Genomic DNA, 137575 nt, shown 5'->3' with positions numbered 1-137575 from the left:
CTAAAACATTTAAATGTGAAGCTATAAATAAATGAAAGTGAAATGTTTGGTAAGTAGAATAATGTGCTGGGTCAGAGGATGGTCTTGAAAACACAGACCACAATAATCAATCTCATGGCCATGTTTCCAGGCTTAGAAGCCCTGGGCATCCTTAAAGATACCTAGCAGATAAAGACTACAAAGCAACTTTTATAAATGTCGATTTAAATAAAGAAGTAAACTGACGCAAGTTCAACAAGATGAGTTTATTTGGGAACAGCAAAGATTGCAATTCTGGACACCCAAACTGTAGCAAGCTACAGATAAGACCCGAATTATAATTTTTTTCCTATTCCCAAATAAATTCATCTTTCTGAGCTTGCCTCGGTTTACCTCTGTATTTAGGTTGACATTCCTTGGAGTCAGAAGTGGGATCCAAAGGAGATGACCCCAGAAGAATGATGATCCAGGGAATCATGTGAGGTACCTGTCCCAAGCACCTTTTGCTCATGGCTTCTGTCAGTCCAGACCTACTTCTCTTGGGTGAGTCTCCTCTAGGATTCTGAGCTCCCTGCCTTTGGTTAACATTTCTGACTTTATTCAAGATCTGTTTAAAAACTATCATTTTTTGGTGAGTACTTGTTTCTCTTAGTGAATACTAGTTATTTTGGTGAGTACTTCTTTGTTTTATTATTGGAAGCACATCAAAATGTTGGTATAGTTCCTTTGGAATTCTTGGGACTGTTAAAAATAAAGCCACACAGGAGCCGAAGGTGGAGTCACTTGCCTTCCAAGTTGCAATTAATTGCAACTTCAACCTCTCCAAGAGTGGAATTTTAAACCAATCAATCTGGAATGTTCTGGTCTGTACCAAAGAGGTAATCTCTCACTTGGGGCTCTCTCATTCCCAAAGGAAGATCAGGTAATCTGCATGATAAGAACCGCCCACCCCTCACCCCACATTTTCTTCAGAGGGGAAGTTAATTTACCTAAAACAATACTTTATTTTCTTTTGCTTTTTTTCTCTTTTCTTGCCCAATCCTCCTTCCTATAAAAACTTGCCATTTTGTATAACTCCTAGCAAACCTCCACTCTACAGTTTATGAATTGTTTAATAAAACCCACTAAATCTTCAAATTTACTCAGTTAAATGTTTGCTCTTTAGTAGGTATTAGAACTATTAAACAAGCTTGGCAAGTTTACAGAATAGAAGATCAATATACAAAAATCAATTGTTTCCATAGACAAAATAAAGATGCAATTAAAATATTCCATTTACAAATCGAATTCAACAGCATATAAAAAGAATTATTCACCGTGATCAAGTGGGATTCATTCCTGGGATGCAGGGCTGGTTCAACATTCGCAAATCAATCAACGTGATACATCACATTAATAAAAAAAAAGAGAAGAACCATATGATCCTGTCAATCGATGCAGAAAAGGCCTTTGACAAAATCCAGCACCTTTCTTAATAAAAACCCTTGAGAAAGTCGGGATAGAAGGAACATACTTAAAGATCATAAAAGCCATTTATGAAAAGCCCACAGCTAACATCATCCTCAATGGGGAAAAACTGAGAGCTTTTTCCCTGAGATCAGGAACACGACAGGGATGCCCACTCTCACCGCTGTTGTTTAATATAGTGCTGGAAGTTCTAGTATCAGCAATCAGACAACAAAAGGAAATCAAAGGCATCAAAATTGGCAAAGATGAAGTCAAGCTTTTGCTTTTTGCAGATGACATGATATTATACATGGAAAATCCGATAGACTCCACCAAAAGTCTGCTAGAACTGATACATGAATTCAGCAAAGTTGCAGGATACAAAATCAATGTACAGAAATCAGTTGCATTCTTATACACTAACAATGAAGCAACAGAAAGACAAATAAAGACACTGATCCCATTCACAATTGCACCAAGAAGCATAAAATACCTAGGAATAAATCTAACCAAAGATGTAAAAGATCTGTATGCTGAAAACTATAGAAAGCTTATGAAGGTAATTGAAGAAGATATAAAGAAATGGAAAGACATTCCCTGCTCATGGATTGGAAGAATAAATATTGTCAAAATGTCAATACTACCCAAAGCTATCTACACATTCAATGCAATCCCAATCAAAATTGCACCAGCATTCTTCTCGAAACTAGAACAAGCAATCCTAAAATTCATATGGAACCACAAACGGCCCCGAATAGCCAAAGTAATTTTGAAGAAGAAGACCAAAGCAGGAGGCATCACAATCCCAGACTTTAGCCTCTACTACAAAGCTGTCATCATCAAGACAGCATGGTATTGGCACAAAACCAGACACATAGACCAATGGAATAGAATAGAAACCCCAGAACTAGACCCACAAACGTATGGCCAACTCATCTTTGACAAAGCAGGAAAGAACATCCAATGGAAAAAAGACAGTCTCTTTAACAAATGGTGCTGGGAGAACTGGACAGCAACATGCAGAAGGTTGAAACTAGACCACTTTCGACAGAGTGACCTGGGAAGATGGCGCCGTAGGAGGACGCTGGGCTCACCGCGCGTCCTGCTGATCACTTAGATTCCACCTACACCTGCCTAAAGAACCCAGAAAACCGCCAGAGGATTAGCAGAACGGAGTCTCCGGAGCCAAGTGCAGACGAGAGGCCCACAGAAGAGGGTAGGAAGGGCGGCGAGGCGGTGCGCGCTCCACGGACTGGCAGGAGGGAGCCGGGACGGAGGGGCGGCTCATAGGCCAAGCAGAGCCCCCGAGTCTGGCTGGCAAAAGCGGAGGGGCCAGACGGACTGTGTTCCGACAGCAAGCGCGACTTAGCATCTGGGAGGTCATAAGTTAACAGCTCTGCTCAGAAAGCGGGAAGGCTGGAGGACAAAGGGAGGGAGAGCTGCTGAGCCCCCAGATGGCAGAGCTCAGCTTGGCGGGGAACAAAGGTGCTCGCCAGCGCCATCTCCCCCGCCCATCCCCCAGCCAAAATCCCAAAGAGAACCGGTTCCTGCCAGGGAACTTGCTCACTCCTCGCAAACACCCAACTCTGTGCTTCTGCGGAGCCAAACCTCCGGCAGCGGATCTGACTCCCTCCCGCTGCCACAGGGCCCCTCCTGAAGTGGATCACCTAAGGAAAAGCGAGCTAAGCCTGCCCCTCCTGCCCCCGTGCACCTTGCCTACCCAACCCAGCTAATACGCCAGATCCCCAGCACCACAAGCCTGGCAGTGTGCAAGTAGCCCAGACGGGCCACGCCACTCCACAGTGAATCCCACCCCTAGGAGAGGGGAAGAGAAGGCACACACCAGTCTGACTGTGGCCCCAGCGGTGGGCTGGGGGCAGACATCAGGGCGGACTGCGGCCCCGCCCACCAACTCCAGTTATACACCACAGCACAGGGGAAGTGCCCTGCAGGTCCTCACCACTCCAGGGACTATCCAAAATGACCAAAAGGAAGAATTCCCCTCAGAAGAATCTCCAGGAAATAACAACAGCTAATGAACTGATCAAAAAGGATTTAAATAACATAACAGAAAGTGAATTTAGAATAATACTCATAAAATTAATCGCTGGGCTTGAAAACAGTATAGAGGACAGCAGAGAATCTCTTGCTACAGAGATCAAGGGACTAAGGAACAGTCACGAGGAGCTGAAAAGCGCTTTAAACGAAATGCAAAACAAAATGGAAACGACGACAGCTCGGATTGAAGAAGCAGAGGAGAGAATAGGTGAACTAGAAGATAAAGTTATGGAAAAAGAGGAAGCTGAGAGAAAGAGAGATAAAAAAATCCAGGAGTATGAGGGGAAAATTAGAGAACTAAGTGATACACTAAAAAGAAATAATATATGCATAATTGGTATCCCAGAGGAGGAAGAGAGAGGGAAAGGTGCTGAAGGGGTACTTGAAGAAATTATAGCTGAGAACTTCCCTGACTTGGGGAAGGAAAAAGGCATTGAAATCCAAGAGGCACAGAGAACTCCCTTCAGACGTAACTTGAATCGATCTTCTGCACGACATATCATAGTGAAACTGGCAAAATACAAGGATAAAGAGAAAATTCTGAAAGCAGCAAGGGATAAACGTGCCCTCACATATAAAGGGAGACCTATAAGACTCGTGACTGATCTCTCCTTTGAAACTTGGCAGGCCAGAAAGGCTTGGCACGATACCTTCAGTGTGCTAAACAGAAAAAATATGCAGCCGAGAATCCTTTATCCAGCAAGTCTGTCATTTAGAATAGAAGGAGAGATAAAGGTCTTCCCAAACAAACAAAAACTGAAGGAATTCATCACCACTAAACCAGCCCTACAAGAGATCCTAAGGGGGATCCTGTGAGACAAAGTACCAGAGACATCGCTACAAGCATAAAACATACAGACATCACAATGACTCTAAACCCGTATCTTTCTATAATAACACTGAATGTAAATGGATTAAATGCGCCAACTAAAAGACATAGGGTATCAGAATGGATAAAAAAACAAGACCCATCTATTTGCTGTCTACAAGAGACTCATTTTAGATCTGAGGACACCTTTAGATTGAGAGTGAGGGGATGGAGAACTATTTATCATGCTCCTGGAAGCCAAAAGAAAGCTGGAGTAGCCATACTCATATCAGACAAACTAGACTTTAAATTAAAGGCTGTAATAAGAGATAAAGAAGGGCATTATATAATAATTACAGGGTCTATCCATCAGGAAGAGCTAACAATTATAAATGTCTATGCGCCGAATACCGGAGCCTCCAGATATATAAAACAATTACTCATAAACATAAGCAACCTTATTGATAAGAATGTGGTCATTGCAGGGGACTTTAACACCCCACTTACAGAAATGGATAGATCATCTAGACACACGGTCAATAAAGAAACAAGGGCCCTGAATGATACATTGGATCAGATGGACTTGACAGATATATTTAGAACTCTGCATCCCAAAGCAACAAAATATACTTTCTTCTCGAGTGCACATGGAACATTCTCCAAGATAGATCATATACTGGGTCACGAAACTAGACCACTTTATCACACCATTCACAAAAATAAACTCAAAATGGATAAAGGACCTGAATGTGAGACAGGAAACCATCAAAACCTTAGAGGAGAAAGCAGGAAAAGACCTCTCTGACCTCAGCCGTAGCAATCTCTTACTCGACACATCCCCAAAGGCAAGGGAATTAAAAGCAAAAATGAATTACTGGGACCTTATGAAGATTAAAAGCTTCTGCACAGCAAAGGAAACAACCAACAAAACTAAAAGGCAACCAACGGAATGGGAAAAGATATTTGCAAATGACATATCGGACAAAGGGCTAGTATCCAAAATCTATAAAGGGCTCACCAAACTCCACACCCGAAAAACAAATAACCCAGTGAAGAAATGGGCAGAAAACATGAATAGACACTTCTCTAAAGAAGACATCCGGATGGCCAACAGGCACATGAAAAGATGTTCAACCTCACTCCTTATCAGGGAAATACAAATCAAAACCACACTCAGATATCACCTCATGCCAGTCAGAGTGGCCAAAATGAACAAATCAGGAGACTATAGATGCTGGAGAGGATGTGGAGAAACGGGAACCCTCTTGCACTGTTGGTGGGAATGCAAATTGGTGCAGCAGCTCTGGAAAGCAGTGTGGAGGTTCCTCAGAAAATTAAAAATAGACCTACCCTATGACCCAGCAATAGCACTGCTAGGAATTTACCCAAGGGATACAGGAGTACTGATGCATAGGGGCACTTGTACCCCAATGTTTACAGCAGCACTCTCAACAATAGCCAAATTATGGAACGAGCCTAAATGTCCATCAACTGATGAATGGATAAAGAAATTGTGGTTTATATACACAATGGAATACTACGTGGCAATGAGAAAGAATGAAATATGGCCTTTTGTAGCAACGTGGATGGAACTGGAGAGTGTGATGCTAAGTGAAATAAGCCATACAGAGAAAGACAGATACCATATGGTTTCACTCTTATGTGGATCCTGAGAAACTTAACAGAAACCCATGGGGGAGGGGAAGGAAAAAAAAAAAAGAGGTTAGAATGGGAGAGAGCCAAAGCATAGGAGACTGTTAAAAACTGAGAACAAACTGAGGGTTGATGGGGGGTGGGAGGGAGGGGAGGGTGGATGATGGGTATTGAGGAGGGCACCTTTTGGGATGAGCACTGGGTGTTGTATGGAAACCAATTTGACAATAAATTTCATATATTGAAAAAAATAATAAAATAAAATATAAAAAAATAAAAAAAATAAATAGAATGCAGGGGTAAAAAAATAAATAAATAAAATATTCCATTTACAAGAACCTCAAAATAATAAAATACCTAAGAATAGATGTATCAAAAAAAAAGTGTAAAAACTGTACTGTGAAAGCTACAAAACATTGTTGAAAAAAACTTAAAAAGACTTAACTTATGAAAATACATGCAATACTGAGTCAGGGCCTGTGCTGGATTCTCAGCCTTGACCTGTTGAGTACTCTCCTGCAGCTCCCATCCTCCTCTGCCATCCTCTCCCTTAATCTGTGCCCCCAAATTCATTAAGGAAGTTTCCAGCGCCATGGACTGTTGAAGCTCCCCCAAAGTATCCACAGGTTTTTCACACTTTTCTGTATTTGCCACCCTAGGAACTCTGTATGAGAAGCAAGAGGGTCTTGGGACAAATGACTATCGAAGACATTACTGTCCTTACAATACAGCATACTAAAGGCTGGGATAAGGAAGAGGCTAAGAAAGCTGTGACTCTCCATAGAAAATACATAGGCCCAACCCGCTAAATTTACATTCTAGCCTTATCTCTTCCAACTTATACTCAGGATCCACCACAATTTAATTACCTAGGCAGTGCCCAATCAAAGCAATTCTCCAGGTGCCACCCACAAGAATACGTACCCTTATAAGCCCCTTCTTAACTAATCCTGGGCCCAGCTAATAGAATAAGCCTCCAGACTTTCCTACGGCCCTCTAATACACACGAAGATCTCGCTCCTCATATTAACACCCTCAGGCCCTCCCTGGAGGGTGCAATTCCAAGATTGGGCTCCGGAACTTTCCAGGCTCCGCCCTCTAACTGGCCTATAAACTTCAACCCATTCCTGACATTTCGAGTCCCGCCCCTTCGCGTTTGTAGGCTCCACCCCCTAGAGTGGCTTTCCAGGACCGCCCCTTAGCCAAGTGCCCGCCCCCAACGCTCTCCAGGACCCACCTTCTCAGAAATGCCATTCAAAGCCCCACCGACAGGGATAACCAATCCGGCCCGCACTCACAACTAGCCATGCAACATTCACCTACTGCAGTAACCTTCCCAGTGTCACCTCCTGGAGGAATATTCTAGGATCACGTCAGGGCTCCCCCGTCTCGCAGCTCCCTCCGAGCCCCGCCCCACCAGTCCCCCCCCCAGGGGAGCATTGGCCCCACCCAGGGGAGCAACCAACCATCCCGGGTCCGCTACGTCAGAATCCGGCTCCAGTCAGACCCCGCCCCCCGGGAGGCCCCGCCCCGACCCCGACACGCACCGGCCTTGGGGCGCAGGCGCAATGTGGCGCCCGTCCTGCGTACCAGCGCCGCCACGTCGGCCGCAGCTCGGGCCGCCAGGGGGCGCGCGTCCAGCCGCGCCAGGAGCTGCCGGGCTCTGGGGCCCGCGGGCAGGGAAAGGCCCCGGCCTGCGCGGGTGAAAGGAACAGGTCAGCGCCCGCCGGAGCCTCGGCCAACCCCCACGCTCCCCGACGTCCGAAGACCTAGAATGCCCCTCAAGATCTTCAGAGCCCCCCGACCACTCGCTCGATAGTTCCGAAGGTCGCCCACTGCCCCTCTCAACTCCCGCGACCCCCAGACCATCGCGAGTATGCCGGTGGACCCCCGCCTGCCCCCACCATAATCCTGGAGATAGCTATTTGGCCGAAATATTCCCGGACCCTTCCGAACATCTTGGGACTATCTCTGGAGGTCTCCGACTGCCCCTTCATAACCCCAGATTCCAAACTCTTTCCGCACGATATCGAGAGGGACCCCGATTTCTCCAGATGCCCCGACAGAACAGGGTCGGCCGCCGCTGCGGCCCCGGCACCCCCGATTCCCCTTCCAGATATCCAGGTATCCAGATACCCTGATGGCCCACGTAGTCCCAGATTGCCCCTCCATTTATCCCAGAGGCTCCCCGCCTAACGCCCCCACCCCCGCAATTCACTACAGACCCTGAGTGCCCAGGTGTCCCCAGTGACCCGGGCAGACCCCTGTGGCACAACTCCCCGGAGACTCCTGAGAGCCCCCGGGTCTGGTACACGGCCCCGCGGTGCGGATGCGGGTGCGGGTACGGGTGCAGGTCGGAGACCTGGAGCCCAGCCCGGGTCGCCGGGCCCCCCTTCTCGCCGCCGCCGCCACCGCCACCGCCACCGCCACCGCCACTAGGGCGCCGGGGCTGCTTTGTTTACTACCTGTCGGAAGGAAAAGGTGAGGAGCAGACAGGCGGGGCGAGGGGTGACAGGGACGCGCCCAGTCCCTCTCCACCCTCCCGTACCTCCTCTGCTCCCCCTAGGGTCCGTGACGCCCCCCGCGCGCGGCTCCATGACCCGAAGTCGGTCGGGTGGACGCACGGCCGCCAGCGACGCGTTTGGAGCTCCTGGGCGCGCTCACCTGGCGGCCCGCCCGAGCCTGGGCGCCGCTGTAGCCGGCTGGTCCCGTGCCCGGCGACCTGACCCGCGCAGTCACCTACCTGGCGGCAGGCAAGGAGGCCTGGCTGTGGGAGCCAGCGTGAGCGCTTGGCCTCCCTCTACCTCAAGCGCCCCCTCTGCTCTCCCAGGACCCTGGGCTGTGCTCCTTTTCCCACCCAGGAGAGGCTTTATTCCGTGAGCGAGAAGGGGAAGTCGAGGCCCAGAAAAGTTAAGGTCCCCGCCCCAGCTCTGACAACTAAGCACGGGGGTGCAGAAGTGGAACCCACGTTTACCAGGGAACTCTGCAGCCTCCAACAGAGCTTTGCTCCTGGTAGTTACTCGGTACATTTGCAGTGAACGTTGGCCTGAGCCAGGACCTACGTGGGAACTGGAAGAGTCTGTTGAGCTGGGCAGGGGGTAGCCCTTGAGGAGACTTGGGTACCACGGGAGGGTTTGGAGCCCTGAGCATGATAGGGCTGGGAGACTCAAGAAGCTGGGAAGGGCAGGTGCCCTGGAGAGTGGAGGGGTGGTAGGGGCCTGAACTTGAGGAGGCTTTGAAGGCCCCCCTGTTGGGAGGGGACACCAGCCAATGAGAGGTGAGAAATGAGGCCTCTCTTAGGTATTAAAAGTGGGGGCAGCCTGGGGACAGAGGTCCGGGGGGGGGCGCTTGGGCACAGTGCTACTGTAGTGGAAGGAGGAATGGGGTGCAATGAGAGACAGTCTGTGACCACCGTGACCACCACTTTGTGGAGGAAGAAACTGAGGGGCACAGGGGCTCAGACACCTGTCCAGGGCCCTACAGCCGGCCAGTCTCAAGAACCTTACCCCCAACATGCACTGTTTCTGTGACTTTCACTATAAGCTGTGGACACACTGTGTCCTGATGCTCATTCTGGGTGGCCGGGCAGCCTCTCTGGGCCACCTTTCAGGGTCTCTGTGGTGTCATAGGTGAGAGGGGCGGAATGGTCCCTGCTTTCCTTCCTCCTGGAATGTTGTGGCCCTCCCACCTCTGATCTGACCTTGTCTGAAGGGAAATACACTGGACTTTATTCACTGCCCTGCCTTGTTCTTGTGCGTACCACATGGGGCTGTCACTGTTCCCCAAATATGCGCATGGTTTTCCCCACCCTCCTGCCTTTGCTGTTTCCTGTGTATTGGAGCCCTTCCAAATCTTGTCCACCTGGAAAAGAACTTCATGTTATCAAGGCCCAGTTTTAAGGCTTCAACAATCCATTCATCCTTTTCTGAAAAGAAAGAGCATATGTTCATTGCAGAAAATGGATGATTGGTTGAATATGTAGAATTGTAAACTAATGTGCTTTTGTCTGTGAGGAAGAGTCTAGGCTGATATCTTTTCCTGCATCTTCTCAGGAGCACTGGATTAGGGAGAAAAAAACCAAGGCTGATCCCTAGGCTCCCATGTCCTCTCCTTCCCTGGGAAGCCTTCCCACTCTACTCTCTCTTCCAGGTCCCTGTCCCCTTGAACTCCCCTTGGGGAATTCCCCAATCCTGCAGGGCAGTGCTGGTCACCGGACTCACTGGACTATATGGGCTTCTGTCTCCCTATACTGGGTTCTTTGCCCACATCTGACTCAACCTGGGTCTGGTGTTCTGTAGGGGAAGGTTGAGACCCTCTATAGTACAGTTCTCTGTAGAATTTTCATTAGTTTATGTATTCTGTGGACATTTTCTAACACCTGGTCAGAGCTTGCCCCCCACCCCCCGCCACTGTGGTGCAGGAACAGTTGGGTACATGGAACTGAAACTGCCCTGGCGCTGCCATTAGCAGAAGCCATCTCTGGAGGAAGAGGCCCTACTGGATGCCTACGCAGACAGACATTTACAACACAGTGTGGTCAGGTCTGGGACCTGCCTCTCTTCTAGGTTTGTATGGAAACGTATTTCTCAAAGTAGGAGGGTACATCAAATTTTATTTAATAGTTACCTCAATTTTTTACTTTTAGATTTTTGGCCTTATAGTATGTGGGCCTCCGTTTTTATTCTTCCCCTAGGACTCACAAATGTTGTGGGTTGGCCTGGTCAACCTCAGAAACAAAAGGGGAGCACATAGATTTCAAAATTTGACATGCTACAAAGACATAGCAGTAAAAAGTGATGAACTGGGAGTGAATTAGGCAAACTCCTCAATGAGAAATTGGGGTTTTATTTTTTATGTATTTACTTATATTTGAGAGAGAGAGAGAGAGCATATGTGTGACTCGAGACAAGGTGCAGAGGGAGAGAGAGAGAGAGGGAGAATTCCAAGCAGGCTCAACCCTGAGCTGATGCAGAACTCCATCCCACCACCCTGGGATCATGACCTGAGCCGACATCAAGAGACACTCAACCAACTGAGCCACCCAGGTACCCCAGAAATTGGGGTTTTAGAAATAAGTATATACAGGAACTTGATACATAATGTATAGGTGGCACTTCAAATTAAATGGGAAAGAATGGAATCTGGTATATGGTGGGGGGGGGGGGGAAATCAGCTCACTCTAACCTCAATGGGATGCCACCTCACACCCACTAGAGTAGCTACTATCAGGATAATGGAAAAGAACAAGTGCTGGCCAAGATGTGGACAAGTTAGTACCTTTGTGCATCATGGTGGGAATGTAAAATGGTGCAGCCACCGTGGAAGACAGTTTGGTGGTTCCTCAAAAAGTTAAATGTAGTCCTACTATATTTAACTTGTGATTCAGCAGTTATGATTCAGCAGTTCCACTCCTAGATACATACCCAAGAGGAATGATAGCAGAGAATCAAATAGATATGTGTATGCAAATGTTCATAGTAGCACTATTCCCAATAGCCAAAAGGTGGAAAGAATCCAAATGTCCATTGAGGGATAAATGGATAAGCAAAATGTAGTATAAACATACAATAGAATATTACTCAGCCTTAAATAAGAATGAAATTCTGATACATTCTACAGCATGAATGAACCTTGAGGACATTATGTTGAGTAAAATAAGCCAGGCACAAAAGGGCAAATAGTGTTTGATTCCACTTAGATGAGGCACTTATAATATGCTAACTTATACAGACTGAAGGTAGTACCTGGGGGGAAGGGAGAATAGGGTGTTACTGTTAATTAGGTACAGAGTTTCTGTATCCATGGATGGGGCAGGACTGAAATATTTAAAGGTGGGGAGGTTTTTAAGCTTAGATCCAGGAAGTTGGCAATGAAGGGATGAGGCTCAAATCAGTGAATGGGTAGGATTTATGAGGTAGATTAGCCTAAATCCAAGAAAAGTGTGGGGCCAAAATGGAGATAATAAAAAAAAACATTAATGTGGCCTGGACTTGAAGAGAGGATTTCTTAAGTCCTTGAACAAAGGGAGCTTTAACAGGGGAAATGGTCTTAACTCTTAGACTGTGACAGCGTCAAGAAGGACATTGATTTAAATAATTTTATGCAGTGTGGCTATGAGGGAGTTCTACTCAAATCCAGGAATGCAGTGCTAAAATGGGGATTGGCTTGGGGTGGCTGGGTGGCTCAGTTGGTTAGGCGGCCAGCCTCGTCTCCAGTCATGATCTCGCAGTTCGTGAGTTCGAGCCCTACATCGGGTTCTGTGCTGACAGCTCAAAGCCTGGAGTCGGCTTCCAATTCTTGTCTCCCTCTCTCTCTGCCCCTCCCCTGCTCGTGCTGTCTCTGTCTCAAAAATAAATAAACATGAAAAAAATTAAAAATAAAATAAAATAGAGATTGGTTTAAATCCACTAAAAGAGTGAACCTAAGAGAGGTAAATGGCTTAAATCCATCAATGAGATGGGGCCTATAAGGATTTTGGCATAAATTCATTATGGGGATGTCTAAAATGGGATTGGTCCCCCACATCTTGTAGTAATCAACATTAATTATGCTGGAGTGGGATTAAGAGGGGATTGCTTTAGATTTATGAATTGGGTGTGGCTATGAGAGGAATGATTATGGTAAAAGATTGATTGCTTTCCTGTAAGATGAAGAACAAGAAATGGATCTTTTGTTCAACATTGTACTGGAGGTCATAGCCAGTGCAATAAGACAAGAAGAAATAAACAACATAAAGATCAAAAGAAGTAAAACTATCTTTATTCAGGCATGATTATTTATGTAGAAAATCAGGTGGAATCTCCAAAAATCTACCAGTACTAATAAATTAGTTTAGCAAGGTTAGAGAACACAAGATCAATAAAGAAAAATCATTTGTATTTCTATATAGGCAATAATCTGTTGGAAGTTGAAACAATAAAATACCATTTACAATACCAACTAATATATATAGTATTTAGAGATAAAGTTGACAGAAACGTGTAAGACATGGACACTGAAAATTATGAACTATTTAAAATATTTAATAAAGAAGACCTTAATAAATAGGAAATATATCATGTTCAGGGGTCCTAAAACTCAATACTGTTAAGATGTCAATTCTCCCAAAATTAATCTATAGATTCATCAGTCCAAATTCCAATAAAAATCCTTGAAGGTTTTTTTTTGAAATTAGCAAACTGACTAAAATTCATATGGAAATGCAAAGAACATAACAATTTTGAATAAACAGAAAATCAGAGTACTTACAATATTTCACTTCAGATTTATTACAGACATACAAAAATAAAGACAGTATAATATTGGTAACAAAATAGACAAATAGATCAATGGGAAAGCATAGAAAGTCTGCAACGAGATCCAGACATATAAGGACAACTGATTTTCAACAAAAGAATAAAAGATTTGTCTCTGGGTAAAGGAGTATATTTTAAACATATGGTGCTATAGCAGTTGGGTATAAATTGGATACACATACAAAAATTTTTTTTTGAGGAGTGCCTGGGTGGCTCTGTTGGTTGAGCATCCAGCTAGGTTTTGGCTCAGGTCATGATCCTAGGTTGGTGGGATGGAACCCCCCCTTCAGGCTCTGCACTGAGCATGGAGCCTGCCTAAAGATTCTCTCGCTCACTCTCTCTCCTTCTGCCCCTCTCCCCTGATCGCTCACTCTCTCTCAAATAAAATTATAAAAAAATAATTTTGAAACACACTTGTTTACATAAAGTGATGTAATTCAAAATAGATCATAGACCTAAATGTAAAACCTAAAACTATACAATTTCTAGAAGCAAGCATAGGAGAAAACCTTTGTGACCTTGTGTTAGGCAAAGGTTACTTAGATAGGATGTCAAAAACACAATCGATAAAGGAACCAATGGATAAATTAGACTGCACCAAAATTCAAAACTTTTGCCTTTCAAAAGACAGTGCAAATCACCATCTGATGAAGGATTGTATCTACAATATACACATAATGCCCCAAATTTAATAATAAAACAATCAATGCCATAAAAAATAGCCAAAATATTTGAACATAAACTTCATCAAGGAATATATATAGATGGCATATAATCATGTAAACAGTGTTCAATATTATTAGTCATTAGGGTGATGCAGGTTAAAATCATGATGAAATACCACTGTGTACAGTTAAAAAGTCTGATCATACCAACTGTTGGAGAATATACGGAGGAAATGGAGCTCTCATATGTTGCTGATAGAAATGTAAAATGATATAGCATTTCTAGAAAACAGTTTGGCAGTATTTTAAGTTAAACATATACATGATCCAGCCATTCTCTTTGCAGGTATTTACCTAAAAGAAATGGAAGAATGTACCTATACAAAGACTTGTATATGAATGTTCATAGCAGCTTTATTTGTTGTCTTAAGTCATCTCAGGCTGGCATAACAAAATACTATACACTAGGTGGCTTAAACTACAGATACTAATTTCTTGAAGTTCTGGAGACTCTGAAGTCCAAAATCAAAGTGCTAGCCAATAAAAGCTCTCTTCCTGGCTTGCAAATGACCACCTTCTACCTATATCTTCACATGGAGAGTGAGGGGGGGAGGGAGAGACAGGGAAAGAGAGAGAGAGAGGCTCTCTCCCTCTTCTTTTTAAAAAATTGTTAATGTTTATTTTTGAGAGAGACAGAGAGCAAGCAAGAAAAGGTCAGAGATAGAGGGAGACACAGAATCCGAAGCAGGTTCCAGGCTCTGAGCTGTCAGCACAGAGCCTGACAAGGGGCTCAAACTCATGAACCACGAGATCATGACCTGAGCTGAAGTTGGATGCTCAACCAACTGAGCCACCCAGGCTCCCCTCTCTCCCTCTTCTTATAAGGCCTCAATCCTATCATATTAGAACCTCGCTGTTATGATATCATTTAACCTTAATCACCTCCTAAAGACTATCTCCAGATACAATCACATTGGGGGGTTAAGGCTTCAACATATGAATTTTGGGGCAATACGATTCAGCCCATAATGTTCATTAATAGCCAAAAACTGAAAACAACCCAAATATCCATCAACAGATGAGTGGATCAACAAACTGTGGAATATTTACGTAGTGGAATATTACTCTGCAATAAAAAAGAATGAAAAATTTTGATGGATCTGTTAGAATAAAAACCAAACAGGGAACAGCTTAGAAAATTTGCTGAGGAAACAAAACCAGTTTGGTCATACAAACAAAGTTTAACTTTTCTTGCAAGGCTAATTTGACTTGGGTCATTTCTTGCTTATGCATCTGGAAATCATAAACAAAAAAAATTGTTTCCCAAGGTTGATATGCAGTAACCACTGACCAATTCTCTATCACTGAAGAAAATTCTAATATTATAGCAAATCGTTGTGAAGAATAAACAGTCACCACTTTCTTACTGTATAAACTGCTTTATAACTATATACCCCTGAGCTTCATTCCATGTTTTGGTCTGAGTGCTCCTTGTTTACCAATTATTTTCTTGGTGTGTGCACAATAAGATTTTACTAGGGGCACCTGGGTGGCTCAGTTGGTTAAGCTGCCAACTGCGGCTCAGTTCATGATCTTTTGGTTCTTGAATTCAAGCCCCATATCAGGCTCTGTACTGACAGCTCAGAGTCTGGAGCCTGCTTCAGATTCTGTGCCTCCCTCTCTTTCTGCCCCTCCCCCACTCTCTCTCTCTCTCTCAAAAATAAATAAACATTACATTTTTTAAAAATAAAGTTTTACTAATTACTACTTTCGTGATTGGTTTTACTTGTTATTTCTGAACTTAAAAAAATTAATGTTTATTTATTTTTGAGAGAGAGACAGTGAAAGAGAGAGAGTGCAAGTGGGGGAAGGGCAGAGAGAGGGGGACAGAGGATCCCAAGCGGGCTCTGCACTGACATCAGTGAGCCCGATGCAGGGCTCCAACTCACCAACCAGGAGATCATGACCTGAACTGAAGTCGGATGCTCAACTAACTGAGCCGCCCAGGTGCCTCTATCTCTGCACTTTTGAAATATCTCAAAATAACCCAGCTAAGTGAAAGAAGCCAGATATACTCCCAAAAAAGAGCACATACTATATTATTCCATTATATACAAATCTAGATTCCAGTTATATGTGGAATCTAAAAAACAAAACAAAACAAATGAACAAACACAAAAAGCAGAAACAGACCCATAAAAACAGAGAACAAACTGGTGGTTGCTTGAGGGGATGGGGTGGGGGGATGGGCAAAATAGGTGAAGGGCAGTGTAAGATACAGGCTTCCAGTTATGGAACAAAGTCATGGGGTGAAAGGTACAGCATAGGGAATACAGTCAATGGTGTTGTAATAGTGTTCTATGGTGACAGATGGTTGCTACTCTTGTGGTAAGCAATCACTATGTTGTATACCTGAAACTAATGGAATATTGTATGTCAGCTATTCTTTAATTTAAAAAAATCTAGGGCTGCCTGGGGGGCTCCATCAGTCAAGCATTTGACTTTTGATCTCAGCTCAGGTCTTGATCTCAGGGTAATGAGTTCAAGTCCCACGTTGGGCTCCATGCTGTACACAAAACCTACTTAAAAAAGAAAAAAAAATAAAGAAAAATCTAGAAAAAATGCAAACTGATGTACAGCGATAGAATACATCAGTGGCAGGGGCGCCGGGGTGGCTCAGTCGGCTAAGCGTCCGACTTCGGCTCAGGTCACGATCTCACTGTCCGTGGGTTCGAGCCCCGTGTCGGGCTCTGTGCTGACGGCTCAGAGCCTGGAGCCTGTTTCGGATTCTGTGTCTCCTTCTCTCTGACCTACCCCGTTCATGCTCTGTCTCTCTCTGTCTCAAAAATAAATAAACGTTAAAAAAATTTTTAATAAAAAAAAAAGAATAAATCAGTGGCTGGCAAGAGCAGGACACAGGAAAGAGAATTACTAGGCAGCAAGAGATAACTTTTGGCAGTGAGGATTATGTTTACTATCTTGATTGTAATAGTATCAGAGATGTAAACACAGTTAAAAACTAATCACATGTTGTCAGTTAAACCTCAATCCACTAAAAAAAGAAAAAAAAAAGGCTTGATTAAATTGTTGAGAATTGGGTGGGGCTATGAGAAGAATTGACTTAAATCCATGAATGAGATGAGGTGAAAAGGGGTAATAGGTTTATATTCATGAGTGAACAAGGCTAGGAAAAGCATTGGTTTAAACCACATTGAAGCAGGACTGAGAAGGGATTTGGCTCTGTCCACTCTGATTGATTAGGGGTGTCTGGGTGGCTCAGTCGGTTAAGCATCTGACTTCTGCTCAGGTCATGACCTCATGGTTCCTGGGTTCGAGTCCCACATCGGGTGAGCTGATGAGCCCTCCCTCTCTCCCTCTCTCTCTCTCAAAAAAATCAATTTTGATTAAAGATAAGCACCAGGACTGCTACCACATAGCTTAGCTGGACACAATGCAGGTGATTTGGAAGCTTTATTCCTAATCCCTTGAAAATGTTACAATGCACATCTCATTACCCTCACTTCCCAGAAGGGTAAACTGAGGCTCTGGATGAAGCAGTCACTAGGGTTCCACCTTGTGTAACTAGGGTCAGCCTTCTGTCTGGATGCCCCCACCCCACAACCCTGCCAACATCCTCAATGACCTAAGAACTGTTGCTTCAACTCAATCTTTGACTGTGTCCCCATTTGTGGCCCTGCTGGCTTCAGCTCTCAGTGAACCCCCACTCAACACCCAGGGCCCCTGCCATTACAGTTAATCCCGGAGGCCTCCATGGACACCCCATTCTTTTTTTAATGTTTACTTATTTATTTTGATTAGGGCAGGGGCAGAGAGAAGGACAGACAGAATCTCAAGCGGACTGTGTACCATCAGCCCAGAGCTGGACGCCAGGCTCAAACTCCCGAACCATGAGATCATGACCTGGATGACCCTAGACATCCCATTCTTTCCCAAAGTCACCCAAAACTGAGCATCTCCTACTCTGGAAGCTTTTCTCATTTCTAGACCCTGGAACCCCCATCCACTTGGCAAGTTCCATGACCCATTTCCAAAGCACTGAGGCTGTCAATGCCTGAAAGCCTCCCCTCATCATCCCCCCCCCAGCCTCGCCTTACAAGAGTGCACAAACCCTGCAAAACCTCCTGTCCACCAATCCACACAGCCTGAAGCTCTCTTTTTGCAGAATGTAATCACCCCTCTACACCAATCACCAGTTCCCAGAGCCATGAGCCCCATATTGAAAGCTGTGCTTTCCATCTTTACTGCTTGAAGTTTCAACTAGAGCAGGGAAAGTCAGTCAACAAGGTCCAGTGTATTTCCCTTCAGACAAGGTCAGATCAGAGGTGGGAGGGCCACAACATTCCAGGAGGAAGGAAAGCAGGGACCATTCTGCCCCTCTCACCTATGACACCACAGAGACCCTGAAAGGTGGCCCAGAGAGGCTGCCCGGCCACCCAGAATGAGCATCAGGACACAGTGTGTCCACAGCTTATAGTGAAAGTCACAGAAACAGTGCATGTTGGGGGTAAGGTTCTTGAGACTGGCCGGCTGTAGGGCCCTGGACAGGTGTCTGAGCCCCTGTGCCCCTCAGTTTCTTCCTCCACAAAGTGGTGGTCACGGTGGTCACAGACTGTCTCTCATTGCACCCCATTCCTCCTTCCACTACAGTAGCACTGTGCCCAAGCGCCCCCCCCCCGGACCTCTGTCCCCAGGCTGCCCCCACTTTTAATACCTAAGAGAGGCCTCATTTCTCACCTCTCATTGGCTGGTGTCCCCTCCCAACAGGGGGGCCTTCAAAGCCTCCTCAAGTTCAGGCCCCTACCACCCCTCCACTCTCCAGGGCACCTGCCCTTCCCAGCTTCTTGAGTCTCCCAGCCCTATCATGCTCAGGGCTCCAAACCCTCCCGTGGTACCCAAGTCTCCTCAAGGGCTACCCCCTGCCCAGCTCAACAGACTCTTCCAGTTCCCACGTAGGTCCTGGCTCAGGCCAACGTTCACTGCAAATGTACCGAGTAACTACCAGGAGCAAAGCTCTGTTGGAGGCTGCAGAGTTCCCTGGTAAACGTGGGTTCCACTTCTGCACCCCCGTGCTTAGTTGTCAGAGCTGGGGCGGGGACCTTAACTTTTCTGGGCCTCGACTTCCCCTTCTCGCTCACGGAATAAAGCCTCTCCTGGGTGGGAAAAGGAGCACAGCCCAGGGTCCTGGGAGAGCAGAGGGGGCGCTTGAGGTAGAGGGAGGCCAAGCGCTCACGCTGGCTCCCACAGCCAGGCCTCCTTGCCTGCCGCCAGGTAGGTGACTGCGCGGGTCAGGTCGCCGGGCACGGGACCAGCCGGCTACAGCGGCGCCCAGGCTCGGGCGGGCCGCCAGGTGAGCGCGCCCAGGAGCTCCAAACGCGTCGCTGGCGGCCGTGCGTCCACCCGACCGACTTCGGGTCATGGAGCCGCGCGCGGGGGGCGTCACGGACCCTAGGGGGAGCAGAGGAGGTACGGGAGGGTGGAGAGGGACTGGGCGCGTCCCTGTCACCCCCTCGCCCCGCCTGTCTGCTCCTCACCTTTTCCTTCCGACAGGTAGTAAACAAAGCAGCCCCGGCGCCCTAGTGGCGGTGGCGGTGGCGGTGGCGGTGGCGGTGGCGGCGGCGGCGAGAAGGGGGGCCCGGCGACCCGGGCTGGGCTCCAGGTCTCCGACCTGCACCCGTACCCGCACCCGCATCCGCACCGCGGGGCCGTGTACCAGACCCGGGGGCTCTCAGGAGTCTCCGGGGAGTTGTGCCACAGGGGTCTGCCCGGGTCACTGGGGACACCTGGGCACTCAGGGTCTGTAGTGAATTGCGGGGGTGGGGGCGTTAGGCGGGGAGCCTCTGGGATAAATGGAGGGGCAATCTGGGACTACGTGGGCCATCAGGGTATCTGGATACCTGGATATCTGGAAGGGGAATCGGGGGTGCCGGGGCCGCAGCGGCGGCCGACCCTGTTCTGTCGGGGCATCTGGAGAAATCGGGGTCCCTCTCGATATCGTGCGGAAAGAGTTTGGAATCTGGGGTTATGAAGGGGCAGTCGGAGACCTCCAGAGATAGTCCCAAGATGTTCGGAAGGGTCCGGGAATATTTCGGCCAAATAGCTATCTCCAGGATTATGGTGGGGGCAGGCGGGGGTCCACCGGCATACTCGCGATGGTCTGGGGGTCGCGGGAGTTGAGAGGGGCAGTGGGCGACCTTCGGAACTATCGAGCGAGTGGTCGGGGGGCTCTGAAGATCTTGAGGGGCATTCTAGGTCTTCGGACGTCGGGGAGCGTGGGGGTTGGCCGAGGCTCCGGCGGGCGCTGACCTGTTCCTTTCACCCGCGCAGGCCGGGGCCTTTCCCTGCCCGCGGGCCCCAGAGCCCGGCAGCTCCTGGCGCGGCTGGACGCGCGCCCCCTGGCGGCCCGAGCTGCGGCCGACGTGGCGGCGCTGGTACGCAGGACGGGCGCCACATTGCGCCTGCGCCCCAAGGCCGGTGCGTGTCGGGGTCGGGGCGGGGCCTCCCGGGGGGCGGGGTCTGACTGGAGCCGGATTCTGACGTAGCGGACCCGGGATGGTTGGTTGCTCCCCTGGGTGGGGCCAATGCTCCCCTGGGGGGGGGACTGGTGGGGCGGGGCTCGGAGGGAGCTGCGAGACGGGGGAGCCCTGACGTGATCCTAGAATATTCCTCCAGGAGGTGACACTGGGAAGGTTACTGCAGTAGGTGAATGTTGCATGGCTAGTTGTGAGTGCGGGCCGGATTGGTTATCCCTGTCGGTGGGGCTTTGAATGGCATTTCTGAGAAGGTGGGTCCTGGAGAGCGTTGGGGGCGGGCACTTGGCTAAGGGGCGGTCCTGGAAAGCCACTCTAGGGGGTGGAGCCTACAAACGCGAAGGGGCGGGACTCGAAATGTCAGGAATGGGTTGAAGTTTATAGGCCAGTTAGAGGGCGGAGCCTGGAAAGTTCCGGAGCCCAATCTTGGAATTGCACCCTCCAGGGAGGGCCTGAGGGTGTTAATATGAGGAGCGAGATCTTCGTGTGTATTAGAGGGCCGTAGGAAAGTCTGGAGGCTTATTCTATTAGCCGGGCCCAGATTTATTACTTAAAAAGGTAGGGGGGGGGGGGTCAAGTCAGTTATTCAGGTGTGCTGAGTTCAGTTAAATGAGTGCGTGTGTCTCTCTGCGTTCCACAGGCAAGGAAATGAGGTGAGGCTAGAATGTTAAATCAGGGGGTAGATCCTTGGTGGTTTCCATGGAGCATCCCTCTGATTGCCTTTTCCATCTTCCAGCCATTAGTGTGCTAGATTCTGCCGACATAGAGGTTACAGACAGTCGCCTGCCTAATGCCACTTTTGTGGATCACCGGCCCCAGGTACCATTTTGTCTTCTTAAAGAATGCCACCTGTTTTTAGACTGGAAATGTATGTACACTTGTGTCTTTACTCCAGCATCACCGGTCAGAGACCTTGGGTACAGGTACTGCACCGCCCCAAGTGACCCAGAATAAGGCACGTTCTGCTTCGAAGCCGCTCCAGGCCTCTGGACGGTTCTATGTGGAACTGGTTCGCGGTTCCGCGGGCTTTGGCCTCACATTAAGCGGAGGCCAAGATTCAGCCGGGGATACTCCTCTGGCAGTGCGTGGGCTGCTGAAGGATGGGCCGGCACAGCGCTGTGGTCGCTTGCAGGTAAGGTATAAGACACCCTTCATTAAACAGGACTAGCCCAGTCCTTACCCTTTGTTGGGGTGTCCTCCATCTGTTCTTTTTACAACACCCCTCGCCTTGTATTCTTGCAGGCCGGGGACCTCGTGCTCCACCTCAACGGAGAGCCAACGCAGGGCCTCACCCACGCGCAGGTGGTGGAGCGGATTCGCGCAGGCGGACCCCGTCTCCGCCTTGTATTAAGCAGGCCCCTTGAAACCCACCCCGGCAAGCCTGAGGGGATGGGAGGGCCTCAGAAAGGAGATGGTGGGTTTCCCAAAGGAGAGGGGTCAGAGATCTGTGAGAGGAAGGAGAGGGTGGCAGAGTGGAGAGGCTGGGGTCCAGGGCACGAAGAGGTGGTGGTCTCAGTGGGCAGGGTCAGAGTTCACTGTCTGTGACGGGTCATGGTATTACCAAAAGCAGGGTTGGGAAGGGCAGGGTCCCAGGATAGGAATAAAAGTAGATTTTAGAGTGGAGGCTTTTGAGGTACTGGGAGAGGAGTGGGGAGAACGGGTCTGGGGTAAAAGTGGATGTTCAGAAGGAAGAGTTGTGGTCCTCACATCAGAAGGCAGAGTGGGTCTCAGCAGGGAGAGCATGGGATGGTGAAGCGAGGGGGATACAGAGGGTAGGGGGGTCTAGTTCCAAAGCTGAGGGGTCCATTAGGGAAAAGGTTGGGAGTAGAGGGAGGTGGGTTAAGGAAAGGGAGAGTCTACGGTACTAGATAGGAGGGGTTTGGCATCTTGAGGTCACCGTCAGGGTTTGATTTCCTTTGGGGATTGTAGGAAATTATTTTGGGGGGGGGCATGTTCTGGATTCAGGTGGGGCACGGTCTTGGGAAAAGTGGTGTTGGGGGGGGGTCTTGAGGGGTGGCATCGGTTCCTGAATGTTGTGTCCAGTCCTCAAAGGGATATTTCTCTAAGGATTGGGGTCTCTGTCTCCTGCAAGCCCCTGGAGCCTCCCTGCCACGCTCCACTATGGGGCTTGGCTCTCAGTTCCCCATCCTATCGCCCAATCTAACCCGCAGTTCTGCCATCCCCAGATCGCAGGCCAGATCCTGGGGGACCAGAGGTGATGAAGTCTCGCAGCGCCAGCGCTTCCCCACATCAGCACCCGCTATCCCGTACTATGGCCCAAACCCAGGGCAGCCCAGAGCCTAGCCCAGAGGGGGCAGCCGACTGCCCCGCGGTTCCTCCACCTGAGCGCCGCACAGAGGACCCTGATGACCGAACCCCAGGTTCCCCGGGACCCTGGCTGGTGCCGAGTGAGGAACGGCTCTCGCGGGCCCTAGGGGTCCCAGGGGCTGCGCAGCTTGCTCTGGAGATGGCAGCTGGGAGGCGGAGGCACTGAGCATGTAACAGAGGGTTCAGTGCTCCCTTGGTACAGCCCAACCTGTATCTGGTGTGCCCCGCCGGCCTCACACTAGCATCGCTATCATGGGCGGGGAGAGCTTCCTCTCTGTGTTGTCTCACCCTGCTTCCTGCTGAGCAGCGGACCAGCTCATGCTCCCCTCGCGGTGTCAGTGGTACAGCCCTCCGGACGGGCCAGACCAGCGCTTCTGGTTTCGAGCGGGGGTGGTAATAAAATGGTTCGACCCAATCTTGACTTGCCAGGTGCTGTAGGCCGGGTGGGGCTCCTGAGTTCACCCCGTAAATGAGGGGGTGGGTCGATCTGGTTTCAAGGAGGGCCTCTTCTTGCAGCCATTGACAAACTTCGTGTTGTTTCACTTGTGCCTCTAGCGGGGTCTGCTTTTGCTGATCCTCAGCCGGGCGTGCTTTCTCCCCACTCGGTTTCTCTTCCCCAACTCCTGCTTCTCTCCGCATTCGTTTCACTTTTGGGGAGGTGTGCAGGGCTCACAGATAATCTTTGCTCCTGGCACGGGGAATGCAGAGGTGGGCCCGTTGTAGCGGGAGTGCACCTATATACCCACAGCTCCAGGCAGGAATCCTCCAGACCCTCAGCTGATGAGCAGATAGCAAGGCTAGAACCTGGGTGGCTTCTTTCGCCAGGAGCCTGTGGTCTCTCACTTCCGGCCTGGTTGACCAGCTTTTGCTGGCACGTTGACTGCCACCCTTAGGGCATTGGTTGGGGCCCTGGAACCCCCTTTGGGGTGGAGTCGGGAAGGCGTGAGTCAGCGGGCTGGGCTAAAAAAAGGCTGTTAGAACCTTTGAGCCGTGGCCCCCTCTTCCATAGATGGTGAGGAACTGCAGCCAGGCTTGTATGCACACGCCACATGCTGGGCGTTCCGGTCCTGGGAGAGGCCAGAGTTTCCTCCATCCTGGGAGCAGTGCCCCAAAGCCAGGGCTTATATGGCCAGCAGGACTCCAACCGGGATAGCCCCAAAGCCAGCACTGGCTGAAGCCAGAAATGTCCAGTCACCTCCGCTTGTCACCACATCCTGAACACTTGGCCCCATACCCCCAATGAAGGAAGCTGTGGTCAGGCAGGAGTGGGCAACTCCCACCTCTACAGGGAGGGGTCGGAGAGGGGCGACAAATTGAAAGACCAGAGGTGAGTTTCCAGAGTGACACTGAGAGGAGAGAAGGACTGCAAATCCAGGCTGGGAGCCAGGGTATAAAGAGGTGACCCCTTGAATGGTCAGCACTGTGGACATTGTGGGAGAGTGCGCTGGGGCTTCCAGCTACCCTTGACTCAGGAAGCCTGGTGGAGGTGTGGCTCTATGGAAGTCAGGAGCCCCAGTCCTATAAACACAGTCACACCCAGGAGACTAATAATAGTAACCCCAGCCACCATTTACTTAGCCTTGCCTCCCCTGTTGGCTTTACTTGCACTATCTATTTTCATCTACTTACTCCTCTACTCAACAATCCTGTTGTGTCCATTTCATGGGGGAGGGAAGTGAGCCCAGACAGTATAAATGACTTGAGGGAGGGTGTTGAAGCAAGATTTAAAGCCAGAATGGGGTACCTGGATGGCTCAGTAGGTGAAGTATGCAACTCTTGATCTGGGGGTTTTATTCAGCCCAGCCCGCTGACTCACACCTGTGAGTTTGAGCCCTATGTTGGGTGTAGAGATTACTTTTAAAAAATCTTTTTGGGGGCACCTGGGTGGCTCAGTTGGTTAAGCATCCAACTTTGGCTCAGGTCATGTTCTCATAGTTCGTGAGTTCAAGCCCCGGATAAGGCTCTCTGCTGTCATCAGGGAGCCCGCTTTGGATCTTTTGTACCCCCCCCCTTCCCTCCCCTTCCCCTGCTTGCTCTCTCTCTTGCTCTCAAAAACAAACATTAAAAAATCTTTTTTTTGAGAGAGAGAGAGAGAGAGAGAGAGAAAAGAGTGCAAGTGGGGGAGAGGGAGAGAGAGAATCTTAAGCAGGCTCCATGAGATCATGGAGATCCATGAGATCAACCGTGGGATCAGGACCTGAGCCAAAAATTAAGAGACACTTGACTGACTGAGCCACCCAGGTGCCCCCTAAAAAATCTTAATCAAGGCCAGATTCCCAAGACTGTCCTCTTAATCTCACCTGCATCTGACAAAATAATTGCACTAGGGAGACGGTGGAATGAAAAACATAAAGATTTCTAACCTTGTGTAGATTTATGTCAGAAAAGACAAGAAAATGAATAAATAAAGGATAGCTTCAGAGGCCAGAATTATAAAAATAACAAAAGGAGGTTATGTTGGTGGAGGTGATGATGGTGGGCTGCTGGTCTCTTTGGAGACATAACATTTGAGCTGGGACCTGAATGACCAGAAGCCAAATGTATGAAGAGCTTGAGGAAGGGCATTGACAGCCATGGGAACAGCAAGTGCAAAGGCCCTGAGGTGGAGCAGAGTTTGTTTTGTTCTAGAATCTCAGACATGTCCTCACAAAGTTGAAAGCACACATTCAGAGGTGGGAGAAATGTGCTTCATTCCTTCCACCACCCAACCACTCTCAGCAATTTGGGTTGACAGAGGGGTGCCCCTTCCTTGGTTTTGAGGGGCCCCAGGTTGGGGGTACAGGCAGGTCCTTGTGTTGAACTGTCCTGGCCTTCCAGCTACAACTCTTCCCTCCTAAAATGGGGTGAGAATAAAACCAAGTCCAGTCTGGATAGTGTGATCCTCAGCACATCTCCATGAATATCCAGATTCCCGTGACCAGGTGTATGTCTCAGATGCAGAAATCAAGGCTGAGTCAGGAGAAATTGCTCACTTAGGATGACACACTTCAAATGTCATCAGCATTGTCACCCAGACTGGCACCCCAGGAGCCTTCCTCTCATCTTGTCAAACTTCCAGCAATAAAGAAATCCATGATCCTTCCCCATTCCTCATCAAGGGCTGTGCTGGTGGCTGCTCTCCTTAGAACCAGGAAATGGAGGCCCAGCACTTAGGGCCAGGGCTTCCCTAGGATTGCAGAACAGAGAATCAGACCCTGGGCTGTGACACTGTTACTAATATCTGTCCCGATTTACTGAGCAGCTTGATGCTCACCAAGCCCTGTTCTCTTTTAGCCGGTGCGCTAGCACAGTCTCATTTCCATCACTGCTAGGAGGTTTATTCCACCAACCATGGTCTTTTATCCGAAATTCCGAAGTCCAAAAAGCACATGTTGGGAACCATTTGGTTACGAAACCTGACCTGACTTAACGAGGCACAATTTTCAGTTTTGACTTATCCCACTTACTGTAAACGACATCCACACCTTTTCTTGAAGAAATATTAAGGTGTGTGTGTTTTTTTTTAACGGAGCAGCCTCAAACCTCGCTGAGAGTGTCAAGAAACACACAACTAAGATCCGAAATATTCAGAATTCTGGAAACACACATGGGTTTAACCATGCCCTCAGTCATTTTTACAGCTAAGGAAACGGAGTCATACCTCCCCCCCTCCTCCCACTAAAACCAGATCCCCGCGGTTCCGAATTGAGTCACCACCGAAAGCATTCCTATTCTGAAAGCGCGAAAGGTCTCGCCATTACCGCCATTACCGCACTTGGTACCCCGCACTGCCAAGCCTCAAAGGCTGGCGCCTCTGGAGGTGGGGCGCCCTGGGGGCTATGAGACAGGCGGGGAGTATCCTTGGCAGGCGGGGCAAAGGGGCTTCCGGGGCGGCAGCCACCTGGCCCGGCCCCCTCCGGCCCCGCCCGCTTCTGCTCTGCGAGGTGATTCACTCCCTCCTTCGCCTCGGGGGCCCCCTTCCCGTCCAGACGGCGGGCAAGACGGCAGGGTGTGCAGCGTCCCCCAATCCACGAGCAAGCAAGTAGATACTCTGCGCCCCTAGGGACTCCAGCGCACCCGATGGCGGATTCCGAGCGCCTCTCGGCTCCCGGCTGCTGGGCTGCCTGCACCAACTTTTCGCGCACCCGAAAGGGAATTCTCCTGTTGGCTGAGATTGTGAGCGTCCCGGGATAGGCGGGTGGGCAAAGGCGGGGTGGGGTGGCTGGACCACGCGTAGCCCAGCGACCCCAGGTGAGGCAGACGTGGGCCCGGAGGCGCTCCCCAGTGAGGGAGGGTGGGTGGGTGACTTAGCGGCAGAAGCCCGAAACTGGGGGCTCGGGGCGAGTCCGTGGGGTTTGGAGAAGGTGGTCAGGAGCTGCTGGGCCACGGGGTGACGCAAGGGGTCCATAGAGCATATGGGGGGCCCTGTGGAGGGAGACCGCGTGGACACATCGGTGGGCTCAACCGAGGGATCCTAGGGGGCTGGGAGGTGGGGGGCCTCCCGTGGCAGGGCGTAGCGCGGCCTGGGCACAGGCGGGCGGGCTGGCCGGGAGCCCAGGGGCGGGGCCTGTTGGGGTGGGGCCCTGAGAGCTGGTCCTTCGGGGTAGGGCGGTCCGCCTTTTACCAGTTCTTCCTCACCCTTCTGTGGTCGGGCCGGAGGTCCTTAGCTATTCCGGCCGCTCGGGAGCCTGGGTTTCCTACCTCCCTCAAAGTGGGCGCCGTCTTTGATTCACTTGTAAAAGGGGTGCGACGCCTTTAACACAGCCCTGCCCCTCCGGTGTCATTCTCACCGCTTCCCAAAAGGGTTGCCGAGGGAACCGCAGGTCCCGCCCCTGTCAAGGCCCTGAAGCTGGCGCCAGCAGTACTCACAAAACACCTGGCTGCACCACTCCCAGCAGCCCGCCCCTATGCTGGAAGGGAAAAGGGGCGAAATTGAGGCACCCAACGCTACCCCTTACTAGCTAGGTGACCCTGGGCAAGTCACTTAACCTCTCTGGAGCTCACTTTTCTCACCTGTAAAATAAAGATACTAATAGTACCCAGCTCATTAGGTTGTCGTGATAATTAAGTAAATTAATATTTGTACAGCTCTTAGAAGAAGAACCTTTGAGACACAATGAGCGCACAATAAATGTTTAGCGATTATTATTTGTCATCTTTCCAGTCCTGGTAGGCATCTGAGTTTAAGACCTTCAGTTTAAATCAATCCCCTCAGCCCTGATGGGCACTGATCATAGGCCCCCTTTCCCCTGTCATCCTTCCAGATATTTTGCCTGGTGATTCTGATCTGCTTCAGTGCCTCCACACCAGGATACTCCTCCCTGTCGGTGGTTGAAATGATCCTTGCTACTATCTTCTTTGTCATCTACATGTGTGACGTGCACACTAAGATACAGATCATCAACTGGCCTTGGAGTGTGAGAAGGGGGCTGAAAATGGCGTGGTTAGGGAGGGACCTGGGCAGGTGGGATGGTCCCAGTAACTCTGGATGCTGACTTCCCTCTTCTCTCTACACATCACAGGATTTCTTCCGAACCCTCATAGCGGCCATCCTCTACCTGATCACCTCCATTGTTGTCCTGGTTGAGAGAGGAAATGCCTCCAAAATCATCGCAGGGGTAAAAGCTGCAGGGGCAGCTCTAAAGTAAAGAGAGAGGGGTTTGAGAATCCAGGGGCCATCTCTGCCCCTGTTTTTGCCAGAAAGTGTGTGACCCCTAGCAGGCCACACTTGTCCTCAGAGCCTACAGGAAAGTCTGGCCCAGGCCCTGGTTTTCCTCCCAAGATCACCATTTGCTGTGAAAGGCCATACTTTGTCCAACACAGGGACCTTTGTGGGAAGAGCAAAGAGGCAGCCCCCTTGTCAATACATTAGACTATCATCTGCTAGAACTTTGTCTCAAATGTACAGTGTGAATGGTGCCACCAACATGTGGGGCCACCATGTGGTTTCCCTGTGTTGGGAGGGTCTAGGAAGAGGGAGGGTAGGGTAGATTCCAGTCTCCTGGTCTTTCCCTGGGGCTCTCTGGCTTCCTGATCTGGGTTTTAGTCACCATCCCTGTGTAGGGCAGTCATTGGAGGTGGTGGACAAAGAAGCAAAAGCCTGAGTAAGCTGACCAACCTAATCCAACCTCACTTACTCCCATCGCCACCCTCAGGTACTGGGCCTAATTGTTTCATGCCTCTTTGGCTATGATGCCTACATCACCTTCCCCTTGCGGCAGCAAAGACATACAGCAGCCCCTACTGGTAAGTGTGTGTGTGTGTGGGGGGGGGGGGGAGTGTTGCTTAGGGGGCTGAGGAGAGAAGGAAAGGGGTCTCCCAAGGGCATGAATGCCCCTTATTGGTACTGATGGCTTTAGTGCCAGTAAGTACCATAAGCTTCAGTATTCTTGTCTGTAAATAGGCGTATGAATCCAGCCAATGCTTTCCTCTCTTTTCCTCACTTGCAGACCCTGCAGATGGCCCGGTGTAGGTGAACTCCCTTCATTTCTCTCTGCAACCTGCAAATAACACTTCCATGGAAATAACTCCCTCCTGCTCCTACAGCACTCCCAGCCAACTCCCAGTCCCTTATTTGAAGTAAAAGTGCCTTTATCGGGAGAATCTATTTTCCTACCTGCCAATTCCTCCTGGGTGTGGCCATTTTTATGGGTGTGCCTATGTCCCCCTTCCTTCTGCAGTATCCAAAAGGAGACACCTGTTCTGCCTGGACTATGCACCCACTTAAGCCACAAAATGAGGGAGGAGGGAGCCTCAGATTTGAGATTTTAGGTCCCAGGTTGTGACCCACACCAAAAAAACTCCTCAGTGTGGGTGGTGGTTCTGTGGAGGGATAAATAAAGAGATTGTTAGAACATATGGTAATGAATAAATTAATCCTTTGATCAAATGTGGATAAATCTCAAGCATCAGGAGGGGCAAAATTGGGGAGGAGGACAGCTGGAGCAAGGAGGTAAAGAAGCCAGGCCTGTTTTACAACAAATATTAAATTACTCCATTAACAAAAAACAGATGAAGGAGGAAGAGGATTTATGATTTAGGTTGGGGGATGGGGTCATCTACTCGGACTTGAGAATGGAGCCCTCCAGGACTACACTGCCTTCAAGCCACGATGCAGTTCTTGTCTCTGGCCTGGCGAGGCATCCCTGGGCGTGAGTTCCCGGAGAGCTGTGGAGATGGGGATTTAGGGGTTCCAGTTGCATTGTCCTGAGCAGGCCGGGGCCTGCACAGATGCGGGGGCAGCGGGATGCGTTCCCCTAGGAAGAAGCCATCCTCCTCTGAGGACTCAGAACTGGGGCTAGAAGGTGAGCTGGAACAAGATCCTGAGTCCGATCTTGATCCCAAGTCACATTGGTGGTGGCGATATCTGCCAGATTGGCGGCGGTGATAGTGGTGGTTGTGGTGGTGGTGGCGTCGGCGACGGGTGGGGGCCCTGGGTGGGGGACTGCGTGGCCTGCGACGCTGGGCTGGGGGCGCACTCAGGGTCCGCCGCGGGCCTCCCTCGGACACCAGAGGGTCACGGAAGCTGACACGAGGGGTGCTCTGGCGACCAAAGGCACCATCTTCCGGGCTCGGGTCTGTCTGTCTGGGGGGTCCTGGGGGTGGCTCGGGAGGACTGCGGAGCCCCAGCTCTGGCATGGAGTGGCGGTGGGGGGCCCCTCTCAGAAAGCGGGCTGGCTCCTCGGGGCCTGTAACTGAAAAGAGAGATGGAGCAACTCCCTGTTATCTCCCCCCGCCCCCAATCACCCAGGGGAGGCCTGTGGAAAGGCTTTCTCTGCTTTCCCCCATCGGGACTGGGAAAGTGGGGACAGGGGTCGGAGGGGGGCAGCGAGGTGGGGAATTTGGGCAATATGAGGCCTAGGGCAGGCTCTGGGTGGAGGGAATGGGAGCTAGGCTTCTGATAGAAGGGGCGTGGCATGGGCTAAAGCAGACCAAATTTGCCTTAGGATAGGGGCGGGGCCTGGGCGTGGAGGGTGGAGGGTCGAGGGTTTGGAGGGAAGGAGGAACAACTCGGGCTCAAGCAGGAACAAGTTGAGGCTAGGGGACTGGCCTTGTAACTGAGCGGGGAGGAACCAGGGTTCACGGGGGGGTGTAGTTTGGGCTGGAGACGAGACCTAGTTTGGGGATGGAACAAGGGTTGAGATGGGGGCGGGGCCGGGGATGCCCCAGGTGAAAGGCCTGGGTGAATCGAGCTCAGGGGGCCAGGGTTGAGGCGGAGGGACGAGTAGAGGCTGGGCGTGGCTCTAGAGGCTGGGCGTGGCTCGAGGGTTAGCTCACCAGGCTCCAGCTCCGTGCTGGTGCCTTTGGTGGAGGTCTCGGACGCCTCCTCCGCAGCAGAGAAAGAGGCCGTGGATGCTGCAAGAGGCGCGGGGACTGTGCCCGCGCTCCAGCTACGGCGGCCGGACCCAGAAGCCGTGGGCTCCGACCCCAGGCTGCAGGCTCTCGAGCAGAAGATTAGGCCGCGGCGTGGCAGGAAGGGGCGGCCCAGCAGGGCTCGCCCGCAGCGACTACAGCAGAAGCAGCGGTCTGAGGCGTGCCAGTGCTGGCCCTCATAAGCCATCTGCCCCTGGTCCAGGCCTGCAGAGACCGAAGAATGGGGAAGCTGAGGCAGGGTCGTCAGGCATATCCCCACCCGTTCTGAATGGGCCCTTCTTGGGAAGAGGCAGGGAATCTGAGGCAGGGTGTCCCAAGACTCCCTCCTTCCCCCAACTCTTCAGAATGGGGCTCTTCTCTGGAGAAAGCAGGAAACCCGAGCTTTGGGCTTTGCCCTGAGTTTCCTCATCCCTTCTTTTCTGGAAACTGTTTCCTCCTTCCCTTTCTTTCCTAGGGTGCTCCCTCCCAGAGTTGGGGCTTGGCATTGGACTCTAAGATGTGGGTCAGGCTTCAACTTTAAGAAGTGGCTTCTGGTGCATGCAGTGCAGAAGGCAGACCTGATGAAAAGACCAGGGTGGTGGGAACAGGGCTTAGAAGAAGGTAGGGCGGGGCCTTGGTGGGAAAGGAGTGGGTCTTAGACGGTAGGGTGTGGTTTAGAAGGTAGGAGGAATCTTGACAGAATAGGGCACAGTTTGGGGGAGTTGGGCTTTGGCTGAGGGACTAAGGGGGGGGAGGGGCTGGGAATTAGAGGGAACTCTGGAAGTGGGCCTAGATGTGTCGTGGTGCCTAGTGTTGTGCAGGTGGGGTTTAGAAAGTACGGCATAACGGGGGATACCGGTGAGAGATTTGCATTGAAGGGTATAGGGCTTTGGTCCTGGCACTAGACTGAAAGCATGGAATATTAACGGAGGATCCTGCTGGGGTGGTGCTATGGCCCAGCTGTCCATCTGTCCCCTTGTTCAATGTCACGTTCACCCACCGATGTGCTCCCCACAGCCATCACAGTACTCCGCGTGGCGGGCCTCATAGCAGGCACAGCAGTGGGGGCGGCTCTGACGCATGACATAGCGCTGCCCTCCTAGCGATGCTTCACATTCAAAGCAGCAGAAGTGACCCATGTGCCAGTGCCGGCCCTCAGCCTCGGTGCATTCAGGGGAGAAGATGATCTGGGGGGGGGGGACACAGGCCACCTTGGCCATCAGAGGGGCCTGCCCGTGGCCCTGCCCACCCTCCACTCCCACCCCTGGGTAGAGAGGCACGAACCTCATCACAGGCTTGGCAGCGCGGGCGCAGGCGTTCAGCATGGTGGCGACCACAGTAGACTTTGCCAGCATGATAGAAGTAGATGAGGTCCACCAGCAGCTCCCGGCACGTGGAGCACACAAAACACTGTGGGTGCCAGCAGGCACCCAGGCCTGCCCTGCTGGCAAACACTGCGATGTCCCCACCTCCAATCTGCTTCCCACACTGCCAAATGACAGATAGACACTGCCACCAAGATGGTCAGATGGATGGGGTCAGCCAAGTCATGCAGGTCGCACTTGGGCCATCCCCATGGCAGACCTCTGTGACTGGTTCCACCAGTGGGGTAACTTTGAGACAGGTCCTGCCTACAGGGGAGGGTACCTTAGAGACTGACCCTACTCCTGGGGGAAACCATAGAGACAGGCCCTTCTAATCATGGGTGGCCTTAAAGGCAAATCTTGGCTTTAGGGAGCTGGGGAAATCAAAGAGGCCTGGCCCAGTGGGGGAAACTTAGTGACAAACCTCACCTTAGATCCTAACAGTAGGATTTAGGGTCAGGTTCTACCTACCAGGAGGGGCCTTGAAGATAAATTTGACCCACCACTAGGCCCTACAGACAGGTCCTGCTACTGGGGGTCAGTTCTTAAGGACATGTTGCAACCACAAGAGGACCAGAGAGTCAGCCCACACCTCACATCCACTGAGTGGAGGGAACTAATAGAGAAGGTCCACTAGAGCCTCCCGAGAGACAGACCACACTCAACAGTGAGATGGGAGGAATAGGCTCTGTCCACCAGGGGGTCCTACAGACAGACCTTGCTGGCCAGGGAGGTGGTAAGGGATGGTCCATGCCTAACAGTGGGATAGGAGGAAAAGACCCCATCCACCAGAGAGGACATTAGAGACAGACCACTAGGGCTTAAGTGGCAGGCCTCATCTTACCAGGGCCTGGAACAAAGGCACTACTCACTCACCCAGGCCCTCCCTTGCTCACCTCCTCACAGATGGCTCCAGTGATGGTCACGGGGAAGATGCGCACAGTGCCGCGCCCCAGATTCTCTCGTTTCCGCTGCTGGCTGAAGGCTCTGAGTTCTTTCTTCTCTTCCTCTTCCAGTGCTGTGCAGTACTGTGCCTGGGGTAGGAAGGTCTTCCAGGCACCTTCCATGATGCCTGCCCCTCCCCACCTTCCAGAATTCATCTCAGCTCAGAGTTCACTTCAAGGTCTTTCTATGGATGTTACTTCCTGCCTGAAATTCCCACCCCTTACCTCTTCTCCCGAGGCTCAGCTGTGGTTTTGCCAAGGAATGTCCTGATTGTCCCTGTCTGTCCAGACCTTTCACCTCAGATCAGCTTACCTTTCCTCCTCTGACCCTGTCCATTTCTTTTTTTAAAAATGTTTTATTTATTTATTTTGAGAGAGACAGAGACAGTGTGAGCAGGGAAGGGATAGAGAGACAGGGAGAGAGGGAGAGAGAGAGAGAGAGAATCCCAGGCAGGCTCCGCAGTGTCAGCGCAGAGCCCAACACGGGGATGGAACTCACAAAATTGTGAGATCATGACCTGAGTCAAAGTTCGATGCTTAACCGGCTGAGCCACCCAGGTGCCCCTGGCCCTGTCCATTTCTTTCTAGCTGCTTAGCATTTGCTCAGGCTGTGCCCCCCCCCACCCCGACCTGGCATGCCCTTCCTGTCTTTTCTCTCCTCACCTCACTGTCGTGTGGGGGCAGCTGGTGCAGCAGCTGCTTGATCCTGTATTTCTCCCCGGGACTGTTGACATAGGGGACCTTGTCCTCTGGGAGGCAGCTGAAAAACTGGTATACCTGGGAGGACATGGGGAATGGGAGACAATGATTGAGACTAGGGGTGAGTTGTGATACAGTGAGATGGTGGGACCCTACTTCTCTGAGAAAATTAAAGTCATCACAAGGGAATGTCTAGTGACACTCTCCATCTCCCCTTCCTACAGTCTGGATCATTTCTATCACCCCCCAAATACACTGTAAGTTCTTTCAGGTCTTGACCCCACTTTCCTTTCCACCATTCTCTTTCCTTTTATAGCAGTTGGGTGCATTCACTGTGTCCACTTCCTCTCCTCCCATTGTCTCCAGACCCGACCTCAGTCAGGCTTCCCCACCCCTTCCATCCCTGCCCCTCTTCCAAAGCTGTTCCTGTCATGGTCATTGACAAGGTGCACACCATTAAAATCATTGTTCACGTCTCAGGCCCTATAACAACTGGACTCATCAGTAGCACTGGACACAGTTGATCACTTCCTTATCCCGGAAACACTTTGTTCCCTTGGCTTCTAGAATACCACACTGTCTTGGGTTTCCTCTACCTTATTGGCTGATCCTTCTCTGTCTCCCTTTTGGTTCCTCCTCAAATAGCTGAGCCCCAAATGTGGGAGGGTTCTCAGGCTCATCCTTGGGTTTCTTGACTCTCTCTACATTCAGTCCCTTGGGAATCATGTCCAACCTCATGGCTATGAATACCACATCATGGCTAATGCCTCACAAATGCATACCTCCAGCCCTGTGACTTCTCCCCTGAGATCCCAGCAACATGGCCACTCAAACCTTTAACAGGCATCTCAAACTCCAGATGGCCAAACCCAAATTTATGTTCTTACTCCTCAACTTGCTCCGGCCTTGGCCGGTCCCACATCAGTTAATCCATCCATCCTTGAGGTCATTTTTGACTCCTCTCTCTCACATATTCACAAGCAAATCCTCTTAGCTCTGCTTGTGAAACATCTGCAATCTGATCACCACTTGCTACTTATACTGCCAATATTGTCATCAGTCACAGGACTACTCCAGTAGCCTCTCCCTCACTGCCTCCGCCCCCCCCCCAACCGCTTCCAGCCTTACTCTTTGTTCTACACACAGCAGTCAGAGGGATCCTGCTAATCCTAAAACAAACCACATCCCTTTCTGCTCACAACACTTTCGTGGCTTCCCCCTCATTCAGAGTAGAGGTCAAAGTCTCCATGACCCCCCTCCACCTCTTGGACTTCACCTCCCCCCACTTTCCTAGTCACTCACTGTTCTAGCTACACTGGTCTCCTCACTGTTCCTCACACGTGCCAAGAATGCTGCTGCCTCAGGGCCTTTGCATCAACTCTTCCTTTTGCCTGGATAGCTCTACCCTTGGGTATCTGCATGGCTTACTTCTTTACCTCCTTCAGGAAGCCCAAACATCATATTCTCACAGAGGTTGACTTGGGCACCCTATTTACAGTTCTAACTTTCTCTCTACTCCTTCCCTGCTTTTTTATTCCATAGTCCTTACACCATCTGACATATTTTTACAGGTTTGTTTATATTGGCTGTTGTTCACTTTAGGAATCTAACTTCCATGTGGGCGGATGTATTTTTTTGTGTTTTGTTCACTGCTGTGTCCTCAGTGCCTAGAACAGTGTCTGGGATGCAGTAGGTGTTCAATAACTATTTGTTGAATGAATTAACTAATGGTGATGTGGTGAATGAAGTGCTGGGATAAGACCTGAGTTAAGAGATGGAATAGGAGTGGGGTGAACATGCTCTAATTAACCCACTCAATGACCACTCAGGGTTCCCTGAGAATTGTGGGGGGCTGACCACTGTAAGATTACATAAGGGTCAGAAGGATACATGCAATTTGACCACACACCCTAGTGTGGTCCCACAAATAGGTTTCTACCTGAGTGTGTATATGTGTGTGCCTGCATGTGTGTGCATCCACTGGAGAACAGGAGCAGGTGGCAGCCTCTGGTCACCTGCTCTGGCTTGAGACCAGGGGGCACCCAGGCATACTCCTCCGAGGCACAGCCAGAGTCATCATCGGAGATGGAGTGGTGCTGGAAGTCTGAGATTAGCCGACACATGATGCGTTCCAGGTCCACAGGCACCATGTGCACAGCATGCTCTTCCCTCGGGCATTTGCAGTGCTGACAGATCTTTCTGAGGGAGAGGGAAGGGGGTCAATTACTAAGGCATAGTAGCTCACTTGGACCCTTTGGCAGCCCCAAGGAAGTACAAATAAGGGGCAGGGACATACAGATTATCGTCATGCAAGGACTCTAAGCCAGGACAGGGCTCTGGGCCCAGGGGTGGGACTGCTGTGGGTGAGAGAGGAGCAGAGGGAGTGGCTGTGAACTGCAGGTGGGGCTGTGGCCCCTGACTATCATCTCTGGGACTCGGTCAGACTGTCCTGGCAGTGGGCCTGAATAAAGGTGGGGCTCTGAGTCTGAGATTGGAGTTACATATTCAGAGGTTTCTTTCCAGGACTGGCTTTGGATATTGTGGGGGAACTTTTCCTAGAGGCAGGCTCTAGCTTGTGCTGGGTCTGAACTTGTGGGCGGGTGGGGGCTCTGAGCCTGTGGGTAGGGCCTGAGTGTGCCGGCTGTGGGTTCTGTGGGATTTCACGAGACGTTTGGGGTACAGGGCTCCAGGGGGAGGATAGGACACTGGGTCTGGGAGAAGAGTTCTGAGTCTGAGAGGGGCTGGATGTCAGTGGATGGTGCTCAGCCCCTGGGACTGAGGACTTCCCTAGGGATGGACTGGCAACCAGGCGAGAACACTTCTGGGGGGCGGGGCTATGTAGTGGGTGGAGTTTTCCTGGGAACTGGACAATTGGGAATGAGTCAGGGGGCGGGGCCCTGAGTCTGAGCGTTAGGCTATTGCCCCAACTGAGAGGCTTCCATGGACTAAGCTCAAGCCTACGGGTGTGGCCTGAGCTTCTGGGGGTTCCCCTGAGGACGGGGCCCTGACAAAGACAAGGCCCTCAGATGGTCACCTACCTCCAGCCGTGCAGCAGGAAGCCGGGGCACTGTTCCCTGCAGGAGTTGCAGGGCTGGCCACGGTCTGGGTCCTCCGCCTCTGGAGGCTGAAGTGGGTGAGGGCAGACGCAGTACCAGACGAGGTGCGGGGGCGGGGAGAGAGAAGTCAACGCCCACCTCTCCACTCCCAGGCCCGCGACCGCACGCCAGGGCCTGTCCCACCAGGGCAGCGCTGGGCAGGCTGGGACAGCGCCGGGAGTGCAGGAGCGGAGGACACAACTGAGGTAGAGGCGGGGAAGTTGAGGCCACCTTCCTATATACCCCTTTTCAGGGAATTCCCTTCCCCCTCACCCAGCCTTGGACACCTCCCACCAGCCTCTGACTCCTCCAGGCCTCAAACACCTCCCCCAGAACTCAGAACACTCTCCACACCAGAGCACCGAGACTCTAATCCGGGTGTCCCTCCCAGGCCTCATCTTGGCCCCTTCTCCATCCAGGAGGCCAGCAGCACTCCAATTCCACAGGGTAGGAGTCCGAGGCCCCATCCTCACTTGGGATCCCCACATGAACCCTGTCCCTCTTTTCCAAAGCCCTTCCCCCAAACCCTGGCTTCCCCCCTTTCATTCCTAAGGAACTGGATCAGGATCTCAGGAAGCCCATGATCCATTCAATAATCCCCACCCCAAGAAGCCTTGGCCTTTGGTCCTTTGGACCACCAAACCCAGACCCCACTTAAAGACCCCCTCCAAAGGAAGAGCAGCCCCACTGTCTAGGAAGTCAAAAAGCTCCTGGCTCAGGTAGAAGCCTGGAAGCCCTCTAACTCCAAATCCCAATCCCTGGACCCTTAGTATTTAGGCACCTCAGGAGTGTAGGGCCTCACCCCTAAGATCACTTTCTGCCAAGGTACAAGATTCCCTCAGATGCTCAGGAGGTCCTTACTCAATTCAGGACTCCATGACCCAGTCTTTTGGCCCTCAGAATCCCCTCCCAGAATTCACACGAGAGGACCACCAGGTCCTGGGGTGCTGATGGAAGTGTGCAGAGAGGCGATTAGGGAGCAGCTGCCACCAGATCTCCACATTCCTTCATCCACACGTTTCCAGCAGCCCCAGCCCCTCTGTTCTGGGAATCTGGAGATGGGGATTCCCAAACCCTCAGTGGCGCGCCTCCTCGCTATCCCTATCCTCTGCCCCCCTCCTGGGCCTCAGTTTACCCCTGACTCCCACCGCTGCCCGGAGTATCGCTCACCGCGCGCCCGGAGCGGCGCCTCCGGGACCCACGCGCGAACATGGCGCGCCCGGGCAGGGTCAAGCCGGGCAGGGTCAGGCCGATGGAATCCTCACGGGCCGTCAGGCCACCGCGCGTCCGGCCTGGGAGATCTGTTCCGTATATCTGACACCGGCATGGGAGGAGCGCGCCAAGCACCGCCCGCTCCTGGGCCTGCACTCATTCCCGGGCCAAGGCGCCCCCTGCCTAGAGGTGAGGGGCACGCAGCCCAGGAGCGCCGTACAGGAGAGCTCCCCAGCTTTCCTGCCCCGAGCCAGAACCAGGCCTCAGAAGGCACGCCTCCCAGAACCTCAGGGTAACACATGGCCTCTCAAGGAATATCTTAGGGCCTAAAGAGGCGGGGGGGGGGGGGGGGGGGGGGGGGGAGATGCGGGGCAGGGGAACTTAGAAGTGGCCACCTGGCTGCAAGGAGTGGTGCGCTAGGGTACTTGTACTGGCGTTTCATGTCCATTTATCTTGGATGTTATTGGGAGGAGGGGTTAAAGCCACCTCTTGGCCCCCTCCCCACTGGTGATCTTCCGAGGGTCTCTTTCTCCCCAGTGAATGCTGCAAGTGTGATCACCAAGCCCATCGCAGTCCCAGCTGGTGCTCCCTCACCACCATCAGAGAACTAACTTTTATTCACCCCCATAGCCCCCACACCAAAACTCTATCAGAGCCAGGACCATTTGATATTTATGGGGAGAAGGTTAAAGACACAGGCCAGGTTGGGAGGCCCTACTCCCTGCTCCCTCCCCTTCCTTACAGGCCCAGCTGTCTTGTCCCCTAAATCCTGAGAAATAGATACTACAGCCTTCCCTCCCTGGCTCCCATTTTTCTCTCTCCAGCTAGATATCCCTTTCCCTGAGTTCAGTCCATAGCTGGGAGTCTCTCCTTCACATGTCAGGCTTCACGGCCCCTCAGGGCTGGGAGGAGGGGGTCCCTGACCCAGCAGTCAGGACTCGGGTGCCAGGCAGGGGTTTCTAATTAGGCATGGTGGCAGTGGCAGCTGGGCCTTTTATTATGGGCACAGGGGACCTCATCCATACCCAGCTCCAATATGCACATCCCAGTCACTTCCCGCCCCTCCCTGCCCCATGGAGTAGCCAGGGAATGAGTGAATGAATGAACTAATGAGTCACCCCAGTGCCCTGCCTCCTGGCCTTGCAGCCCATTGGGTCTCCCAGTTCTCCAGCTGGGGCAGAGGAAGAAAATGTCAAGAAAGCAGAGTCTGAAGAATATGAGGTGGGCTAGGTAGAGAGAAGTCTCCCTATTAAGTGTAGGGGTTCTATTCAGACCATTTGGGGTTTGAAGACAGGGTTCCACGGAGTCTTGGAAGGAGAGTGGCTAGTGGACCAGAATTAGAACTGAACCATAGAGCATTCAGCCGGTTGCCAGTAGTGGGATACTGGGCAGGACTACTCAGAGTGTGACTTAAAGTGATCAACAGGAGAGGCTTCACAGAGGATATGGCTTGGCATAACACTGCTAGAGGGACCTAAAATGATGGGGTGACTTGAATGGCAGGTCCAGCAGGTCAGGGGTGGAGCTTCCTCTTTCTACCTCTCCCCCATCTGTCCTTCTTCTCATCCCCCACCACTGCCCCCCCACCAAAAAGACACACTGAGAAATCAGAGCCGGGTGGACTAGGTGGTTGAGGAGTTTATTTAGGGGAGGAGAATTAATCCTATTTGTTCTTCCTTAGGGAGGTCTTCAAACAATACTGAAGGGCAAGGAAAAGGGTGGGTGTCTGGAGGAGAGGGGGAGGGACCACAGCCAGACAAAGTGGCAACACACAATCACAGGCACTACCGACGTCACAGACACAGCAGTGGGTGCAGGATAGGGACTCCAGACCGGGTCTCCAACCACCCCAGGATGGGTGGGGGTATGGAAGGAGGGAGGAGGCAAGGAAAGGGGAAGAAGGGTGGGCTGGCCCCACAGACCTATTGGCTCTGTCCTCTGATTACCTAGCTGTCTCATCATGGGGGTGGGCAAGGGTGTGGAGGATGCTTCTCTCTGGGTCCCACCCCTTACCCTCCCAGCTATACCTCTTAGCTCCTCCCAGGCCAGTTCAGTCCCCAGCTTTGGCCAGGGATATTCCTGACCCCCCCCCCCCCCACTGCCAAACTTGCCCACTCTAAAACATATTTTTTTCACTGCTCCATTAGGGTGGGCTGCCCCTTCTGAAACCACCATGAACACCCACTCTAAGCCCTGCCCTGCCTAGAACCCAGACCATGACCTCACCTCAAGCTTAGCCCATTCCTGAATCCCACTTCTTCCCTTGCACAAGATCTATCCTCTTTAGAATCAAACTCATTCTCCTGAATGTTCCTAGTTACACCCCTTCCATAGACGAGTCCCAACACAAGACCTGCCCACTTTGGAGCCTTCCCCCACCCCTCTAGAACCATGCCCTCAATGATCTTCCAAACACAGTCTCCAGGTTCCAAGTCACACCCCTTACACAAAATCCTGTCCTACTCCAAATCCTGCCCACTCTTGGGGCCCAACCCCTGCCTCACTCAAGGCTCCACCCATTCTAGAACCATGCCCTCAGCCTCCTTTCAAGACCCACTCCAGAATGCCCTAGGGCATCCCTTTTCTGACTCCAGATCCAGTATGGCTGACTAGTCCTCTCCACCCCAGAGCTCCTCTCCAAGTCCACCTTGCATCTCAAGTCCACCAGTCTACCTTTATCCCATCTCAGGGTTTAATTTCCCCTAATGGCCCCTGTCCAGGCATTGCTGGAGGAATCCAGACCAAGTTGGGAGAAGGGAAGGGAGAGAGGGGAGAGAATCTGAAGTCACACCCACCCTCCCCACATAGCTGAGATCTGTTTTTTCCCTGTCCCCCTTTCAGAGTCCCCCAACCTCAGGGAACAGGGCCAGAGAACAGAGAGGGGCCAAGGGATGCAAGAGAAGCAGTGGGGGTAGGAGAGGGGCCCACTCAAGGTCAGGCCCCTAATGCATGAGGGGTGTGGAGTGGGGGCAAGGCTCAGACAGATAAATAGATATTTATATATAATATATATATATATAAACAGCAAAGAGAGTTAGAGTCTCCTGGCTTGAGGGGCGGAGACCTGGGGTGTAGGGGTGGGAAGGGGGGCAGGGCTTCTGAGCTCTTGCCCACCCATGGGGTCCTCCCGGGCTGCACTGACCTGTGGAGACAAAAGACAGAATGGAGAGGGGGTCCAGACTTAGGTTGTACCCTTAGGGAGGGGGACTGGGCTTCTATGCCTCCACCTTGGCTTTACTCTCTGTCTGCCATGCCTTTTCTTCCTTCTTCCTTCACTCATAGTCCCCTAGCTGCTCCTATTGGGAAGATATACCTTGCGCCCACTAGGTTAAGTATCAAAGACATTATGGTCACCCCTCCCCCAACCCCCAAAAGTCCATTTACAGGTAATGTTCTAGCCATTGGTGATCAACTGTATTGGGCAAAACAAAAATCCTTATCTTTGTGGTGCTTGCATTGTGGCAGAGGAGACAGACTTCAAACAATAACGAAAATATATAAGTGAGTTGTAGGATGACATAAGGAGATAATAAAGGAAATGGAAAAACAAAAAGTAGACCAGGGTGAGGGGGATTAGGAGTACCAACAGGGGAAGAAATGTTGCTGTAATAAGTAGGGTAGTCAGAGAAGACTTCATTTAAGAAGTGATATTGGAATAAAGAATTAAGGAGGTGAAGGAATTTGCCATGCAGATAACTGGAATGAAGAGCGTTTCAGGCAGGAGGAACACCCAGTGCAAAGGCCCTGGAGTGGAACCATGTCTAGTGTGTTTGAGGAATAGCAAGGAGGTCCGTGGGGCTTGAGTGGTATGAGCATGGGAGGAGGTGATGTCAGAGAGGTAGGTAATGGGGTCATATAGGGCCTTGTGGACTAGGTTGGGAGGACATTAGTTTTGACTCTGGATGAGGTGTAAGTCATGGGAAGATTTTGAGCAGAGAAGCATAAAATGAGAGTAAAATATCTCATGTCGTTTCTATTATTTCCTCAATAAATGTTTCTTAACATTAGTAGGGCTCTGATATATGTACAGCATAAATAAGTCATGGTGACATCCCTTAGTTTAGTGGAAGAGATAGTCAATAAACATATTAACTAATAATCATGGACTGTGATAAAGAAAAGCACGGGATACTAAAACAGAGATAAGAAAGGGGACTTGGGGCGCCTGGGTGGCTCAGTTGGTTAAGTGTCCGGCTTCGGCTCAAGTCATGATCTCCCGGTTTGTGAGTTTGAGCCCCTCATTGGGCTCTGTGCTGACAGCTCAGAGCCTGGAGCCTGCTTTGGATTCTGTGTCTCATTCTCTCTCTGCCCCTCCCCTACTTGTGCTCTGTCTCTCTCTGTCTCTCAAAAATAAATGTAAAAAAACTTAGAAAGGGGACTAGTAAGCTGCTGGCCAGGTAAGGTTATCAGGGTATGTGGGTGCAAAACTCCAGGGGGAGAGCAAGTACCAAGGTCCTGAAGTTGGATTGTGCCTGGAACAGAGTTGGGGGTGGGGAGTGGTAGGAAGCAGGAGGTCAGAGAAGTGATGGGTAAGGCTTTGTGTAGACCCTGGTGAGGGCATTGGCTTTTAATGAGATGGGAGCCCAGGCAGAGCTCTGAGCACAGGAGGGCAGTGTCCTGATTTAGGATTTAACAGGATCCCTCCCTAATGCTGTGAGTAGAACAGAATGGGAATGCAGGTGGAAAGCTATGAAGATGTCCAGGCTCGGAGAGGACAGTGAGAAGTGGAAGATTATGGATATATTTTGAAGGTAGAGGCAACAGGGTTTTTTGATGAATTAGATGTGAGGTACCTAATAAACTCTTCCCTATACTTTCCATACTGGCCAAGTGCAAGAAGCTACCTCCACCCACGTGTTGCCATCCCCCTGCCTCTTCTCCCCATTTCCTTCCCTCCTACGTGAGGAAATCACACTTCCCTTTTTAGGCCCAGCAAAAAGGCCCGCAAGCTTTCGCATTGCCTCCGCCGTCCCCTTTTCCTTCTGTGAAATTCCACAGCACCTCCCTCACCACTAGGGTTGGGGAGAAGTGGCAGATCTATCACTTCCTCTGGGATTGGTGGGCTTGTCTGACCTTCATGACCCAAGCCTGTTTACCGTCACCATCTACCTGCCTTATCCTAACATATTGGCTTATCAATCAGTTCTAAGGCCCACCTCCTCTTCCCACCGTAGCTCCTACACTATGCAAATCTCCCTGCCATTCCCTTCAGAGAGGCACTTCTACTTCTCTCCCATTGGTTCTTCATTCTGCCCATCTTCAAGCACCACTCTCTTGCTCTTCATTTATTGGCTAGTTTTTCGTCCTTAGCATGTAGCTCCGCCTCTCTGTTGGCTCCTCCAACTCCCCTGAATCTACGAATCACTTATTCTTGGCTCTTACTGGTTTACTGACCCGCCCGTCTCCTTTCCTATACCCTCCTTGGCCGCACCGCCCGCCAGTCACTCACCAGACTACATCTGATTGGAGAAGGAGGTGGGCGCACCCTGAGGGCCATAGCCTTGCTGCCCGTAGTCTCCCTGTGGGTAGCCGCCGCCACCGCCGCCGGCGGGCTGCCCGTAGTCGGGCTGGTAGCCACCCTGGGGTCCGTAGGAGTCCTGGGGCCCGTACCCGCCGGGGCCCTGCCCGTAGCCCGCCTCGCCATAGGCGTCCCCGGGCGCTGGCTGCTTCTCGGGGGCGCCAGGGGGTGCGCGCATGAATGGGGCGGCCCAGCCTGTCTCCTTGAACACGAACCACAGGTTGCCGACCCAGAGCACCAGATTCAGGAAGCCGAATACCTGCGGGGAGACAAAGCCCTGCTGTCGTACCGCGCGTCCCTTGACTTGGCCCTGGGGAACATCGAGACTGCGCGTGTTGGGCCTCCCGAAGGGTGGTGGTTTCTAAAACTCGGACCCTGTAGAGTCCTGGGGCATGAACGTAATTGTGGAGAAAAGTCATCTGGGGTGCGGGGGCATGAGACGTGTTAGAATTCAGATTCTCGGGGATGTTGATGTCACTGTTACATATATATATTTATACATGTATAAAATATGGTAAACAATATAAATTTGTAATATAGTAAAATGCTAAGTATAAATTTTTATTAAATATGTAGGTATACCACTAATAGATGCATATACACACATAGGTATGTATATGCAAATATATGTACATACACATACAACATATATAAATATGTACTTTTATATTAAAACACATATATAGAACTTAAATATATGTAATATAATTCAATTTGGGGGCAGGAAGTAATATCTCCTCCTTATAGTTGAAACTGGGGCCCAGCTCTAGAGGCTAAGATGCTCAAGGTCTCACACCCAGCAAGCAACAGAAAAAAGTTGGAATCTTAGCATCTGTAACACTTGTACACAACTTACCACGTGCCAGGCCCTTTTCTAAACACTTTGTTATTAGTTCACTAAATACTCAACTTTGGAGCAGGACCTCGTACTAGTTTTCAATTACATGCTCAGACTGAGGCTGAGGTGCTGAGTAACTAGTTTTGAGCTCACAGGTGGCAGAGCTGGGATTGAAACTCAGACAGTTTGACTCCGGCCAGTAGGGGGCGTCCAAGTGGGAAACATTTCAAGTTACTCTCATTCTGCATACTGTATAAGGACACTGAGGTCCCAAGGCCGTCTTGAGTCGTCAGAGATTCTACATGACTAGGCTGGGCCTGGGATCCAGATCTCCCTAACCTAATCGGTCAGAAGGTCTTATATTCCCCTCTTGGGGATTATTTGGGGTATTGCAGTGGTTAAAATTTCTATCTCATCCTTTAAGGCACTGTTGTTGGCATGCTTCCTCCAGGGAGCCCTCTTGGATCTCCTCTGAACTCTCCTCTCATACTCTCTCTCCACCACTCCCCATGCCAGACAGTGGGTTTCCCAGCCTCCTTCCCCAGCTGGCCCACCATCCCAGTAACCTTCCCAGGGCTTACCACTGAAGTGTTGAGGCCAGAGGTCACAGGGTCCCTCAGCTCCTTGCATGTATTCCCTGTCTGATGGCAGACAGACATCCCCTTGATAATGTTCTCTGGGTCAGTGGCCATCTTCACATCTGACAGCCCCTTGGCCCATGCTGATGAGCTAACCAGCCACATGAAGGCGAACACTGCCGTGGCCAGAAAGTCCTAGGACAGAGGAGAGGCAGACAACGCTGTGAGTGGGCCGCTTCATGTCATGCTGTGGGGCCTCCTCAGATCACAGGCTTTCTTGGGGAGGGGGAGGTCCTGCAGAAAAGCCCTGTCTCTCCTCTACCTTTTGAGCTCTGAAGCCACCAATACTCACTTGAAGGTGAGCGTTCCTAGCTTGGGCTTGTGTGTGTGTGTGTGTGTGTGTGTGTGTGTGTGTGTGTGTGTGACACAGAGGATGTGGGAGTGTAATTGTGATGTGTGGGTGTGGGCATAGGGGGATTTTGTGGGATGGTTTCCGAATCTGTGGAAAGTAGTGTGTCTTCATGCTTTTGTCTGAATGTGGGAATCTGTGTCACTTTGTGTCTGGGATGAGGGTGTATGAGTACAGCTGTGTAGGAATCAGTGTGTCTGGTGGCACAGTGACAGGCATGACTGTCACAGTGAACCTCTGTGCACCTTTCTTTGATCTAGACTGTGTGGTTGTGTGTGAGGTGGCGGGTTTCCAGGTGTAGGCCTGTCTGGGATTCTGTGTGGGCTATGAGTGTGTCCCTGTCATTCTATGATTTGGTTTCTTTTATGCTCACAGCCTCAGCAGCAGTAACATCTGTGGCTGTTATGGTGACTGCTTGCATGTGGGACTGTCTGGGTTCGGTGTGGCCTGTGAACATGGTGGTGTCCCTGAGCCTTCATGTCCCCCTGGCCCCTGCATTTGAGTGGCGGTGGGGGCTCACCATCATGGGTCCTTTGTTATTCTCTCGGTACTTGTTCTGCAGGAAGATGTAGGTGGCCAGAGCCCCCATGGAGTAGAGGAAGGCAAACACGGCCACTGTGACAAAGAATTCGGCTGATGAGGAGTAGTCTCCCACCAGGAAGACTTTGTCAGTGTCCCCTCGGCAGGTGGGTGCATCAAAGTACACTTGGTGCAGCCTGTGGAGAGAGATGGCAGGTGTGGCCCAGACCCTAAGAACACTCTCATTCCCCCTACCCAGCCATGGGTTCCCCAGATTCTGACAAGGTCCCAGGAAGAAAGAGGAAGTAACCAGTCACAGAGCACTTACTGTATTCCAGTCACAGTTTACTGATTACTCACAGCATCCTGGTGAAATGGGTCTTACTCATCCCCTCCTCCAACCCAGGCACTTTGACCTCTTAATTACTTGTAAAACATACCAGGCACCCTTCCACCCCAGGATCTTTGCACTAGAATGTCCTTCTCCTAGATATCTTCATGTATTACTCCCTTCATGTCCTTCAGGTTTTGCTCAACTGTCACCTCAGTGAGGCCTTCCCTGCTCTCACTATTAAAATGAAATGGAGCCATTCCCTCCCAGCACTCCTTAGCCCCCTTCCTAGCTCCATTTTTCTCCATAGTAGGTGCTCAGTAAATGTGTATCAAATGAAATGTACAGAGGCTCAGAGAAGCGCATTAACTTGCCTAAAGTCACACAGCTGGAGAGAGAATGGTGCAGTTGGGATCTGAACCCTGTGTTTTTCCCTACATCGTGTTGACTCTTCTCCCTACCTCACTTCAGGTCCCCAAGAGAAGAGGAACATGCATAGCAGAGGAAAGCTCAGAGACTACAAAGCAGGAGACAGACAGAAAGACAGGAGGGTGGAAGAGATCCTGGAACAAACAGAGTGTATGTATGTGAGGTGGGGAGAGGCAGATTGGGAAGGTATCCTGGGACCTTTCCTGCAGTGTAATGGAGGAGGGGTCATAGGGAGAAAACGTGTTTAGGGAGAAGGTCTGAGGTATGGTTCCAGATCCTTGGTCTCAGACTGGGGGGCAGGATCCTGAGACTGAGCAAATGGTGCTAGGCTCCTTGTGTAGCAAAGGTTCTGAGGGAAGGGGCTTGCACTTATTGATCACCTACAAGGCACTTTAGATAATTGACTCATTTAATGACCCTCCCCGCCCTCAATTCTCTAAAGCAGGCATTATTATACCCATTTTATAGATGAACAGAGGCTTAGCAAGGTTATGTTAAGTTGCCCAAGGTTGTATAATTGCTAAGTGACAGAGCTAAGAGTTGAATCTGGGTTGAGTTTCTGGGTTCCTAGTAGGCTGGGTTGGTAGAGGGGGGTGTCCTGAGGGGTTCTTGGGGGATTATAAGGGAAGTGGGGGTCGGTTAGGGGGACCAGGGCAAAGACTTTTTTTTCCAGGAGACTTATGGGTAAAAGGCATATCTTCAGGACTGGAGGTCCTAGGTGTGGGAGCAATCGGGGGGATCCACCGGTTTTTGTGGCCTTCTCGATTCCCAAAGGGCCTGCCCCCAGCAGTATCCCACGCTGCCAACTCCTCTTTCCCCAAACTCTCTTGCCTGGCTTCTGTGAACCAGTGGATTCCTGTTGCTCCCCTTTGCCCCTCAGGCTGCATCTCCCTGGTGCCTCTTTTTCTTTCAACCATTCCTCACAGCCTGTGCTGGGTTTTCCTCTCTCCACTCTTCCCTCTCACCCTGCATGATCCCCTGAGCCTACATTTATCCTTAGTGCTCAAAAAATGCCCAATTTCCAACTCAATCCCTGACCTCTTTCCTGAGTTCCTTAAATGTATTTATTTTCTTTATTTTAACAAACACTCATGGAGCAGGACGCCTGGGTGACTCAGTCAGTTGAGCGTCTGACTCTTGGTTTCTGTTCAGGTCATGATCCCAGAGTTGTAGGATCCAGCTCCGTATTGCGCACTGTGCTTAGCATGGAGCCTGCTTAAGATTCTCTCTCCCTCCCTCTCTCTCTCTCTCTGTGCATATCCCCTGCTCACGCACACACACTCTCTCTCTCTCAAATAAAAATATAAAAATAAAAAACACTCATGGAGCACTTATTGTATTCCCAGTACTGTGCTAAGCACCTTCCAAGTATTAACTTACTTAATATTCATCATAACTTTGTAAGGTGGGTATTATTATCTGCTTTTGGAGACAAGGAAATTGAGACCCAAAGCAGTTATGTGATTTGTCTAAGTAGTAGAGGAGCCTCAAAAGTCTCTATTAAAGTTGTCTGTGGGTCTCTGTCTTCCCACCCACCCAGGAGGTAAGCAGCATCGTGAGGGCAGTGACCTTGCCTGCTTATGCTTGCCCTCATGTACCTAGCACCTGGTGCACACAACTCAGTAAATATCAGAATTGCTTAACTGGATTTAGTCATTTCCTATAGCTAATTAGCACCCACTCATCATTCTCTGTTATAAAACCCAGCACAAGGATTCCCCTCTTTGAATTTCTCCCAATCTGCAATCATCCCTTTCTAGCAATTTATTTGTTATAATTTGGCTCCATAAGGGTAGGGAACTAGGTCTGTTTTTTCCCGTTAGGTCCCCAGCACTTTGAGCAGAAACTGGCATACAATAGGTTCTCAAAAATGTGTATTGAAAAAACGAATGGGAATTAAATAAGATTGGCTGACATTAATTGAGCACTTACTGCATTAAGGCCATATATATATATATATATATATATATATATATATATATATATGGGATCTTGTTTATTACCGGTCTCCTGGCCCTCCCTATTCACTAGAACATAGCCAGAGGGCAACAGTCTAGGCCTGTCTGGCTCACCACACATCTAGATGTCCAGAGCAGTGCCAGGCACAAGGTAGGTGCTCAGTGCATGCACAGTGACCTTAGCCAGTGTGGTACCCTGAGGTGGGGGCTGAACAGGAGCCACTGGGGAGGTGGCATTGGCCAGTCCCACCCCACCTCCACCCTCTCTCTCGGGATTCCGGGGTGGGGTAGGGTGGGGGCGCACCTGAAGGGGTATTCGAAGTCAACCTCGATGCTGAGATCACTCTCGGACTTGTTGGCACACTCTACGCTCAGCCGGAGCTTCCCGGTGTAACTGCCGCATGTGGCAAAGGCGAAGATGGCAAAGACCTTGGGCAGCAGGGATGGAGATGGCCATGGTTATCCTGTGTACACGTGGGATAGGGATGCCCTCCTCTGGACAGATCAGGGCCCAGCACAAGCAGCACCAGATGGACCAGTCCCCACCCCCACCCCCACCCCCTAATCAGGGCTCATCGGCTCCAAGGACAAGCTGATTACAGGGGTGTGGCCATCTCTTCCGTCTTTTTCTCAATGTCTCTCTCAGTCTCTACCTCTCCGTGCCCTGACCCCCCCTTCTGTTTCAGTCTATTTCTGTGTCTCTCTGTGTATTTCTGCCTGTCTCTGTTGTTCTCTATGTCTCTAGTTCTCTTGGTATCTGTCTGTTTCTCTTTCTCAGATGTCTCTGTATCTCTGTTTCTCTCTCTGCCTCTGACTCTCTAGCATCAATGTGTGTCTTTTTATGTCTCTTTTTTCTCTATCTCTGTGTAAATGTATGTCTCTCTCTATGTGTCTTTCTGTCCTTGGTCTGTTTGTCTCTATCTTCCTGTTCCGTCTCTGACTTGGTCTCTGTATCATGCTCTCTCTGTCTCCCTTGTGGTATCTCTCTCTTTTCAGTTCCTCCTTTTCTCTTTCCTCTGAGTATCTCTTTTTCTCTGTTTCTATCTCTCCCCCATTCCATTTTTCTGCCACTTTCCCTGTGTCTATTTCTCTTTGCATCTCTGTCTCCCTTTTCTTTTTCTCTTTCTGTTTGTCTCCACTTTCTCTCATCTCTGTATCTTTTTTTTTCTTTGTATTTCCACCTCTGTCTCCATCATTTCCTGCCTCTCATTCTCTTTCACTGTCCCTGGATTTCTCTGGCTTGCATCTTTTCCGCAGCAACCAGCTTCAGGCTCCACCTCCCCTGCCCCTCTCTCACCTCAGGGGAGGAGGTAGGACGTCACATTCTTCCACTTTACAATGGGGGTACCCTTGGTCTTACATGACGTCACATCACAGCCCATTGATTCTCTAGCCCCAACCCCTTGGGACTTCACCCTGGAGCCCAATTCTTTCATCCTCTTCCACCCCCTACCTACTCATCCATTCTGTGCTCACCACCCCTACTCCACCCTTGCTCTTCCAGACCCCACCACCTCCTTCTTTCTCCTCATGGCCCAATCCACACTCACCCATTGCAGCACCTTCACGAAGCCAAGGGGCTCCTTGACCACCCGGAACTGACCCCCGGCCACCAGCTGAGGAGAGAAACGGTGGGGAGGGGGTGGGGTTGTTGGGCATGGAGAGGGAGGTGAGGGGCAAGGCCACCAGGCAATGACCCTTGGGGATAGGGCATGTGACCTCCAGGAGGGAGTGATGTTCGGAGAGGGAGTGAGAAGGAGAAAGTGACACTTAAGGGAAGGTTTGAGCACAGGGTCTCTGAGAGAAGACCCCTGGGGTTCAGGACTGGTGGAGGGGGGGGTTAGGGGAGATAGGTAGGTTGCAGAGGGTTGTCAGGGTGAGAAAGATGGGGATGGGGTCAGGACTAACTGGGGAAGGGGAAAAGGTCTGAAACGGTAAAGGTGAGTCAGATGACGAAGAGGATCAGGTGGAGAGAGTGAGGAAGGAGTTGGGGTTCATTATGGTGGGGGATGGGGTCTTGGATGGTGAAGGTGAGTCATAACAGGGAGGGAATCAGGTTGGCTAGGGTGGGGGAGGGGTCTGCAGTGGTAAAGGTGAGTCAGATGGTGGTTGGGGGGTCTGAAGTGATGAGGATGGGGAGGGGTTGGTACTGGTTAGAGAGGGGGTGAGGTTCTGAGGTGGTGAAGAAGAGTGAGATGGCAGAGAGGGTCCGGGCTGATTAAGGTGGGGGAGGGCTGGGACATGGCTTCACTGGATATGTGCTAGGGGAGGGGAGAGTAGGAGGTTTGGAGAGGCAAAATTGGATCGTCCCCCTTGGTCTGTTCTGGGGGAAAGGGTGGTCATTCACTGGGATACCTTCTCTGGGAGGGGCAGGTGTCAGCTCCCCCCCCAACCCCCGCCCCAACGCCTTCTGTCGCTCTATTTCCTAGCTCATCTACAGCAACCCCCATCTTCTTCCACTCCTCCTCCCCTCGCCCCCCTCCGCCCCTACCCTAGCCCCAAGACCCCTCTTCCTCTCCTCTCCTCACGGTTGCCAGTAAGGAACCCAGCTTCTGGCGGACCCCGCTGCGGCAGAGAGGACGGCCCTCGCTGCGGCAAAGGGCTCACTCCTTCTTTTCTCCACCTCCCCTTTCCTCCCTCGCCTGCCGCAGACCCCAGCCCCAGCTCCGGGACCGGGTGTCTGCTGCCAGGACCCTGGCCACCACCTCTCAGAGTCGCCTGATCCGCTGCATCCGGACGGGGAAGCCGGACAGCGGCGGGCTCTGTCCTCGGTGCTGGAACGCGTACCTGATTCACCACGTCCATGTCTGCCAGCAGCAGCATCAGCAATGCGGGGGGCGGGAGGCGCCTGCTAACAAGGGCGGGCGCGGGGCGCGGCGGGGGCGGCGCGCGATCGTCGGAACAGCCTAGGCGGCTGCGGCTCCGCCCCTCGCGCCCCCGCCCCACTCGTCGCGCGCGCCTGCATACAGCCGGCCGAACCTCAATCTCGCCAGGCGCCATTCCAGTCCTAAGGCTGGGGCCGCGAGAGCGCTCCGGGAAGATCGGTGTCTCTGAAAACACAGCCCAAGGTCTGGGGCGAGGAGGACCGGTCGGTCCTACTGTATGACGTTTTTGCCAGGCCTTTTACTGAGTTTGTTGAATGTGTTCACTCATTTAATCATTATAGCAGCCCTATGTGGTAGGAACTATTAGCCCCATTTTTACGGATGAGGAAAATGAGTCCCCAGAGAGGTGAAGCTATTTGCACAAGGTCGCCCAGCTAGTAATTGGCAGTGCCCAAAGTCCCTGCGATTTAAACATAGTGCAAGGTCTTAAAAACCCCTCCCTCCCCCTCCAACCATCTCCCCTATTAATCTCTTTCCTTTTAGTCATATTTTTGTCTGCTCCTACTCTACCTTTTGTATCCTGTTTATTCCTCAGCCCTCTTAATTGGACTATCCCTCTTTCATGCTACTAAAACTAGGCCTACAAGGTCAATGGCGATTGCCATGTTGCAAAATCCAGTGGATAAAATACAACTGCAATTTAAGATGTTCAACCTCATTTATACTTAAAGAAATGCCTACAAAAACTACTAAGATACTGTTTTTTTGTCTTTGAGTGTGGTGAATATAAAAAAAAAAGTTTGCTGAAGCTCAATATTGGCAGGTTGGCCAGAAACAGGCATTCCCATAAATTGCCAGTGGAAGTTAAGTTGGTATAACCTCTAGAGTGGGCAATTTGGCAAAATCTAACAAACTAACAAATCCATATACTGTTTGGCTCAGTATTTCTACTTCTAGGAATTTAGCTTACAGGTAGATTCATACATGTGCTAAAAGGTGTATGTACAAGATGATTCACTGCAGCACTTTATAATATGAAAGAATGGACACTCCCTAAGTGCTCAATACTGGTGACCTGTTTAAGTAAACTCTGATACAACCACAAAATGGAGTACTATGCAGCTGCCATTAATAATAATATGGAGATATGGAATGATCACCAAGATAGTTAAAGAAGAAATGTAAGATGCCAAACTGTGTGGGAATAGTGTAGACAGAAAAGGAAAGAATTATATCATAATTATATAGAGAATAGCTAACATCTTAAATTGTGGCTATTCTATGTCAAGCACTGTTGGGATAGCTTCAATATATCACTCATTCAAATACTTACAGCAACCCTATAAGGCAGGTACTAGTATCATCCTCATTTTACATCTTTATAGCTGAATAAACTAAGGTGTAGAGAAGTGAAGGAATTTTCCTAAACTCACACAACTGGTAAGTAATGGAATCAGGATCTGAACCGGGAAGCCTGGCTCTAGCACCTGTTATTCTTAACCACTGTGCTAAGTTAACAGTAAAGCATCCTATACCTGTATAAAACATCTGATAACACAGGTTGCCTCTAGAGGGAAGGGAAATTTTCCACTTTGTACCCCTTTGTGCCTTTTGAATTTTTAAAAAATGTTTATTTTTGAGAGAGAGAGTGAGCCGGGGAGGGGCAGAGAGGTTGGGAGATAGGATCCGAACTGGGCTCTGAGCTGACAGTAGAGAGCCCCACTTGGGGCACAAACTCAAGAACCTTGAGATCATGACCTGAGCCAAGATAGGACGTTTAATCGACTGAGCCACCCAGGCGCCCCTGTGCCTTTTGAATTTCGAACCATCTGAATGTGTACCTATCTTTTAAACATCCTCCTCTCACAGTCAAATTCACACAAATATGTAATAGATATTTCCCATTTAGTGCCTTTTTTGGGGGAAAGAGCATGGGTTTTGGCATTTAATCGCTTCAATTTGAAGACCACTTTTAATATTTATTCCTGTATGACTTCAGACATGTGAAATAGTTTAAAATGGTACTTATAGTGTTGTTGCACTGATTAAACAAGGTAATCACTGTTATGCACTTAGCCCAGGGCCAAATAAATGGTTCATTCTACTTTCTACACATCTCTGGAATCCACTAATTTCTCACCATCTCCTCTGCCACCTCCCCTGGCTAAGGCAGCCATGGTTCCTGCCAATTTTAGCATCTCCAGTCTCTTCCCCCTCCCTTCTGTTTTCAGCACAGCCGTCAGAGCATCCATCTAAAATGCAGTTAACTATGTCACTACCCTGCTCATATCTCTCCCATGGCTCCTCACTGCTTTTAGGAAAACTCCCAGGGTTTAGAGATAGGCATTGAAGGGTCTGCATCATCTCGCCTCAGGTGGCCTCTTCCACCTTACCCCTCAACAGTCTCCTTTCACTCTCTATGTTCTGCCCATGACTTGCTGTGCCCACAATACCCCAGCCTAACCACTCCAAGCCTTGGTTTCAAGGCCTGGTACAATCCTATATTCTGAGTCCCAGTCTCCAATTCTGGCTTCCCTCAAATTTCAGTCCTGGCTGGATTGACACAAATTATACAAATGAGAAATTACTGCTCTGAGAGCTGGGATAAAACCCCAGGTCAGATCCTCCCCAGTGGTGGCCCCATCCATGACCTTTCCCACCACTGCCTCCAATTCCTTTGGAGTAGGGCTGACTACCACCTTGGACAAGCCCTGTGTCATGTCTAGGCCAGCTCAGTTTGGTCTGAGGGAAACCCAGAACAGTGAGTGCCTGGCACAAAGTAAATGTCCGATACAGCTTTACTTAGTTAATGAGACCCCAAAGGGTGGGTAATGACTACAGGCAGGGCAAGAAGTAGAAATAGGAGCTCTTGGATCCGGGTGGGAGGAGAGTGGGATACTCTTAGGTGGTCTCAGGAATACCCGGTGGGCCCTGAGTGGGTTCCCCCAGGGCAGGAGCCTCGCCGTTTGCTGTCATCCATGTCTTCTGTTAGGGACTTAGATTTTCTTTCTCTTAGGCAGAAGGTAGGAAGTGGGAGACAGGGTAATCCTGATTTAGCTTCCCGGAAATTCCTGATGCTGTCAGAGGACCCCTCTGCCTGACATATTACATACCACACTAATTCCAACCTCCTGGCCTTTCTACTGGCAGGACTCCATTCTGAGTATTCTTATCTTTCCGTCCCATCTGTCTGTCCTTCCTCAGTTTGACCTGCCTGACCCCTTGTGGCATCTCTGACTTCCCCCCACTCCTCATCTAAGCCCCCACACATCCTCTCTCCTCCTTCCTCCATCTCTGTCTGGTCCCCTTCCCCTCCCCCACCACCTCCACTCAGTCTCCAGATTTTTTTGGCTTCTGTCTCTTCTTCCTCCTCCTCCCTCCTTCTCTGACGCTGAATAATCAGGCCTGGCTGTCCTGGTTTCTGGAAATACTTGTGTGTGGGCAGTGGCTCGGGGCTGAAGCAGGGGATTGATAGCTGGGGGCCGCTGGATAGCCCCAGGCCCCCAGTGCAAAGATATCAAAATCCACGGGTGTAGTCCATGCCTGTCTCCCTCTGGGGAAGGGAGAGCAGGAGGTTTATTGAGCAGTGGAGGACAGATGGGAATTCAGAGGGCATGGACACAGGCCATTTCATCTCCCAGGTCCTCCTCATCTAAGCGAGAGAGGATGGATTCCTCATCACTATAGAGTGAGCTGGTCCCCTGTGCCAGCAGATCACTGGCAGCACTGTCCATCTCGTCCAGTGTCAGGCGACACGCATCTGCAATCTCCTGCTTGGCCAAGGCCACAAAGCGTGGGTCTTGGGCAAAGAGGCCCAGGCCCTCAGAGATGAGCACCTGGGGGGCACAGATGGGATCAGAGTTGACAGAGAGCACAACATGGAGCCAAAGCAGTGTGTACAGAGGGGTCAGTGTAGATAGATGATGCATGCATGAAGGTGTACAGGGTAGTCACTGGGGACGGTCACACACACATCATGCTGAGCAGTCACAGAGCAAGGGGATAGACAGTTACATGCATAACACAGAGACTGAGGGCCCCTATTCCCTCCTTCCCAAGCTCCCACTTCCTCCCCTTCTCCCCCATCCCTCTTGCCCACAGCCCTGCTGGACTCACAGCCTCCACCAGGCTGTCGGCACTGCCCCTCTTGCCATGGCTGGAGTCTGAGTGGGTTCCAGGCACATGCAGACAGGTGAAGGTGCGCAGTGGACCACTGGATTTGCCGAGGTACCCCTCCCCCGCTGCACCCTCCTCCACCAATAACAGTGGGGCATATAGGAGCCGACCCCGCTGAGGAGGGGTTGCCCAGGAACCCTGGACCAGAATAAACATCAGGGGGATAATTATAGATGGGTGACGTGTGAAAGTTTAGGACTCAGCCCTGTGCCTGCATCTTACCACCCCCACCCCTGCAAATACAGCTGGAGTCAAACTGAATGCATATAAATCAGACTTGAGTTTATTTAAGAACACAGAAGACCTGGATTTCAATATGAGCTTTGCCACTTACTAGCTGTGTGATCTGGGGTAAACTTCTCTGAGCCTCAGTTTCCTCATCTGTAAACTGGGACTAACCTCTGTCACAGGTACAGTGAGGGTTTTGTGAATTCATACATGCCCCATTCCTCAGAAGATGTAGTGTGTTTGATAAATTCAGCCTAGGGTGACTCTACCCTTCCAGACCTTAGCACCCTATTCCCCCATCTCACCTGCACCCTGCTGGGGCCCGAATTGCGCCCACGATGATAGGTGCCTGGGATGGGTAAATCTTCACAACTGCCCTGGCGCCGCAGACACTGGATAGTGAAGGAAGGCTTCCGACCTGGGGGTAGGGGGAGGCAGAGGGGGTGAAGAAGAATTTCAATGCCACCCCAGCCCTCTGCCCTGCTGGCCCTTGTGGGGCCCCCAGCACCCATGCCCGCTCTCACCTGCAGGTGTGGGGGGCAGCAGACGGCGGCGTGGTGCATTGTGGCCATCCACATATCTCTGGGGTCTGTGAGGCGGCAAAAGGATGGGGCGCAGGGGAGTCCCTGCCTGCTCATCTAGGTAGGAGAGCCTGTGCGGGAAAGAGGGCTGGGGGTGAGCTCAGGCTTGGGAATGGGCAATGGGGTTCCATTAGTTCTGCCCTCCTGCACATGGCTAATGGGCTCATCCTACATGTCATGGCCAGAGTCCTTGGCGGGGACTTCCTCTTCCTCATCCTGATTCTCTTGCTCTTTGGTTACCTTGGGCTGAGGACTTTCTTCTTCTGGAATGGTGAAAATGAACCCCCCAGAGCTTCTCCTGGGGAAAGTGAAGCAAGTTAGACAGACCAGATCCACCACCCCCCCGCCCCCCAGTATGTGGCCCTGCACTGCTGGTTCCTTCTTGTTCTGTGCCCCATCCCTACAGTAGGATTTTAGGTTTTTTTTTAATTGGGAAAACTCACATAACAGAAAATTAACCTGTCATCATTTTAAAATGAACATGGGCTTTCTTTTAATACATGTTTCTCATGGGAAGGATGCAACATTTAAAAAAAAATCAAAGTTGGCCTGTTGAAGAGACACCTTCAACACAAGAACTGGGGGTGTGTTGGGAGAGGTGAGGAGGAGGCTGTCAAAGTGACAGCTAGGTGTGACTTCATTTCATTCTTTCATTATCCCTGTGAGATAAGTGCTATTATTATCCCCCTTTTACAGGTGACAAAACTGAGGACCATGGAAGTTCCACATTATGTGCTTCTTTTGTTTGTTTGTTCGTTTGTTTTTTTAAGTAAGCTTTATGCCCAGTGTGAAGTCCAATGTGGGGCTTGAACTCATGACCCTGAGATCAAGACCCTAGCTGAGATCAAGAGTCAGATGCTGAACCACCCAGGCGCCCCTATGTGTTCTTTGTATTAAACCTTTGCATTGCCTTTCTCATATGAATCTCTTCTTATCCTCTATTCCCATCTGAGCCCTTGAGTCCCTTCCACCCTTCCCAAATTTCCACTCAAAGGCCCTCTTGCCCCTGAATTATCTCCATGTATTGGCTAGTTCCTGCCTTCCCTTACAATATCCCACCAGACCCTTGACCATACCTGTGGCCATGGGATCCAGCCTGGGGCACACTGGACTGTCTGGAATTGGGAGTCTCCCCATCATCATCACTGGGCCCAAGGGAGAGTGAATCTGGAAGTCTGTCCCCGACAGGCAGAGATACAGAAATCACAGAACTCCGGCGAGATGGGGGCTGGGAGCCCGTTGGGGCCTGTGGAAGTCATAGGATTGAATGTTGCCATTCATGTTATCATATCTAAGTCACTTGGTCAGTGACACAAGTCACTTGGAGTTTATCTCCAATGACCTTACTAGGGCTGAATCTGGGTCTCACCCTCCAACAGTGGATGGTAGGCATCAAATAATACCTGTTTGCCTGTTTCGGGGGGAGTACTTCTCTGGGGGCCTCCCTCCCTTCCCCCAGAGGCAGTGTCAAAGTTACCTAAGGAATTGAGGAACTATTTCTACAATCAAATTCCCAGGGGAGTGAAAACTTGTCCTCACTGTGTATGTTTCTGGATCCTTCTTATCTTCCTCTTCCTCTCCCTCCTGCCCCTCTTCCTCCTCCTCTTCATCTGTGTCACAGGTGAGGGCCTGCCGGATCTCAGGACCCAAGTTCTGTAGGCTCCTTAGACCAGCCTGTGGGGGTGAAAAAATGGGGAAGGAAGGCAGCCCAGGGTCTAAATTTCCCTGTTCATGAGCCTGCTTCCTGTGCAGGAGTGTGGGGTGGGGGAAGGGGTCCCTCAGCCGCCACTGACCCTCTGTGAGACCTGGAGCCTCCATTTCCTCATCTGTGACATTGGTTCCGCGAGATCAAGAGGGCAGTCAGCCTCAGCCACAGTCCTCCACATACTCCCACCCACGCACCCAGGCCCCTCTAAAGACCTGAAGAGCAGAGGACGTGCTTGAGGGGGCCTCACTCCCTAGTAGCCCCTTCTCCTTCCTCCGCCTGAATTTGCGGAAATAGTCCTGGATCAGAAATGTGGCGTAGAATTTGCCTACGGTGACCTCTTCCTCTGGGGGCAAGGGAGAAAAGTCAAGGTCACACAGGGGTCTCCTGTTACCCCCCTACCCAGAGCATAGGCTCCCCTTCGCCCCCCTCCATCCAGTGCCAGTTTTGTGATGGTGAGCAATCCTTTGACATTTGGGCGGGCTCAAGGAATTGGGGTGGAGCTAGCTCACCGTCAGCAGGGGGGATGACTTCATCTAGCAGCTTCTGCTTCATCCGCTTCCAGATCTTTTTGATGACAATCCGCAGCTCCTGATTGGCTTGTTCCAGGTTCCCTGCATCGGGAGAGGATGTGGGGCCTGAGCCAATAGGAAGAGCCTTTCACAGCCACTCCCTCCCTGTTGGAAGGGGCTTCACCAGCTTCTACCGCAGTCACACACCGCCCCCATTGAACTGGTGGGAAAACAGGCCTGGAGAAGCCAAAGTCACTCATTTCGAGGTTCAGAGACAGGAGCCAGGCCCATCACTCAATGAGTGATCCCTGCACCCTCCCCAGGGACTCTCCTGCTCTTGTCCTTTCTCCATCCCTCCCATGCACCTTCTGTCTTGATCTTCAAGGATGTCCGAACCAGGGCAAAGAGTGTGGCATTGAATGTCACTGTCCCATCTGAGTTGAGGGGCATGTTCATCGCCACAAGTCTCTACACACACCAGGGACATAGAACTCACTTTGAGCAAATGCCAGGGATGAAGGTACTGGATGCCCAGGGGCAGAAACCTTTAAGGATAAAGCAAAACACACCCTCCCCACCCAAGGCACACCCCTGCCCACCCTTGCCATGTGATGGACAGCCCTCTCAGAGGTGGGGGGTGGGTGGGTGCACAGACCTTGCAGGCCACTCGGTGTGGGCACAGCTTCCCAAATCCCAAGGGGGGCTGGATCCGTCTTAGCAGGGCAACCACGTCCAGGTGCTTGATGCGGCCCCTGGGGCAGGTGGGGTGGGTAGGAGGCACCGCTGGATTGGAGATAACCCCTCCAGCCCTTTCTGAAGACTCCACCAGCTTATAAATACCTCCCCTACCAACACCCCAGAGCCAACCCTATCTATGGTAGTTGAGGAAGACAGAGAACAGAGGCAGTGGAAACTTGGGGCATCTATTGACTAGGTAATGGGAGGTTCAGGTCAGAGGTTCTGTGTGTGGGGGAATGGGTGGGGCAGTGCACTGTCCCCTGCAATCCCAGTTATGTGGATACATGTCATACTTGGCTCCAGGGTCATATTCAGACCAGATCCTCTTGAATTCATCGAGGTGATGTGGGCCCAGGATGGACCAATCTCTGGTTAGATAATCAAAGTTGTCCATGATGACAGCCACAAAGAGATTTATGATCTGTGGGCCAGTGAATAGTGGGGGCTAGGTGAAGGGCAGAGTAGGGTGTGGGGGGTTGGTGGGATGCTGAGGTAAACTTATGGTTACTGGGTCACGAGTTCCTGGGTTGATGTTGTCAGACCAGCCCTTTCACCTACTCTGAAGATCTGGGCTCCCCACCTCCTCCCCAGACCCCTCAGGGACAGCCCCCATGGCATTGGTGGTGGTTGTGGGGAAACGGTCCTCACCAGGAAGGCACAGAGCATGAAGAAACTGATAAAATAGGCGATGGCAAAATTGCTGCCACAGGTAAACTCCTCACCAGGGCTGATGTCAGACTCAGGGTCACACCGACTCCCAGGAAGGCTGGCAAGCATTATCTCCTGCCATGCCTCACCGGTGGCACACCTGGGGGGTCACACAAGGGGCCATCCTTGAGGAGAGGCTATGAAGTCATGGCAAGTGGCATTGTGGGGGCTGGAGGGGTGAGGAGATGATCCACTTCTTGCCAGGGGCTGTATCTGGCACAGATAGCATTTCAGTATTTTATTTTATTTTTTTAAGTTTTTAAAAAAATTTTATTTTTGAGAGAAAGAGCAAGAGAGATGAAAGAAAGAGAGCGAGTGCATGAAGCAGGGGATGGGCAGAGAGAGAGAGAGGAAGAGAACGAATCCCAAGCAGGCTCTGCATTGTTAGCACGGAGCCCAATGTGCGGCTCAAACCCACCAACCATGAGATCATGACCTGAGCTGATGTCAGACACTTAACCGACTGAGACACCCAAGGGCCCCAGCATTTAGATATTTTAGAAGCTGGTGTGGCCAAGATGATGACAGTCATGTTCGTGTTTTACTGATGGGGCACTGAGGCCTAAGAAGAGGATACATCTTACAGCCAGGAAAAGGATGGCTGAGGCTAGATTATTATACAAAATTCTTCAAATCACAGTCAGAAAAGACCTCAGGCAAAATGTAGCCCCATGCTGCCCTGTTATTTCTACACCTCAGGCAGTCCAGGGCCCAGACAAGGGTATGTGAGCACCCAAGGGCATGCTGGGGACCAAGGTGGCAGTGGAGGGGGGTAGATGTCACCTGAACAAAAGTAGCACAGCCTGTGGAAAGGTCTGAAAATTGTTGTTTCGGTTGATCTGTGTGCCGTCTTGAAGAGCCACTTTACCAAACATCTGTGGGCACACAGGGCATGTGTCAGAGGGGCGAACCCATGCCCCTACAAGTTGTCACTCATTTCACAACTTCTAATACTCAAAGGATCCTCACAACTCTGATGTGCAGGCACTGCACATTCCATTTCACAGGTGTGTGGACTGACTCAGCATCAACCAGCTTGTATTTCAACCCACCACCCTCATTGTGGATGAATTCTTACCCAACACCCCTCAGCAGAAGTGTGCCTGAGGGATGCTCCCTAGGGTCCCCACTTGCCTGCATCCCAATGACTGCATAAATAAAGAATATCATCGCGATGAGAAGAGCCACATAGGGCAAGGCCTATAGGGGTGGAGAGGAGGATAGATATTCAGGTCCAGGCAGAGAACTATAAGCCCCAGAATACACTGCTTCCTCAAGTCTCGGCTTGATGAGAGATGTGGCCCATCCCCAAAGTTCCCATGACTACCAGTGTCTCCCAAATGTGGACACAGTACTAAATACAATAGAATAAGGTTAGTGAGGCCAAGGTATGTTGGGAATTGGGAGCCTAGAAAAGAGAGAAAACCGGAAATGGTAAATTGCAGATGGATATGGCACACTGGGAGATGCAGTTCAGGTTGAGAGGTATGAGATGTGGGCAAGGGGTGGTCAAAGGGACAGGAGCTTACCTGGAAGGACTTGATGAATGTCCAGAGCAATGTGCGGATTCCTTCACCTTTACTGAGAAGCTTCACTAGCCGCATGACTCGGAAGAGGCGAAAGAAGGTGATGGAAATGCGAGAACTGTCTTCAGAGCTCTGAGGTTGAGGGTGTGGTTGGTATGATCAGTCTACAGTTTCCCCAGTCACCTCCCTATCTCATTCTTTGGCCCTCCCAGCCCCCAAATCCCTCAGAACTCAGGCCCCAGGGTAGTCAGAGAACATTTCTAAGGACTCTTAAGAAGCAAGGAAGGGCAGGTGGGTGTGGAAAGAAGCATAGAGTCCCTGTTGTGAGGTGGGGGTACCTCGCCAAGGTGGCCACCATTCTGAAGGGAGATACGGCCAAGACAGAGGTGATAGAGGATATGATGAGATCACAGGCCCAAATGAACAAAGGAGAAATGATGTAGCAGATATAGGGGATAATGGATGGTAGAGTCATTATTCAAGGGATTATGGAGAAGGTTATGTGGCAGTGGATCAAGATGGTTGTGGGAAAAGTTGGCAGTGAGGGTGGAAGGGAAAGAAGAAGGGACAGGAAATGATGGAAGAGAGACAATGGAGCCAATGGAGGAAATGATGGAGCCAGTGGTTTCATGAGATGATGGAGTTGAGAGAACCGATGGAGGACCCAATGGAGAAGACAGCGATGAAGATATGGAACCAGCAGCATTGTCAATTGAGGTGATAGAACAATGGAGGAGATGATGGAGCCAATGGTACAGTCATTGGTGATGACAGAGCCGTGAAAGACCCAGTGTCGGAGACAATGGAGTCAGTGGTGGAAATGGAGCCAATGAAGTAGTCAGAAGAGATGGCAGGAGTTGGTGGAGATGATGGAGCCGATGGAGGGGAATGTAGAGGCAATGGAGGAAATAATAGAAATAAAAAGAGAGTCATTTTAGGAGATGACAGAGCCAGAGGATAGGTTGCAAATGGAATAAGGGAGTTGGTGGAGGGGGACTTTGGCTAAACCTGGTAGGGACTCAGGAGATATAGAGCTAGAATGAAGAGCACTGAGTCTTCAGGAGTAGGATGGAGGTGAGTGAGGCGCCTACTCATGTGAAAGAAAGACCTGGGGTTGAGGCGAGGGAAGGTTGGTAGGGGAAAGGTGGGTTAGTGGAGAGGCCAGTCCTTACATTGACTTCAGTGACGGCAATGTCCACTACGCTGCCCACCACAATAAGAGCATCAAATGTGTTCCAGGCATCAGCAAAATAATGCTGTAGGCAGGAAAAAAGTAGATCCCTGTCTTCTCAGAGCTAGCATAGGGGACCAATAGTGGTAGGGGACACTGGGGAGGCAGGGCCCAGCTTGGACCACATGATAGGCCTGCATATGGACCCCTCTCACACCATGGTCTCAAGAGTCCTTGGTTCCTGTTCCCCGCCCCCTCCCCCGAGAGCTCTGCAATGAGCTCCACCCTAAGGAATTCACCCACTGCCGGAGAGTCTAAGGCTCGCAGGAGGCACCTTGGGTTTGAAGGCAATGATTTTGAGCACCATCTCAACGGTGAAAAGGCCAGTGAAGACCATGTTGAGGATGTCCATGGCGTAGTTAAAGGGAGCAGTCTGTTCATAGTGCTGGAGGAGAAAGTCAGGTGTGAGGACAGAGCCTGAGGCAGAGACCTCCCCACCCACAACAAAATATTTTCTGGCTTGGACTGAGGTGAGTCTGGAGATGAGATAGCATGATGGGTTGGCCAAATCCCTCACACTGTCTGTTTCTCAATAAGGATATTGGAAAGCCCAGCTCTTGATCTCCTGACTTTCCTTGCATCTACTTCTGACTAAGAAAGAAACAGAAGTCTGCTGCTAAGTAGTTTCCATGAAAACTATTTTTGCTTTCCAATAAAAGGCTCAAATGAGGAGAGCCCCGGGTACAACCTTCCCTCATTTTTCCTGCCTTGAATGCGGTTTTGATGTCTAGAGCTGTGGCAGTTATCTTGCGATAATGAAGCAGCAATCATGAGAATGAAAGCCAACTTGCTAAGAATGGTGGAGGAGAAAGAGCCTGGATACCTGATGAACCATAATCAAACAGCCCACCTCTACACTTCTTGTTATGTGAGGTAGCTATCATATATTGTTGACTCCACTATGCACATCTTTTCACATTTAGAATCTCTGACACTGGGGTACATTTCACAATCAATGGCAACTTACAATGGCCATCTGCCATTTCCCCTATATTCTTACATCTCTTAAGTCAGGATGCAACTGACAATTATTGGCCTTAGATGTGAAGAAATGTGGCAAATATTTTTATAGCTTAATCTCTGTCAGCTGGGGGTTTTGCACTTGCAGCCTAAAGCATTCCTAATGTTTCCCAGGGGGCTGTGTGGACAGAATAGGGTCCGGTGTCTGGCAGGAGTCAGGGTGGGGGAGATCAGACCTGCATGGCTAGAGCAACGGTGTTGAGCAGGATGAGCAGGAACATGAGATACTCGAAGGCAGCAGAGTTCACAGCTGCCCACACGCGATACTGATGTGGGTTCTTGGGGATGTAGCGGCGGAGTGGCTGGGCCTTGAGGGCGTACTCCACACACTGGCGCTGCATATGGGTGCAGGGCATGAGTGAGCTTGGTATCTCAAGGCAAGGAGGTGGGGAGGGGTTGGTGGCCATAGGTCAGGGGTCAGAGGTCACCTGGTTCTTGTCCAGCTCACAGTTTTGGTACTCTTGCTCGCCCTGGGCACGGAAAGTAATGATGACAAAGCCCACAAAGATGTTCATCATGAAGAATGCAATGATGATGATGTAGACAATGAAGAACACTGAGATCTCCACGTGGTAATTATAGATAGGGCCCTTGTCCTCTGCGTTTGCATCGATGGCCTTGTATAGTAGACTGGGGAGCCAATGGCGGTAGATGAGGAGATATCCCAGCCCCCTCCCAGACATGCCCCCAGATACCTCATAACAAACACTCCAGAATCTCCTGCTTGGCATCCCAAAGACCCCCAAATCCCCTGACTTAACCACCTTAGACCTCCACACATACCCCAAGAGACCCCCACCTGACCTCAAAGACCCCCAATTCCCTGTCTCAGCCCTCCAGATACCTAGAGATCCCCATACAACCCTCTAGAGAATCCCTACCCTGGTCTTCCAAGACCCCCAAATCCCTTAAGTTCCCACATATCCCTAAATATCCTTCTCCAGCCACCAGGAAATCCCCATGCAGCTCCCCAGAACTCCTCCACAAGCCCCCAAAGATCTCTAAATCCTGTCCCATAAACTTGAATTCCTTGCTCCATTGCCCCCAAAGATCTTCAACTAGTACCCCTAAAGACTTGTACATCTCTCTGGAAACCCCTGAATCTCCAGCTCCATCTCCTCTGAGACCTCCCCCAGTGTCCCCTCCAGACCTCTACCTAGTCCTCCCCAAAATCCCACACCCAGTCCTCTCTAGACTTCCACCTAGCTCCTCAGAGACCTATACCCAATTCCTGGAGACACCCCTTACCCAGTTCCCAAAGCATCCCCAGCCAACTTCTGGAGGACCCCCAGCCAGTTCTTTGATATGCCCACCAGTCCCCCCAAAACCCTATCCAGTCTCAAGAGACCTTTATCACATCCCAAGGTACCTTCCCACCCATCCCAAGAAGACCCTAGCATAGACTCCTGCCCTGTTCCCTGCCCATTCCTGGGGCCCTGCTCCTCACGCAGGCCAGCCTTCGAAGGTGGAGACAGTGAACAAGGCCATCATGGCTGAAAGGACATTGTCAAAGTTGAAATCGCTGTTGACCCAGAGCCGCTCCCGGACGAGAGGCCGCGATACATCTCCATCAGGGTAGACCAGGAAGGAGCCCCTGTGGATGTTGCAGACAGGCTGGGTGGGTGAGGAAAGGTGGGGATCTGGGGAAAGGGGACTGAGGTGTAGGGCATGGAAGTAACAGGGCAGAGTGGTAGAGCTGGATATCCTGTCCCCCATTTACTGGCTGGGTGACCTTGGGTATTTAACCTCTCTGTGCTTCAGTTTTCCCTATCTATGAATTAAGGATAATACAACACATTTCCTGACTTGTTACAAGGATTAATTAAGTCACTCAATGAGAATAGTGTCTGGCATTAGTTGGTACCATATATATTAGCTATCATCACCATTATAATCATCACCACCCCCAAGAAAAAGTAACACTAATAATCAACATTTATCAGCACTAAGTATATGCCAGGCACTGTGCTTGGCTTTACATGTAATAACTTTACATTGTAGTACACTCTCCATGTAGTAACTCACTTACTCCTCACCACCACCTTGTGAGATCTGCACTCTTTTTATCCCCATTTTTCAGTTAATTAAAATGGGATTCAGCAAGGCTGAGAAATGTACCCATGTCTCATGAGATGAATTTGAACCAGGAATGCCTGACTTCAAAGCCCATGCTTTTAACCACTACCCTCTACAGTAATCTGAAGATGGAAGCCTGGGATTTGGTGGCAGTGATGGTGGGTGGGGGAGTAATTTGGAGATTTCTGGGGAGTCTGGAGTAGAATGTAGGTAACTCTGGAGAATATGGAGAGGGGTTTGGGAGAGGTATTGGGGGGTTTCTTAGGGGTTGGTGAGATATGAGGGCCTCTTCACCTCTTGGGAAAGTTCTGGGGGTATATCTTGGGGCCTTGGGGAATTCAAGGGGTTTGGGGGGGCCTTGATAAAACTTGAGGGAGTCTCTGCAGTTCTTAGGAGGAAGCTCTAAGGATTCCAGGGGCCTTGGTGAGATATAGGGGCCTCTTTGGCTTTTAGTAGAGGTCAAGACCTCCACAAAGGGCAAGGTTTTGAGCACTCACTTGCATTCTTGGGGGGTGTGTTTGGCCTCATCAGTGCAACTGTAGAATTTCCCCTGTATGGAAGATATTTGTCAGGCAGGTTCACCCTTTACTCCCCACCTTGACCCATGCCTGGACCTCCTTCCAGTGTTTCCTCCCACCTTGAAGAGCTGCACGCCAATGCAGGCAAACATGAATTGCAGGAGTGTGGTCACAATCATGATATTCCCGATGGTCCGGATAGCCACGAACACACACTGCACCACGTGCTGCAGGCACCCACAAATATGACTAACAAACACTGCGGGCCACAGCAGCCGGGGGTAGGGATTCTGGGTGTAGATGGGGCTCAGGGACTTGGGCCTGGGACATCTGGTCATGGATCAGGGATGTGTGGTCAGGGACATATGGTCAAGGGGCAGTGCTACGGGCCAGGGACATGTGGGCACCAACCAGGAATAAGTGTTTACCAGGAAGGGATATGTGGTCACATTTCAGGAACTTGTATCAGAGAAATGTGGCCATTGGTAAGGGATTTATAGTCACTTGTAAGGGACATGGGTGAGGCCACATGATCAGTGGTCAGGGATGTGTGGTTACAGATTGGGTCCAGGCTGTGCGGTCATGCACCAGTGCAAACGGTCAGTCTGATTAGAGATCTTGGCCCTAGCAGTGGGACAGGGCATGGGTCCTGTGGATTTGGGTGGGGCTGGGTTACCTTGAGTCCCTTGGCCCTGTTGATGGCTCGGAGAGGCCTCAGTACTCGGAGGACTCTCAGAATCTTCACCACTGAGATGGCACTGGAGCTGGGGAGGGGTCAGTCCTCAGTCCCTGGCCCAGGCTTAGCTTCCATTCTGGGAGGACTGGAGTGGGCAGGGGGTAGGGAGAGTCACTCACTGGATACCAAAGGAGATGAGGGACACGCTGACCACCAGCAGATCCAACAGGTTGAACCAGCTACGGCAGAAAGAGCCTCGGTGCAGGAAGGCCCCAAACACTGTCATCTGTGGAAAGGTAGAGGGACATCAGGCTAGACTCCAGGTGTGGGGATAGAGAGGGGAGGAGGGTGTAGAAACAGGAGAGGTGGGCTGCAGGGGTGGGTGCAGAGTGGATTGGGGCAACTGGGGGTACCACTGGGGGCTTGTTAGTTACCTTTAGTAAAATCTCCACAGTGAAAATGGAGGTGAAAGCATAATCAAAGTACCCTAGAATCTGGCAGGCAAGAGAGAGGCAAAGCCACTGAATCATAACTGGGGGGAATCCTAAGTGTGTGTGTGTGTGTCTGTGTGCACCTCTCTGTAAGTTTTCCTGTCCCTCCCACACCCTCTCCTTCCTCTCTCATCATCATCAAGGACTTCGCTATAAGGCAAAAGTCTTGGCCACCAGAAAGACTGGGGTTCAGATTTGGGCAGATTTGGGCTCCTCTACCTCTGCTCATCTATATTGGTGCCATTGGCCTGCTCAACCTCTCTGAGCCCAAGCTTCCTCCTCAGCCAAATACTGATCTCCCTGGTGTTTCCCCAAGTGTGCACAGTAAGGGCTGGCACCTGCAGCAGCTGCCATTATCACTCTTCTCTTTCTGCCCAACTAGGATCTTCTCCGTGTCTCCAGCCTGGCCCCAGCTTGTGCCCAGCAGGACCCCCCAGGAGTGTCCCCCCCACCCCCCAGCCAAAGGCTCACGTGGTTGCGGAAGGAGTGGGCTCGGATGGGGTCCTCAGCGGCCAGGGATACGCTGCTGAGGATGATGAACACCAGGATAAGATTGGTGAAGATATGATGGTGGATGAGGGTGTGGCAGGCCTTCCTCAGCCTGGGGAGTAGGGAATGGGTTTTGGTCAGAGCCCAGGACCACAGAGTTGGTTGGGAGAGCCCAAGGGACACAGTTCAGGCTCTGTTGAATCAGGCCATGCACCCTGCCAGAGCCCTGGCTGCTTCCTGGCCCTCCACCTGCCCTATCCCCTCCTGCCTTGGCCCCCTACCCACTCCCAGCACTCACGGGTTCGTTTGGCTGAGACAGAAGAAGGCACTGCCCTCAGGGATGGGTACCACCTTCTCCTTGGGTACAACTTCTTGCAGGAGTTCCACACGCCCTGCACCTTCTTCCTCCTCTTCCTCCTCTTCCTCCTCCTCCTCCTCCTCCTCCTCTTCTTCCTCCATGCCTGGCACCAGAAGATCAAAATACAGACAATTAATTGAGAAAATGTATGTAAAGCACCTACAACAGTGCTTGTCATGTGGCAAACTCACTGTTGTGTCTCCAGCACTTAGAACAGTGCCTGGGGCACAGTAGAAGCTGAAGAAATGTGTGTTGAATGAACATCACTATCCTCACAGTCAAATACACACTACTTTATAATAAAGGCTCTGAGAAGTTCTGCGGTAAAACAAAATGTCTGTTTCTCTTCTTTAATCTCAACATCCCAAATGGTGTTGGCCAAACCCCAAGCCCATTATTTTCAAGATGATTTCAGAAAAGGCTTCTGCTCAGAGAGAGGAGTCTCAGGGGTCAAGAGCTCTGCCTGGGTGCTGTCTCTAAGGTCCCACACTTCCTCCACCTGCCCCTGCCCACTTGCCTGCTCCTTCATTCTTTCTGCCCTCCTCTTCCTCATTCTCCCCACCAGGCGCCTGGGGACAGAAATATGGGGGTCACTGATGGTGGGGGAGGCACTATAGGATGGACCCAGGGGAGGCATGGAAGGAACACAATAATGGAGGAATGCACAGGCAGAAGATGGGGGTTAAAGATATACACATATACAGGTATTGATGGTAATGGGAGGTATAGACAATGCCCAGGCTTCTAACTCACCAATACTCCATTTTCCTGTGGGGGATTCCCCTCACCACTCTTCTCCCTGTGTGAGGAAAGGGGGAGTGATTGCTAAGGTTTGCAGTAGATAGGCAAAGCTTAGGGGGAGTCAATGTAGTCAGAACAGACCTTTCTGAGGTCCCATAGAACCTCCCTGGTTCCGCCCTCATCCTCACAGTCTGTCCTTTTCACAGCAGCCAAAGGGGTCCTGTTAAATCTTAAGTCTGGCACATTCTTCGTCTGATCACACCTCTCCCATGGATCCCACTCACTTAGAGCAAAAACTGAAGTCCTTGCCATGCCCAGAATGCTCCTAGTATGGCCTTCCTATTCTCCCATTTGAGCTCACCTCCTACCACTCTCCTCCTTGCTCACCCCACTCCAGACTCACTGATTTCCTTGGTGGTTTTTGTGAATGTGCTGAATGTGCACCTCAGGACCTTTGCACTTCCTTTCCTTTTGCCTTGAGCACTCTTTCCCCAGATATTTTCATGGCTCACTCCCTCACTTCACTTGGGTCTCTGTTCAGCGGTCACCTCCACATAGAGGCCTTCCTTGACTACTTAACCAAAATAGCAATCTTCATTTCTCTCTATTCTTTTATTCCATTTTCTTTGCTTCATTACATATTATTAATATATATTTAATTAACTTACGTTATGTATTCATTTGTTTGTGTTTTGCTTGCCTTCCCTAACTTCATGAACATGTTAGCTTCATGAAGGTGAAGACTTTGTCTACCTTGACCCCTCTTGTCTCCACAGTGTCTAGAATATGGCCTGGCACAAAGTAGATGCTCAATGAATGCATGTTGAATGAATGGGGACTGGTAGATTGGATCTGGGGATATGGATTGCCAGGGTGGCTGAGGCATCTCTGATGGTGTGGGATGTATGTGTGGGGACCCAGTCAGGGATCCCAGGGAGAGACTGTCTTGATGGCAGAGCCAGACATCACCTGCCCTTGTCTTTGGCAGTTCCTGTGTCTCCACTGGCCAGGTTATCCACAGCAATGGCGAGAAACACGTTCAAAAGGATATCTGGGGTGAGTTCAGGCTACAACGGATGAAGAAGCAGCCTGCCTGTGGGCCATCAACAACCTCCTATCTTACCCCATGTTCTACCAACACCCAGCCCCCCAAAGCTCCAAGGATACAGTTGCCGCAGATGAAGAGGATGATGAAGTAGACGCAGACCAGCATTCCTGGGAAAAAGGGGCCACCATAGGCCATGATACCATCGTACATGACCACGTTCCAATCCTCACCTGTCAGGATCTGAGGGTGGGAGTTCACTGTGAATCTCTTTGGACCCCCACCGTATGGTCCCCCCCTCCAGACCCACCTATTCCATGCTTTCCAGGCCCCACCTGAAAGACAGTGAGGAGGGCCTGGGGGAAGGTATCGAAGGTGCTTCGCTTGGTGTGGGTCTGATCAAAGTTGAACTTGCCCCCAAACAGCTGCATGCCAAGCAGGGAGAAGATTATGATAAAGAGGAAGAGAAGCAGCAGCAACGATGCGATGGATTTCATTGAATTGAGCAGGGATGCCACCAAATTGCTCAGAGATGCCCAGTGCCTAGAATAGAGATGGAGGTAGGGTGGACATGTCCAGTGGTGAGTCAGGAGCAAGGGCAGGATGCCAGCTTGGGATGCACTGGGGGTGGGCTGGGTTAAAATGAACTTTGGAGTTGGGTTGAGGTGAAAATAAGAAGTGAGGGGAAGATTGAGTTTGGGGTTAGGGTTGGTGTTAAGGGTGTAATGACAGATGAAGTTAGGATGGAGGTTATATGGAAATTGATGAAGTTAGAATTGGGTTCAGGTTGGGACTGGGGCTGGGATTGGGGTTAGGAACTATAGCTGGGGTTGGGGTTGGGGTTAGGGGTTAAGAGAGTATTTGGTGTTTTAGATGGCTGAGTTGGGGATAAAGTTGTGTTTGAGAGTTGGATAGAGGAGGGGATAGGGATGAGATAGAGTCTGGGGCTGGAGTTGCAGCTGGAGATAGGTTGCTGGTTAGGAGTTAGGGACATGGAGGTTGTGGTTAGTGATGGGGCTGGGGCTGCAAGTTAGGGATGAGATTGGAGATGAGGCTGGCTTTGGGATTGGGTGTTGGAGCTGTAAATGAATTTGGTATAATGAGTGGCTGGGGGTTGGAGTTAGAGATGGTGTAAGGTTAGGGATGAGTATGGAGTTGAGTTCAGAGATGGTGCTGGGAATAATGTTTTAGCTGGAGCTGAGGTTGAGGAAGGGGATGGAAATGGAGTAGACACCCTCCCCAATGGACTTTAATGTCCATGAGGCAGGAACTTGTGTCTGCTCTGATTCCTGGGGTTTCCCAGGACCTGGAAGGGTGTCTGGCCCACAGTATGCCCTCAATGGATATTTGCTAAATGAACGGTGATGCAGATAGTCACTGGAACTGGGGAGGCAGCTGTTGGGGCTGTGCTTGGGGCCCCAGTCCTCCCCTGCCACACACACCTAGTGACCTTAAAGATCCTGAGGAGGCGCACACATCGGAGCACTGAGATGCCCAGGGGCTGCATGGCGCCCACCTCCACCAGGGTGGTCTCCAGGATGCCCCCGCAGACCACAAAGCAGTCAAAGCGGTTGAAGAAAGAAGAAACATAAGCAGAGGGGCCAAGACCGTACAACTTGAGAAGCATCTCCACCGTGAACAGACAGAGCAAAACTTTGTTGGCATACTCTGTAGGGAGAAGGACAGGGGTGACCGAACTGGCCAATTTCCTTGGAGATGTGCAGGGAGGTAGGGGCCACAGGGCGATCTGAGGTAGCTGGTATCAGGCAAGACACAGGTTGGTGGTAGCTCTAGGGTTAGGAATTGGGGTGAATTTATAGGTCAGAGTGGGTGAGGTTTTGAGGGGCTTGGAACTGGGGTGAGGGACAGAATTGGGGTGGGGGCCTTGGTGAGCCTCCATGAGTTCAGGAAAACTCCAACTCAAAGGTAGCATTGGAGTCTGGGGTTTAGTTGGGACTGAGGCTGGTTTGAGGCTTGCAGTGAGAAGTGTGTTCAGTATTCAGGTTGGGGTTGAGGTGAAAACAAGTAATAGTAAGAGCTAACACTTAATAGCACTCTATGTGGGTCCAGCAATGTTCTAAGCACCTTTCACTTCAACTCACTTAATCCCCCCCAACCACCCCATGAAGCAGATAAAATTACTGTCCCCATTTTAAAAAATGTTTTATTTATTTATTTTTGAGACAGAGAGATGGAGAGCGAGCAGGGGAGGGGCAGAGAGAGAGGGAGACAGAATCCCAAGCAGGCTCCGCGCTGTCAGCGCAGAGCCCTACGTGGGGCTCGAAATCATGAACCCTGAGATCATGACCTGGGCCGAAGTCAGATTCTTAACCCACTGAGCCACCCAGGTGCCCCATATTGTCCACATTTTGTAGATGGGGAAACAGAGAGATGGAGGGGTTAACCCATCCAGACAGTGTGGAGTTAAGATTCTGGACTCTGGAGCCATCTGCCTGACTCACTTACTAGCTGAGTCCTGGGATTAATCAGTGAACTCTTCACTACCTCATTGCTCAGTACTTTGTGCCTTAGCACTTAATTCACACAATGTTTTGGTGAAGAGAAATTGACTTAATACATGTAAAGTGCTGAGAATGGAGCTTGATGCACACAAGTGCTACATTAAGTGTAAGCTACAACGTGGGGTGGGACAGGCTAAGGTTTCTGCATTTATTAGGGCAGGAATGCAATGTCTGGGGGTCTGAGGAACCCTAGAGATCCTGGACTTGGGTTTCTAGGGTGGAGGGAATTGGGGACTGGGGAAGAGGGCTGGCAGTCTGCGAGGGGAGGTACGCACCCTGGATCTGCGTGAGCCATACGGGCTGCCCGTGGTGCTCTGAGGCGATGGTCAGTGTGTTGAGGAAGACGAGCAGCAGCACGGCCCAGTAACAGGCATTGGACTTCACCGCCCGCCGGCAGCGCACCCGAAGGCCCCGATTGGCTCTGCGGAGGCGGCGGCTGAGGGGAAATGCGAGCCCACTGATGAAATCACCTACCTAAACCAAGCCTGGGGGTGCTCAGTTGGGTAGCCCGGTGGTCATGGGGGACTCGGAGGTGGGGCTTACAAAGTCATGGGGTCCAAGGATCCCAACTCACCAGACCTTGGTTTTCATGATCTTGTTTCTGGAAAAGAGGATGGGAGGTGGGCGTCATAAAGGACTAAGGGGCAGTCAGTGGCTGGGGTTGCAGGTGGGGGGCTGGGATCAAGGTTCGAGGGTAAAGTAAGGACTGGGGTCAGGGTCTGGACTGGGTTCTGGGCTGGGTCAGGGGTTAAGGGCTGCGGGCCCTCACAGGCAGCGTGTACAACCGGCCAGAGCCCCCTCCTCCTCTTCCTCATCGCCTGGGGTCTCTGTCATCGAACCAGTGTCACTGGCTGGGAGGCTGGCTGTGGTCAGGGTGGGAATAGAGGTCAGTCCGTGAAGACCCAAAGGCTCCACACTTGGCTTTCTTCTCTGTCTACCCATCCTGTCCCCCTCCCCAACCTGGATGGACCCTCACCATGGCTACTGGTGGAGTGTGTGGAGCGGGTGGAGTGACTGAACCAGCGCAGACGTCCACGTCTCCTAGTGGTTAGGTCTGCCAGTTGTGGCCCTGCGGGGTGAGGAGTACATTTGGGGAGCATGGCTTGAGGCTGGGTTAGGGCCAGGCGTGCATGTATGGCAGGGGGGCTGTTATTTGGAATCTTTGTTCTGGGTATAGTCTGGGAAGGGTATTGGGGTCTGCGTCTGGGTCTGTATTCTAGGTCAGAACTAGGGGCTGGGCCTGGAGTCGTTGCCGGTTTGGGCTGGGTCTCAGGAGGGTAGCCCACATCTGAGGCATGCGTGGGGCAGGGAATGGGCCAGAATGGGATTGCCTACGGTGGCCAGCCCTGCCCTCTTCAGCCATAGAACCAAAGTTGCCATCAGCTGAGGACTCTTCGATGTCCAGCTCCTCCGCCTGCATGATCCAGTCCAGGTAGCCCCGGAGGTCCTCCTCCAACTGCTGCTTCTCCCGAAGCTTCTGGAAGTCCCCTCGTGCTTTTGCCTTCTCCCTTTCCTTGGAGAACTCTCTGAGGGAGGAAGATAGAGGGCTGTGAGGGGGGACCACCCTGGCTCCCATACCTTTATCATTCCAGCCTCACCGGCCTCCTTGCTGTTCTTTGAATAGGCCAAGCACATTCTAGCTTTGCAGAAGCAAAGGCTGTTCCCTTTGCTTGGAACACTTTCCTCAGACATCCACATGGCCCATTATCTCATCTGTGTCACATTTCTACTCAGATAACACCTTCTCAAGGAGGTCTGTCCTGATTGTCCCTATTTATAATTGCAAGATTTGCCCATTTCTATTTTTATCAATCCTTTCTTTCCATAGCACAGATTCCATACGAAACACTACATATGTGAGTTGCCTGGCTGACTCAGTTGGTAGAGCACACGACTCTCAGGGTTGTCAGTTCAAGCCCCACGTTGGGCGTGGAGTCTACTTAAAATAAAAAACAAAAATAAAAATAAACCACTATGGGTGTGCACGCATGGGTGTATACACAATCTACTGTGTATGTTGCTATTCTCTCCACCACAGTGTAATATCCAAGAAGACAGGGATTTTTGTCTTTTATTCCATTCCTAAAATGGTGCTTGCACACAGATGTTCAATGTTGACTCACTGAATGAAGGGGTATTTCAGATGGGTTCTGAAAGAGTGCCTAGGAGTGTGCTAGGAACAAAAAAAATGGGAAAGGGACTATTGGCGAAGTTGTCTAAGCTTCTCACCCACTCAGGACACCAAGCACAAGGTTGAGGACGAAGAAGGACCCAAAGATGACGAGACTCACGAAATATAACCAGGGCAGCTCATACCCCATGGCATCCTGCATCTGGGGAGAGAGAGGGCATGCATCTCTCAGGATATGCAGACACTCTCGGAGGAAAGGCAGGTACAGTCTCGCGCTGTGCGCCCGCCATCCACCTCACCCAGTAGAGCACATCTGTCCAGCCTTCCATGGTGACGCACTGGAAGACCGTCAGCATGGCGAAGAAGAAGTTGTCGAAATTGGTGATGCCTCCGTTGGGCCCTGCCCAGCGCCCGCGGCACTCGGTCTGGTTCAGTGTGCATGCACGCCCCGAGCCAGAAGACGCACAGGGCGACGGGTCCTCCTCCGCTTCCACGTCTGTGGGGAGATCAGTTCCGATTCTGAAGCACGTCTCCCACCCACCCCCCGCCCCCCGCCCAGTCATGGCTACCCTGTAGCCCCGCCCACCTGGGAAGTTCAGTATGGGGTTCGAGATTTTTCTAAATCAAGGGCAAGGTTAAGTTCCTAACTCTGCTAGGTCAGGATTCTGAACCACTGGAAAGTTGTGAGTCCCAGCTACAGGTATCCGGGTAGTGGAACTGTAAAATTTAGGTTGGAATCTTGTAAATAACAGTGAGACTTGAGCCTGGGGGAGGAGTCCTGTGAATTGGGAAGGGTCTCTTGAAAATGGAGTGGGGGCAAGGCTCGGGCTGAGGTCTGGATGAAGGGCCTGAGTATATGGGGTCAGTCCTGGAGGATGGTGTCGAGTGCAGGGTAGGGCCTTGGCCTGTGAGTGGAGACTTGTGATACAGGGAGGAGCTATTAGCAAAGGGGCGGTTGTAGTCTGGGATTGAGGGCAGAGTCTTGAGTAAAGGGATAGGGCTTGCTTATCTGGAGGTGGAGCCTAAGGTTGGGGGCGGAGTCTCGTGGATTTGAGTGGGTTTCAAGGAGAAGTGGGTGGGGCCTAGTAGCCAGTGGAGGGGAGTGTCCTGTACGGGGAGGGGTGGAATGGCTGACCAGATCCCAGGAAGTAACATGTCTTGTGCATTCGTCCAAGGAACAGCTCGAGTCCGATGATGGCATAAATGATAATGACGAACAGCACGAGCAGTGCGATGTGCAGTAGTGGCACCAGCGCCTTCATGATGGAATTAAGCACGATGTGCAGGCCTGTGGGGACCGAGGGGCGGGGTCAGCTTAACCCTCTCCTGCTCCCCTCCCCCACCCCCAACCCCCGGGGGCATGCCACTCACTTGGGACCCCAGACACCAGCCTCAGTGGCCGCAGCACCCGAAAAGCCCTCAACGCCTTCACATCGAAGCCCCCCGGCTTCCCCCCGGTATGTGGGGTGTCTCTCGGCCGACCAGGGCCCTGCTCCAGTAGCACGCTAAACAGCCTGGTGGGGTAGCACGGAATTAGGAGGCAGAGGTCCGGCCTTGGGCCCTCCCTCCACCCCTCCCTTCTCGGAAAAGCACGAGTCCATGTAACTGGAAATGCAAACAAGTTTAAAACATGTTAATATTCTTGATTCTGGCTGCCAGATGGAGGCAGTCGGAAGCAGACTTTCCCCTGAGTCCTGAATTCAGCGGGCCTGGGGTAGGAAGTTGAACTAAGGTGGGGATGTTCCTCGCAGACGCGTACCCGACCACAACGATGATGAAGTCGAGTAGGTTCCAGCCATTGCGGATGTAGGCGCTGGGATGGAGCACCAGCCCATAGGCCACGATCTTGAGCACAGTTTCCACAGTGAAAATCACCAGGAATACGTACTCCACTTGCTCCTGAGGGCGGAGCCGGGGGTGAGGTGGGAGAGCAGGGAGTTATTTGGGGGTGGGGCTTGAGGGGGGCCGGGGAAGGGAAGCTTAGTCGGGGACCTAGGGTGGGGCTGGATGGGGGCGGGCCATCTGGGTCAGAGAGGAGCGGGTGTGGGGAGGATTGAAAGGTTGTGGTGTGGTTCTACTGGGGCTGTATCTGGCTGGAGGTGGCGGGGGTGGTGAGCCTCACCAGGTTGTGGTTGGCAGTATTGGAGTCATCCTCTGGGAAGGGGATGTAGACCCCCAGGGCTACACAGTTGGCAAAGATGGTCAGCAGGATGAGGATGTCGAAGGGCCTCAGGTGGATAGTCAAGGACCCAGGCAGATAGGCCTCAGAATATCCCCACATTCCCTTGGGGCCCTCCCCACCCAATGTTGGCGCTTGACCCAAGGTAACCAGCCCTGACATTCCCAACCCCTGCCCTGACCAAGGCTTTGACTTTGAACCCCCTGGAAACCTTAGACATCCCCAACTCTTGCTGTGATTTAGTCTTTCACTCTTGACACTCCTCCTCCCCGCAGTGACCTTCACCTTTCTCAACTCACCTTCTAATCCAATTCTTGGCTCTTTTTTTTTTTTTTTTGAGAGAGAAAGAGAGAGGGAGAGAGAGAGACAAAGTGCAAGCAGGGAAGGGAAAGAGAGAGAGGAGGACAGAGGATCTGAAGCGGTTCTGCACTGATAGCACAGAGCCCATGTGGGGCTCGAACTCACGAACTGTGAGATCATGATCTGAGCCAAACTTGGATGCTTAACTGCCTGAGCCACCCAAGCACCCCCAATTCTTGACTCTTGATCCCTAGTGACCTCAGCCCTCCTCCATTCCAGCCCTGGCCTAATCCTTGATTCTTGGTACCCTGGTGACCCTCACCCCTGAGCGCTGCCCCTGGTTTCCAAGGATGCTTCCACTCCACAATGCTGATGCAGGACCGCCGCAGGGGGTTGGCCAGAGTGAGGCAGAAGAGCGCTCGGGGTGACCGCTGGGCACTGGCCACTGCCACTGTCTTGTGCTTACTGTGCTGAGTCCTTCGCTTAGGGGTCCCCAGGCCTGATGCCCCGCTGATTTCTTCACCCCCTGATGCTGGAGGCCCAGGGCACAGCCCCCATTCAGGACCAGGGCCTGTCCCATTGGCTGGACTGGGCTCTGGGATGGTGTCTGTGTGGAGAAACCAAGTCAAGGAGGGACTGGTTATTAGGGCAATCATGGCTACCTCCTTCCTGATCCCATCCCAGTGTGTGGGGGAAGAAGAGCTTGTAAAATTAGGGAAAGTTGGGGGGTGCCTGAGTTAAAAATTGAGGGGTGAGAATTGGTGTTGGAATTGATTGGGGGTTGAGAGAGTTTATGGAGAACGGAGGGTGACGTTACATTTCCAAGTAAAGTAGTATTTGCTGTTAGACTTGGTAGGGAGTTTAAATTGGCTTGGGGTAGGATTGAGTTTATAGCTGGAGGCAAATTTAGGGTTAAATTCAAGTGGTGGATTTCTGGGTTGGGTTTAAATACCGGTGGGAGTGGAGTGTGTTTAAGATAGGATTTAGAGTTAGGACTGGGTGTTTGAATGAGTTGGGATTAGAATTAAGATCAAGATTAGGGTTAAAGTTAAGTTTGAATGGGATTTGAATTTGGCATTGGGGTTTTCAGCTAAGGCCATTCCCAATTCCCACAGCCTTGTTTCAGCCTCTGTGAGGCAGTAAGTTGGCTTGGTTAAGATCCCAAGCTTTGGAGAAAACAAGCTGTCTGAGTTTAAATCCTAACTCTGCCACTTGGTAGCTGTGTGTAGTCTTGGGAAAAGTTGCACAACCTTTCTGAGCCTCAATTTCCTTATCTGTGTAATGGAGTGATAAGAGTACCTACGTTTTAGAGTTGTTGTAAGGATTAATGAGTTTAGCATTCAGAATAATGTCTGGCACCAACTATTATTCCTATTTTGTAGGTAAGGAAATTGATGCAAAAAGAGATTAAGTGATTTGGTGAAGTGGCTGAATTGGGATTCAAATCTATGCAATTTCTTTTTTTTTTAATTTTTAAATGTTTTTATTTATTTTTGAGAGAGACAGAGAGAGACAGAGAATGAACAGGGGAGGAGCAGAGAGAGAGGGAGACAGAATCTGAAGCAGGCTCCAGGCTCTGAGCTGTCAGCACAGAGCCGGATGCGGGACTCGAACTCACAAGCCATGGTATCATGACCTAAGCAGAAGTTGGATGCTTACCCGACTAAGCCACCCAGGCACCCCAAACCTATGCAATTTCTGACTCTAAGCCTTCATGACTTACTACCACCAAGAGTGTTAATTCTCTCTCCTCTCTCTCTCTCTCTCTCTCTCTCTCTCTTAGTCCTTAAAAATGGATCTGCACTCTTTTTGGAAAGTCAGAGACCTACTCATTAACAGTATTGATATCCAGATATTGGGGCTGAGGTTAGGTGAATTTAGAGCTCATAGTAAGGGCTGTATCTATGTTGGTGTTTAGACTCTAACAGGAGTTTGCCCTTTGGTTGGTAAGGTTTGTGTTGGGATTAAGCTTGGGGCTGGCTTTGGAATTGGACTCGGGGTGGGCACTAAAATAGAGGTTGGGGCCAGGATTAGGGTCGGGATTCAGCTGGGAACTAAAGCTGTGGATGGGGCTGGGAGGCCATAGGTGCAGGGTCTAGGTCAGGCTGAGAGTCAGGGTTCAGGTGGTGGTAAGGCTATGTTTGTTGCTGGATGGGATGGAAACAGGGTGATGTGGTTCTGATCCCCTGGTGGCTCTCCGGGAGTGGGGTCCTGTTGGGCAGGAGATGGGTCAGAGGGACAGAGGGTAGAGCAGAGCCCAGGCTTGCTCCAAGGGTCTATAGGGGTGGAAGGCTGCTCTCACCTTTCCCGCTTTCAGATGCCGACATCCTCCTTTCGAGGTTGAAGAGCCATCTGCACACAGCCTCCCTCTCTTCCCCCAGCTTTAGAGAGATTAAGGTCACAGGGCGGGGCCATAGCAGGGTTGGATGGGAGGGTGAGTAGGGGCAAAGAGGATATTTATGGGCCAGGGCTTGGCAACAGAAATGGCACTGATTTTTAAAAAATATTTTTGTAAACTACATACCAGCACCAGTCAGAAATTAAAATAAGAAAAAGGATATCACTTCCCAACAGTATCTGAACTTTGAAGTACATAGAGATAGACCTAACACAATATACGTATGGGCACGATCTCCATGGGAAAAAATGATCAAATATTATCAAGTGATTAAAGGGGACCTAACCAAATGGAGAGATATGTTAAATTTACTAATAGAAATAGTCAATGTTGTGAACATTTCAATTCTTCCCAAAATGATCTAGAGATTCAGTGTAGTCCGGAACGAAATCCTAAAAGATTTTTCCATGGAATTTGACTAATTGATTCTAAAATGTATATCGATACACAAAGGACCTAGAAAAGCCAAAATCCTTTGAAAAAGTACAAGATGGGAGGACATTCCAGATCACTGTTTACTGTTATAAAGCTACAGTAATTAAGAACAGAACAGAGTTCAGAAACTGAGCCCCACATATATGTCCACATGATTTATGACAAATGTGGCTCACATTTGGCTCACACCCTGACAAATGTGACAAATGTGACTCACACCCTGCTCAGTGGAGACAGGGTGGTCTTTTTAATGAATGGGGATTTCATGAATGTTTACTGTGCAATTATTCTTTGGAGTGTACACATATGTAAACAAATTGAAAAAAAGCATTACAGAATGCATGAATACTAGTGATTACAATGTATGTAATGCTTTGCTACTGTATTATGTGTCAGGTACACGGTAACAATGCTTTACATGAATTAATTGTTTTAATCCTAGGAAGCAGGTATAGTGATAGTTCTATTTTAGATGAAGAAACTAAGACACAGGGAAGTTATGTAACCTGCCCACCGTTGCACCTTTAGCTACTTGAGCTAAATACTTGAGCTAAAAAGCTAAGATTCAACCGTAGCCGCTTTACGCTAAAGCCCCAGCCCTTAACTTGTACACTTTTACAACGGTAAGATGAATGCCGCCTTGAACGTACGTGTCAGGAAGCCGCTCTCAGGCTGGTCCCTTTTTTGAACAATGCGCGCGGGCACGCGCGTACAAAGGCACACACGCTCGCGCTCTCGCTCTCGCTCAAGGTATATTTCTTTGCCTCCTTGGAAGACCCCCCCCCCCCCCCCCCCCCCGGACTGCAAGCGGAAGAACTACAAGTCCCAGCAGCCATTGCACACTCAAGCCTACATACGCACCTTTGCACCAGGACGCCAGGCGTCCGGCGTGCGCCACACTCACTCTCGGAACTACACTTCCCGTCTGTCCCCGCGCAGCCTGTGACACTCCTTGGACCGCGAGTGCGGAGCGGGGTTTCTACAGCCGCGCCTCTCTTGCTCGGACCCGGCCCTGGACCCGGCCTCGGACTCGAACACGGCTCCATCATGGAGGAGGCGGACCGAATCCTCATCCATTCCCTTCGCCAGGCCGGCACGTAAGGACACAGCCCCCGCCCACCCCTAAATACCCACATCCGGGACTACAAAACTCTGGACCCAGTCACCCGGGAACCTTAAAACCCTGGACGTTGATATCCAGGGTTCCAACTTCCAGGACCCTAAGACACCCCTGGTCCCTTTCACAGACACATACGTGCGCGCGCGCGCGCGCACACACACACACACACACACACACACGCAGGCACTGTGACATCAGGTGCTTCGCAAACCCTTTGACCCCGACACTTGGTAAACACTAAACTCCAGGATCCAGACATCTCGAGACCTTAAAACCTTGGAACCTCAAGACCCAGTACCCTGAAATCTGTGGATCTTGACATCAATACCTTGGGACCCTGATACTGGGAAAATCTAAGCCACCTGTATTTTGAGTACCAGGGAATTTAAACACCCAGGACCCTGGCACTCAAAAACCCTGGGACTGGATACTTGGGAACCTTCAAACCCTGTTCCCCAACACCTGGGCTTTTTAAATTCCCAGATCCTAAAATCTGGCGATCTCAACACTTAGTGACCCTGACGCACAAGGACTTCTGTATTCGAGGCCCCTAAAACCCCAGGGTGCCAATATCTAGGGAGCCTGATGTCTAGATTGCTTGAAACTAGAAGGTCTTATGATCCAGGGATCTTGACATCTAGGGACCCTGACGTTTGGAAGTCCTGAAAACCTGGGACTCCCAATATCTAGTCTCAAAACTCCAGGAGCTCAATATCTAGGGGCCCCTGACATGCAGGGAACATGATACCTGGGAATCCAGAAACCCAGAGAGCATGCCGCCTGGGTCCCTTGCCCTTCCCAGACCCCAGAAATTTAAGACTTTTAATCATAAGGAAATTTGAGATTTTTTTGAATTCAGATCCCTTCTGTCCACCATTAGGACCTAAGGACTTCCCCAGTTCTTAGTTTCCCAAATGGAAGTCGCAGTCACCAACACCTAGGACCTGTTTGAAATGTGGTCATCCTCCCTACTCCCACCTGATACTAAGGCTTCCAGAAGGCAGCAGGGCCCAGCATGATCCCCGTTTCCTGGCTACTTCCTACACTGAGCCTGCTCCCTTCTTTTTCAGGGCAGTTCCTCCAGATGTGCAGACCCTGCGAGCCTTCACCACTGAGTTGGTTGTAGAAGCTGTGGTCCGTTGTCTGCGTGTGATCAATCCTGCTGTGGGCTCTGGCCTCAGTCCCCTGCTGCCTCTGGCCATGTCCGCCCGGTTCCGCCTGGCCATGAGCCTGGCTCAGGCCTGCATGGTGAGTGCCCTCCTCCCAATACACACAGCCTCTTCCTTCCTCCTTCACAAAGTTACTAAGCTCCTTTGAAACTCTTGCCTTTCCTCTCTGCCACCTCCCCTGGTGGTTTAGTGTTCATTAGTGGTTAAGGATGTTGGGTCTATGGTCAAACCGTCCAAGTTGCTCAGGCCCTCACTATACTGCTTGTGAACTGTTTTACCGTAACCCTTCTGGGCTTCAGTTTCCTTTATTTGTGAAACTGAGATGATAAAAGTAGAGTCCTTATGGGCATTAAATGAGTTGATCTAGTTTGTGACGCTTAACACCAAGAGGCTCTGAGTAATGTCATTTCTCCTAGCTTGCTGGCTCTGTGACTTTGGGTTAGTCTCTTAATATCTTTGGGCTTCAGTTTCCTCACTTGCAAAATGGACGTAAGAATTGTACCCACCACATAGGGTTGCTATGAGCATTAAAAATGAGCTGATATGTAAAAAGCTGGATATAATAAGCTTTGTGCAAGTGGTTTTACTCTTCTTAGATAGGCCCGATCTGGCTGCTTGCATCCCAGCAACCTATGGCTTTTAATGAATGTAAACATGGCCAAACAGACCTAGTATATGGTGGTAGGGTGAAAATTTCCATTTAGCCTCTGGGGACAGGGTGGTCAAGTTTCTTGAGTTTGTACCTTGCTTACGTAGTGTCTATCTCTTAACAGTAGGCTGTGGGGCTCTGCCCTTCCCTTAGATCTCAGGTTCACTTTGCTCTTGGGGGTTCTCAGGTTCTTCTCTCTGGGGCCCTTGGTGCCCTCTCGAGCCCGGCAATCTATCCCCTGGCCTGGAGCTGTTTTCTCGAGGATGACACTTTTTAAGGGAGAAGTTCTGTTCTCTTAGACCAAGGACAGTACACAGTGATGTTGAGGAGGAGTTGGGGATCTGGCTTCCCCTGTTTCTCTATTCCTCTCTTCTGTTTGTGTGGACTCTCACTGGATCTGGTGTTGGCTTACCTGCGCTTACACTCTCTCTAGCGTGGGGCAGAGAGTGTGGCCAAGAGGGACCCTCGATTGGCCCCAGAACCTCCGTTTGCCTGCAGTAGGCAGAAAAGGTCTCTTCTTTTTTTTTTTTTTTTTTAAATGTTTATTTATTTTGAGATTGGAAGAGAGAGAGAAAGCAAGCCGAGGAACAGAGAGAGAGAGAGAGATGGAGGGAGAGAATCCCAAGCAGGACCCGTGCTGTCAGCACAGAGCCCGACATGGGGCTCGAACCCACAAACTGCGAGATCATGACCTGAGCCGAAATCAAGAGTCAGACGCTCAACTGACTGAGCCACCCAGGCGCCCCAGAAAAGGTCTCTTCTAACCCAGATGGATGCTTCCATGTTCGGCTGTCTGCCTCTTCGTGTGCCCCACGCCTGGAACCACTTTCTGCCACTCAGCCACCTCCATAGTTTGGTGTCTATCACTTCACACACCTGACTCCTGGAATGAGTTTCTATATCAGTCACAACTCTTTGATTGCAGGTGTCGGAAAGAACCCAAAATAAGGTAGCTTAAAAGCCAGTGGTTTTCACACTCTTTTGACTGTGACCTTATGTTGTGACCTAATACACACACATGCAGGTAATAATGATGTTTTCTGAGTGTATGCCCTGTGTTGGGCACTGTGGTGACATGATGTTAACTTACTTAATTCTTGCGACAACTTTCAGAAGTAGATACCATTGGTATTCCTTTTTTCAGATGAGGAAAGCAAAGCACCAAGAAGTTAAGTGATTTGCCTGAGGTCACAAGGTTGGGAAGAGGCAAAACTTGGATTTGGATCCAGGAAGTCTGCTTTCAGAGCCCATGCAGCTCCAGACCAACAGCAACTCTGGCAGAAAAAAAGGCTTTCTGGGCCGGTGTCTCAGTCCTCACCCAGAACCCCGATAGGGCCTCTGATCTCTTAAGGCAGACACATAGGGAAAGTACTATCAGCCCCATTTTACAGCTAGGAAACTTGAGTTTCCAAGTGGTTAAATAACTGGTCCAAGGCTTTATAGCCAGTAAATAGCAGTTGATGGATTTTAACTCTGATCTTTTTAAAATTTTTTTTTTAACGTTTATTTTTCAGACAGAGAGAGACAGAGCATGAATGGGGGAGGGTCAGAGAGAGGGAGACACAGAATCTGAAACAGGCTCCAGGCTCTGAGCTGTAAGCACAGAGCCCGATGCGGGGCTGGAACTCACGGACCATGAGATCATGACCTGAGCCGAAGTCGGCCGCTTAACCGACTGAGCCACCCAGGTGCCCCAACTCCGATCTTTTTATACCAAAGCCTGGAAAATTATTTCTAAAATAAAAATAAAAATTTCTAAAAAATTATTGTTTTGAGTAGGTCATTTTATTAGACAGGGTCCAGTCTGGAGATAGAAACCCCAGCAGTAGTTGGAACAGGGAAATTTTGATATAAAGAATTGTTAACCAAGGGGCGCCTGGGTGGCTCGGTTGGTTAAGTGTCGGACTTCAGCTTGAGTCATGATCTCACGGTTTGTGGGTTTGAGCCCTGTGTCAGGCTGTGTGCTGACTCTTAGAGCCTGAAGCCTGCTTTGGATTCTGTGTCTCCCTCTGCCCCTCCCCTGCTCATTCTCTGTCTCTCTCTGTCTCTCAAAAATAAATAAACATTAAAAAAAAATTTTAAAGAAGTGTTAACCAAGTAAAAGGTGGTTAGCTATTGAAGGGGTAAAAGGGATCTCCAAGGTGTGACAGAAGGAACATGATACCTCGCCGAGGCTCCCATTCCAGACTGTTCACTCCATTACCCTGCCTGTCTGCTATAAGGGAGTTATTTGATTGGCTTCTTGTGTGTCTTTCTGGTTCTTCTTCTTTTTTTAATGCAGATATAAGCAAATGTGAATATACTTCTTTCCCCTTTCTTTTTCATTTCTTTCTTTCTTTTCGTATTAAAGAGATTTTAATTGCCCAGTTTCTGGTTATAAGCAATGGTTCATGACTCATACTAAAAGTCCTTTCCACCTAACTTAATAACTGTCTAAGGTACATAACAAACCATGAAGCAAGTCGAGAGCATATTTCTTTGAAATAGTCTAAAACACCTGTATCAGAAAGTGATCCACTCGGAGCATTTTATTTAACATGATCGGACAGCCTGTCCTTCCTTTTCATGGCATTTCATATTCTCCGTTTCCTGGTGGTTTTTCTCCCGAGAGCACATCTATATACTCTGCAGAGTCTGGAAGGGAAAAAGCAAAACCAAAAGCCTGCTTCCTGGTTTGAAGCTGGGGAGAAAAGGCCCTCTTATAACTGTGGGAGGGTCGACTTGAGGTCATCTTTGAACCACGTGAAGTTTTTTTTTCAGAGCCCTTCACTTTCCAGGTCTCTGCCCCTTTTTATTTCTTCTTTAGCAGCTTTTTCGTTAGTTTGGCTGTTGTGTTGAGGAAAGTCTCTATGAGTTACTGGTGCTACGTTGTAAATTAATCAAGTGTGTTGTTTTGTTAGACTTTGCCAAATTGCCCTCCCTGGGCTTTGTTTAATTTTGGCCTTCCCAATAGCAGTGTAGGAGAGAGCACCTGTTTCTCCACAGCCTTGTCCACTGATTTTTGCTTGTTCAGTAGGTGAGGAATGGCATCTCAGTATAGTTTTTCTCCTCAGCTTTGTACTTTGACAAACTTTCAAATTTAAAGAAAAACAAAAGTGGAATGATAACCCTTGTATAACCCTTGTATACCCTTCTCCTAGTTTCCTATAGTGTTAACATTTTGCTCCATTCTTGTCTCTGTATATAGATGCACACACACACACACACACACACACACACACACACACACACACACTTTTTTTTTGCTGAGCCATTTGAAAGTGGCAGACAGCATGACACTAAAATTTTCAGCATGCCTCTCCTAAGTAGAAGGATGTTTGCCAGCATAACCACAATGTTGTGATCACACCCATGAAATGTAATATTGATAGTATATATTAGTATTGACAGTATATATTAGAATACCAGTATCTAATACCTAGTGCGTGGCCAAATATCCCCTGTTGTCCCCAAAAATATCCTTTGTAGCGTTTTTTTTTTCTTAAAAACCTGTAGAATCTAATCGAGGATCACACATTTTATTTCACTGTTGCGTCTCTAATCAGACACATCCTACAGTCCTCCCTTGTTTTTGTTTCTTTGTTTCTTTTGTGATGAGGAATGTTTCTGAAGAGTCTAGACCAGCTGTTGGATGGAATGCCCTAAGATTTGAGTTGGTCAGAGTGTTTTCTTATGATTAGATGCAGGTTTTGGGCAGGAACACTGCCAGAGCAATGGGGGCTCCCTCCCAGCGTGCACCTGGAGAAGAGAACGTCAGGTGGTCCCGGGTCGGTGATGCTTGTGTGAGATCTCTCAATGTGCTTTCAGTTTGCGCCTTTCTTATAAGCAAGGTTGGATATATTTGCCTATGTTTAAGGGCCATTTTCATTTCTTTTTCTGTGAGCTGCCTGTTCCTATCTTTTGCCGACTTTTCTCTTGTATTACCAGTCTTTTATTGCTTTAGTTTTTTTTTTTTTTTTTTGAGATTTATGTATAGAGAGAAAGCATGAGTCAGGGAGAGGGGCAGAGGGAAAGGGAGGGAGAATCCCAAGCAGAGCCCGATGTGGGGCTCGATGCCATGACCCGGGGATCATGACCTGAGCCAAAATCAAGAGTCAGATGCTCAACCCACTGAACCACCCAGGCCCCTGCTTGTTTACTCTTAATATACTAGGTTGATTTACTCTTTGTGTGTGATAGGAACTCCAAATATTTTTTTTCCATCTTGTCATCACTGTTTGACTTTGGTAATTATATTCTTTAAAATTTTTGTTTCAGACACAAGGGTGGTTCAGTTGGTTAAATGTCTGACTCTTGATTTCAGCTCAGGTCATGAACTTGTGATTCGTGAGTTCGAGCTCCTCATCAGGCTCTGCACCGGCAGCAAGGAGCCTTCTTGGGATTTTCTTTCACCCTCTCTCTCTCTTCCCCTCCCCTGCTCTTGTTCTCTCTCTTTCCTTCCCTCTCTCTCTCTTTCTCTCTCAAAAACAAATAAATAAACATTAAAAAATTTTGTTTCTTTTCATGTATTCAGAAATATTCATTTTCTCTTTTATGGCCTCTGGATTTTGGCTCATAGTTAGGCCAGAGCTTTAATCTTATTTCTTGCTCTCTGTAGCATTGACTATAATCACTCTGTGGCTTCCCCCGGAGGTCTGGAAGCCTTGGGGAGCCAAGGGGAAGTTCAGAGAGTAGTGGTTGGTGAGAGAGTGGGAGCGTTTGTGGTCTAGGCCCAGGGCTCCCAGGGCAGGAGGATTCTGGCTGCCTAATAGAGGCTACCTCCCCAACCCCCAGGACCTGGGCTATCCGCTGGAGCTTGGCTATCAGAACTTCCTCTACCCCAGTGAGCCTGATCTCCGGGATCTACTTCTCTTCTTGGCTGAGCGTCTGCCCTCCGATGCCTCTGAGGATGCAGATCAGCCTGCAGGTATGGGCTGCCCAGGGCATGGTGGGGTGAAGGAGAGTGTGGCGGAGGGGCTGAGAGAGGTGGAGGTGGTAAAAAGGTTGGGGGTGTGTGTGGGATGTGTCTTTGGGAGAGCTGGGTAGGAGAGGGAGATTGGGGCTGGGGGAGGGGAGGCAGTGCAGGGGGAAGGGGGTCTGGGCTTGGGCTGCCCCAGGTGGGGAGTTTGTTCTGGGAGGGTCCTCTCTGCCTCACCTCCTCCTTGCTCCCCCCCCCTCACCCCCGCCAACCACATGGGCCTCCTTGGTGCTTCTCAGCCACTCCAGGCATCAGGGCCTTTGTATTTGCCAAATTATTCTTCCCCTGGATATCCTCCTGGTTCACCCCCTTACCTTTTAGAGGTTTTGTTCACATGTCCCCTTGGGGAGGCCCTCCTCAGACTGCCTTGTTTAAAATGACATGCTCCTCTCCGCAGTTTTTACCCTCCTCTTGGATCACCATCCGACAGTTTTCTGTATCGTACTCATGACCTTCGTCATGTTCTCTTCTACCAGCATGCTGGTTCCATGAGGGCAGGGATGTTTATCAGCTTGTTCACCGAAGGATCCCAAGAGTCTAGAACAGTGACTGATCCATAGTAGGTGCTCAGTAAGTGTTGAATGGCCAAGTGTGAGAACCATAGCTAGACAGATCTGCATCTCTGGGACGGGGTCCCAGAGCCACGGCTGCTTTCCTGGCATATGCATTTTTGGAACTGTGGCACTGTCACCTGATTGATACTCCTTCCCCACTCTTCATAGGTGACTCAGCTATCCTTCTCCGGGCCATCGGGAGCCAAATCCGGGACCAGCTGGCCCTGCCCTGGGTCCCTCCCCTCCTTCGCACTCCCAAGCTACAGCACCTCCAGGTGGGACCCCCCCCCCCAACTTATATCGATGTTGCTCATCCCTAGCTTGCCCCCCCCACCCCAGGGGGCTCAGGTTTTTGACCCCCCTCCCACCAGTGCCCCTATTACAGTTCATCATGGAGGCTCTGATTCTGCTCTCCCACCAGGGCTCTGCCTCCCAGAAGCCTTTCCACACTACCAGGCTGGCCATGTCTGAGTTGAGTTCCAGAGGAGGTAAGTGTGAAGCTGCAGAGAGGGGCTGGAGAGAAGGGTAAAGGTGGGCCTGACCCTATGGCCAGGCGGCCAGGCAGGAGGGCTAGCTGACTCTGTTCCTGCCTCCAGAGTCCCGGGAGTTCCAGGCGAGTCCTCTGCTGCTACCAGCCCCCACCCAGGTGCCCCAGCCCACTGGGAGGGTGGCCTCACTCCTCGAATGCCATGCCATCCAGCTCTGCCAGCACATGGGCCAGGACCACCCTGGGGATGAGGACTGGGTCCACCGGGCACCACGCCATCCCACCCAGGTACTGCCCGACGCTTGGCTCCCAACTGCCAGGGCTCCTGCTCATGGCTGCTTCCTGCTGCTCCCATCTCAGCTTCCCTTGGTCCTCTGCCCCCTCCTTTCCCCACTTTGTCCTTCATCATCCCCCCCTCTGCATGCATGCACCTCCCTGGCTCCTCCCCTGAGAGAACACCGGAGCCAGAAAGACTGTGGGCCTCGGACAAGTCAGTATCCCTCCCCAGAGCCTTGGTTTCCAATTCTGAGATACAGGAGCTGATAGTACCCCCCCCCCCCCAGCTCAGGCTAGTGCTTGACTGAACCACGTGTAGGCTCCCAGCAACCAGAATGGTCAGGACTTGACTCCTTCCTTCCTGTTTCTACTACCTTTTTCCCACCCCCGAGTGTCTCATTCTTTCTCTGTCTCTGCCACTGTCACCAATACTCATTTTTTTCTGTCCCTAGATCTCTGCACTGTCTCTTCTGGTCACTGTTTTTCTTGTTCTGTGGCTTTGCTGCCCCTCCTTCCCACCCTTCTGTCTGTCTCCTCATGTCTGTACTGCGTCTCTCCCCTTCCCGTCTGTTCACCTCTGTAACTGTCTGTTCTGTTTGCCCCCTGCCTCCCCCACTGCCACTTGTTCCATCTTTACTTCTGTCCATCTTTTTTAAACTTACAGAGATTTTCGAACACAGAAATAGAATATTCTAATGAATCTTATGGAGCTGTAATCCACCTTCAACTATAAGCGTCTCACCAATCTTTCTTCATCTGTTCTCCCCCGATTTTTTTCACTATTATTTTATTTTAAGAAAATGTTTATTTATTTTGAGAGAGTGAGTGAGAGCATGGGTGCAGGGCAGAGAGAGAGAGAGAGAGAGAGAGAGAGAGAGAGAGAGAGAGAATATATCCCAAGCAGGTCCACACTCAGTGCAGAGCCCGACACAGGGCTCGATCTCATGACCAGGAGATCACGATCTGAGCTGATATCAAGAGTCAGTCGCTTAACTGACTGAGCCACCCAGGTGCCCCCTTTCAGTATTATTTTAAAGCAAATCCCAGTATTCATGCCATTTCAACTCTAAATACTGAAGTATACATCTCTTAACTCATAAGGGCATTCACTTTTTAAAGTAACCACTGGGTCTTTTTCACACCGAGTAACATTAACAATAATCTTTTAATACTGTCACTGAGTTTGTAATCAGATTTCCTCAGTTGTCTCAAAACTACCTCTGTCCCCCGCCCCATTCCACTCTGCGTCTACCTGCTTCTCTGCCCAGCACCTTTGGCTCTCTGTCTCTGCTCTGTCCCCACATACCCTTTAATGTTCCTCTCTTATTTGGGAGCTACTGATTTGCTCCTCTGGTGTGGAGAGAAGCGTGGCTGTGAGGAGGGGACCCTGTCCTTGGGGAGCTCCCAGACCGGTGGGTCAGGAGAGGGGGACTGGGCCCCCTCGGTGGGAGAGGCTACTGGGTGGCCATGACTGGTTGGTAGCACTTTGTCAGGCAGCTCCCTGGAGGAGACAGGGCCTTGGGTGCCTAGTGGGCCTCTACGCCCTCCTGTCTGCCCTGCCATCTGTTTCCAGGAGGACACGTGGGCTCAGCGGCAGCGGCTACAGAAGCACCTGGCTGAGCATCTGCGCCACACCTGGGGCCGGCCAGGGGCCCCTCCACAAGCCCGAGACCTGGGGGAGCTGCTGCAGGCCTGGGGTGCTGGAGCCAGGACTGGTGCTTCCAAGGGCTCCCGCTTCACACACTCAGAGAAGTTCACCTTCCATCCCGTGAGTGTGTCTCAATGGACACCGGTGTGCTGACGGGGGCCGAGGCAGGCTCACAGGGTTGCTCTGTGTACAGACAGCACACTTTGTCCACACAGGTTTCTGTGTTCCCACTGGGCATGCCCTCTCCACACTGGGGTGGATACCCAGAGGCGTCCCCTGGGTTCTCAGGGGCTTCAGTGGAGAGAGGGTGGAGGGCAGGAGACCATGTAAGGGTGTAGGAGTGCTCCTTGTGCAACTCCCGGCTTCCCCCAGACAGTCTCCTCTGGAGATATCTTCTGTCCTTTACCCAGAAGGGTGCTGATCCTTCTCATGGGCAGGTGGGCAGGAGCTGTCAGGGTCAGGGAGGTTTCTTTATGAGCAAATGCTTCCAGCCTGTGGTCTCAGAGAGTGCCTGGGTCCTTATACACTCAGTCTGACAGCTGTCAGTGGTTGAGTGGACATGAGGATGGTGCAGGGAGGGCACTTGGAGGGGGTGCTAAGGCTGGGCTGGGAGGGGCAGGGCCTTTCCTCAACAGTCAGGATACTCCCTTCTCACTCCCCCAGGAGCCTGAGGCCCAGGCAGCCCAGGTGTCTGATGTGCCGGCCACCTCCCAGCGGCCTGAACAGGTAAGCAGAGCAGTGGCGGGCGTTCTGGGCCCTTGCCTGCCTGCTGGGCCCGACACCCCCATCCAATTGACCTGTGCCTCCCAGGACACACGGGCAGCTCAAGAGCAGGAGCTGGAGTCTCTTCGGGAACAACTGGAGGGAGTGAAGCATAACATTGAAGAGGTTGAAGCCGACATGAAGACCCTGGGAATCAGCCTCGTGCAGGTGGGAGGTGGGGGTGGGTCACAGTGGGGCCTAGAGGGCCTAGAGGGACTTGAAGGGGCTGAGAGGACTTTGTAGGGGTCTGCAGATGTTAGAAGGGTTCACAGGCGACCTTGGGGACCTGTGGGCTCTTGATGATTCAGGAAAACCAGTGGGGGTGAGAGAGGGATGTAGGGTTGGGGGGTTGGACCTATGGGGTTGGGTCACCTGTGGGCATCAGTCAGGCCATGTGTGTGTCTATGAGAATCAGGAGGGGTGCGAGCATCTGTGGGCATCTGTGTGGGCATGACGGATCTGTGTAGGCAGGGGCTGGTGGGCCTTGTCAGGGTTCCTGGGGGTCATTGTGGATGTGGAGGGGTCAGAGGGGACTATGGGTGTCTCTCACCGCTTGTAGGTTTCTGTGGCAATCAGGACAGGCCAGGGGGCCAATAGAGGGTAGAGGGATGTGTTGTCATCTGTGGGGGCTCAGGCTAGGCTAGGGCTTTCCAGGCTCAGTGGGGGATGTAGTGTGTGGCTGGGCTCCTGCAATGACGGCAGTGGGGGTCACGGGTGCCAGGTGGAGACCGAGTGTCGGCAGAGCGAGCTGAGCACAGCGGAGCGTGAGCAGGCCCTGCGCTTGAAGAGCCGGGCTGTGGAGCTGCTGCCTGACGGTGCTGCCAACCTCGCCAAGCTGCAGGTGGGGCTGGTGCCATGGCTTGGTGGGAGGGTTGGAGTCGGAAGGGTCCAGCCTGTGTGACGGGTATCCCCTACCACCACCCCCACCCCCACCTAGCTCGTGGTAGAGAGTAGTGCCCAGCGGGTGATCCACTTGGCGGGTCAGTGGGAAAAGCACCGGGTCCCTCTCCTGGCTGAGTACCGCCAACTCCGAAAGCTCCAGGACTGCAGAGAGGTAGGTTGTGGGGTCCTGGGCTGTATATGGGGGGCAGGTTCAGTCCCTCCCTAGGGGGCCATCCCTGTGCTCTGCTCACTGTCCCTCTGCCCATGGGGTCCTGGCAGCTGGAATCTTCTCGACGGCTGGCAGAGATCCAGGAGCTGCACCAGAGTGTTCGGGCAGCTGCCGAAGAGGCCCGCAGGAAGGAGGAGGTCTATAAGCAGCTGGTAAGGCCTGCATGGGGAGCCCTGGGTGGTTCGGAGTGGGTGGGGGTGGGGGTCCCAGGGGAATGCCTGCTGTGTCCCCACCTAGGTATCAGAGCTGGAGACCCTGCCTCGAGACGTGTCCCGGCTGGCCTATACCCAGCGCATCTTGGAGATTGTGGGCAACATCCGAAAGCAGAAGGAAGAGATCACTAAGGTGCACCATCATGGCTGTGGAGGGTTGGGGCACACGGGCAGGCACGCCCAAGGGGCAGATGTGTGTAGCATGGCCACATGGACACCCCACTCCCTCCGAAAGGCAGAGCTGTGTAGCCATACCCCAACACAGAGCGGTCCTACCCAGTCCACTCCAGCCACACCCGATGCAGTGACTCACACCCTGTCTGGATGTGAGAGCATGTGCACGAATGCCCTCAGCTGGCCTGCTAGTCTGTGCCAGACATGGGCTTATTGGCTACACTGCTCTTCACCAGATCTTATCGGACACAAAGGAACTTCAGAAGGAAATCAACTCCTTGTCTGGGAAGCTGGACCGGACATTTGCAGTGACTGATGAGCTTGTTTTCAAGGTGTGGGACAGGCTGGGCCAGGTGGAGGGGTGGGGGGCGGTGCTAGGCTACTGCCTGCCTGTCTGCTCACAGGTTGGCTTGGGCCTAGGCCCTGTGTGAGCCTTGTAGGTACACTGCTGCTTGGGCCTGGCTGTGCGCCATGGAGGATGAAGTCAGGGGAGTGGGAGAGGGTGGCCTTGTGGGGTCCTGGAGGTGGTAGATGTGGGGAGCGTGGGGGAGGCCCACTGATCCCTTTTGTCCGGTCAGGATGCCAAGAAGGATGATGCCGTTCGGAAGGCATACAAGTATCTAGCTGCTTTGCACGAGGTGAGTGGAGAAGCGTGCCTGGGGCTGCCTGGGGTGGGGCATGGCTGGGGTGCAAGCCTTCTGCTCCTGCCGTCCCCAGAACTGCAGCCAGCTCATCCAGACCATCGAGGACACAGGCACAATCATGCGGGAGGTTCGAGACCTTGAGGAGCAGGTGAGGCTTGGGGTAGGAGGGGAAACCAAGGCAGGCCAGTGGACAGCTGCTTGGTTAACATCACGAGAGGCTGTGGGACCGGACACAGCCTGTGGCTGGACTCTCAGCCTTGCCCCTTAGTAGCTGTGTGTATGTGAGCTGGCATAGGCCGGTGGCCTTCTCTGAGCCCCAGTTTCCACCCCAAAGGTCTTCACACCTGCCTCCCAGGGCTTCAGCTTGAGTATGCGGTGGCTAATCCTGCCATATAGCAAATGATGCTTTAGGTGAACAGATGACACGTGCAGAGGCCTGTCGGTGGGACACAGCAGGCTATTGTTGGAGGAGGGTGGGGGGAGCACGGGAGGGGCCTTGAGTGGCCTCCATGGAGGCAGGGTGGCTAACAGGAGCTGGGAAGGGGGCCAGGCCCACTGAAGGGATGTGATTCGCGTTGCCTTAGATCGAGACGGAGATGGGAAAGAAGACCCTCAGCAACCTGGAGAAGATCCGCGAGGACTACCGAGCCCTTCGCCAGGAGAACGCTGGCCTCCTGGGGCGGGTCCGTGAGGCCTGAGGAACCCCCAGCACAGGTCTCCTCCTGGCCTTAGGCAGGGATTTGGGATGTTGGGGGCCATGGCCAAGTGCTTGCCCTAGCCATTCCCTCTGTTGGCTGTGCAATTCCTCCTGCTATGGCCTTGGCTCCAGACCCCTGCCCACCTGACCCCAACCCTTATCTGGGGTGATCGTCCAGAGTGTGGGAATTTGGCTACAGTTTATTGGGGTTAGGGCCTTGGATCCTGAATAAATGAGGGACTCTGACTGCAGTCTAAGCTGAGGCATGGATGGGGACGTAAGGCACAGAACGGGGGAGGTGGGGTGGGTGACAGGAGAGGCATGGGGTATATTTGGTGATTCAGTGTGTGTGTGGCTGTGAAAGCCCATGTGGGACTCAGGAAATCCACTGTGGCGCTGTGTGGGTGTGTGCACACGTGAGATGCACAGGTGTGTTCTGATGGGCTGTGTGACCAAGAGGATTTGTTGGGAGCTGCCGGAGGATGTGTGTGACTGGTATGTGTCTGTGTGGTTCTTTGGGTCCTGAGATCCTGAAGGTACCAAGGCTGCTTGGGCACACCCCATGTGGCCCTGTACCTGTGGGCCTGGAGGATGGTTGTGGGTGTGTGCTTTGGGGTATGTGGGCTGGCAGAACTGTGCTCAGGTGCAATCGTCTGCGTGATTGCAGATTTGAGGTTGCCTGGGTGTGCTGTGGCAGGCTCTTTGTGTTTTGGTGCTTGTATTGTATCCGAGGGACAGGACTGTGACTGCCTGTGTGTCTTTTTGAGCCCCCACGGTCATCTGGGAGAGTGACTGAGGCAGGCCATGTGTGTGGTTGGTTGCAAAGGCTCAGTTTGGCTAAAGAGCTTGTAGGAAGCCAGGCCTCTGTGAGCAGCCTTGGTGCAGAGCATATGATCTAGGAGGGTAGTCAGCTGAGGATCAGGGTCCCTGGCAGGCAAGACTGTGCACCCCTCACTTCTTGGTCCCTGTGGGCACATCTGGGGCCTGCCACCCCTGCCCCAGGCCACTTCCACCACCCCCACCCTGTCCCCCGTTTCGGCCCCTGTCCTTCCTTCCTCCTTTCCTTGGTCTTGAGGTTAGGGGCCAGGTGTGGGGTTGGAACACCTGCTGGGCCTCTGGCTCCTCTTCTTGCGGAACTCGAATTCATCCACGGTCCATACGGCCCCCTTCTCACTCTCCACCCGCACAAAGCACTTGTGTAGGCTCAGGTTGTGGCGGATGGCATTCTGTGGAAGGAAGGCCGGCCAGGCCAGGGGCAGGGGAGATGGGTAGGCAACCATCCTCCAAGGTCAGCACTACTCACCAAAAACCGGCCTCCTGCCCCTTTCCAGCATGCCTGCAAGCCCAGCCTCAGGCCCTCCCACTCCTGAACTTGGTGCAGCACCATGGTGGCATTTGAGGCCCTCCCAGCCTCCGCCACCCCAAAGGAGCTCACCTTCCAGGTGGCGGGGTGGTTTCTGAAGAAGGCAAACATGCGTGTGAACCAGTGGTAGATCTCGTTGAGGGTCCGCTGCTTCTCAGGAGCCTCCAGGATGGCCTGGGGGTAAGGGGGTATGGGGGTAAGGGAGCCACTCCCTCATAGTTGGGCTGAGGGTGGCAGTGTCTGACATGGGTAGAACTGTGGGAGCTTGATTTGTTTGGATTTAGGAATGGGTTTAAGGGTCAGAGATGATGGCTGCAGTGAGGTTCTGGGTCAGGATGTCAGGATGGGGCTAGGGATAGGTAGGGGAATGTGTGATGTTGTGTAGGGATTAGGTGTGGGCCTAGGATGAAGGTCTAGGCAGGCTCTGATGAAAGTTCTGGGAAGGCATTAGGGAGATTCAGATGAAGGGGTTGGGATGGGATGAGGACAAGGGTCAGACAGGTGTCACAAGGAAGTGGTCAGAGGCAGGGTCCAGCTGGGGGATATGTGGGCACATTGGGATATGTGAGGGCTGGGGAAGGAGTTAGGATAATATCTGGGGTGGGTTTGGGGCCAGGGACAAAGATCAGGTTGGTTTGGGGACTATTTTACAGGTCCAGGAGGGGGTTAAGTATGGGGTTGAGATGGGCATAAGGGAAGGGGTGGGTCAAGGGCCTGAATCTTGCCTGGGTAGTGGTTAGGTTTGGGCTTGGGGCAGGTCTGGGGTGAAGCCAGCGTGGGGGGGTCGCATCTGAGACATGGGTTTGTTTGTGCAGGAGCCTGTACTGGGGGCACTCAAGAGGGAGGCTGGGACTGTGGGAGGCTTGTCCCCACCCCCTGTTTCTTTTCCTTCTCCATGGTCTGTGCTGCCTGCTTACCCAGCGGATGAGGGTGGCATAGGTGAAGGGTGGCCGCATGTCATGGAACTTGAAGTAATCCATGTTGTGGAAGAATTCTGTAGGAATGGGGGAGAGTCAGGTCCCATTCCGGGGCTCCTCGCCCCCTCTCCCATCCTCCAGTCTACAAGCAGAGTCTACGCGGCTAAAATCCTAAAATCCCTTGCTAACAGCACCAGGCTTCACCATTACAGTTCTTGTGCTGAGCACCGGACATCAAATGTATCATTTACTGTGTGTACCACTCCCACCTCAATGGGCCTTATTGTTTCCAAAGTTTAAAGGAAGTGGAGTATGCACACAAAGGGATGTAACTGGCCATGTGGCAGAGCCAGGATGACACTCAAGGGCCCTGATCCCTGATAAGCTCCTGGCCCCGGGCCTTGTGGGTAGTAGGGGATTCGTGAGCTTGGGAGAAGGGAAAAGGAGAGTCCCTGGGAGTTGCTTAGCTAGTTCCCTCCCTTCTGATGACCAAATGGAGTAGCTGAAGCCCAGAATGAGGGCTTCTCCCAGTCCCCAGGAGAGATGGGGCTAGAAATTAGAAACCATAGTGGGGGGCTTGCAGGCCTTGGAAATGCTGACAGACAGCTTTTGTAAGCAGTTGTGTTTTCCCAAAGGCTGGGTGGCAGTGCTGGGGAAGAGCACTATTGGGGCTCCTGTCTCCCACCCAGTGCCAGTCAGGGGTATTAGGGGTTCAAGGGGCACCAAGTAGGGCATGGGACATCCTTGCCTGGGAATGTGCTATTTCCATGGCTGCCCCAGAGGTGCCTCCGCACAGCAAACAGGCCGTCAGGGGCCTCCTGGGGGCTGGGCCAGGCTGGGCCAGTGGCGGCTGAGGTGCCAGTGGCCACGATGCAGCAGGAGCCCTTGTCGGATGACGCCTGCAGGAGGAGGGAGACGCTGGTGATTCAGAGCCTTAAACTTTCCACTTGAATTTTAAATAAGTAAGTGTTTTTTAAAAGCAAGGGAGCTCTCTTCTCAATTCGTCTGGTGCGGAATCCCATGAAGCAGTGTGAGCTGTATTTATTAGAGTGTGCGTGTGGACCCGTGTGTGTGTGTGTGTGTGTGTGTGTAGAACACCAAAGCTGGGGCCTCGAGCTGGGGTTGAATCAGGCTTCTCTTCTCCCCAACTGTGACCTGTGACCTGTGACCTGTGACCTTAGGGATGATGGTAATACCTATTGAGGATTAGATCATTATGCTCTAGCAACGTTCTCAGAAACGGTGCCTGGCACCCAGGGCCTGCTTCATGGGTGTGTGACCTGTTTAATCACATAGGTCCCTGCACTTTGTTTACTCCTCTGTGGTTATCATCTTGAAATCTGAGCCCCGTGTTGTTATCTTGCACTGGACCCTGCGAGTTACATAGCCAATCCTGCCAGTAGCAAGGGGTCTGTGTTCAGTCAGTGTCTGGCTATTTGCTGTTGCTTTGAAAACTCAAGAGCATGATGTTTTGGGATCTTAGGGTCAGAGGCTTTGTAGTTGGAGGGGACAGATTTCCAGGTCTGGGAATGTTTGGAGCTGGGGACAGGGGCCCAGATGTCCTGGGGCCTGGGTGCAAGGACAAGTCCCCATCCCCTCCCCCCCCCCCCCCCACAAGCAGTCTGTGCCACCTACGGGCCTGGCGTGGCTCACCGTGGATGGAGCTTTGGTCAGAGCCATCTTCCCAGCCAGGTGGGCCTGCATAGCACCCAGCTTCTCCTTCTCCAGCACCAGCTGTGAGGATGGGCACAAAGTGAGGCCTCACCTTGGCCATTCTCCACCACACCTTTTTGCTCAGGTTCCCTGGGAGTGCTCCACCCCCTCCCTTTATGCCAGCCCCCATCCTGGGTGAACTTGGCTCCTGGCACAGGGTGGACATAAGGCTTGCCCATCATCGCCCAACCACCCCTCCCCTACATCACCTGCTGTTCCAGAGACTGCACCACTTCCCTCTGGAGGAGACACTGTGCCCTGCCCTTCTCATCCAGGAGATGGTCCGCCTGGCAGTGCCTGGGTCGGGAGGAGATTCCATGTGGGTGACCATGGTGGGCCTGGCTTTCTGGCTCAAATATTCCAAGTGAGGAGGGCCAGACACTCTGGGAGTTCTCTCTTCAGAGTCTCAGCCTCCCTCCCCTCTCTATACCTCAGTCTTCCTCTTACACCTGCTATTCCTTCAACACACGCTACTTGGCACCTCCTGGTGCCAGGCCTGAGCTCACCACCTGAGCCTGGCCAGGGTGCTGGAGGTGATGTTGGAAGGCTGCTAAACTGAGAGCAGGCCAGGTAGGTTAGGGCAGGAGGGGCACCCCAGGTGGAGGGGACAGCCTGTGTAAAGGCCTGGTCGTGAAGAAGACAGGGTGCAGAGTCACCACTGATAGTTGGGTTTGGTTGGAGAAGGGGTATGTGCGTGTGTGATGGGGCTGAGGGAGGCAGCAACAGCCACTGTGAGAATCTAGGACTTTAGGGATCAATAAAATCAGGCTGGTGTGTTGGTATCAGGGTAGCAGGGCAAAGCAGTTAGGAGTGTGGTTTCTGGAGCCTGGAGCCTTCTGCCTGGGTTCAAACCACAGCTCTGTCACTTAGGAACTGGGTGATCTTGATCAAGACACTTAACTTTTTTTGGCCTCAGTTTCTGTATCTGTAAAATGGAGGTAAATAATAGTATGCACCTCTATTATGATGCCCCATTACACAGATGAGGAAACCAAGGCCCAGAGAAGCTAAGTAACTTGCCCAAGGTCACACAGCCAGTGAGTGATAGAGCTGGGATTTGAACCTACAGTCTCAGCCTTTGCCTTTTGCCTCTTTGCTACCTATGAGGCCTGAGCTGAGACCTGTACCACAGGCATCCTCCTACAAACTGGGGGCCCTCCTGGACAGGATAGGGCCTGGGTCACTCACTTGAGGAAATCCTCTGGCTCCTCGAAGACCTTCTCACATCCAGGCCACTTGCAGACACCATTTGCCAGCAGTGAATAGGAGCCCTGGGGCACGGTTGAAAGGGTGCTAGGGGGAACAGAGGGTGTTCAGGGGAGGGAATGCCAGGGCGGGGGTCCTTCCCAGCCTTGTCCACTGACCTGTCTTTCCGGGGTGTGCTGGGGCTTGGGAAGGTGCAGAGCAGTGCTGGCTCCCTGGACACCCATTCCAGGCTGGCCACGTTGATTCCTGTAGGTCAGGACAGGGCACCTTTGGGGACTGAGAGCTCAGCCCACAGAGACTCTCATTTTGAGCTTCCCACCCTCCTGAGCTTCGCAGGCCCTGACTCCCAATGGGTTCTGTTGTCCCTCACGTCCAAGGCTTCTGGTAGAGCCGCTCAAAGACTGCCATTTGCAAGAGCTGACATTTTGACTATGCAAAGATCTGCAGTTCCGTGATTCTGACATTCTGCATCTTTAAGGTTCTGAGCCTGACATTTTTTTGGAGGTTGGAGTTTCCAATATGATAAGACCTGATACCTCTGCCCTCCTGAGGGCTACCATTCAGCAGCCTACACTGCTCACATTCAAGGACTTGGGGGCTTGGGTTCTGTAGAGCCGTGGGGTGGGGTGTTACCAGGTGGCAGGCCGGGCCGGGCCTTGAGGGAGAAGATGCCAGTGGCAGCAGTGGGTGGCGGGAGGCTGATCATAGCTGGGCTGTCCAGTGGGCGCACCTGCAGCACGGGGGTCCGAGCGTGGGTATCCACCGTTGAGAGCTGGGGGCACATATGGGCTGTGGTTTAGCCTGCCCCCACCCAGTTCTCCTTCCTGCTCCCTCCTCCCTGCCCAGTCTGGGTCAGTACCTGGTGCATGAAGTGTGGCCTGTCCTGGAGGAGTGCCTGCAAGTGGGGCGAGGGGCCCAGCCGTGTCCCAGAGGGTGCCACCATGACTAGGGGCACTGTAGGCAGCTAGGGGGGAGAAGGCAGGCAGGTGAGATGTCATCCTTCCTCTCATTGGCCTACATGTCTAATTCACACACTCCTCACCACAAGCCTACATGGCAGGGACTCTGACCATCCCCTTTGCACGTACTAGGAAACTGAGGCTCAGGGAGAGTGAATGACTTTTTCAAGATCAAGCAGCTAATAAGTGGCAGAGCTGGCCTCAATCCTATCGCCTCAACTCTTTGGGCTCCAGCCCTCCCCTCTGTCACATGGGGATGGGGTCACATAGCCATGCCTGTGGGACCACGATAGGATCTCCTCTCCTGAGACAAGGATTGGGAGGTTGGGGAGAGCCTCGAATCTCTGAGACCTGCTAACTGGGGACTTTCTTGGCCCTGTGACATCTGCATAAGTCACAGACTTGCCTGGGACCCAGAAAACCACTTCCTGTGCCCCAGCTGGGCCCCCCGCCCAGTGCCACAGTAAAGGTCGGCACCTGTAGGCCCAGGTACCCCACCCTGCCTGCCCCATTCTGGGCCCTGGGCCTCACCTGCAGCTGCGATGGTGGCATGGGGTTCAAAGAGGAGGAGGCATGGGCCCCGCCTCGGAGGTCCCGGCCCTGGAAGGTTGCCCCTGGGCCCTTGGCCCCCAGCGGGTCTGAAGTCTTGGGTCCAGCCCTCCAGCTGGGTGAGGCTCCTGGGGATGGGCCAAGTGCCAAGGAAGGGGCCGAGGGCTTGGCTGGCCTGGGGTTGGGCATTGGGTCCTTGTCCGAGGGCAGGCTGTGGGGACATATGGGGAAGGAGTTACACATGTCCCTTGTGGGGTGTGTGTGTGTGAACTACTCAACCACCTGAACCACGTGGGCACCTCCGCTGGTCAGAGCAGGCATTGGCTGGGGCATGTCCCCAAAGGCTCCCCAGCTGAACCCCAGCACCGGTCACGTGTACGTGCGGCACACACCACACACACACATTGGTGTCAGGAACACAGGTATGTGTGTGTCTCCACACATGCTCAGTGTGCAGATGTGCACTGGTCCTGTGCATGCTGGCACAGCCCTGGTGGCGATATGCCCTCCACAAGGGAGGTGGGGGATTTGGGGTGGTTTGTGGGGCCTCAGCCAGGGCAGGTTTCAGCTTTTTTCCCCAACCATTTGAGGCTTGTCTCCAAGCCTCAGCCACCTGGGTCTCTCTGCACTCTGCACAGGCCATGTGACCTTTGCTGATCCTGCTGGGACTGGTCCATGACTCGCCTGATGGCATTATTTTATCCCAGTGACCTGGCATACACAAGAGTGGAGGGGGGCATGGACTCAAGATCCCTCTGGCTGCTGTGAGAGGGACAGACTCTAGGAAGGTGAAAACAGGAGTACTGGCAAGGAGGGTCAAGCAAGTGACAGCTGGGGCACAGACCAGGGTGGTGGCAGTGGAGATGGTAAGAAGTGGGTGGATTTTGAGTGTTTTGAAGGTGGAGTCAGGAGAATTTGCTGGCAGCTTGGATGTGGTAGGGGGTGGTAAGAAAGGGAGGGTCAAGGTGATCTCCAGGTATTTGCCTGAGCAGCTGGAAGGACAGAGCGGACATCACCTGAGATGGGGACAATGGGGACAGCAAGGTTGGGGGTGATGACACCAGGTGTGGATAGACACAAAGGGTCTGGTGTTAGACATGCCAGCGGAAATACTGAGCGGCAGCTGAGTACAGGAGTCTGGGGCCCAGGCAGGGGCAGGGTCTGATCATCTCTGGGCTCTTGCCCCGAATGGAGCTGACATGGCAGGTGCCAGAGAGGAGAGACCGACTCTCTTGAGCCAAGGTCTGTGGGAGCATCTTGACTCAGCCCCCACCAGAGTTTATCCCAACTCTGCTGTCCAAGCCTGCACTCGTGCTATATGCCCTGCCTGGAAAGTCTGCTCTTCCTCGGTATCTCCTATCTGAACCCTATCCAGAAAGTTCTCCATAATGGCTCCAGGCACCTTTGCTGAGCCCCAGAACCTTACACTCTGCAACAGGCAGGGCTTCAGTTTCTCAGAATCCCAGTCTAAGAGGAAGCCTGAGCTGGAAGGGACTGCCTAGTCCAGCCTCCGTTTTACTGAAGGGGACACCCAGGTGCAGCGTTTCATAGTCCCACGGCAACTTGAGAGCTCCATATATTTCTCCAGAAAGTGTGCATGTGTGCACATTTCACAAGGCCCATGCTGTGGGGCTGTGTTTGTGTGTGTGTGTGTGTGTGTGTGTGTGAGAGAGAGAGAGAGAGAGAGAATCCCCACCCCGCAGCACTGGGTTAGGCACACAGCTGCCGATAGTAGCCTAGGCCAGCACAAGGAGGGTTTAGGGGGAACAGTCACTCCTTCCTTTCTTTACTGTGAGCTCACAGGGGTTGACAGAGCTCTAGTGCAGAGGGAGGTTGGAGGTGAGAAACTAGGTACTAAACTCTTAGGCGCTCGGGGTTAGAACATTACTGAGTGAGAATCAAGATCCTGGGTCTACGGAGGCTCAGAACTCAGTGACCATGAGGAGGTGAGCAAATGCATGAGGGCAGAGATTGGGGTGATGCTTCTAGAAGCCAAGGCATGTCAAAGACTGCCAACAATCCACCAGTAGCTAGGAGAGCGGCATGGACAGATTCTCCCTTGCAGCGTCAGAAGGAACCAACCCTACCTACACCTTGATCTCGGACTCCTGGCCTCCAGAGCTGTGAGACAATAAATTTCTGTTGTTTAAGCCCCCTGGTTTTTAGTAATTTGTTACAGAAAACTGAGTAAACGAATACTGACTTTTGGTCAGTTTATAGATGGTTTCTACCACTCTGGCCTGGCCCACATCACTGGCCTGTGGTCACTTCTTAAGCTGCCTGGACACTTGGCTAGGGCTTATAAGAAATCTCCTCCCCAAACACATCTGGAATGGCCAGACTCAGGGAAGCACCAATACATTCTCAGAAAGGGGACATAGATAGGGTCTGTCTGGTGGTGGGGAACCTGGAGGGCCGGGCTGGGCAGCCGGCTTCCTGCATCGTCTGTTGGGGCGTCCCTTTCTGACTGTTTCTCAGAAGCTGCATGGAGGATGTTTCTGGGACACAGAGTGTGTTTTCATATCGGGGTCTGCATCTGGGCCCTGTTGTCACTTCCCCAGATTTTCCGCCATTGACGTCATGGCGGCCGGATGCACTGGGCTTCATCGGCACCAAGGAGGAAGAGAAGGGGGCAGATACCCCACCCCACGGGTTTCGTTCCGAGAATTGGCTGGCCCATCCTGCAGCTGGCTTGGCCCAGGTGGGGGTGATGTGGGTGCTTGCGGATGTGGTGAGTGACGTCCATCTGGCCACCATGACAAGCCCTGGGACCTGTAGACCTGGCCCTTCTTGGGCCATGGAGAGGCCCAAGGTTTGATGCTTGGGGAGTACTGTGTAGAGCCTACAGGTATTGGGACCCTGGGGATCTTCAAATGGTACTATGCCAGAATCACAGAACCTCAGAATCACTATACTTCAGAATCACAGAACATCATTTCTTAGGTTCAAAGGATCTCAGAATCCCAAACCCACTCTATGGGGTTCAGGGGTCCAACCTCTCAATATGGGAAGGCCAATGTCAATGGTGTCCAAACTCACTAGAACTCCCTGAAGGACAGGAAGGTCACTACTTCATAGGGTCTCTGGATTACCAGGCTTGGAATTGTAGCAAGTCTCCTCTTAGCCTCCCTCCTAAGTTCTGTGAAGGCAGGAGGGTCAGAATCATCTCCTCTCCTTCTCCCAGCCTGGGGCTGGGCTATGCCACTAACTAGCTATAACTCTCCTCAGGCTCATATGTAAGGTGGGACAGTAATAGTACCCCTCTTCTAAAGTTAATGTACATGAAATGCTTAACAAAATGTCAGCTCAGTAAACGAACACTTACAGGGCCTCAGTCTCCCTGTCCATTCTGGGATGATGTTCCCACACTCATAGCCATTCCATGAGGGATAGGGAAGGAGGCAGGGAGGTAGAGGCCAGCGTGCCTTCAGCTAGGGCCTGCCTCATGGCATGGAGCAGGAAAAGCCTCGGCCTTTGCCAGTAGAGAGCCCACTGCCAGGCTCTATGGAGGGGCTCCAGTATGGAAGTTACCAGGGGCCAGGGTCAACTCTCGGGACGTGGCTAAGCTCTATTCATAGTCAGACCCACAGATACATTGACTGACTTATGTCCCTCCAGTATCACCACCCTCTGGCCAAAAGGCCTCTGAACCCATGGGACTATGGGACCCCACCCAGACTAGCTCTTGTGAGGCTGGGCCCTACACTGGCCCATGTGGCCACAGGGCCTCCTTCCTGAGTAAGGGCCCAAGTCATGAGAAGGCAGAAGGGGGAATGGCAGCAGCTGGCAGGCAGCTCAGGTCCCCCTTCTCCCCTCATGGGTGCTGAGAAGTAAACTGAGGCCCATGGTGGGGGCAGACAGAACCAGGGTCCCACGGAGAATCCCATGGTTTGAGCTTGGGTCTCAACTTTGCCTCTGCTTCTCTGTGAGGCCTTGGGAGAAGCCCTCCTGCCCATCTCTGGGCCTCAATTTGCCCCTTTGTACACTGGGTGGGGAGAAGCATGGAGTAGATGAGGGCCAGGGCCCTTCTACTTTGTGTCTGGGTGAGTTGTTCACCTGTCTGCAGGGCGTCAAGTTGACAACTGCCCCTCTATCCAGGGGACTGAGAGACAGGGATACGTAGAGACAGAAACAGAAAGAGACAGACAGATAGACATAGGGGAACAGAAAGACCCAGAGAACAAGAGATACAGAGAGATGGGAGAAACATGAGGTGGGACAGAGATAAATAGAGAGTGTGAGATGCTGAGAGAAAGAGAGACAGAGTGACAGAGATGGAGGGAGGGGAACTCATAGGAGCAGAAAGTCATAGAAGTACACACAAAAAGGGAGACAGAAAATGAGAGAAACAAAAAGGACAAGAGACAGAAACAATAGCACATAGAGATGGAGAGAGACAGAGAGAGAGAGAGACAGAGAGAGAGAGACAGAGACAGAGAGGGATGCCCCAGATAAGAACAGTTACTGTTAGCTGGTTTTTGGCTGGAGGAACTGAGGCTGCATCAAATAACAGGGAATAAGGAAGGGCAAGATGCTGGGGACCTATGGCCAGGGAATATATTGTACTGCAAAGCAACAATCAGCAAATCAGGACAGCCCAGGTATAAGAACAGACACTGAGGAACAGAACAAAATGGGAAGCTCAATCACAGACCAATGTCTAGAGGGAATCGAGTTTGTGATGAATGTGGCATTTCAAACTGGGAGACGGGAGAATATATTGTTTAACAAGTGTTTCTGGGACAATTAAGGGGAAAATAAAGTTATTGAATGAATAATCAGTCCATTTTCCCACCAATTCCTCTCTGCCCAGTTTGAAATGTCATGAGCATGGACCCTGCAATAAAATCCAGATCTATTAAAGAGATAAATGATAATATCTAATGCTGCTTTTGGGTTTACTGAATGCCAGACTCTATGCTAAGCACTTAACATGGTTAAGATATTTAATCCTTATAACAACTCTTTGAGGTAGGTACTACTAGAATCATCACAGTACATATGAGGAAATGAAGGTACAGACAAGTTAAATGCCTAGCTAAAAATCACACAGATGACTTGGTGTGAGGCTGGGTTTGTCCCAGACAGTCTGGCTCCAGTACCCACACTCTTAACCTCCACAGCAAATGGAAAAAATGAAGCCATAAAAGAGACTAGAAGCCAACACAGGCGAACATTTATCTCATTTTCAAGGACTTTCTAAGCACAAAACCAGAGACAGTAACCACAGAAGAAAAGAGTAACCCATTTGACTATATAAAAACATCATAGCATCACAAAACTCCATAAACAAATAGAAATAGTGAGTGATAAATTGGGGGAAAATATTTGCTACATATGTATGGCTATTGGAAGGTTAATATCCTTTCTAAATAAAAAGCTGTGACAAATCAATAAGAAAAAATGATGAACACTCTATTAGGACTAAGGATGTGACCAGATGACTTAAGAAAAAGTACGAACGATCAACAGTATAAGTAATCAAAGAATGCAAATTTCAACAATGTGGTAATATTTTTTCTTACCTGTTATGCTGAGAAAGGACTTAAAAATGATAATACCCACCCAGGGCCTAGCTCGAGTACAAGGAGCATAAAACAGGACAACCTTTTGGAAGAACAATTTGCAGAGAGGGTCAGAAACCTTAAAAACGCACACATGTCTTGCCCTGGCAACTCCATTTTCAGGAATCCAAGGAACTAATCAGGGATGATTCTGGGGAAAATCTAGAAATAACCTGAACGTCTAATAATTGGCACTTGGTCAATTCAGAGTTCATACCAATGTGAGGACAGTCTTGACAGCCATGAAAGATCGTCTGTTGAGACAATTTTTAGTGATCTACAAAAATGCTCCTATTCTTTGAATAAAGCAGGAACAATACCAATAGAGAGAGTGGTTCTAAGTTGGTTTAAAAAAAAAATACTAACAGTGAAGAGTCAGCACTTGCTAAGCCTGCAGAGATGAGCTCGCCCCAGCCCTGAACGACTGCTTGGTTCCTGGACATGGACTCTGGACATACACACACACACACACACACACACACACACACACACACACACTCACACACACACAGAGTCCTGGGGTAGGACCACAGAGCTAAACCACGGTTGCCAGTGACTGAAAGTGCCCCCCAGGAGGGTCTTTCATGCCATGCAAGCACAAGTTCAATGAAATGCTCAGCCTGACCTGACAGCTCACAACCCTCCTTCGATAGGGGCAAACAAAACTGATGCTCGCTCTTGTAAAATGTAAATGTCTTCATCAATGTTACTCAATACACTATTATTAAGCACCAACAGTCCAAAGCTCTGTGCTGGATGGTGGGTGGGAAGGCAGGTGGGGGAGGCTAGACAAGAGAGCAGGAGAGACAGTGGGAGATAGACGGACAGAGACAGGGAAGCTGGGCAGAGCCAGAGAAAGACAGAGTGGTGGAGAGTCTAAGTACCTGGGAAAAAGACAGAAAGAGAGAGGCAGAGCAACATGGAAAGAGACAGGACAAGCAGACAGAGAGGGATGAAAGCTATCAAGAGTCAAGAGACAAAGAGGAGGGAGAGGTGTAGTTGAAATTTTCAGTTACACCTGGGCAGTGTTTCAGGTTGTTCAAGGCTCGGGAATTCATAAAGACGGGCAGTTGGCATATTTTAAAAGTCCTGCCCATCTATATATTAATTTATTTATCTTTGCCTCTGCCCACACATTGATTAAGTACTTTACCTATCAGTCTTCTGGCATTGATTATTACTATTATTATTGTCAAAAATATCTTACCTGACTGGAACCACAGTAGTTGTGTGCGTCTTGATGGTACCGGAGGGCCCCTGCCTGCACCACGCCCCCCGCCCCCCAGTGCCTACCTCTCTGCCATCTCTTTCACTGGACCCGCATCTGATGGAGGAGAGCAGGGACACTCACCTTCTTGAAGTGGACTCACAGAAAAGGATCAGCCAGGCTTGTGGGAAACTGTCGCATATCAAAAACAACTTTGCTTTTATACCGAGAAGAAAAACCACGGTGTGGAAGCCACAGACCTCTCTCTTCTAATAATCCAATTTTTTTTTCGATGAGTATGTGTGCTGATAATCACAGGGTGGGGGGGGGGTTCTCATAGTTTTTTCTCTCTCTTGCTCTCTCTCTCTCTCACTCACTCTGTTTCTCCTCTTCTTGATTATGAGACTTAAACGGAAATTTTGAAATTTTGGGTTTTTTCTTTGCCCTTTACGAGTCATCTGAAAATATGATTTCTTCCCCTCACCACAGAGGTGAGAGGTATCAATGAGATAACAGGGCTCATGAGAAACCACAGTTTTTTAAACAAAAGTGTGTAGAGTTAGAAAAAAAAAAAACAAGGGAAAAAAACTCAAATAAATCACAGAGGCGTCCCAAGCAGGTAGAGACATCACTCTGTGTGTGTGATGGAACGGGAAACACCAGGGAAAGAAACTGAATAGGACTGGGTTTCCAGAAGCTTTGCTTTGCTCTATGCCTCAGTTTCTCCTTAGGGAGAATTGATATGGTCAGCACTGCTCTTACTGCCCAGGGAGGGGGAGCTCTGCATCCCATCTTCCCACAGAGGGTGAAAAAGTTATTTCACGGAGAAAAATGCAGGGAGTCCGTCTCTACCCCCCACCACCACAATTCACAGAATCTAAGAATCTGAGAATCACTGGCTCCCAGAATCCACTTAGCATCACTGAGTAAGGAAAGGGAGAAAAGTCTTGCCTCATCATGTCGTAGAGCCTGAAAACTCAGACCTGGAGGGTATCCTACAGGGAAGGTCCTGACAAGGCCCCTGGTGTTAACGCATCCATTCTCATGATGGCCAGAGGCCCCCTGGGACCCCAATCTCCTCATAGTCAGGGACACCATGACCTGATGATTCTGAGGCCCTCAGCCTTTGCAATTTTCTACTTCAACAAATCCCAGCTTCCAAGGTTTTAGGATTCTAGATTACCGCCATCATCCCCATAGCTGACATTGATCTCCAGTTTTCCAGGTTCCAGACATAGTGCTGAATGATTCTCACAAATGATCACATTCAGTCCTCACTGCAGCCTGTTGCGGTCCATCTTGTCATCACAGCCATCCTACAGATGGGGAAAACGGAGGTGCCGAGTAGTTGAGCAACTTGCCCAAGATGACAGAGTTGGCAAGTGGGGGCTCTGCCTTCTTTGGTGCCGGGCTTAAAAATCCCCAGGTTTCCTTGACCCCAAAAGTCTTGGGTTTTAAATTCTAGGGAAGTTCTGAGATTTGGAGATTCTTCTGGGGGCTTGAAGCTTGTGAGGTTTTATGGTTGTCCAAGTATTGGTAGCTGCATTTCCTTACTTCAGCAGTGACCCCCTCTAACCAATGGTTAACAGGGGAGACCAGGCCCCAGGGGCTTCTACTGATAGGCTGTGGCTGAGGATCCCAGCCCCCAGTTCCTCAGTGCCCTGCATGGCCCAGGGTTCTGTCATCCAATGTCTACTCCAACTCCTCTGCAAGACTGGCTTCGGGCCTGGGGAAGAGAAATTGGAAACGGCTTTTTATTCACATGATACAAACCCAGTGGCCAAGACCCTCTCCTTCACCCCTTCACCTTTTTTCTTCCCCCTGCCACCTCCCAAGTCCTGAAAAAAAGGAGAGCCTCTTTCCTTAACTCAGACTCACCTTTCTGGAAAAGCCTAGAGGGGGCCTGATGGTCTGGCTTTGTGAAGATAAGAAAAAAAAAAAAAGGTGAATAGAAAAAAAAAAAAGACCTAAAAAAAATCAGCCAACAACAACAATTAAAAAAATAAGAAACCAACCCTCCCTACCATTAGTTCAAAACAAGACTTTCACTGGTTGAGGCTTCTGAGTTGGTGGGACACATCTGAAGCCCAAAGATGGCCTGTGTGTGCAAGGCAGCCAGGGGAGGCACCAAAGTGGAATGAGGTTCTCAGATTGGAGGCCTGCAGGGACCTCATGTACGGCAGGGGCTTAACAGGTGTGGCATGTGGTTGTGAGCAAGAGGGTGTGAGAAGCTTGTTGATCAGGAAGAAGTCCTGGGGAGCTGACTTTAGGGATGTTCCCAAAGCTAATGACCCCTTGCTCCTCATGGACTTGGGTCTCAACATTCTTTGTACTCCCTGTGTAACTAACTATAAACTAGACCAGTTCTAGAGGTCAAGGCCTCATTCCTTGCCCCAGCACCTGTCCCCTCTTGAGAGAGGAGGCTGGTTTTCTTTTACAGGGTCAGAGGTGTGAGCTGCATCCTTCTTATACCCTCCCTAGGCCATCTCTCCCTTATTGTCACTCACTCCATGAGATGAGTGGCCAGAGAAGTAGGGAGATAGCTGAATGAGGATGGTGGCCTAGAGTACCAGGAGGCCACTTGAGTGGGGCCCGGTGTGTCAGTGGGGTGATGCTACTGCTGCAGAGAGCCAGGACCCTTGCAGAGTGAGGGCAGAGAGGGGCAGGCAGAAGTCACCACCTCCTCTTTGTACTGGACTACATCCTCTTGTGTGGAAGACTTAAAAAATTTTTTTTTTCAGAGAGAGTGAGTAAGTGAGCAGGGGAGAGGGGCAGAGGGAGAGAGAGAGAGGATCTTAAGCAGGCACACTCAGCACAGAGCCCAATGTGGAGCTCAATCCCATGACCCTGGGATCGTGACCTGAGCCTAAATCAAGAGTCAGACGCTCAACTGACTGAGCCACCCAGGTGCCCCTTGTGTGGAAGGCTTCTGGGGGAGAGTACACAGGATTACACAGGCACATCCATGAAAGTCCCCAGAGAAGGGGAGGCCTTTGACAAAGACTTGAAGGAGGTGAGGGATGGAGCCATGTAGACATCTAAGTGACTCCAGAGGAAACAGCCAGCTCAAAGGCCCTGAGGTGGGAGTGTGTGATTTTCTCGACGTCTAGGAAGGTGGTCAGTGTGGTTAGAGTGGTGTGAGCAAGAGGAAGATGGTTTGGAGGTGAGGTCAGAGAGGGGACTTCGGGGTTAGACCATGCAGGACCTTGTAGCTCGTGGTAAGGACTTTGGCTTTTACTCTGAGTAAGGAGGAAGCCACAGGAGGGTTGTGAGTACAGGAGAGACATGAACTGCTTTAGGATTTAACAGGATCTCTGACTGCTGAGTGTAGAACAGACTGTAGGAGTGAAGGTGGAAGCAGAGGCACCAGAGACGAGGAGACTACTGTAATAGTCCAGTGACTGATGATGGTGCTGGCAGTGGAGAGGGTGGATCTGGGAAATATTTTGAATGGAGGGCTGACAGAATTTGTTGAAGGGCAAGAGTCCTGGGGCCAGTCTAGGACACAGATAATACCCTAACAAGAAGTCAGGAAAAAAAATTCTATCTTGTGTAAGCCCCTATTCTTTTGTGATTGTTTTCCTGTTACTTGCAACTGAACATATTCCTTCCTGATCCATGACCTCACCCTGGACACTGAGACTTGAGAAAGGGAGGTGACTAGGGGGGTAACCTTCTCCTTCCTAGGGATGCTGTAAGTCAGAACCTTGCATACAGTAGGTGTTCAGAAAACCCTCCCAGGATGGAGGGGGAAAGTATGAATGGCTCAGTGGGCAAAAGCTACATTTCAGTTTAAGGCAGGACCTTAAAGGGAGAGAGAAAGGATGAGGAAGCAGAAGGAGCAGTGCTTGTGGAAGAGGGAACAGCAGAGCAGAGATGGGGGACAGAAAGAGGGAAGTGAGGCCACTTTGGGGTGTGGAGTGCGAGACAAGAAAGACGGGACTTTGGTTTGTGATTACATTAGTTGATGTCTGCCAACATGTCCAGCAACCAACTCCTGGTGGCATGCAGTCAGGCTCAGTGTTTTGCTGAGCTCAAGTTAGAAAAAGCTCATTTTCCAGAAAAGGTCAACTTCTCATTTGGCCATTCATTCAACAATGGTGCCAAGTCCTGGAGAATGCTGAGGGTGACAATCAAGGACATTCTTGGCTAGTGGCACTGCTCAAACAAAGGTTCCATGCTGGGCAGGGAAGACCCAGTAACTGTGACAGCCGAGTCCGTTTTGCTTTCTTAAACCTCACACTAGGGAGCAGTCTAGGGCATTCATAGCCCTGGGGCAATGAGAAGTCACGAAGGGCTAAGGAGAAGGTAAATCCAACCACAAGACGAACACTCTCCCTAATGGCTGCGTGCATTCTACGGATCTGTGGCCCAAGCACCCTACAGCCCAGACTGTCTACGCACCGTCCCCTCCTCTGGCCTCCTTATTATTGGCTGTTCATCCCCTCCTTCACACAACCTACAACATCCCGGTTGGCTCTGCTCTTTCTCGTCCCGCCTCCGAGTCCTGCGGGCCCGCTACGCTTTCTAGCCTTGGCATTGGTTTATTTCATGCTAGCACCGCCCTTTGAGGGCTTAACCGCCTTCAGTCTGGCTCTCTCATTGGCTATCCGCCATCAATATCTTCCTGGCTCCCGCCTCCATGGTCCACTTCCATTGGGCCTGCCTCTCCAGTCCCGCCTCCGAGGCCGCTCTAACACCGCCCCTTGGTCTCTTTCTAGCCTTTGCATTAGCTAGTTCAGCCCTGGCATCGCCTCCTGAAGGTATAGTGCAAGCTCACAAGACTCCCCATTGGCTCGCTGTAGCTATTATCTTATCGTCATCTCCTTTACGCAACAGGCGCATGGCTCCCCATTGGCTATTTGCAGTTTCTGTCTTCGCGTCCCATCGCCTACGCAACTAAGGGATTTCCTACTTTTCGGGCCTCTCCATTCGCTCCCCATTGCCCCCATCGCCTGTAATCATTCCATTTTCCCCGTCGCCCACATGCCGCTCCCGCTCCTCCACTACCTCTCCTACTTTTGCTCTTTTCATCCCGGGCCTCGCACCACACCTATTTAGCTTCCCCCTCCATTGATTCCCCGACCATCCCGCCTCCTGCACCGCCCACTCTCGGGCATTCTCATTGGCTGCGTGCTTCTCCTGCACTTGAGTCACCGCTACGTCATCCGGGCGCGGCTCCCCATTGGCTCTCTGCTATACCTGTCTCCATCTCGCCGCCTACGCCCCCCGTGAGCCGTAACCCCCCCGCGCTGGCCTTCCCATTGGCTGCCCGCCCCTCCAGGCCCTGCCCCCGCCGGTCCCGCCACCCGTGCCGTCGGTGCCGCCGCCGCCGCCGATATGGCGCGCCCGGCCCCTGTGGAGCCCCCGCTGCGGCATCCCGCGTCCCCCTCGCCGGCTGCGGGCGAGCCCCGCACCTCAGTTGAGGCAGCGGTGGCCCCGCGGAGAGTGCTGTTCGCCGACGAGGCCCTGGGGCTGCCGCTGGCGCAGCTGCGCCGCTACCGGCCGTGGGGCGGGCCCGGGGCGGGCAAGATGGCGGCGGCGGCCGGGCAAGATGGCGACGGCGGCGGGGCTGACGAGGACGACGATGGCGAGGATGGGGATGAAGGGGAGGAGGAAGAGGAAGCTTGCCCTGAGCCCTCGCCGCTGTGCCCCGTCCCCGCTGGCGGGGGGTTTTACCTGGTGCCCACATTTTCGCTGCCGCCTGCGCCGGGCCGTCTGGAGCGCTTGGGGCGCGTCATGGTGGAGCTGGAGGCGCTGCTGCCGCCTCCTGGAGCGGTCCCCGGGGGTGCCGGGGTGTGGGTGCCTGGGGGACGCCCGCCGGTGCTGCGCGGGTTGGTACGTGTGCTGAACCGCTCCTTCGAGAAGGCGGTGCACGTGCGGGCCTCACACGACGGCTGGGCTTCCTTCTGCGACCATCCAGCGCGCTACGTCCCGCGCAGCCCACCGGGGGCAGGAGCGGGAGGACCAGGAGCAGGAGATCCCATCCTGGATCCCGGCCTGGGCCTGGGCTTGGGCCCTGGCCAGGCGTCCGCCTCCTCGCCCGACGATGGCGGCCGCACTGACCGCTTTGCCTTCCAGCTGCCCTTTGCTGAGGGCGCGGGCGATGGGGCGCGCCTGGACTTCGTGGTGCGCTATGAGACCCCCGAGGGCACTTTCTGGGCCAACAACCACGGCCGCAACTACACAGTCCTGCTCCGGATCGCACCCGCTCCCACACCCACTGATGCTGAAGGGCTGCCCCAGCAGCAGCAGCTGCAGCAGCTGGAGCCACAGCCCGAGTGCCAGGGTCCCGTGGAGGCTGAGGCCAGGCAGCTGAAGAGCTGCATGAAGCCGGTGAGGCGCAGGTAATGTCTGCCAGCGCCACCTCCGCCAACACAAGGCTGTGTCTGGGATGGAGGACGAGCATCCCGACCCAGGAACCCTGCAGGCCTGCTCTCCAGGACAGGGAGGAGGGCGCATTCAGTCAGCTAGTCAAAGAGTAATAGAGGCCAAACATATGCTAGGCTCTGTTTTAATTACTGGGGTTTCATTCATTCATTTATTGAATTCCACTGTAAAGCCCTGAACAAGACAGACCTCTTCCCTGCCCTCAAGGATCATACAGGCTCCTATTGGAGACGGTTTGAAGAAAAACAGGCCAGCAGATAAGATACATAGGGATAAGATTAGTTGCTGAGAGGAAAGCGAAAAAAGGGGATAGTTTGGAGGGAATAGCTGCTTTAGAGTGTTCAGGGAAGGCCTTTAAGGAGGTGAGTCTTTGATGATCATAAGAAGAGTCATGCACAGATATGGAGTGGAGGGGAGAAAGTTTGTAGAAAAGGGAACTGGGAGAACTTTTCCAAGGAGTTGCCATTTCAACTGAGTCCTAAATGATAAAAGAGGAGTGGTTATGCACACATATGGGAGCAAGGGTGTTCCCAGGCAGAGGGAACAGTGAGTACAAAGGTCCTGAGTGAGAGTGAGCTTGGCATGAATGATGAGCAGTGTGTGGGAGTGGACAGAACTTCAGTGACATGGTAGTGTGCACCAAGGGCCTTGCCAGTGGGGACAGGGAATATGATCCCCATTTGACAGAGCAGCAAACCAGGGACCCAGAGGGAGAAACTGGTTGAGGAAGTGATGGCGCCTGGCTTTTCCAGTTCCACCACCACTGACCTTGAAGCCTGTGCATCTCTTTACTGTTAAGTTCTAATCTAGTGTAAGGCCTCCTGCAGGATTGAGGGGCTGAGTCCATGCTCTCCCAGGGAGGCAGTGGCTCTGGCAGAGGCAGAACCAGGTGGGCCTGGACTTGAAGCTCTCCTCCTTCGTTTTTGCCTGTGGCCATTCAGAGCCTGGGAGAAGGAACCAGTTAATCCCAGGAGGCCCTGATAGGAGACTAGGTTTTCTCAATCAAACTAAGAGTTCTTTGAGGGTAGCAGCTAGGCCTGATTCTTTGGAGGGGGTCACCTGAGTCTAGCCTGGGGTAAGTAGTTTCTGTGCACCTGTGGGAAGTGCATACATTTCCCTGCTTCTGGGAGGACTGGAAATGGGGATGGGAAAATGCGTTTGGGACCTTGTATATGCTTGATCAGAAGCCTCTGGTTGCAGCAAGATGTTTGTGGTCCTGGCAAGGCCTTAGGCTGTGAGTGAGTGGTTCAGAAAGGTCTAGCTTGGGGCTGGTGGGCAAATGTGTCTGGGTATGTGAGCAAGCAGGCAAGCACCCACTTACTGACCTGTGAGCTCCATAGTAACCTGAGACTTAGTTTAAAGGGGGCAGGCAGCATGCCTTTCCTTACAGTGTTAAGAGGGTGGATTCTGACATCAGAGTGCTTCAGTTCAAATTGCAGCCCTGCCATCTGTTGGCATTGTGAGCTTGGCTAACTCATTTGACTGCACTGTGCCTCAATACCCTCATCTGGAAAACATAATTATAACCCCTACTTCACAGGAGATGAGTAAAAGCCCTCGGAACTGAACGTGGCTCATAGTCGTGCCAGAAAGTGTTAGGTAGTGTTTATATTTGTATTTAGGGAATCACACGTACAGTTCTTTGGATACCCCTCCCAAATGCTGCTCTGCCTGTCACCTGCTGTGTGGCCTTGCCTCAGTTTCTTCATCTGTAAGCCTCAGTTTTCTCATCTGCTAAAGGGGAATGACAGTCACTTTGGTTGGATTGGATGCAGTGAACATGGGCAAGGTACTGAAGTGCGGTGGTAGCTGTGAAAGATAACAGTGGCCAGCATTTACCGATCTCTGCGCTGAGAGCTTCAAGTCTGTTCCCTCCTGAGCCCTGCTGTGCATGCTGTGTGGTATAGGTGCTATGATTATGCACGTTTAAGAAAGGAGACTGAGGTAGCTCAGGGAGGTGAGCCAGCTTGCTCAAGTCCACTCAGCTAGTGAGTGACAGGACCAGGGAGGACATGCTGGGGGCATTTTTTTTTTTTCTACTCTGGAAGGTCTGACCAGGTTCAGGGAAAATTCTGCATTTCACTCCCAGTGTTCCCAGCAGGTCATGCTTTCCTTTTAACTGTTCTCTCTGTCCCTGCCTCTGTCTCTGTCTCTCTTTCTCTTTCTGTCTCTCTCTCTCTTTGATTTTTTGAGGCATACCTATACAAGGCATACTGCTCTTAAGTGTAGGGTTCAGTGGATTTTTACGTATGCATGTTCTTGTGTAGAGATCACCCAGATCAAGGTTTCGAGTGGTTCCAGTGCCCCAGAATCATCTTCATTTCTGTCATTTCCTAAGTTGTCTTCCCAGGTGGCTGTCATGGGAGCCCTGTCTGTAAGATGCAGCAGTTTGGGTAACAGTTTGGTCATCTTGGAGTGTAAGAGGAAGAGAACAGAGAAATCAAAAGCTCACAGGGCCAAGGTGGGTGGGGAGGGTGTTTTTCTTTTAAAATACATGGGTGGTTTTAAGGAGAAATTGAAGCAGCCCGTTCAGACAATTGTTTTGGTATCTGGCCCCAGGTCTGTGGTTCCTAACATGACTTGTGATATTATTTTAAGTGGGCAGATGGCTTTTGGATAGCTTCTTTATCTTTTGATCTCAGCTCTTGCAAAGGGGAGGTTGCTGCTCATTGCAAGATCAGCGGTAAGATTTTCTTTGTAGGTCGGTGGCTTCCTTGGCGAGTACATTTCAACTTATTATCATTTTAAAAGCCGTGTGCTTCTGGTGACTTGGAGCGCTGTTGAAGAACAGCTGCCCCCTGCGACCCAGCCCTCTTGGGAAATGGTAGCTTGTAGCCGATCTCAGGGGATAGGCTTAACCTGCAGGCGCCCCACAGTAGAGAGCTCCTAGTTCAGAAGTGTTGGCTACAGGCCCACTGTGTGGTGTGTACCAGGCACAGGGCAAGTCTTGGGTAGCCACTGGGATACAGCTCAGAAACCGAAATGGCCACATTCTTTGGATCGCTGGACCAGGCTTTTGATAACCCTTCGGCTCGGAGATGATCCATCAACAAGCATTTGTTGAGGGCCTACTATGTGCTGGGCACAGTGCTAGGTTCAATCGGGGAAAAAGCTGCAGACTGACGCTTAGATGTCAAATGGTTTAATGGTAGAACTGGGTGGGAGAGGCAGGTACCGAGGGCTTGTATGAGTCTTGGTGGAGCCGCTGCTCTGTGTTGGGCATTTTGCCGAGGGTTTGCATGCACAGTCCTCATCTAATCCTTTCAAAACATTCCTTGGGAGAGAGACTGTTTTTACCCCTCTTTCCTGGATGAGCAAACTGAGGCTCCCAGAGTCCAGAGTCCTAGGGCTGGGTCAGGAGGAGTCCTCCTGGTGTGCCTTGGCTTAGCACCCTTAGGGGTGTCCTATTCCTCTTAAAAATAAAGACCAAGAAAGCTTTAGCATGACCTTCAAGAACCCCCTGCCCTGTCCCGCAGTCTGGCCCACACCGCTACTAGTCTCACACTGTCCTCTGCCTTCTGAGGTCCTGTCACTGCGCTCTTAACAAGGTACCTTACCCCTTCCTGCCTCAGGGCCTTTGCCCTTGCCGTTTCCATCACCAGGAATGTTGGTCCTGTGCTCCTTGTAGTCACCTCATTTTGATCCTTCAGTTCTAAGAGTACTTCCTCTGGGAAGCCTGTCCATTCCAACATCTTCAGGCCCCAAAGTTGTTATAGCACAGACAGCCAAATAGGCAAGTCCAGCTGGAGAATGTCAGTCACGTGGCAGAACAGCTGTATGTTGCCACCAATTTAGGATCATTTCCTACCCTGCCTGGAAGTCCTATTATATTTTTCTGATCCACTCTTGTCTCCACCTTGATGTGACTCAAATGTTCTTTACCTTCAGAATTTACTTCCTGCTTCAAGAAACAGAATGAGGTCATAAGAATGGAACTCCCCACAACTTGCAGCCCCCAAAGCCTGCAAACTAAGTTCCCTCCCTTGTGTTACAGGGGAGGAGGGTACCATTTTCCTCCCCTCAGGCCAGTTCCCCAACTTGTGCCCTGGCTTCTGTTTTCTGCCACTTGCTCCAGAACCTGACCCTTTCCTGGCAGCTTTTCACCGCCCTCCTCACTGATCCTCTATTTCAGCCTTTGTACATGCCAGTGTGTCTACTGTCTTAAAAACTTGTCCTTTGACCCTACCCCTGACCCTGCTACTCCCGGCCAGCACCTAATCACCTCCCTCCCCTTCATTGCTGACCCTCCTCTAAAGAGTTGCCTACTCTCTCCTCCATTTGCTTCAGCCCCCCACATCTACCAGATTCCATAGGTGGTTTTTGGCTTTCTTTTTGAAGTGGTTGAGCACTCCTACTTAAAACACTGTCTTCCTTTGCCTTGGGACCACGCTCTGCTGCTTTTCCTCTTAACTTTCTGGCCCTTCTCCTTGCTCTTTCCTTCAGCCTCACATAGCCAAACTCCATGTCTCCACTTGGCTGATGTCCCAAAGGTGCCTCCCTTGTTTGAGACTGAATCCATCACCTCCCCAGTGGTGTTCCTGAGTGGCCTCTCCCCTACCCATCCCTTGCTTATCTTCCTTCTACGCATCCTAAGCCCATCCTGACCCTGGAGTCTAGGCCAGGGCCCTTTGTTCTAGGGCATTCTTCCTTTCCTGAAGGTACTGACCTCAGTTTGTAGTTAGACCTTCATTAGGGGATTACTGGACGACCCTCTCTGCCCTCTTAGACTGTAAGCTCCGTGAGGGGTAGGGACATGGTCTGCTTTTGTTCACCACTGTATTCCTACAGGGCCTGCCACAGTGCCTGGCACTTAAAGGTGCTCAATAAATGTTTGTTGAAAGAATGAGTGTGAGTTATTTTTTTAAATGTCTTCCTCTACATGAAATTGTAAGCTTCCTAGTTGAGTGTGGTCACCATTGTGTCTCCAGGGTCTGTCACTGGGCTGATGTGCAGTGAGACCTCAAATGATTTTTAGGTCCCCCGTTGCTGAATGGATGGGGACCCAACTTGCTATCTGAGTTTGTAGTCTTAGGGGAAACTAGAACAATTACAGTTGAAACAGGACAGGCCAAGGGCCATCTTAGTTGTTTGGAAAGTGAGGGTTTAGTGAGAAAGTGATCATCTTTGACTCCACAGGAAATTGGTAGGCCATCATGGTTAAGGAAGTGGACTGAGGCCACACACTATAGAAGTGGAGGAGCCGGGATCTGAGCTAGGGTGGTCCCGCTCTAGTTCTCCAGTTCTTAACTGCTGTACCAGGCCGGGTGGTGCGTCTTACCAGCCGGGCATTGCTGGGCAAGTTGCTTTCCTTTTCAGAGCCTCAGTTTCCCTTGGTGGAAATTTGGAGGGGATTACTGTTTGTTAGCACTTCATAAGCAATTTCCCACTATTTTCTTAATCCACCCAGCAGCCCTCTGAGGTAGGTATTACCATTATATCTTCTTCGCAGATGAGGAAACTGAGGCATAGAGAGGTTATATAACTTGCTCCAGGTCACACAGCTGGTAGGTGGCAGAGCTGAGGCTATTCAAAATTACATGTCCTGACTCCTTACTGAGATGGGAAATCCATTTCCTGGGTTCCAACAAATATTAAAGAAAAAGAACTAGCATAGGAAATAATCAGTGTGCATCACAACATGTAGTGAAGGTAAGTGTTTCATTCAAAGAACAACTGTTTTTCAGTTCTGTGTAAGTATGTATATTCACACATGTATGGGTGTTGCTGGGTTACAATGTAAAATGTATTTCTTATTGTGGGTCACGGCCAAATGAATAAAGTCATTGCTGTAAAAGAAGCTCATAGCACAGATAAACAGCTCTCCCTCCACCCTGCTGGATGGGCTGTTAAGTCCCAGGGTTGACACCAGCACACAGTGTGGCTGGGGAAGGCAGAGCGGTGCCCCACATAATATGGTGGCTTTCACAGCCGCTTTAAACCCTGTTCTTTTCAGAAAGCAGATGGCTTGGAACCGGAATTCCAAGTATCGGAGGGCAGGTTTCTGAAGCCACCCGACCCCTGGAGAGTCAGCATTCTCTTCTAGTTGACTGCATGGGAGCTGGGGTCTGCTGACTTTCCCTCTGGGTGTCAGCTCATGACCCACTTTGGGCTGGCCAAGTTCTTTGAAAACAGCGTTGGGGTGCTCACGGAGGACTCGGGGCGGTGCTGGCAGAGATGTGACTGCTCATTGAAAGTCTGCTTTGCTCCTCTCCTTTGGGGGTTGTCAGCCCTCTCTTGCTCTCTGCCTCTGGCAATGCACTTTTTTTTGGTTGTGTCTCTGCTGGCCCAGGCTGGGGCCAATGGCACCTCTTTCTGAAATCTCACCTTCTGGTCTCCCCGGGTGCCATCTGAGGTGAGTGGTCACCGAGTTTCCTGACTGCAGGAGGAATTTTCACCCCCAGGAGGCTGGCACGCAGGCCCGGCGTGGCTCCTTCTAGGCTGTGCTGTATTGACTAGTTCTCGAGAACACCCAAAGGATGCATCCCAAGGGGTTCCCAGGCCTTTCCCCGGCCCGCTACTGCCCACTGCCCTTGAGCAGATACCACGTGGCATTTGTGGGGCTAGTGCCAAAAGAGCAGGTTTCCTTCTCGAAAATTAGCAAGCACCCTGGAGGTACAGTTTTGTTCTTAATCTCCTCCCTCCCCATTTTTCTGAGAAGCCCTCTTCTCTGTTACTGATCAATGAGTCAGTACACACTTGTACTCCATTTCTCTTACTATCCTCCTTTTGATTAAAGTCATAGCTGCCCCTGAATGTTTACTGTGAAAGACAGTTCAAAGATACTTAGTTTCTTTTTTTTTTTTTTTGTTTCAGCCCACAGTTTCAAACACTGTCTTCAAAATGGAGCCCTCTTTGGATTGTTATCAGCGTGGTGTGTAGTTAGTGGGTGTAGAGACATGGTTCCTTGAGCCTCAGTTTCCGCATTTGTAAAAAGGGAAGGGTGTTGCTTTGAAGGATAGATGTGACGGTTTTCAAATGACTTGGTGTATCAATGAAAAGGGCCCACGTTGGAGGAGATGAACAATAAAAGCTTGTGCCTTCTGCTTTCATGTCTCTGACTTCAGAGGTAGGGAGAGTGACCTATGTACTTCTGCTGACTTTGTGCATCTTGGGATCGGCTGAATTGCTTGACCTGATTTTTGGATGTTCCCCCTCTTCTCACGCTCCTCAGCTGCGGAAGAGATGCTCTGGGGGCTGAGGGATTTGTTTTGTATTTGTTTTTCTTCTCTCTCTTCTCCCTTCAACTGAACTGTGGAGCTCTTTCTTTTCCTCCTGCTTTTCTCTCTCACATACATCTAGGACCCCGGAGTGGTATTTAGAAGCCTGGTTGCTGTGCATGTCAGCACTGGGCCACATGACGGGACAGCTTGCCTGGTCCTGCCCCTGGGAGGGAGAGCTGCCCCTCTGTGTGTCTGTGGGTCTTCTTGAAGAGGCTTGCTTTAGAAGATCCTAGGAAGATGACATTTTATCTAATGGAGGACGATGCCAGCAAGTCAGTAGAAATTGTGTTAGGCCACAAGTCCAAAGACGTGGATTTTAAACTTACTGGGGGGACTGGTGTAGGACCAAGCTGGTTTGTTCCAAATCCCCCCTTTTTTTTATCTGTGATGCTCAGGCGTTAGTGGCTGGGCTTCCAGAGTCACTCGCTCCAGGGCCTTGTAATATTCAGATTCAAATGCTTTTGGTGGGATGCATGAGCCATAGTCCATGGAGAAAGACAGATGGTTCCTTCTGGAGCTTCCAGACTCTAGATCCATGTACCTGGTTCAGATTTCCTCCCTGAGGCATCTTTCAGCCACTTCTGTGTCTGGTGGTCTCCTAGCCACATGTCCCAAGATGGCAGGGAAACTGGGAATGAATATATGGGCAAAAAACAGGTTCAAAGAAAAGCCTGAATGAAAGAAGAGGGAGAGATCTTGTCTATTATTGCTACCCCCATCTACTTCTGGAAAGGATCAGAGATGGGGTTGAGGTAAGACCCCAGTTTCCCTCGTCCAGGAAGTAGCAGTTGGTTGATCAAGAGCACAGATTTAGACATAGGAGCTGGAAGGCTTAGGTTTCAATCCTCGCGGCATGACCTTGAGCCGTTTACTTGGCTTTCTGCTTCATCATCTGTGAGGTGAAGATAATACTGCCTACTTCAGAGGATTAAAAGTACCTACCTCAGGATTGCTGTGAGGATTAAATTAACATATGTGAAGCACACAGAACAGTGCCTCACATCATAGTAAGTATTATATTCAGGTCAGTTAGTGGTACTTGGTTTTTGTGAGGTCACTGATTGTTTTCAAAAAGTTGCAACCATCTGCAGAAATGTCAACATCATCATATTACCTTTTAGAAGAAAAAGGTCGGAGCCATTGCCTCAGCTCCTCTCCGTCCCTGCACATGTTTTTGTTAATGCTTCCCTCTCATTTGCCTTAATGTATAAACATTTGATACTCATTTCTGAGAATGAGAACAGTGATTTCTCTGTGATCCCTGTAACCCACCCCCACCCCCCTGGCAGAGGCTGGCTGAAATACACTTAGCTTATGCCACTTAGACCTCGGGCCTGACTTGCCTGGTGGAGGAGGACCAACACTAGTAGATATCTATAGTTGATCCACCCCTGCCCTGTGCCAGGCCCTGGTGTCTGGCTTGATGTCTTCATTTCTCTTGACTGCCCTGTGCCTGGTGTGCACATCCTGGCTCTCCTGTGCTCTGTTTTAAGGTGAGGAGGTTAAGGCTCTGAGAGGTTAAGTGGCCTGTGAGGCTGACATGGTGATGGGTGGAGGGTTGGTGGAGGGACCCGGGCCTTTGTGAGCCTGGGTTACTTCCTTTTTCTGCTGGCCTCCATCCTGTTCTCCAGTTGCTTCCTTTCTCCCCTCTGCTGCTTTCCGAGTCCTACAGTCTTCACCTGCCCTTTCTTGGAAAAAGTGGGTTCCTTTACAACTGGGAATATACCCTACAGAAACGATCCAACATGTTCATAAAGCTATGCCCAACAATGTCTGCTGTAGCCTGCTTTGTGAGAGCAAAACGAAGGAAACAAGTTAGTTGCTCAGTAGGATGGGAATGGGTACATACATTATGGTGAGCCTATATGATGGTAAACAGCCATTGCAAACGTTTGCAAAAGTGTATTAGTGATGCTTATTACTGCTAAATGGACAAAGCCAGCTGTGAAATTATGTCTGCAGAATCTAAGGGATTTCGTTGACTCTGCAATGAAATTTTCCAAAATGGTAATCGCAGTTGCCTTTGGCTGATGTGTGACTCTTTCCCTGCTTCTTTCTGCTTTCCTGTGTTTCATAAAACTTCTAGAGTGAGCACGTAGGGCTTTTCTAATCAGGGGATAAAAAGAGGTGGCAGAAGGGAAAACAGCCACTGTCACGTGAGGGTGGGCCACCACAGAGGCTCAGAAGGTGCCAGTGGGTGGCAGGACTGGCCTCTGGGGACATCAGATCCATGCATTCTCCCTTTTGTCCCACAGGCCTAATGAGGAAGAGCTGAGGATGAAGAACACCGATGATAACCCCCCTGCTGTGGGTAAGCAATTGGCAGGCTGTGGGGGTTTTAGCCATTTCTTTCTTTTTGAAACATTTTTAAATGTTTACTTTTTGAGAGAGAGAGAGAGTATGAGCGGGGGAGGGCCAGAGAGAGAGGGAGACACAGAATCCGAAGCAGGCTCCAGGCTCCGAGCTGTCAGCACAGAGTCTGCCGTGGGGCTCGAACCCATGGACCATGAAATCGTGACCTGAGCCAAAATCGGACGCTCAAGCGACTGAGCCACCCAGGCGCCCCTACCATTTCTTTCTTTCTCCCTGTTTTCTTTCTTACAAATTAAGAGGTGCTCTCTGCCTTAGACTAGCACAGAAAGCTTCAGAGGCAAAACTGCCAAGTGGCCAAAAGACCAGATTTACTTAACTAAACCGGGCCTGTTCGGACACCTGCCTCACCCCAATGCTGCCCTTCTCTTATCTCCAACAGAACGCCCTAATGTCCAGGAGTCACTGGGTCCCCTGGTGGCCCCCACCCCTCTCCGTCCATGGCCTCAGATGACACTTCAGGTAAGTAGGCTCTGGCAGCCTGTGGATGGACAGCCCAATGGGAGACTGGGTGGTGGGGACTGACTTGCTCTAGGTCTATCCTAGGTCGGAGGGAGTCCCCCCTTGCAAATCAGAACCTGATGGCGGAGGAGTAGGGTGCAGTTATTCACTTGAACTTATAGAAATGTCATTTGTTAATTTAGCAAATATTTATTGACTGCTTGCTCTGTGCCAAGCAGTTATGGATGCTGGGAATATGGTAGTGACCAAAAACGCTGTCTTCATGGGGCTTACTAGCATTTTAGTGGAGTGAGACATGACAAAACAAAATAATAGTTAAACTATATGGCATTTTATTTTATTTTATTTTTTAGAAGGTTAAAAATTCTTTTAGAGAGCAAGAATGGAGGAGAGGGGCAGAGGGAGACAGAGAGAGAGAGAGAGAGAGAGAGAGAGAGAGAGAGAGAGAGAGAGAGAGAGAAAGAGAGAATCTTAAGCAGGCTCCATGCTCAGCACAGAGCCCGATGTGGGGGCCAATCCCATGACCCTGGGATCATGACCTGAACCAAAATCAAGAGTCAGATGCTCAACCCACTGAGCCACCCAGGTGCCCCAAAATGTAGGGTATTTTAGATGATGATGAGTGCTAAGGAAAAAAAAATTAAGGGATGGGTGGGGAGTGTGTGTGTGTGTGTGTGTGTGTGTGTGTATGGTATGTGCACGGGTGAGACACAGCCACACACACACGGGTGGAGGGAAGTTTTGTGAGTTTAGATCCAGTGGCCAGGGGAGTCCTTAGTGGTGAGATTTGAGCAAAGATCTGGAGAGGGTGAAAGTGAGCCATGCAGATAACTAGGGGAAGAACATCCCGGGCAGGTGCGAAGTCCCCTGGCAGGGCCATGACGAATGTGTGTGAGGAACAGCAAGGAGCAGTGGTCAGGAGGGGGGAGCAGCAGGGGGTGAGGTCAGACAGGGGGTGGGGGACAGATTGTGTAGGGTGTCATGGGCCATGGAGAAAGCTCTGATTTTACTCTGAGTGATGGAAGAGCCACAGAAAGATCGTGAGCAGAGGAGGGCCATGATCTAACAGGATTTAACAGGCTCCCTCTGGCTGCTGTGAGGGAAATAGGCTGTAAGGGTGAGGGCAGGAGCAGGGGGACGGTGAGGGGGAGGCTACTGCAGTGATCCAGGCAAGCGGTGCGGTGCTGGCAGGGATATATAGAGAGAGATTCTGGAGATGTATGTTACTGTGTATGTGTATGTGTGTTTTAACTTTTTAGTACAAAGATTTTCAAACATACAGAGAAGTAAAGAGACTAGTATAATGAACACACATACATTCATCACCCAGGTTCAACAAATTTCAGCACTTGTCCATTCCTACTTTTTCCTTACTCCCTCTCCCCCATTTCCTATGGAATTATTTTGGAAAAAAAATCCAGGCATTATCTTATCCATAAAGACTTCAGTTTGTATCTCAGAAAATTAAGCACTCATAAAAAAACCACATACACTTGATGCAACATCATGCCTCAGGAAGTTAACAGTCAATCTTTAGTATCATGAAATATTTGATCAGTGTTCAAATTTCCTTATCTCATAGGCATTGTGAGACCCAAACCAGGTCAACACATTGCATTTAGTTGATGAGTCTTTTTAGATTTTTAAATCTCCCCCACTTTTTCTGGCAATTTGTTTGTTGAAGAAACCTTGTTTGTCCTTTAGAGTTTCCCACAGTCTGGTTTTGGCTGATTGTATTCATGTGGAAACACCTTTCTTATTCTATTAATATATTAATTCCATTTAATTGGTATGCTCTATTAAATTGAATTAATTTATTTAACTATCAATTTTGTTCAATTGATTTATTAAATATAATCTATTATTATTAAACTAATTTAACTAGAATGGGGCTCTATTGAATTCTCTTATTCCCATTTCATTTATTAACTGGAATTTCTCTCTAAAAAAAAACTTTCTCGTATCAGCCATTTGGCTACCTTGAGGGTATATAGTTTATGCTGAAAAAGCTGTATAAATACTTAATTTTTTCCCTTTTGTTTACCAGTTTTCAGAAGTAATGAACTTCTCCAAGGGTGACCAATTAAAGGATTTTTGGTTTTGGGGTATTATTAACTCATGAATTTTAAACATATTTAATAAGTTTCAATCCATTGCATTTATTTGTTTTGATGCTTGAATTGAACTATCTCTGGTCAGTATGAACTTACTTACATTGGTTCCAGATTCCTTGTGAACCCACTCCCCATCCTTCTTTGAATACTTCCTTACACGGTGGAATGACAGTATGGCCTAGACTCATCTTGGGCTTTCCCTGCCTCACACCTGAAAGCAGCCATTTATTTAAAAAAGCTCTGGTTCCTTTTAGTGGAGAATGGTATTTAGAAATCAAGATCTGGGTGCTAGATGTTTTTGTTGCTGCTAGATTGGTCATTGTTGCTAGGCCTTGTCAAAATAAATTTGTTTTAATTATTTTTTTAACATTTATTCAGTTTTGAGAGACAGAGAGCACAAGCAGGGGAGGGGCGGGGGGGTGGCAGAGCATGAGTGGGGGAGGGGCAAAGAGAGAGGGAGACATAGAATCCGAAGCGGGCTCCAGGCTCTGAGCTGTCAGCACAGAGCCCGACGTGGGGCTCAAACCCACGAACCGCAAGATCATGACCTGAGCCAAAGTCGGACGCTTAACCGACTGAGCCACCCAGGTGCCCCAAAATAAATTTGCTTTAAAAGAGAAAACACATGAACACATATGGATATTCTAGATATGTTTTGGACACCAACCAACAATATTTACTGACAGCCATTCACCAAACATTGGTGCTCACGGAATTCCTTAGCTTTATGATCTGCAAGAAGCCCCCTTTTCCTACAGCTGATTGTGTTATTTTAATACAGATGACATAGTCTTTCGAGTTTGGAGAATTATAGAGGGCTCCTTAAGGAGTGTTTATTTGGAAACACCTGTGGGGCTGGGTGTGGGCTGTCACCAGCTCTCACTGTCTCTGCTTGTCCCAACCCCTCCTCTACTTCTTTCCTTTCCCTTTCTCTCCCCTCCTGCCCTGCCCCCTCCCAATGGCTCTAGGTTCCTGAAGTTACAGTGACTGGCAAACCCCCAGAGGAAGGTGACGTTCCTAGAAGCAATCCGCCCTTGGCTTTCACAGAGGTCCCCCAGGCACCAGTCATCAGGATTCTCCCCTCTTCCTCTCACTCTGGCCTGGGTGGCTTCCCCAGGGACCAGGCCTCAGGGCCCGATGCAAGTGAGGGGGCAGCCGGGCCTCTCCTGGAACCCAGCCAGCAACAGGTGGAGGCCACGTGGGAAGTATCGAGAGAGAATGGAGGGGGCCGAAAGGACTCCGTCGTGGGGGCCATTATGGATGAACCCCCTGGGGGTCTGGAGGTCGTGAGTGGGTTGGAGGAGCTGCTTGGCGAGGACACCATTGACCAAGAGCTGGAGCAGCTCTACCTGTCTCACCTGAGCCGCCTGCGGGCTGCTGTGGCTGCAGGTGGGATAGGAGGTGGTGGGGAGGGCCCCACAGATGGGGGGTTGTCCCCCAGCCATCCCCTGGGCATACTCACGGACCGCGACCTGATCTTGAAGTGGCCTGGCCCTGAGCGGGCTCTGAACAGTGCCCTGGCTGAGGAGATCACACTGCACTATGCCCGGCTGGGGCGTGGTGTGGAGCTTATCAAGGACACTGAGGATCCTGATGAGGAGGGGGAGGGTGAAGAGGGGATTTCCATTATACCCTCCAGTCCAGAAGGGGATACCCCCAAGGAATCACCTCCGGAAATCCTCTCTGGGGCCCATTCTGTGGTAGCCACTATAGGAGATGTGTGGCTCCCGTGGGCAGAGGGCTCGGGATGTGACAGCACCGTGGTTCTGGGTACAGAGGGTCAGTTCGCTGGGGCTCCAGAAAAGGGGTTGGGCAAGGACACTGATTCTTTGCACATGAATAAGGTGACAGCTGGGGTGACTAGGTCCCTGGGTGGGAAAGAAGGCCGCAAGGAGTTTACCACTGAGTGGGCAGGCAGCCTCGTTCCTATATCTGGCAAGGAACCAGCTGCCCCAGCCCTATGGAGGCAAGGTCTCACCAACCTTAGTCCCTCGGGGGCTGAAGTCTGCCCTTCCAGTTTGGCCAGGCCCCACGTGAGCTCCCAGGATGAAAAGGGTTCAGGCCCAAGCCTTGAGCCCCTAAAGAGGTCACCCACCTTAGCAACTCCTGCAGAATGTGTGTGTGTATTGCCTCCCCAGCTCTGGGGGCCCTTGACCCAGACTTTGGGGGTCCTGGCTGGGTTGGTAGTTGTCCCTGTGGCTCTGAACAGTGGTATGTCCCTGCTGGTGCTTGCACTGTGCCTCTCTCTGGCCTGGTTCTCGTAGGAGCTGCTTGTGGGGAGCAGCAGTAGCAGGCATTCCCCTCTCTGGGATCTGGGGAGAGGCAGTCCCTGCACCACCCCCAGGGGCTTCAGATGGTACATGTGGCCTATATAGTGAGGGGTCTTTTACTTCTGAGGATGCCCTACTGAAGAGAGACCTTCCTGTCCCTGAGGTCTTGTTGGCACAGGGCTCCCTGTGGTGACACTAGTGGAGGGGAACAGGGCAAGGTGGATGGTGTGAGATAACTTTCAGAAAGGAACTGGGCATGTCCTCCCTTCCCCCCCCCCCCAAGCCTGTATTTATTTTTGTATAATTCTCTGGATGAGGGAGAGTGGTCGTGAGCTGGTCTTGGGGCACAATTACCCAGAGATATATTTATTAACAGCCAACCTGTGCAACCTGCTGGAGCTTTATTTTTAATTTAATTTATATAGAGTACCTATTATTATATGCCACAATAGAGCTCTATGAGAAATGATGTGTCTTTCTGTGCCGTGTTCTCCTGTTTGGGCCTGAGCGTGTGGGGTGGTCGTGTTCTGTGGGAGGATGAAGGTGGGGAGGGGGGCATGAGACATGGTCATGCCTGTTGCTGCTGCTTCAGTGTATCCTTGAGGATCTGTGTCACCTCACCTCATGGGCCTACTCTGTGTGGTCCAGTGGTCTTGTGGGGGAGGCAGGTCCTTTGGTCTTTTCCATATTCTGCCAGGGAGGGAGGAAGAGTGGTTGCCACATGAGGGTTTGGTGTCAAACACGTAGCTGTGGTCCACCATAGATGTGGGGATACCAGTTTTGAATCAGCCACAGTTTTGAGGTTACCGGGAGAAAAAACAGCCTTTGACACCAGGAGGGAGACCCCTCTCCCCACTCCACCCCCCAAGATTGGGAAGGTCTCAGAAATGTACTGTGAAGAATTCATACTGGAGTTGCTGTCCACAGACATTGCATTTCTAACTTGAAACAGGAAACTCAGAAGCTTTGACAGAAAAGATAGATATATTTACTGCATGCAAATAAAAATCTCTACATAGCAAAATAAAACCATATATTTATTTACCTCCCCTCATAGCAAAATTTTATACCAGCTTTCTTCAGTTCTCTTCCAGGGCCCTGGTGCTTTTCTGAAACAGCTCCAATCAGATTGCTTGTCTGACCACATCAGCAGAAGTGCTGAAGTCACTGGTGATATTCACATTGGTATATTAATGGCCACATCCCAGACTTCATCTTACTTGACCTATTGGCAGCATTTAACACAGTTGGTCATCCCCTCAACCTTGAAAGCCTTCTTTACTTGGTTTCCAGGACAGCACATTTGCCTAGTTTTCCTCTTTCCTCATCGGCCACTCTTCTAGAATAGTGCTTGGCACATAGGAGGTACTCAGTACATACCTACTGAATGAAATAAATGAAGGAACAGATAAATCTATGTGGGGAAATACAGAGACATGGCTAGAGAGCTTAACTGGCCATTCAGTGGTCAAAAGCTCAGTTCCGTTCCACTGACATTGACTGACCGCCTTTGCTCTGGGGACGCAGAGGAAGAATCTCACAGTCTAGTCGGGGAGACAGATACAGAGAAAGGATTTTAGTGCAGTGTGGTTGGTGCATTTGCAGTGATGGGGGTCCCAGGACAGATGCTCAGCCCACTGTGGGGACTCTGGAAACCTTTTTGGAGGGTATGGTGTCTTAACTGAGTTAAAATATGAGAAGGAATACATCAGGTAGTGAAGGGGAAGAGAGGGAAGTCCAGTCAGAAAGAATAGCATTTCAGAGGTCTGGAAGTGGAAAATAGCTACTGAAAACAAATTCAACACCCACTTATTTCACCTGCCTTTCAATGAGGATATTCTGACTTGGTCAAATACCAAATTCCAGACATGTGTCCATCATCTTCCATTGATGTGATAATTTGCTCAATGTCAAAAAAGGCAACTTTATGCCAACTGGATTGAAAAATTAGATTAAATGGACAAATCACTCAAATTACTACAGACCTGTGACTTGCCAAAATTGTCTCGAAAAAGGAAAAGTTGAGCAGTCCTATGACCGTTAAAGGTAATAGAACCTATAGCCCAAAATCTTCTCACATGGAAACTCTGGGTCCAGATGGCTTCCCTGGTGAAATACTCAAGGAAAAAATAATTCTGATTTTGCAAAAGCAATTTCAGAGGGCAGAAAGAGGGAGCATTTCTGATACTTTTTATGGGACTGATACAACCTTGATACCAAAACTTGATGAGTGAAAGAATATTACAGATCTCAAGAAAATATACAAATACCTTAAATAACTGCCTGTCTTAGTCTGTTTAGGCCACTGTAACAACATAGTGTAGACTAGGTGGCTAGAAAACAACATTTATTACAGTTTGGGAGGCTGGGAAGTTGAAGATCAAAGCACCTGCAGATTTGGTGTCTGATGAGGACCAACTTCCTGGTTCGTAGATGGCTGTCTTCTAGTGGTGTCCTCACATAGTGAAGGGGCAAGGTTGCCCTCTGCAGTCTCTTTTATAAGGGCACTCATCCCATTCCTGAGGGCTTCACCTTTCATGATCTAATCACCTCCCCAACCCCCCCCCCCCACCTCCTAATAACATCACACTGGGAATTAAGTTTCAACATATGACTTGTGAGGGGACACAGTCATTTAGTCTATAGCACTGCTTATGTCCAATATATTAAAAAAGTATAGTATAGTCAAGTTGGATTTATTCTAAAACTGCAATGTGGTTTAGCATTTGAACTCAATCAGCATAAGTTCTTTCATTAACATATTAAAGGAGAAAAAACACAATAATCTCAATAGATGTAGAGAAAGGGTTAGATAAACTTTGACATCTATTCGTGATTGTAAAAACCTTAGCAAATTAGAATGGATAAGAAAACAAGATTCATCTATATGCTGTTTACAAGAGACCCACTTTAGACCTAAAGACACCTTCAGATTGAAAATAAGGGGATGGAGAACCATCTATCATGCTAATGGTCAACAAAAGAAAGCTGGAGTAGCCATACTTATATCAGATAATTTAGACTTTAAAATAAAGACTGTATCAAGAGATGCAGAAGGGCATTATATCATAATCAAGGGGTCTATAGACCAAGAAGACCTAACAATTGTAAACATTTATGCGCCAAATATGGAAACACCCAAATATATAAATCATCACAAACATAAAGAAACTCATTGATAGTAATACCATAATAGTAGGAGACTTCAACAAACCACTCACAGCAATGGACAGATCATGTAATCAAAAAATCAACAAGGAAACAATGGCTTTGAATGACACACTGGACCAGATGGACTTAACAGATATATTCAGAACATTTCATCCGAAAGCAGCAGAATATACATTCTTCTCCAGTGCACATGGAACGTTCTCCAGAATAGGCCATATACTGGGACACAAATCAGCCCTAAGTAAGTACAAAAAGATCGAGATCATACCGTGTATATTTTCAGACCACAACACTATGAAACTCAAAATCAACCACAAGAAAAAACTTGGAAAGGTAACAAATACTTGGAGACTGAAGAACATCCTACTAAAGAATGAATAGGCTAACCAAGCAGTTAAAGAGGAAATTAAAAAGTATATGGAAGTCAATGAAAATGATAACACCACAACCCAAAACCTCTGGGATACAGCAAAGGCGGTCATAAGAGGAAAGTATATAGCAATCCAGGCCTTCCTAAAGAAGGAAGAAAGATTTCAGATACACAACCTAACCTTACGCCTTAAGGAGCTGGAAAAAGAACAGCAAATAAAACCCAAAACCAGCAGAATACAGGAAATAAAAAAGATCAGAGCACAAATTAATGCTATTTAAACCAAAAATACAGTAGAACAGATAAATGAAACCAGAAGCTGGTTCTTTGAAAGAATTAACAAAATTGATAAACCACTAGCCACTTTGATCAAAAAGAAACAGGAAAGGACCCAAATAAGCAAAATCAAGAATGAAAGAGGAGATCACAACCAAAAGAACAGAAATAAAAACAATAATAAGAGAATATTATGAGCAATTATATGCCAATAAAATGGATACAATCTGGAAGAAATGTACAAATTCCTGGAAACATACACACTACCAAAACTGAAACAGGAAGAAATAGAAAATTTGAACAGATCCATAACCAGTAAGGAAATCGAATTAGTAATCAAAATCTGCCAAAAAACAAGAGTCCAGGGCCAGATGGCTTTCCAGAGGAATTCTACCAAACATTTAAGGAAGAGTTAACACCTATTCTCTTGAAGCTGTTCCAAAAAATAGAAACGGAAGGAAAAATTCTAAACTCTTTCTATGAAGCCAGCATTACCTTGATCCCAAAACCAGACAGAGACACCACTTAAAAGGAAAACTATAGACCAATTTCCCTGATGAACATGGATGCAAAAATCCTCGACAAGATATTAGCCAACCGGCTCCAACAATACATTAAAAAAATTATTCACCACGACCAAGTGGGGTTTATACCTGGGATGCAGGGCTGGTTCAATATCTGCAAAACAATTAACGTGTTTCATCACATCAGTAAAAGAAAGGACAAGAACCATATGATCCTCTCAATAGATGCAGAGAAAGCATTTGACAAAATACAGCATCGTTTCTTGATAAAAACCCTCAAGAAAGTAGGGATAGAAGGAGCATACCTCGAGATCATAAAAGCCATATATGAACGACCCAATGCTAACATCACCCTCAATGGGGAAAAACTGAGAGTTTTCCCCCTAAGGTCAGGAATGAGACAGGGATGTCCACTCTCGCCACTGTTATTCAAGATAGTATTGGATATCTTAGCCTCTGCAATCAGACAACACAAAGGAATAAAAGGCATCCCAATCAGCCAGGAGGAGGTCAAACTTTCACTCTTTGCAAATGACATGATACTCTATATGGAAAACCCAAAAGATTCCACCAAAAAACTGCTAGAACTGATTCATGAATTCAGCAAAGTTGCAGGATATAAAATCAACGCACAGAAATCGGTTGCATTCCTATACACCAACAATGAAGCAACAGAAAGAGAAATCAAGGAATCAATCCTATTTACAGTTTCACCAAAAACCATAAAATCTAACCAAAGAGGTGAAAAATCTATACACTGAAAACTACAGAATGCTTATGAAAAAAATTGAAGACGACACAAAAAAATGGAAAAAGATTCCATGCTCCTGGATAGGAAGAACAAATATTGTTAAAATGTCGATACTACCCAAAGCAATCTACGTATTCAATGCAATCCCTATCAAAGTAACACCAGCATTCTTCACAGAGCTAGAACAAATAATCCTAAAATTTGTATGGAACCCCGAATAGCCAAAGTGATCTTGAAAAAGAAAACCAAAGCAGGAGGCATCACAATCCCACACTTTAAGCTATACTACAAAGCTGTAATAATCAAGACAGTATGGTACTGGCACAAGAACAGACACTCAGATCAATGGAACAGAATAGAGAACCCAGAAATGGACCCACACACGTATGGCCAACTAATCTTTGACAAAGCAGGACAGAATATCCAATGAAATAAAGACAGTCTCTTCAACAAGTGGTGCTGAGAAAACTGGACAGCGACATGCAGAAGAATGAACTTGGACCACTTTCTTACACCATACACAAAAATAAACTCAAAATGGATGAAAGACCTCAATGTAAGACAGGAAGCCAACAAAATCCTCGAGGAGAAAACAGGCAAAAACCTCTTTGATCTTGCCCGCAGCAACTTCTTACTCAACTCGTCTCTGGAGGCAAGGGAAACAAAAGCAAAAATGAACTATTGGGACCTCATCAAAATAAAAAGCTTCTGCACAGCAAAGGAAACAATCAGCAAAACTAAAAGGCAACCGACAGAATGGGAGAAGATATTTGCAAATGACATATCAGATAAAGGGTTAGTATCCAAAATCTACAAAGAACTTATCAACCTCAACACCCAAAAAAACAAAGAATCCAGGGAAGAAATGGGCAAAAGACATGAATAGACACGTCTCCAAAGAAGACATCCAGATGGCCAACCGACACATGAAAAAAGGCTCAACATCACTCATCATCAGGGAAATACAAATCAAAACCACAATGAGATACCACCTTACACCTGTCAGAATGGCTAACATTAACAACTCAGGCAACAACAGATGTTGGCGAGAATGCGGAGAAAAAGTATCTCTTTTGCATTGTTGGTGGCAATGCAAGCTGGTGCAGCCACTCTGGAAAACAGTATGGAGGTTCCTCAAAAAACTAAAAATAGAACTACCCTACGACCCAGCAATTGCACTATTAGGCATTTATCCACGGGATACAGGTGTGCTGTTTCGAAGGGACACATGCACCCCATGTTTATAGCAGCACTATCAACAATAGCCAAAGTATGGAAACAGCCCAAATGTCCCTTGATGGATGAATGGATAAAGAAGATGTGGTACACACACACACACACACACACACACACACACACACACAATGGGTATTACTCGGCAATTAAAAAGAATGAAATCTTGCCATTTGTAACTACGTGGATGGAACTGGAGGGTATTAGACTAAGTGAAATTAGTCAGAGAAAGACAAAAAATCATATGACTTCACTCATATGAAGACTTTAAGAGACAAAACAGATGAACATAAGAGAAGGGAAACAAAAATAATATGAAAACAGGGAGGGGGACAAAACAGAAGAGACTCATAAATATGGAGAACAAACTGAGGGTTACGGGAGGGGTTGTGGGAGGGGTATGGGCTTAATGGGTAACGGGCACTAAGGAATCTACTCCTGAAATCATTGTTGCACTATATGCTAATTTGGATGTAAATTTTTAAAAATAAAAAATAAAATTAAAAAAAACCTTAGCAAATTAGTTGAATAAATTTTCTTAAAAGGTATCTATCTGCAAGGAATTACAGTAAATGACATACTTCAAATGAAATTTTAAGAGCTCTGACATTTGGAACGTGGCAAGAATGTCTGCTATCGCCATTTCTACTCACCATTGTACTGGAGGGCCTAGCAAGCACAGTAAGCCAAGGAAAAGAAATAAAAAATATTTAAAGACTGGAAATGAAGAACAGGATTGTCATTATTTGTAAATGATACTATTGTGTATATAGAAAATCCAAAAAAATCCATGGACAAAGTATTAGAATTAATTATTAATAGTTTAAAAACTCTGATTTTCTGATACAAAATCCATATTCAAAAATCAATTGAGGGGCACCGTGGTGGCTCAGTCAGTTAAGCGTCCGACTTCTGCTCAGGTCATGATCTTGTGATCCGTGAGTTTGAGACCTGCTTCGGGCTCTGTGCGGACAGCTCAGAGCCTGGAGCCTGCTTCACATTCTGTGTCTCCCTCTCTCTCTGCCCCTCCCCCCCCCCACTCTCTCTCTCTCTCTCTCTCTCAAATATAAACACTTTAAAAAATCAATTGCTTCTGGGGCGCCTGGGTGGCTCAGTCGGTTAAGCGGCGGACTTCAGCTCAGGTCACGATCTCGCGGTCTGTGAGTTCGAGCCCCGCGTCGGGCTCTGGGCTGATGGCTCGGAGCCTGGAGCCTGCTTCTGATTCTGTGTCTCCCTCTCTCTCTGCTCCTCCCCCGTTCATGCTCTGTCTCCCTCTGTCTCAAAAATAAATAAAAAACGTTAAAAAAAAATTAAAAAAAAAATCAATTGCTTCTATATGCTAACAACAAACAGACAATTTTAATAAAGATACCATTTATGAACTACTTAGAAATTATCAAAAGAGGGCAAGATCTTTCTTTTAAAGATTTTATTTTTAAGAAAGACATTTTAAAAGATTAGATAAATAGATACACATGTTCATCGAATTAAAGCATCCATGTCATAAATCTGTCGGTTCCCTCCAAGCTGTTTCATAGGTTCAATGTAAATCTGATCATGATTTCAATAGATGTGTGTGTGCATATCATAGCAAGTTAATTCTTAAATTTATGTGGAAGTGCCAACTAGCCAGAACACTCATACTTATTGTAAGACATAGCAATTAAGATGGTGTGATATTGCTGCGAAGGTAGACAAATAGACAATGAAAGGCCAGTGGTCTCAGAAACAGACCCACTCATATATAGACACAGAGTAGGTGGCTAGAGAGGTATTATGAGACAGTGGGAAACAGTTGGGACTTCAAAAAATGGAGCAATCCATTATCCAAATTGAAAAAAAATGAAATTGGATACTTACCTCACAACACAA

The 137575-nt window shown here is 50.5% G+C and overlaps 9 protein-coding genes and 1 long non-coding RNA gene across 22 annotated transcripts in view; 5 read left to right on the top strand and 5 right to left on the bottom strand.

Moving 5' to 3' along the window:
- The window catches only part of GPKOW (G-patch domain and KOW motifs), a 22071-nt gene extending 13465 nt beyond the window's left edge, over positions 1-8606 (bottom strand). For 2 of the 5 annotated variants that reach the window (XM_053891633.1, XM_053891634.1), the window contains exon 1: positions 7182-7361. The gene's annotated coding sequence lies outside the window, so the exon portion shown is untranslated. Of the gene's footprint in view, positions 1-7181; positions 7362-8492 lie in introns of those variants that run through there. The other 3 variants (XM_053891635.1, XM_053891637.1, XM_053891638.1) reach the window with 3 other exon arrangements.
- On the top strand, positions 8362-9680 carry LOC128773832 (uncharacterized). The gene is made up of 2 exons (XR_008418288.1): positions 8362-8425; positions 8511-9680. It is a non-coding gene; the product is annotated as an uncharacterized LOC128773832 (long non-coding RNA).
- Positions 9681-19283: 9603 nt separating this feature from the next.
- MAGIX (MAGI family member, X-linked) lies at positions 19284-23195 on the top strand. 2 transcript variants are annotated; one of them, XM_019417468.2, is made up of 6 exons: positions 19284-19388; positions 20250-20396; positions 21189-21271; positions 21348-21584; positions 21695-21866; positions 22639-23195. In XM_019417468.2, exons 1-6 carry the CDS (start codon positions 19340-19342, stop codon positions 22944-22946), a joined length of 996 nt encoding a protein of 331 aa, XP_019273013.2. In that variant the 5' UTR covers positions 19284-19339; the 3' UTR covers positions 22947-23195. The 2 variants fall into 2 exon arrangements, with proteins under 2 accessions (XP_019273013.2, XP_053747607.1); XM_053891632.1 differs by having other exon boundaries at positions 19299-19472.
- A 3486-nt stretch (positions 23196-26681) lies between these two features.
- On the top strand, positions 26682-29617 carry PLP2 (proteolipid protein 2). Its single transcript, XM_019417474.1, has 5 exons — positions 26682-26935; positions 28024-28176; positions 28282-28377; positions 28915-29005; positions 29209-29617. Exons 1-5 carry the CDS (start codon positions 26840-26842, stop codon positions 29229-29231), a joined length of 459 nt encoding a protein of 152 aa, XP_019273019.1. The 5' UTR covers positions 26682-26839; the 3' UTR covers positions 29232-29617.
- Positions 29618-29620: 3 nt separating this feature from the next.
- PRICKLE3 (prickle planar cell polarity protein 3) lies at positions 29621-38532 on the bottom strand. Of its 2 annotated transcripts, none has more exons than XM_053891630.1 (9): positions 38384-38532; positions 37157-37242; positions 36134-36317; positions 34083-34196; positions 33372-33509; positions 32396-32620; positions 32112-32298; positions 31037-31336; positions 29621-30453 (listed from the first exon to the last, which is right to left on the bottom strand). In XM_053891630.1, exons 1-9 carry the CDS (start codon positions 38423-38425, stop codon positions 29861-29863), a joined length of 1869 nt encoding a protein of 622 aa, XP_053747605.1. In that variant the 5' UTR covers positions 38426-38532; the 3' UTR covers positions 29621-29860. The 2 variants fall into 2 exon arrangements, with proteins under 2 accessions (XP_053747605.1, XP_053747606.1); XM_053891631.1 differs by having other exon boundaries at positions 32396-32599.
- Positions 38533-40048: 1516 nt separating this feature from the next.
- SYP (synaptophysin) lies at positions 40049-51858 on the bottom strand. The gene is made up of 7 exons (XM_019417475.2): positions 51793-51858; positions 50556-50621; positions 49310-49434; positions 46289-46484; positions 45363-45554; positions 43875-44202; positions 40049-41567 (listed from the first exon to the last, which is right to left on the bottom strand). The coding sequence occupies exons 1-6, from the start codon at positions 51826-51828 to the stop codon at positions 43879-43881; spliced, it is 939 nt and encodes a 312-aa protein (XP_019273020.1). The 5' UTR covers positions 51829-51858; the 3' UTR covers positions 40049-41567; positions 43875-43878.
- A 3503-nt stretch (positions 51859-55361) lies between these two features.
- On the bottom strand, positions 55362-80188 carry CACNA1F (calcium voltage-gated channel subunit alpha1 F). 7 transcript variants are annotated; one of them, XM_019417476.2, is made up of 48 exons: positions 80084-80188; positions 78136-78388; positions 77425-77530; positions 77062-77201; positions 76674-76816; positions 76438-76590; positions 75602-75798; positions 75401-75504; positions 74507-74697; positions 74148-74240; positions 73941-74034; positions 73746-73772; positions 73447-73607; positions 72092-72317; positions 70985-71192; positions 70772-70892; positions 70574-70655; positions 69617-69662; positions 69381-69432; positions 68804-68966; positions 68488-68617; positions 67960-68019; positions 67705-67811; positions 67526-67613; positions 66969-67076; positions 66829-66881; positions 65703-65849; positions 64684-64885; positions 64432-64590; positions 63510-63620; positions 63177-63260; positions 62343-62363; positions 62008-62136; positions 61613-61678; positions 61262-61353; positions 60419-60578; positions 60064-60191; positions 59688-59784; positions 59398-59500; positions 59033-59134; positions 58736-58866; positions 58355-58489; positions 57892-58061; positions 56988-57113; positions 56759-56886; positions 56540-56652; positions 55947-56144; positions 55362-55666 (listed from the first exon to the last, which is right to left on the bottom strand). In XM_019417476.2, exons 1-48 carry the CDS (start codon positions 80106-80108, stop codon positions 55436-55438), a joined length of 5964 nt encoding a protein of 1987 aa, XP_019273021.2. In that variant the 5' UTR covers positions 80109-80188; the 3' UTR covers positions 55362-55435. The 7 variants fall into 7 exon arrangements, with proteins under 7 accessions (XP_019273021.2, XP_019273023.2, XP_019273022.2 ...); XM_019417478.2 differs by lacking the exon at positions 55947-56144; XM_019417477.2 differs by lacking the exon at positions 62343-62363.
- Positions 80189-81513: 1325 nt separating this feature from the next.
- Positions 81514-95325, top strand: CCDC22 (coiled-coil domain containing 22). Its single transcript, XM_053891627.1, has 17 exons — positions 81514-81711; positions 82805-82982; positions 88326-88458; positions 89232-89338; positions 89485-89551; positions 89660-89838; positions 91400-91594; positions 92138-92200; positions 92285-92404; positions 92958-93077; positions 93174-93290; positions 93398-93499; positions 93585-93692; positions 93970-94065; positions 94312-94371; positions 94451-94525; positions 94962-95325. The coding sequence occupies exons 1-17, from the start codon at positions 81662-81664 to the stop codon at positions 95073-95075; spliced, it is 1884 nt and encodes a 627-aa protein (XP_053747602.1). The 5' UTR covers positions 81514-81661; the 3' UTR covers positions 95076-95325.
- A 785-nt stretch (positions 95326-96110) lies between these two features.
- FOXP3 (forkhead box P3) lies at positions 96111-102246 on the bottom strand. Its single transcript, XM_019417492.2, has 11 exons — positions 101764-102246; positions 101133-101237; positions 100907-101045; positions 100432-100519; positions 100256-100360; positions 99277-99364; positions 99008-99088; positions 98103-98253; positions 97355-97431; positions 96510-96611; positions 96111-96300 (listed from the first exon to the last, which is right to left on the bottom strand). The coding sequence occupies exons 1-11, from the start codon at positions 102022-102024 to the stop codon at positions 96151-96153; spliced, it is 1347 nt and encodes a 448-aa protein (XP_019273037.2). The 5' UTR covers positions 102025-102246; the 3' UTR covers positions 96111-96150.
- An 11561-nt stretch (positions 102247-113807) lies between these two features.
- Positions 113808-129847, top strand: PPP1R3F (protein phosphatase 1 regulatory subunit 3F). The gene is made up of 4 exons (XM_053891626.1): positions 113808-114899; positions 124418-124473; positions 124915-124994; positions 128077-129847. The coding sequence occupies exons 1-4, from the start codon at positions 113893-113895 to the stop codon at positions 129370-129372; spliced, it is 2439 nt and encodes an 812-aa protein (XP_053747601.1). The 5' UTR covers positions 113808-113892; the 3' UTR covers positions 129373-129847.
- Positions 129848-137575: the final 7728 nt, after the last annotated feature.

The sequence above is a fragment of the Panthera pardus genome, unplaced genomic scaffold (genome assembly GCF_024362965.1).
Source record: "Panthera pardus isolate Hobbes unplaced genomic scaffold, ASM2436296v1 HiC_scaffold_27, whole genome shotgun sequence".
In the NCBI taxonomy this organism is placed as follows: domain Eukaryota; kingdom Metazoa; phylum Chordata; class Mammalia; order Carnivora; family Felidae; genus Panthera; species Panthera pardus.
The sequence above is the reverse complement of the archived record's forward strand: the minus strand, read 5'-3'. Positions and strand labels throughout refer to the sequence as shown.

Coding starts and splice junctions, on each gene's coding strand:
- CACNA1F (XM_019417476.2), bottom strand. CDS start 80,108: ATGTCGGCATCTGAAAGCGGGAAAG. Junction 74,241..74,506: donor AGAGGGCAGGGCTGGCCACC/GTAGGCAATCCC, acceptor CTCACCCCGCAG/GGCCACAACTGGCAGACCTA. Junction 55,667..55,946: donor CCGACAGCCTGGTGGAGGCT/GTGAGTCCAGCA, acceptor TGTGCCCCCCAG/GTGCTCATCTCTGAGGGCCT.
- PRICKLE3 (XM_053891630.1), bottom strand. CDS start 38,425: ATGTTCGCGCGTGGGTCCCGGAGGCGCCGCTCCGGGCGCGCG. Junction 37,243..38,383: donor GGCGCCGCTCCGGGCGCGCG/GTGAGCGATACT, acceptor CACCCACTTCAG/CCTCCAGAGGCGGAGGACCC. Junction 30,454..31,036: donor CAGCACGGAGCTGGAGCCTG/GTGAGCTAACCC, acceptor CTCTCTTTTCAG/TTACAGGCCCCGAGGAGCCA.
- MAGIX (XM_053891632.1), top strand. CDS start 19,340: ATGGAGCCGCGCGCGGGGGGCGTCACGGACCCTAGGGGGAGCAGAGGA. Junction 20,397..21,188: donor GCGCCTGCGCCCCAAGGCCG/GTGCGTGTCGGG, acceptor TCCATCTTCCAG/CCATTAGTGTGCTAGATTCT. Junction 21,272..21,347: donor TTGTGGATCACCGGCCCCAG/GTACCATTTTGT, acceptor TCTTTACTCCAG/CATCACCGGTCAGAGACCTT.
- FOXP3 (XM_019417492.2), bottom strand. CDS start 102,024: ATGTGTAACTCCTTCCCCATATGTCCCCACAGCCTGCCCTCGGACAAG. Junction 99,089..99,276: donor TGCAGTCTCTGGAACAGCAG/GTGATGTAGGGG, acceptor CCATCCTCACAG/CTGGTGCTGGAGAAGGAGAA. Junction 96,301..96,509: donor ACCACCCCGCCACCTGGAAG/GTGAGCTCCTTT, acceptor TTCCTTCCACAG/AATGCCATCCGCCACAACCT.
- PPP1R3F (XM_053891626.1), top strand. CDS start 113,893: ATGGCGCGCCCGGCCCCTGTGGAGCCCCCGCTGCGGCATCCCGCGTCC. Junction 124,474..124,914: donor TGATAACCCCCCTGCTGTGG/GTAAGCAATTGG, acceptor TATCTCCAACAG/AACGCCCTAATGTCCAGGAG. Junction 124,995..128,076: donor GGCCTCAGATGACACTTCAG/GTAAGTAGGCTC, acceptor CAATGGCTCTAG/GTTCCTGAAGTTACAGTGAC.
- PLP2 (XM_019417474.1), top strand. CDS start 26,840: ATGGCGGATTCCGAGCGCCTCTCGGCTCCCGGCTGCTGGGCTGCCTGC. Junction 28,177..28,281: donor TCATCAACTGGCCTTGGAGT/GTGAGAAGGGGG, acceptor TACACATCACAG/GATTTCTTCCGAACCCTCAT. Junction 28,378..28,914: donor CCTCCAAAATCATCGCAGGG/GTAAAAGCTGCA, acceptor CGCCACCCTCAG/GTACTGGGCCTAATTGTTTC.
- CCDC22 (XM_053891627.1), top strand. CDS start 81,662: ATGGAGGAGGCGGACCGAATCCTCATCCATTCCCTTCGCCAGGCCGGC. Junction 89,552..89,659: donor TGAGTTGAGTTCCAGAGGAG/GTAAGTGTGAAG, acceptor TCCTGCCTCCAG/AGTCCCGGGAGTTCCAGGCG. Junction 89,839..91,399: donor CACCACGCCATCCCACCCAG/GTACTGCCCGAC, acceptor ATCTGTTTCCAG/GAGGACACGTGGGCTCAGCG.
- SYP (XM_019417475.2), bottom strand. CDS start 51,828: ATGCTGCTGCTGGCAGACATGGACGTGGTGAATCAG. Junction 50,622..51,792: donor ACATGGACGTGGTGAATCAG/GTACGCGTTCCA, acceptor TTCTCTCCTCAG/CTGGTGGCCGGGGGTCAGTT. Junction 44,203..45,362: donor CTGGCCTCAACACTTCAGTG/GTAAGCCCTGGG, acceptor GTCTCCCCGCAG/GTATTCGGCTTCCTGAATCT.